Raw genomic sequence first — 144,179 nt, 5'->3', positions numbered from 1 at the left:
GTGTTACAGGGTTTTATTTAAGTTTTTGTTTTTAATCGTTTTGCTATCTTATACGTTGTAATAATTTGTTTAATTTTTAATGTTGTTTTGTTTTGATGTAATTCGTATATATTAGTTTATTATGTTCGTTATATTTTTTAACGTTTGGACTTTTCAATTGAGATACGTATGTTTTTTAGATTTTAACGAACGAACATAAACGAACACGAACATGTTGATTTTTAAACAAACAAATATGAACACAAATATTTGTTTTATAAAGGGGGGGGGGGTGATGTGGTGACGATGGTGGTTGATTCATGAGAGGGGATATTAACGAAGTTAGCCGGTTTTGGAGAGGATAGATCGACGCAGAGAAAATGTTAAAGAGAGAAATTAAATTAGGGTTTAATGATGAAATGGTTTCACGAATAAATGAGATGTTATAACCCGTTTAAGGGCTATCCGGGTTTGGTGATACCCATGACCCTTGAAAATGATTGTTTGTTGATTAAGGATTATTTCACAAGTAAATGAGATGTTGGTTTAAGGCGCTATCCAGGTTTGGTGAAACACATGACCGACAAAAACTATTGGTGAGACACGGACTCATTTAAGGATTAGCCTGGTTTGGTGATACCTATATCCGCGAATTCGAGTAAAATGCATAAGAAGTCTCAAATCACAAATCAAATAATCTAGTGGCTTGAGAGGGTGTGAGAAGCAAACAGAGAGTGACACGCAAGATTTTTTGATAGACATTTATACCGATGGATTGATGTAATTTCGAAACCTAATTATATATTAAGTGGGTTAACCTAATTTTTTGATAGACAACTCAATTTTATATCTTTTTTAAAATTCTCTAGTATAAGTAATATTTTTTTTATTTATAAGATGTATATAACTATATAAAAATGTAAGCCAGTTGTGAATATAAGAGATCATAGTTTGTTGAATTTTATTTAGTAGCTCGATGAATTTTGGTTTGAAGTTTAAGAAATATTCTATAAAAATCATAAATCTTGATTTTCCGAAACAACTATGGTTAATTATGAAATGTTCAAACTGTAAAATTTTGATGCATGTTCAAATGGGTTAACCATAAAATTTTGGTGCATATGGATGCGTATTCAAATGTCTAAACAACCATATGATTTTTTCATAGGCTTAGAAGAATAGTTCTAGCCGAGAGTCTGATGCCTCCAGAACCATGGTTCTTTACAATAAAAATAATCAAACAAATAATAATAGTAATAGTAATAATCTGCCCGGCCGATACAAGATCTTGTTTGATATGAGCCTAGCACAATTTAGCCCACATTAACCTCCATTGCAGCCCATGAGAATGCTATTGTAAATTGAGACAAAGTCCAATAACTTTGATCACTCCATGACTTCATTAAGCCCTACCTAGAGGTGCAGACACAAACCGGTTACTAACCGGTCTAATCTTAACCAGTTGCTAACTGATCCTAACCTCGGTTTATATTATTGATTTATAAACCGGTTAACCGATTTTTTAATTATTATTTTATTAAAAATTGGGTCTTTTCCGGTTATTAACTGGTCAAAACTGTTTCTTAACCGGTCAAAACAGGTTACTAGCCGACTCGAAAAACTGGTCTAACCGGTTAATTCCCGAAAAAAAACCCGGTTAGCATATTAACCGGCTAATGATTAACCGGTTAACCGATTTGTGCCCCTTTAGCCCTCCATAGAAAACTTGTTTTCGATATATATAGATAGTTCAAATAAGAATTAGGAGTTTCATAGGAATGGTAAGAACCAATAAATTTTTGACATTTGGTATTACAAATTATGATGAAAGAAAAATTATAGGAAATTATGTCGGTTATGTTGATGAAAGATTAATTCTAAGAAACTATGTCGTTATTAGTATTTTAAATCCCAACCAATGATTAACATGATCCAATAGCTATGATTTATTCCTAGTCTTCCTAGAAAACTACTTATTTTTAGGATAAACGTCCTATATATATAGAGAGAGAGAGAGAGAAAATGGTTCAAATAAGAAGAAAGAGTTTCATAAGATTTTTGACGAGTGACATTACAACCTATGGTGAAAGAACACTTCTAAAAAACTATGTCGGTTTTTAGTAATTTTAAATATTAACCATTGATTAACATGATCCAATTGCTATGATGTATTCTTAGTCTTCATATGAAACTACTTCTTTTTAGTATAACCCTCCCATATATATATATATATATAGGGTAGAGATACTGTACACTAATGCCTTAACGTACGATAGGTACGCGAGACGCTTAAAGGCAAAAAATAAAGGCAAAAGTACCAAACGCTCAAAAAACGCTCAACCAAACCCTAAAACGCTTAGTCAAAAACCTAAAACGCTAAAAAACGGTTTTCGTGATAAAAGGTGAAAACTGATTGATTAACCATTTTAAAACTGTTTTTTTTTTCGGTGAACCAATGATTAATTGAATATGTGTTGACGATTCCGAGATGTTTGGATGTGATTTCATGGATCGACTTCGTGAAAAAATGGATTCGCGTACCTATTGTACGTTAAGGTATTATTGTATTAGATTTTTTCTATATCTAACTATCTATATAATTGTCTATCATAAAATCATAGGTGTCGCTCTTAGGTTGTTCCCCCCATTCTGTAGAGCCATCAGATTGCTTGATTTATAAATGGAGGTTTCTCATGCATTTGACCCGAATTTGTGGGTATGGGTCTCACCAAACTCGGATAGTCTTTAAATGGGTTATAACATTTCATTTAATTGAAAAACTATTTCATAAACAAACAATAATTTTCACGGGTCATGGGTCTCACCAAACCCGGATAACCCTTAAACGGATTATAACATCTCATTTATTTGTGAAATAACCCATTAATTATCAAAGAATAATTTTCACATGTTATGTGTCTTACCAAACTCTAATAGCCATCAAATGAATTATAAGATCTCATTTATTGATAAACACTTCCATTATCAAACCCTAATTTAATTTATTTGTTTTACATATTCTTTGTTACTGGTCTATCATCTCCATCGTCGGTTAATTTCTAATACTACCCACCATCGTCAGCTAAATCAACGGCTCTTTTTTCATTAGACAAATATTTGTGTTCATGTTTGTACATTTAAAAAAATCAAAATGCTCGTGTTCGTTTATGTTTGTTCGTTAATAAACTAAAAAACCTAAACATCTCAATTGATAAAACCCAAGCGTTAAAAAAATACAAGGAAAATACAATAACAAACTAATATATATGTATTAAATTAAAACAAAACTACGTTAAAAAATAAAATAATCATCATAAAATAACAAAACGATTAAAAACAATACTTTAAAAAAACTCCCGTAGCACGGGAGGATCAAACTAGTATATCTATATATATATTAAAAAAAATTATGATCACAATCAAAACCTTCATAATGATTTATGAAAATTACTTAAGAGTTATAATCAAATTCATGACATGGTTTAATGAGTCTAAACCAAAACAATTATCTGATTAGTAACAAAATTAATTTGTTAGCATTAGTCCCAAAGATTCAACGTACATATATCTACTAGATTCACCAAGTTTAGCAATATTCATTTTACATTTATTCATAATCATACAAGGTATTCTAGTACTCACGCACTTAATTAATGGTTGTTTCGGATGATCAAAAAATTTGATGAAAAACTTCTTCGTTTGAAACTAGTGAGTTACAGGCGGTCGACGTGGTGGTGAGCGTCGTGGCGGCAGCGAGCGTCGTGGTGGCGGCGGAGGTGAGCGTCGTGGCGGCGGGGGCGGTGAGCGTCGTGGCGGCGGGGGCGGTGAGCGTCGTGGCGGCGGGGCGGTGTGCGACGTGGCGGCGGTGGGCGTCGTGGGGGAGGCAGCGGTTGGCGTCGTGGGGGCGGCGGCAGTTGACGCCGCGGTGGAGTTGGCGGCGGTTGGCGTCGTGGCAGCTTGGGCGGTGAGCGATGTGGAGGGAGGGGCGGCGTGCGCCGTGGCGGCTTGGGTGGTGAACTATGTGGCGGCGGGGGAGGTGAGCGTCGTGGCGGTGGGGGTGGTGAGCGAGGCGGCGCAGGCGGTGAGCAGGCTGGTGGGCGAGGTGAGCGTGGAGGCAGTGGGGGTGGGGGCGGGGGCGGTGGTGGAAGAGATGAGCCAGGTGATGGTGGCGGAGGAGATGTGCTTGGTGGTTTTGATGGTGGAGGAGATGTAGCTGGTGGTTCTAGTGGTGGAGGAGATTTGCCCGGTGGTTTTGGCGCAGGTGCAGGTTCTGATGGTGGAGATGTGCCCGGTGGTGGTGACGGAGGAGATGAGACTGGTGGTGGTGAAGTCGATGGTGAAGGAGATGTGCTCGGTGGATCTGGTGGCGGAGACGCGCTTGGTGGTTCTGGTGCAGGTGTTGGTGGTGTTGGTTCTGGTTGCGGAGGAGATATATCTGGTGGTGTAGGTGCTGTTGGTGTTGGTTCTGGTTGCGGAGGAGATGGTGTAGGTGCGGGTGGTGTTGGTTCTGGTTGCGGAGGAGATGTATCTGGTGGTGAAGGTGCTGGTGGTGTTGGTTCTGGTTGCGGAGGAGTTGTACCCGGTGGTTCTGGTGCGGGTGTTGGTTCTGGTGTTGGTGGTGTTTGTTCTAGTGGTGTTGGTTCTGGTTGCGGAGGGGATGTACCTGGTGGTGGTTCTAGTGAAGGTGATGGTTCTAATGGCGGAGGAGATGTACCCGGTGGTTCTGGTGGAGGTGTTGGTTCTGTTTCTGGTGGCGCAGGAGATGTGCCTGGTGGTTCTGGGACAGGTGTTGGTTCTGGTACTGGTTCCAGTTCTGGCGGAGGAGATGTGCCCGGTGGTTCCAGTTGGACCCGCAAGACTCACCTCAAAGAGGGACGTCTGCGCAGTTGAACCCGCAAGACTCACCTTCAAGAGGGACGTCTGCGCAAAGGCTAAATTCGCAACTCACATTGAAGAGAGACGTCTGCGCAGAAACCAACTGGATCCGCAGGATCCACCATGCTCAGAGACGTGACGTCCTTACGCGCAGTACGCAAGCTGTTTCCGCAGGAAAAGCCTCCCAATGGTCGACGTACTCCGCCTGTTCCCGCAGCAACGGATACTAGCCATCAGGGAAGGCTACCCGCGCAGCAAGGCTACACGCACAAGGCACTTAACTCTTAAATAATTCAGTAATGTCACCTGAATAAGGAGTGAGCAAGCCGGGAACACTCCCGCACAAAGCCGGGAAAACTCCCGCCCAAATGAGCCAGTCCGTACGATACTGGAGGATCTTTTGTACTGTACCTGACGAGGTATGGACAAAAGATCTGACCAAGGATACGACAGCTCACTGACAACAGTATGACGAGCAGCACGCTCTTGTACTGTATGTCACTATTAGCCGCTGCCTACTCGCCAACCTGTCGGAGGACGTGCATAGCCTGCAGTTGGTGGAACAGGAATAGTACACAGCCGGCCTGGTCACTATCAGCCGCTGCCTACCCACCAACCACCAGCATGGCATGTGCGTAGCCCACAGTTGGCAGAACAGGAACACTATTCAGCCGGCTGTACCTGCTTGGAAACCTACCTTCGGCTATAAATACTCCAACACCTTGGAATGGTATCATCTTATCTCATATCTTATCTGGATATATTACCTGATATCTGCTCTAGTCATTCTCTTAATATACACTTATATTCAAGAGCAATCTAGTCTGATTCTCACGCCGGAGGGTGGTCACAAGGAGGCACCTCCCCCCCCCCCCTTCTCAGTGACGAGCTCACGGTGTCTGTTTTGCAGGTTATCAGAAGAACCATCTTCGCCGGATCTAACCCCTCGTGGGAAACATCTACTTAACCCCCAGATTATCCGTAATCTGCCCGGGGTCGATTAGTGTTTCTTCAAAGATGGTCATGATTTATATCAAGTAATTAAATATTTAACGTAAGTAAATAAGTAATATTAATCATGCTTTTATTTACATTAATCGTAAATTCGTAATACATCTTCTTTTTTTCTAATCTTATTGTTAGTTTAATTTCATCGTGTAGCTCGTTTTAACTATATGAGTAGATAAATTAAAAATAACGAAAAATGTCTCAGTAATAAAATGTCTTGTTCGTGCTAATGGTTGATATTATGAAAAAGGCAAATCCGATGCGGAAGTAGGTCGTTTTCAAGGTGGGAGATTTAGTTTGGATTCTGAACGTTATACGGAAGCCCAATTTGGTAAGTCAAGCGATGAGCCGATTGTTCTTTTCGTATTGTCTAGATGAATAATGATAACGCATACAAGGTGAATCTCTTACGTTTAATATTGCCGACAAGAGTGCTGTTGAACTAAATGGGGAAGCTTTCCTTATAGCCGTTGAGAACGTTGCCCGAGCATCAGGTATTCAGGTTTACATCGATTTGAATACTGAGGCGACTAACTCTAGATCTCGAGCCTGAGGGCGTCCTGGTGGAGTCGGGTTTAATTAAACCGGCGCTAATTTGGAGTAATAAGACAATATCTCTCCTATTCTAAAATTTACGTTGTTATCTTGGGTGGTTTTGAATTATTTATTTTTCCATTATGTTGGGATTTTTGGCTTTAGTACTAATTTTATTTTGATACAATGAATTGTTGAATTTTGGTTTGAAAATAAGTGTTGATATCTAACGGTAAAACTATGAAAAATTTTTAAAATCTTGATACTGCATAGAACCCAAATAATTAAGAAAATATATCTGTGAGGGATTTAGTTGTTAAACAATGCTTCAAATATATATCAAAATCTTGATATTTACGCTTTCAAATTATTAATTTGAGTGTTTTTACTTTAAAACATCGGTAACGATTCTGACATGTGTGTTACTTAAAAAGATTTGAATGATATTTAGTTATTGATGTTTTCAAATTGTTTTTCCATCAAATATGGATTAACACCTGTTCAAGCCTGTAACCCCCCAGCGGTGGTGTGACGACGATGTTAATAGTATTCGTTGTTCCAGTGCGTTTGTCATGGTGGTGGTGGTTGTGAATTTGGATATGTTAGGGGTAGGGTTAGAATTTTTGTTAGGAGTGTAAAACACAATGAAATGAAAGAAAATACTATCTTAAAACACGATGAAGAAAAACCATTATATATACTCCTAGCACTACATATTTTGTGTTGTAAGTTCCACACATATAATCTTAGTCATCTATTATAAAATCTAATAGTTATGATTACTTCTAAGCTTTTTCTACAAAAAAAAAAAATCATACTTTCTACTAATAATAATAATAATAATAATAATAATAATAATAATAAAAGCGACAGTCATATGCAAAGTGGATGGTATATAGACATCAGGTGTCTCATGATTTATTTTTCAAAATAGGGACGTAACTTGTATCCGCCTCTTCACCACATGAACAATTACAAACAAACGATACTTAACTCTATGTTTTTTAATTATGTGGGTCTATTATATTTGGGGTATTTAGTTTTGTTTATTTTTTTTAAAAATAAGGGTTTTTCAGCTACTTACGTGTAGTTAATAGAATAGGCTAACGCCCGTTCATTGCATGGAACAATGGTGTTATGTTTGTATAAATAGTTGAACTAAACTTGAAATTTCCTTAAGTTGTGGATAATTGTGTAAACAGTAAATCGCAGAGACCATTCATATAATTAGTTGAAGTAAAACAAAAAAAACAAAACAAAACAGATAGATATACGGCATAAAAATTGTATTCAAATCGTTCTTAAAGTTTCCGTCTATGACTTGTCGTTTTCTGTTAAATTTAAAACAATCGCTAAAAAGAATTACAGTATATTATATAAGACTTAAATATCCTAAAGTGTATGTTTCAATAATCACGGCGTTCTTGTCCGTGTCACACCAAGGGCTAGCAATCAATAATACGATGCAATATTACGTTGATTGTCTAATATTTATGAGTTTTCTAGAATTTATAGTTTTGAGTTCATTCTGTTTTTAAATGAAAAGCATAATTAATAGATAAGGACAATGCATGCATGGTTGGAAGATATATTTTCTTAACGACAATGAATAAATCCTGGCTCGGGTATAGGGCAATGTGGACGACCGGCTGGGCACTTAATTTTTGGGGCACAATTTATATCTTTATAATTTTATGAAAAAGAAATATGTATATTTAATGTTTTACTCTAATTATACAATAACCAGGTTGGTTTAGTGGTATTCTGGGTTATTGGTGGCAAATAAACAACCTCATATACGCCTGCAATCACAGACAACGATTAGTAATCTAAGACCATCATCTTCTATTTCAGAGAAAATATGTCGCCCGAAGGTCTAATGTGAAAAACGAAATTTGGATTTTTTTTTTCACTGGTCGCTCACACTTGACAAAATGGGTAACTTCCATATATCTAGAAAGAACAAGAACTATACAGCATAAGCATCAAAACATAACGTGAAAACGTTTAATTGGCTATAGGATTTCAAATTTATTAACGAGGAAACAAATTATATTATTAAAAACATATGCATGGAATCATAAGCGACTGATTACACATGCAACACTATTATACTTTTCGAAAACACTAAATATGTCAAGTACAGAGCGCTTTCCTTTTATTCATAATAATACTAATATAAGGCATTCTAGGTAAACATAATTAATTCATGTCTCGAATGATCAGGGGTGGGATCAAAGCTTTTTCGTTTCGAAACGTTCCCTAGTAAGTTGCAGGTGGACGCGGGGAGCGGGGAGGCGGTGGGAGGGTTGGTCGCGGGGGCGGTGAGCGGGGTGGTGGACGGGGCGGTGAGCGGGGTGGTGGACGGGGCGGTGAGCGGGGTGGTGGCGGAGGGGGCGAGCGAGGTGGTGGACGGGGAGGTGAGCGGGGTGGTGGACGGGGCGAGCGGGGTGTTCGAGGGGGAGTTGAGACAGGTGGTGGTGGACGGGGTGGTGAGACCCGTGGGGGAGTTGGCGGTCTCACTGGTGGTGGGGTCGGTGGGCGGGGTGTTGGAGTGGGAGGTGAAACAGGAGGAGGTGGGGGCGGCGAGCGGGGTGTTGGTGGGGGAGGTGAGACCGGTGGTGGTGGTGGTGGAAGGGGCGGTGAGACTGGTGGTGGAGGGGGTGGCGGTGGCGGTGAGACAGGTGGTGGTGGGGGCGGAGGGCGTGGTGTTGGTGGGGGAGGTGATATTGGTGGTGGTGGGGGCGGTGAGACTGGAGGTTGTGGAGGAGGGGAGACGGGTGGTGGTGGTGGGGGAGGTGATACTGGAGGTGGTGGAGGAGGGGAGACGGGTGGTTGTGGTGGGGGCGAGACTGGTGGTGGTGGAGGAGGGGAGACGGGTGGTGGAGGTGGCGGTGAGACTGGAGGTGGTAGAGGAGGGGAGACAGGTGGTGGAGGAGGCGGTGAGACAGGTGGTGGGCGTGGTGTTGGTGGGGGAGGGGAGACGGGTGGTGGAGGCGGCGGTGAGACAGGTGGTGGGGGAGGGGAGACGGGAGGTGGAGGCGGTTGTGAGACGGGTGGTGGAGGGGGCGGGGAGACCGGTGGTGGTGGGGGAGGGGAGACGGACGGTGGAGGTGGTGGTGAGACAGGTGGGGGCGGTGACACCGTAGGTGGTGGAGGAGGGGAGACGGGTGGTGGAGGTGGCGATGAGACAGGTGGTGGTGGGGGCGGAGGGCGTGGTGTTGGTGGGGGCGGTGAGACTGGAGGTGGTGGAGGAGGGGAGACGGGTGGTGGAGGTGGCGGTGAGACAGGTGGTGGTGGGGGCGGTGATACTGGAGGTGGTGGAGGAGGGGAGACGGGTGGTGGAGGTGGCGGTGAGACAGGTGTTGGTGGGGGCGGAGGGCGTGGTGTTGGTGGGGGAGGTGATACTGGTGGTGGTGGGGGCGGTGAGACAGGTGGTGGAGGTGGCGGTGAGACTGAAGGTGGTGGAGGAGGTGAGACGGGTGGTGGAGGTGGCGGAGGGCGTGGTGTTGGTGGGGGAGGTGATACAGGTGGTGGTGGGGGTGGTGAGACTGGAGGTGGAGGGGGTGAGACAGGTGGTGGTGGGGGCGGGGAGACGGGTGGTGGAGGTGGCGGTGAGACAGGTGGTGGTGGGGGCGGTGAGACTGGAGGTGGTGGAGGAGGGGAGACGGGTGGTGGAGGTGTTGGTGAGACAGGTGGTGGTGGGGGCGGTGGTGAGACAAGTGGTGGTGGGGGCGGAGGGCGTGGTGTGGGAGGGGGCGGTGAGACCGGTGGTGGAGGGGGTGAGACAGGTGGTGGTGGGGGCGGGGAGACGGGTGGTGGAGGTGGCGGTGAGACAGGTGGTGGTGGGGGCGGTGAGACTGGAGGTGGTGGAGGAGGGGAGACGGGTGGTGGAGGTGGCGGTGAGACAGGTGTTGGTGGGGGCGGAGGGCGTGGTGTTGGTGGGGGAGATGATACTGGTGGTGGTGGGGGCGGTGAGACAGGTGGTGGAGGTGGCGGTGAGAGAGGTGGTGGTGGGGGCGGTGAGACTGAAGGTGGTGGAGGAGGTGAGACGGGTGGTGGAGGTGGCGGAGGGCGTGGTGTTGGTGGGGGAGGTGATACTGGTGGTGGTGGGGGTGGTGAGACTGGAGGTGGAGGAGGAGGGGAGACGGGTGGTGGAGGTGGCGGTGAGACAGGTGGTGGTGGGGGCGGAGGGCGTGGTGTGGGTGGGGGCGGTGAGACCGGTGGTGGAGGGGGTGAGACAGGTGGTGGTGGGGGCGGGGAGACGGGTGGTGGAGGTGGCGGCGGGCGGGGTGTTGGTGGTGGAGGGGGCGAGACCGGTGGTTGAGGGGGTGGCGGTGAGACTGGTGGTGTTGATGGCGGAGGGCGTGGTGTTGGTGGGGGAGGTGAGACTGGTGGTGGAGGTGGCGGTGAGAGTGGGGGAGGTGGTGGCGGTGATAGTTGGGAACAACGATAAACGCATACGCATCTAATTTGGCCTTCACGCAAGAGACAAAGACCGTTGATCGCTTTTTGCCCTTGACAATTTTGGTTACACGTCCTTAGGTTGCATCTTCCCGTATACGTGTTGCTTACCCTCGTACATAGTAGACCGGCCTCTATTTCTGCAATCCAATTTAAACTAAACAAGTTAGTTTATTATACATATATTAAAAATCAAAAGTTACCACTCTTACAAAAATCACTATTCATCATTCTCTTCACTTTTATCATTCTTTTCACTTTTAGGAATGTTATATATACATAAAAAATGACATTTACTTTTCTTATTATAGTTAATTAATTTTATATATAAGAGTCGATCATATAAGCACCTGAGATAGTGAGAGAGAAAAGAAGCAGGAATATTGCAGCCCGAAGAAATGATGGTTTGGTCATTTTAACAAACAACTCGTGATGAGTTGTGTGATTGGAATGAAACTAGAAATCCGGGAAGTATTTATAGGACAAACTTCATTATTACACGAATTTAAAGCTTAGACAAATAATATATACCGAAGTCAACACGTGCATGTGGTTTTAATATTGATTTAAATAATTTTTTTATCATACGAAGATCATGTCTAAGCAAAATAAACAATCAGTGCATAAATAAACATAAAATAGTTATAAAAAACACAAAAATATAGGTAGTATGTATCAAGCTTTCACATTATCTTTTCTCTCACCGTCATTATAATTTTAACTAAATATCACATTTTTTAATTTAACTCTAAATTTTATTTAACCTACAATTGTTTTTTCATCTTACTTTTAGTCGGCAGGTTTCAAAAGTTTTGAAGTAAAACATGGTTTGGTTTGCGGTTTATACCAAAAACCAGCCGTATAAAAGGGGACCAAACCGTATGATTGATGGGTGTATATTGTGTTAGTTATCACTAATATTTATTTGTGTATTTAGATGTTGTTGATTTAAAACTGTTAAAAGTGGCTTAAAAGCTTAAGATCTTTTTCATTTGTTCAACTTTGCATACTTTTGTATACGTAACCTATCTACTTTACTAACTAGAGAAATTATAAGATTACTTTTTATATAAGCTGCTTATGTTTATTATCACTATATATATTATGTAATGATAAAACTTGTCATAAAGGCCCATTAATCCTAAACTGTAAAACTAGATCGTTAGTAACGGTTCGGTTTGGTTTAGTTTTAAATTTCAATGGTTCGTTTTGCTTTACAGTAATAAAAAACCTTTTACTATGGTGTGGTCTCCGTTTGACCTAAAAATCGAACCGTAAACACCTCTAATATCAAGTTCTCTATCTCTATTTTTATCTCATTCACAAACAATTATAATATTATTTTTCCCTCTTTCTTATACTTTCAAAAAATTTTAAAGGTGATGATTAGTACAACTCTATACTCAAAGTATTATTATTTAATAAACTCTAAATTATACATATTAAATGAAGACAAAACCTGATGTAGATGTAAAATATAGAAAATATTTATATTTTGGAGATAGAGATTAGTACAGAAAAACTAAACTGATGTGAATACTTTAATTTTAAAAAATGCAGGCATTTACAACTTTTAGCACACTTCTCCTTTTATCTTTGATTCATCCAGGAGTTACTAAGATGCATCAAGATTTAAAAAGAGATTACTGGTGGCCAGGCATGAAGAACGATGTAGTAGGTTATGTCAGTAAGTGCCTAACTTGCTTGCAAGTCAAGGCAGAGCACCAGAAACCTTATGGAAAGATGCAGCCTCTAGAGATACCATAATGGAAATGGGAACACATCACCATGGATTTCATAACTAAGCTACCCCGTACAGCTAAGCATCATGATACCATTTGGGTGATAATGGATCGTTTGACCAAAAGTGCTCACTTTCTGCCCATATGAGAGGCCATCTCGTCGGAAACGTTAGCAAATTTGTTCATAAAAGAGGTTGTGTCTAAGCATGGAGTACCATTATCGATCATGTCCGATAGAGATACTCGGTTTACTTCAAGATTTTGGAAGAAGTTCCATGAAGCTATGGGAACGAGATTGAACATCAGTACGGCGTATTATCCTCAAACCGATGGACAGTCTGAAAGGACGATCCAAACCCTTGAGGATATGCTACGTGCTTGCGTTCTAGATTTTGGAGGAAGCTGGGATGATCATCTGCATTTAGCAGAGTTCTCCTATAACAACAGCTACCATTCAAGTATTGTTATGCCACCGTTTGAGATGCTTTACGGTAGACGATGTAGAACCCCGGTATGTTGGGGAGATATTGGTCAGAAGGAGATGGGAAGTTTAGAAGTGGTTCAAGAAACATCTTCAAAGTTCGATCAGATTAAGGCAAGAATGAAAGCTGCTCAAGACAGACAAAAGTCTTATGCTGATAAGCGGCGACGACCGATTGAGTTTAACGTTGGTGACAATGTGATGCTTAAGGTCTCGCCTTGGAAAGGAATTATCCGTTTTAGAAAGAGGGGGAAGTTGAGTCCGAGGTACATTGGACCGTTTAAAATTATAGATCGTGTAGGTGAAGTAGCTTATAAGCTGGATTTGCCAGAAGAGTTAGAAGGAATTCATTCAACTTTCCATGTTTCTCATCTGAGAAAATGTCTAGCTGATGACACGTCTCACGTGCCATTAATGGACATTGAGGTTGATGAACAGTTGAATTACATCGAGCAACCGATTGAGATAGTTGACCGCAAGGAAAAACAACTCCGTCACAAGGTTATACCTTTAGTGAAAGTGATATGGAAGCATCGCAAGGGTTCGGATGCTACTTGGGAAGCTGAGGATGAGATGCGCAAGTTTTACCAGAATTTGTTTATGTAATATTTAGGTTTCGGGGACGAAACCTCTTTAAGGAGGGAAGACCTGTAACATCCTACTTTTGATTATAATAATAAAATAAATGTCGTTTATTTTATATCGTGTCGTTTATCGGTTTAGATAATAAACTGTACATGGTTGGGCTTGGGCTTTAGAAGATAGAATAAAAGATGGAATGGGCCTTAGGTCCATGGGCTTAAGGGAGTATAAATACCCCTTAAACCCTAATCCTTCCCATTTTATCCATCTCTACACCATAGCCTACACCTTGGAAAACACACACAAACACTATCGTTTAACCCGAACCAAGATCCGAAGGCGAAAACTCGAGCTTGTTGGTGCTAGATCGTTGTGAAGAACCAAAACAACATCAAAGACCAGCTCGTGTTCGTAGTTCACTCGTTTAAGGTACGTTTATAACTAGGAATAGTTCATTTAGGTCCGGATTCATTTAGATAATCACAAATCTGTTTTAGTGTGTTGAAAACGAATCTAACCAAACAAATATCACTGAAATTGGTTAGCATCTGATAGGTTAATTGTTAACCTAAGAACCCGTAACCTATTTGCCTAAATCGCACCCCTTAAACATTGATGTTTGGCCGATTCGATGGTTAGGGTTTGTTGGCGCTGGAATTCCGAGTTCATTGATACCCAAATCGGGATGTTTCGTTAAGATTTGAGGGTTTAATTGCAGATTTGGTTTAGGTTGACTGTGGGTGTTCTTGACGATTTTGACTTTGACCCCATGAGTCAAAGTCTGGATAAGATTGTGCAATTCGTGAAAATATGGTAGCGAATTGATTATCCCAGTTCGTTACGATCAGATAACGAATTAGTTCACGAATTCGCTATGACAAAACAACGAATCAGTTCACCCATTCGTTATACCTAAATAACGAACCAGACAGTGAACCAGATAACGAACCAGGTGATTCGTTACTCGCTAATTCGTTAAGAATAAGGTAACGAATCAGGGCTTGTTCAGATAACGAATTGGAGTGACGAATCAGATGTTAATCAGACGACGAATCAGTTAACGAACTAGATTGTGATGTAACGAATTGGCTAACGAATTAGGCTTAATTCGTTATGGCGAAGAGATAGCGAATTAAATAATAAATTAAAATCCTAATGGAAAATGTGTTAAGACAGTTAATGGAAATATAATTTTTCCAAGCTGACCTGGCAGCTCGACCCCAGCCAGGGGCTCTGCCCCTTGGACCCTGCTAGGGGCTGCCGCCCCTAAACCCCGCTGCCAGGGGCGCTGCCCCCGTACCCCCGTCCGTTGAGGGTTATAGTTAGACTAGAGACGCAATATGGGTAGTGATAGATAATTGATACGTGTAATTGTTATACAGTTAGTCGTGCACAGCTCAAGAAGGGGATTACCATAAACGGTGAACGTAACCGCATTCAGGTGAGTTTCTAGCCCCATTTCCTTGTTATGTTTTCGGGGCTGTGTGCATACTCAATGTGATAGTTAATGCACTTACCTTAAATGGTAAGTGTATGCCATGTATTATTATTATTATGTTATGTATGTATATCTTAAATGTAAATTGAAAGCTTGTCGGTACGTTAACGATCTTCGGATATTGCACGTGTTGACAAGGGAGGTATGTTTATGATAGATGAATGTGTATGATAGATATATGTACAACATATGAATACGTATGAATGATTAAAGAAAGTATGTATGTTATGGGCATGTACAGACAATATGTACGAAGATGAAGAAAGAGGGATCAGACCCTAATAATATCTGAGATAGAAAAGAAATGGATCAGACCCTAATAATATCTGAGATAGAGAAGTAAAAAGGGATCAGACCCTAATAATATATGAGATAGACAAGAAAGGGATCAGACCCTAATAATAACTAAGATAGACAAAGGGAAGAGGGATCAGACCTTAATAATATCTGAGATAGAAAAGGAAGGGATCGAACCCTAATATTATCCGAGATAGAAAAGGACAGTAATTTATATAGTATGAAAGTAATAAAATATGAACGTATGTAATGGAAGTAAATTAGTTTAGTGACGATTATGTGTCTTCGGATGCATAATCGAAGGTAAATGTATGTATGGTATAATGTGTGATTAACTAGAACTCACTCAGCGTAGCTGACTTTTAGTATGCACGCAGGTTAACAGATTGAGACAGCTGGTTTGAGATGGACACATGGCAGGTTTGAAGAGGCTGGCATCTGAAGATTTGTCGTGATGTTTTGATATTATCATTTATGTTATGTTTTAAAGACAAGTTAAGAATGTGTGTAATGAATGGATGAATATTATTATTATTCCGCGAAAGATTTAATTAACTCTGATATTTAGAACTGTGTTTATGAATAAATCCAACATCAAATGTAGGGCACCGGTAACGGGGCCTTACAGTACGTGATTAATAGGTTCAAACACCCGCTGCATCGCGCGGGCACCCGTCTAGTGTATATATATATATACTAGTTTTTATCCCCGTATTACGGGGATTGTTTTATATTTTTGTTTTAATTTTTATTTATTTTTTGACTTTATATTTTTTTATTGTATGAAAGTTAATAATATACTTATGGTTTGATAATAAACTGTTTCACAAATAAATGAGATGTTATAACCCGATTTAAAAGCTATATGGTTTTGATGAGACCCAAGACCCATTTATTTTTTTATTATAAAATTGTTTTTTTTAATTATAAATAATATTTATAAAAGTTAATAATATACTTATGGTTTGATGAGACCCACGACCCATTTATTTTTTTACTATAAAATTGGTTTTTTAATTTAAATAATATATATATATCTTTTTAAAATAAATAAGTTATTAATTTTTAGTATATCCTATTTTATAGGATTTTTACATCAATAATTTGGTTAGAATAATTTTTTATTTAATGAGATGTTATAACCCGTTTAAGGAATATCTGGGTTTGGTAATACCCACATCCATGAATTCGGGTCAAATGCATGAGAAGCCTCCATTTAAAAATCAAGCAAATATGGAGACTCCAAAAAAAGGGGGAGCGACCATATCGCGACACGTAGGATTTTTATGTTTTCGTTTATATATATTATAGATTAGGGGAGGGTTATAGTAAAAAGAAGTAGTTTCCTAGGAAGACTAGGAATAAGTCATAGTCATTGGATCATGTTAATCAATTGTTGAGATTTAAAATTACTAAAAACCAACATAGTTTCCTATAATTACTCTTTCACCACTATAACCGACATAGTTTCTTAGAATTCTTCTTTCACCATAGGTTGAAATGCCACTTGTCAAAAATCTATTTGTTCTTATCATTCTTACGAAACTATTTCTTTTTATTTGAACTCTTTTCTATAGGATCAGGATCATGAGAGAACTTTTTTAAAATTGAGAACTATGAGAACTATTTTGAACCACAAAAAACCCAAAAATAAAAAAAAATCACAAAATAAAAAAAAACACAAAAATGAAAAAAAGTAAAAAAGCCAAAATTCTTAATTTAACATCCCGGTTTCATAAAAAAAACTCGGTTTAGCCAAATTATATACACATATGTATAATATATACATAGAAAAGGGTTCAAATAAAAAGAAGTTGTTTCCTAGGAATGGTAAGAACCGATAGAATTTTGACATTTAACATTAAAACCTATGGTGAAAAAATAATTATAGGAAACTATGTCGGTTATAATGGTGAAAGAGTAATTATAGGAAACTATAACGTTTTTTGGTAATTTTAAATCTCAATCATTGATTGATATGATCCAATGGCTATGATTTATTCTTAGTCTTCCTAGGAAATTACTTATTTTTAAGATAACCCTCCCCTATATACATATATGTACATTTACATGATTTTTTACACACAAGTGTATAATTTAATATAAATGATAGTGTATATATATGTATATTACGTAACTAAAGATTAAATAAAATTACACATGTGTGTATAATACGACGTTTTTTTTATTTATTTTTTTAATGAAACCGGAATGAAATATAAGAATATTGGTTTTTTTACTTTTTAAAAATTTTTGTTATTTTTTGTTTTATGATTTTTTTTAAATATTTTTTAAAGGTGTTTTAGTGGTCCAAAATGGTTCTCAAAGTTCTCAATTTGCAAATGGTTCTCTTAGGATCCTTACCATATATATATATATATATATATATATATATATATATATATATATATATATATATATATATATAAAAGAGTTCAAATGAAAATAAATAGTTTCCTAAGAATGATAAGAACCAATAGATTTTTGACAAGTGGCATTACAACATATGGTGAAAGAACAATTCTAAGAAACTATGTCGGTTATAGTAGTGAAAGAGTAATTCTAGGAAACTATGACGGTTTTTGGTAATTTTAAATCTCAACCATTGATTGACATGATCCAATGGCTATGATTTATTCCTAGTCTTCCTAGGAAACTACTTCTTTTTAGTATAACCCTTTTCTATATATATATATATATATATATATATATATATAGAAAAGGGTTCAAATAAAAAGAAGTTGTTTCCTAGGAATGATAAGAACCAGTAGAGTTTTGACATTTGGCAGGCATTACAACATATGGTGAAAGAACAATTCTAAGAAACTATGTCGGTTATAGTAGTGAAAGAGTAATTCTAGGAAACTATGACGATTTTTGGTAATTTTAAATCTCAACCATTGATTGACATGATCCAATGGCTATGATTTATTCCTAGTCTTCCTAGGAAACTACTTCTTTTTAGTATAACCATTTTCTATATATATATATATATATATATAAAAGGGTTCAAATAAAAAGAAGTTGTTTCCTAGGAATGATAAGAACCAGTAGAGTTTTGACATTTGGCATTAAAACCTATGGTGAAAGAACATTTATAGGAAACTATGTCGGTTATAATGGTGAAAAGGTTATTGTAGGAAACTATGACAATTGTGGGTCGTTTTAAATCTCAACCATTAATTGATATGATCCAATGGCTAAAAATTATTCATATTCTTCTTAGAAAACTACTTGTTTTTAGGATAACCCTCCTCTCTCTCTCTCTCTCTCTATATATATATATATATATATATATATATATGGGAGTGTTATTCTAAAAATAAGTAGTTTTCCAAGAAGACTAAGAATATATCTTAGTCATTAGATCATGTTAATCAATGGCTAAGATTTAAAATTACCAAAACCACCATAGTTTCCTAGAATTACTCTTTCACCACTATAACCGACATAATTTCCTAAAATTGTTCTTTCACCAAAATTTGTAATGCCATATGTCAAAATATTGTTGCTTCCTACCATTATTAGGAAACTCCTTATTTTTATTAGAAACCCTTTTCTATATATATATATATATATATATATATATATATATATATATATATGTTGAGTATTAAACAATTCATGCAGAGATGTACAATTTTAGCACATACGATCTTAACTAATCGTTGCCATGCTCATTTGCATCGAAGCCAAAAAACATACATCGATCATATGACTTTAGTTGCAAGACACGGACAACTTCGCTACAAGTATTGGTAATTCCACACCACATCCCTTTAACGGGCAAGCTATTTAATATTCTCTCATCATCACTGTTGAGACATCATTTAAGAACTTTTAGATCGAAAAATAAACTTGACGTCCGAACTAAATGAAGGCTAGAACTTGAGATTGTTTGCTATGTACGAACCCGTCTTGCAAGGCCCCTAACAATATCTTGGGGTGTCATCTACGGCCAACCTATCCTTCCTGCTTACGATTATGAGAAATGCAAGCACTTACGAAGTCTTAATTAATTGTGATATGATTTCCTAAAGATATGTAGGAGTAGCCACATCATCCTATCTTATTTTTTTAGCAGTACTGGAGTAGCCATACCTGACACCTTAAGCACATGCTAAACATATCAGATCTTCAAAATTTTGATACATCATACTATCTTTTTTTTACCGACAAATCAATACACTTTTTACTCTACTTCTAAACTACACTCTTTTTTACGACCATACAACTTGAACCCTCACCCTCGTAAAGACAAAGTCTTGTTTCACTTCTTGGTTCCGATTTGCCGAAGACCCTTAGTATAGAAATTTACACTATCTATCATTGAAAATAAATTACATTAAAATTTAGTTTGTAAAGATATACGTACATGTGCAGTAAAAACATCTAATACTATTGAATTATAAAGTTGACTTTTAAATTTTGAAGTTATGAAAGTTGAATCATAACTTCAAGTTAATAAGCATATAATGAAATACTATGCGTCTTTAAGGAAATAAAGCTCTACAAAGTAAGTAATTAATGTTTACAGCAAGGCCGTAGGGCTGTAAACGAACCAAACGAACACAAAAAATGCCTTATTCATGTTCATTTGTTAACGAAATAATGTGTTAACGAATGGTTCACGAACACTTACCGAACGAGATTTTATATTTGTGTTCGTTCATTAAGGAAATGAATGTGTTCACGAACACAAATAAAATCGGCAAAGCCTAGAGATTGAGACCGATGTATTCATCAATGTGTACAATGAAAGCCTGTAAATTAACTTTAAACGAACACTAACACTTAATCGAACAAATATTTATGTTCATGTTCGTTTACTTAAAAAATAAACATTTGTGTTCATTTATATTCATTTGTTTAAAATTTAAACGAACATAACTAAACAAAGATAAACAAACATAAATGAACATATATACACACATGTAAATGAACACAAACAAATATAAACGTACATAAATGAAAACACTTACAAGAACACAAATTAACAAATATTGTTGGTACATGTGTGTCAGTAGTTCATAGTCTAGCATTTGTAATCGAGTCTGTAATGCAATTATGTTTTGATTATGTTTATTTTTGTAACACGCGAAGTTGTCAACAAGTTCGCTCTGGCGAACTTGTTGAATCAGCGAAGTTATTGACAACTTCGCCTATGGCGAAGTTGTCGTGTTTATATACTGTTTCAGCCGAAACAGTTAGGGTTAGTCGTTTAGGGTTTTCGTTTCAGTTGTTCAGTGAACGTGTTACGTGTCATTATCTGTAATAGTGACCTCGGGTCACGTGTTTGTTATCAATATAACGTGTTTGGTTTATTGCTTGTGTGTTCGATCTCTACATACTCTACACTCGTATCTACCTACGCAGGGATTCCGCACCTGCGTTGTTAGCGACATCCCGTGTACGATCCGTTCAGGAGCCTACAATTGGTATCAGAGCCATCGGCTCGATTGTGAGGTTCGGGATTTCACGCGGGTGTAGAAAACGTCTCGTTTGACCTATTCGCGGGACGTGTTTTTGTTGGGATTGTGTTTTGCTCGTGCTTGACAGTCATTTTCATGCCATTGCATTGATCGGAAACTGCTGGATTGACGAAATCAGATCTGAACAGTTTCCTTGTTCATCGGGCGAAGTTACCGTTCTTCGGGCGAAGTTACCATTCTTCAGGCGAAGTTGTCGTCACTGGAATTAGGGTTTCGGCGAAGATATAAGGATTAGCGAAGTTAACCACAACTTCGCTTACCTCATAAGTTCGCCTTAGCGAAGTTATCCGCAACTTCGCTTTCCACCCAAGTTCGCTTACCTCCTAAGTTCGCTCATTCTAAGCGAAGTTATTTTTAACTTCGCCAAGTCAAGCGAATTTAAGACCCAGCGAAGTTCTCTTTTCAGCGAAGTTAACTTTCAAGCGAAGTTAACTTTCAAGCGAAGTTATTCTTAACTTCGCCTACTGAGCTGTTTTAATATTTTTTTTTTATTCTCAGGTTTTTCAGGTTTTCGCAAGGATGTCGTCAATTAACATCTCCGATTTGGTCAAGATGGAAGTAGAAGCGGGGTCAGCCACTAAGGCCCCGAGGTTGATGAAAGGAACTGACTTCGTGGCATGGAAGGACAGATTCATCCAATACATTAAATACCAGGATGCCAAAATGTGGGTGTGCATCCAGGATGGATATATCCCTCCAACTATGCAATACGAAGGCCGTGACGTGGTTAAGAAGTACAGCAAAATGGAGGACGAAGAAAAGAAAATGTATGAGGCTGAGAGCAAGGCCCATGTAGCTATAACAATGGCACTTCCTCAAGAGGTTCTCCACACTTTCAGAAAGTACACTTCTGCGAGAGAGCTTTGGGATGCTCTTGAAAATAGATTCGAGGGGAATGTGGGTATCCGTGCATCAAAGATCAAACTCTTAAAGACCCAGTTCTCCGTCTTCAAATTTTTGAAGAACGAATCACTGGATGATATTATCACCAGATACTATCATCTAATGACAGAGCTTAGCAATTATTCGATTGCCTATCGAGAAGAAGAGATTGTTGAAAAGCTTCTCGATGCTCTCCCACCGAAGTGGGAAATGTACACCGTTCTTATGAGGGAAGACAGAGACTTTCCAAATTATGATCTGGAAGCAGTAAACAAGCTCAGAACTTATGAGCTTAATATGGTTCGAAAAGAAACACCAACAGATCAGATACAAGACCCTGGTATGTATGGTGCAAAGGTTAACTCAGGCTCAAGTTCGAGGCCTGAATCTGCTGCTTTTTACTCGAAAGGGGAGTCAGGTCCTGACTCTTCTCATGAAGGAAACGTTTCTGTGAACATGAACGGTGATGTCTGTTTCGTTGCTGGAGGATCAAGTACTTCAAAGCCTCAAGCATTCTCAAGTGGTTTTTCTGCAAATGCCTCAAGCAATAATTATTCCAAGATGCCTATGAGTGTAAAATCTGCTGAAGAGCAGTTTGCAGTCTATGCATCATTTATTGCTTCCTACGAAAACTACATCCAGGGGAAGATTGTGGACCCTGCTGTACTGGATGAGGACTACGACCAGATCGATGCTGATGATCTGGAGAAGATGGATTTGCAATGGCAAATGGCTATGATTGTGAGGCGTGTAAAACGGTTTATGAACAAAACTGGGAGAAAGTTTGTTGGTGGTAGGCCCGGGTTCGACAAATCCAAGGTAAGGTGCTATAATTGTCAACAGTACGGGCACTTTGCCAAGGAATGCAGAAATGAGAGGGTTGAACGAGGACAAGGTCGGCCTACACAACACTCTGGAGTTAACAGAGAGATTAACGCCATGTTGACCAGAGAAGCAGGTGAGTACAACTGGAACCTGCATTCAAGTGGTTCTGGTGATTAAGCGAACATGGCTGAGTCTGAAGTTGAAGAATGTGAGAAGATTGATGGAAATGAGAAAGCTAATGAAGAAGAAACCGCTTTCATGGCAGATGACAAGGATAATCGCTCCGAGGTAAGTACTAAGAATATTTGTACTAGTTGTGAGAATTTGTCTGAGCAACTCACTACGATAATTGATCAGTACGTCCGTTTAGATGCTGATTTTAAAACTATTAAAGAAGATCACCATTTTACGAAAGCAAGAGAAACAAGTTATAAAACTAAAATAAAAGCATGTGAAAAAGACATTCAAAGCTTAAAAACTAAACTTGCTGAGAAAATTGAAATAATTGATCTTAGTTATGAAGTTTTAGAAGAAAAAACTAAAGTGATTGCTGATCGGGATAAACAGATTGCTGACCACCAGGTGAAGGCGGTGGAACTGAACCGCAAACTTGAGCAGTTCAGGAATTCCTCGGCCATCCTTGATCACCTCGTGAGTGATCAAGGTACCTCTGCAAAGAGGGGAGGAATCGGTTATCACGAAGTTCCACCACCCTTTAACCACAACTATACTTATAATCCGAGTGTTCAGAAATCTGTTGATTTCGAGGTTACTCAGACAACTCCCATCAAGGTTACAAATATAGAACCAAGTGTTAGCTGTGGCGAATCGAGTTCGCCTGTTTCTAGTGTGAATATTTCTGTTTCGAGTCCAGTCTCATCGGATTCGGATAAGTTGTCCGAATCTGGTCAGACAAAAGAGAAGGTAGGGTTACCCACCGATGGAGATAAAAATAAAACTTCTAAAAAGAGTTCTCCACTCAATCCGTACGTCCCACCTTATGTGAGACGAACGGCTGGTAACGCTGCCTCTACATCCAAACCAACATTTGACAAGAAAATGGAGAGTCGATGTTGCTTTAGATGTAACAAGTTAGGACATCTAGTTGCAGATTGCCCTTTGAAGCCGAGATTCAGAGGTGTGAAGCCAAATAAAACTGAGTATAAGCGTCATTTTGCTACTGCTAAAAATGAAAACTTTACAAAATGCCAAAATGTAACGAATTCAAGTTTCCATAAAAACAAACCTCAGTTTTACAACCAAACCAAAAGATATAACACTGTAAATTCACAAAGGTTTGGGAGGCTTTACCCTCAATCTGCAAGGAGATTTTCTAACAGGACTTACAGAAATTATCCTGATGCTAACTTGAGAAAGCCAGGGTACGGGACGTATCGATCCAAGACCAATTGGTCTTGGGTCCCAAGATTCTAACTCTTTGTTTTATTGTGCAGGAACAGTTGAACAGGGCTGCCAACAATCTCTGGATTGTAGATAGCGGCTGTTCCCGGCACATGACGGGCAACAAACACTTGTTGCAAGATTTAAAACCTGTTCAGGGAGCAAGAGTTAGTTTTGCTGGTGAGAGCGGTGGTAGGATTACTGGTAGAGGAACAGTGTCGAATGGGAGAATGACACTTGAGAATGTAAATTTTGTGGAGGAATTAAAGCACAATCTGCTGAGTGTGTCGCAGATTTGTGATAAAGATTACACTGTCCATTTCACGAAGAATGAAGCGATCGTATTGAAGCCTGGTTTTCAGATACCAGACGAATGGATAGTTATGAAAGCTCCACGTGAAATGAATACATATGTGATGGACATGAGGTCTACTGAAATGGCCACCGGAGAATCTTGTTTAATGACAAAAGCAAGCGAATCAGAATCAGAATTGTGGCACAGGAGAATGGGACATATTCATCTTCGGAAGATGAACTTCATTGTCAAGAATGGGCTTGTGATGGGCGTTCCCTTAAAAAGTTTTAACTTTGAAGACAAATGTATAGCATGCAAGAAGGGAAAGCAACACAAGAAATCCCATCTCACCAAGAAGATTAATTCTATTGCCGGTACTCTAGAACTACTTCATATGGATCTCTTCGGTCCAGTGAATGTAAAAAGTCTAGGTGGTACTTCTTACTGCTTGGTGATAACTGATGACTACTCGCGATACTCGTGGGTATATTTTCTGAAAACAAAAGACGAGACAACTCAGATGGTGAAGAATCTAATTACAAAAGTTGAGAACGTCATGAGTAAATCAGTTAAATACATCAGAAGCGACAATGGGACAGAGTTCAAGAACTTTGAAATGGAAATCTTCTGTCTTCAGAAGGGAATTGAACATCAATACAGCGCTCCGTATACTCCACAACAGAATGGAGTGGCTGAAAGGAAGAACCGAACGTTAATTGAAGGAGCCAGAACTATGCTGGCAGACTCGAAGCTTCCTGTGATGTTCTGGGCTGAAGCAGTTGCTACAGCCTGCTATGTTCTGAATAGGGTGTTAACCGTTAAGAGACTTGGAAAAACTTGTTACGAGCTTATGCACGGAAGGAAGCCCAACTTGTGCGGTCTTGAACCATTTGGGTCTCCTTGTTCGATTTTGAAGACTAATTCGAAATTTGGTGAAGTAGCCGATGAAGGAATCCTAGTCGGTTATGTTGTTGGGACTCCCAATAGACGGGTCTTCAATACGTCGACTTGCAAGGTGGAGGTGGTTTGTAACACCGACATTACTAGTTACCAACCGCCAAAACCAAGCAATGGACCTGCTGAGCTTTTCGACTATGTTAAACTTTTTAAGTCGTTTAACGTACCTGATTTGGAAATTTCTGAAGAAGACGAAAGAGCTGTGACGAAGATGATACTTGATGAGGAAGAGAATCTATTGCAACATCAGATGGTTGAGAAATCTCAACCTTCCACATCAAACCCTATTGATACCCCTGCGGCCTCAACTGAAGATGAGTTTATCAATCCTTTTCACTCTCAGCCAGAAACAACCATAGATGAGATCTCTTCAAATTTGGAAGATAATTTGCATGTTGGTGCTGTTCCGACCACGAGAATTCACAAAGATCACCCATTGGAGAATATTATAGGTGATGTGTCCTCCGGTGTACAAACCAGAAGTAGCTTGAATGAGCACACCTGTGTTTATACAAGCATAAAAGAAACGGGTATAATGAATGAATGTTTGTACTCCTGCTTTATAAGCCAAATTGAACCAAAGAATTATCAAATGGCTTTAAAGGACAGCTCGTGGGTCGAAGCCATGCAAGAAGAGTTGGCTCAGTTCGAGAAAATGGAAGTTTGGACTTTGGTTGAAAAACCAAGGAATGTGCATGCTATAGGCACGAAATGGGTGTTCAAGTGTAAGAGAGATGATAAGGGAATTATCGTAAGAAATAAGGCTAGGCTGGTTGTTAAAGGTTTTAATCAGCAAGAGGGTATTGATTACAATGAGGTGTTCGCTCCTGTTGCCCGGTTAGAAGCGATTCGATTGTTTTTGGCGTTTGCTGCATTTAAAAAGATGAAGGTATTTCAGTTGGATGTGAAGAGCGCGTTTCTAAACGGGAAAGTTGATGAGGTTGTGTATGTTGAGCAACCTCCGGGTTTTCCTGACCCAGACTTTCCTGATCACGTATACAGGTTGAGCAAGGCGTTGTATGGGCTACATCAGGCACCTCGTGCCTGGTATTCAACGTTATCAGACTACTTGCTGGAAAATGGTTTTGAAAGGGGATTAATCGACAGTACGTTGTTTGTGAAGAGAGAAGGATGTGACTTCCTGCTGGTTCAAGTCTACGTGGATGATATCATTTTTGCTGCATCAAGAGTATCCATGTGTCAGGATTTTGAGGCTGTCATGAAGAAACGATTCGAGATGAGTGCTATGGGTGAACTAACTTTCTTTCTAGGATTGCAGGTTGATCAGAAGAAGGACGGGATGTTCATTCATCAAACGAAGTACGTTCATGATGTGCTGAAAAGATTCAAGATGGAGGACAGTTCTCCATATGATACTCCAATCTGCGTCAATCACAAATTGGGTGCTGAAACAGATGGTGACGCAGATGTGGACCCAACTCTGTATCGGGCGATAATAGGTTCTTTAATGTATTTAACTGCTTCTAGGCCTGATATAATGTTTGCTGTTTGTCTTTGTGCTCGTTTTCAGGCAAACCCAAAGGAATCTCACATGAAAGGTGTGAAGAGGATTTTGCGGTATCTCAGAGGCAAGCCGAAACTAGGGTTGTGGTACCCGAAGGGAGGAGACGTTGAACTGGTGGCATATACAGATTCTGATTATGGAGGATGCAATCAGAGTCGGAAGTCAACCACAGGAGACTGTCAGTTTCTTGGAGGAAGATTAGTTTCCTGGCAGTGCAAGAAACAGACATCAGTTGCAATTTCAACATGCGAAGCTGAATACATGGCAGCATCCAACTGCTGCTCTCAGGTTTTGTGGATTCAGCAACAATTGCGCGACTATGGTCTGAATTTCTTACTCACTCCTATTTTAATTGATAACACTGCCGCCATCTCAGTAATTAACAATCCCGTGAAGCACAGTAAAACTAAGCATATTGACATTCGTCATCATTTCATACGGGATTGTGCTGAGAAGAAACTGATCAAGATAGAAAAAGTTGATACACTTGAAAGTTTTGCTGACTTGTTTACAAAAGCGTTTGATAAATCCATATTTCAAAACCTAATTGAGCTGAACGGGATGATCAATCCCGAGTAACCATGTCTTTGTGTGTATTAAAAAAAAAAAAAAAAAATTGTGTCATTATTGCTTAAAATTAGTCGGTTACCTCAGTTTGACGGACATATCCACGGATATGTTTTGGTCCTCGTTTCTACTTAGAAAATGAGGGTCGCCATTAACCGGAAGACTGAAAGTGACCGGGGCAGTTATGACGTGTGTTCTTTCAGTTGCTGAAAATTAGTCGGTCATTCTTAGTAAGAAGGACACAAACCTGTATGTGGTCGGTCCAGTTGATCCATTGGATCTTCCGGATTGCCGTTTACCTGACGACTTTGACGTGATCGGGGCGATTGAAATCAAAATTTTAGAGGGAAATGAAATTACTTTTCAAGTCTAATACTTCGTAAGAAGTTCTTTGCTGTGTTTAACAGAAAATTGATCCAACCTTGGAAAATGATATATATACTGATTGTGTGTGCTTAACTAGTGAAGTTATTAGGCTTAAAAGGCTTTAGAACAGTCATTGTATGTCATGGTAATTTTTATGGTGCGTAAAAGTGTATGTGATACTAACTTAAACTACTCGAATTTACGTGGAAACTCCTTAAGAGTTTTGTATGTCTTCATACATATCTTTTCGAAGGATAGGCAGAAAAGCAACTACCCAGTTATACACGAGCCCGTGAGTGTTCTGATTCCCGTGAAGAAAGCATTTCAAGACACTGCAGTGATCCAGATTCGGGACTTGCAGTGGTTTAGTACTCCGAAGTCAATAAGAATGTTTGGTTAAAAAAAAAAAAAAAATTATTATTATACATGTATATTTTTTTTTAGTACTTATGAGAAATAGTAACAATCAAGACTTCTCAATTCTGGAGTAAGAAGAGAACGGGAAGCAGACAACGAGTATATACAAGTTAATCAGACACTATGGGTCGAAGTCAATTCGGGGTGACTTGGGTATAGCCAAATACGCTTTGAGAATAGATAGAAGACATCATTATCTCTGAGTTGTTGCCCACTTAAAATTTTGAGCTTAACTGAACCTTAATCCGTATCACAGAAACGATGAAAACCATTTAAGTTATTTACATGCTTACAACCTGTTTCTCTATGTCATAATACAGCTAAACACGGATCCAAGTGACAGTCACGCAGTTAGTATGATTCCTGTTCGGATCTTTTCTAAAAACGTAGTGGTCCCTGACTAGACTGAAATTTGATCCCTTATTTCGTTAAATTTTTATAAGTTTTTCTATTTTTGTAGTTGTGTTATTGTAAAACTGGTTACTTGGACATGATCATTTTTGTTTAACCCTTTTTGGAAGCTTCTAATGTTAAGTGCAGGATTCTTCAAACTTAAAGGGTTGATTTTGAAAATTACGGGCGAAGTTGTTGAATTCGGCGAAGTTGTTCTTAACTTCGCCTAGGCGAAGTTAAGAACAACTTCGCCGAATTCAACAACTTCGCCCGTAATTTTCAAAATCAACCCTTTAAGTTAGCGTAACTTCGCCTGAACAGACTCTGCCCTATATAAGGATTTTCTTTCTGGAACAGTACCATTTATTTCAAAACTCCGGCGAACATAAAATCATAAACCTTATTATCCGGCGATCTTGTTTACCTTCCGTTTTCGATCTTTGATTTCAGTTTCTAGTGTTCATTGACGGTATGTGTTGTCAATATCATTCCCAAACTTACTCGTTCGTTATAGTTTAACCCGGTTCGAGACCTCGGGTCGTCGAACCTTCAAAACCTAGTTTTTCAACCGTGTATTACGTGTTCATGGACGACCTTTACGTCTCAAAATCATTAATCTATGCTGTTCTCCACTCCTAAATCGTCAAATCGTTACGAAAACATCGGACCTAAACCGATTGAATCTGAACAGTCGCCGTTTCAGATTCAGGCGAGGCGAAGTTATGGTTAAGGCGAAGTTATCCGCAACTTCGCCTGAAGCTTAATTTCGCCTGTGGCGAAGTTATCCGTAACTTCGCCTTGAACTCAAGTTCGCCTAAGGCGATGTTGTGATAAGGCGAAGTTATCATCAACTTCGCCTATACCAATTTACTTAACAGTTTTTAGACGAACTTACAGATAAAGCGAAGTTGTTCCCAACTTCGCCTCACCTTTAAGTTCGCCTGTACAGGTTTATTCACAACTTCGCACGTGGTACAAAGCGAACTTGTGAGTTGCTTAACTGTTCTCTAACTTGTTTTGTTTTGTGCAGATATGGCCGCTGTTGGAGGTGCTGGTGGTGATGACGGTGATGATCAACGACAATTCTTTCCGGCCCATAACCCGTACATCATTTTAGATCCAGACGTAAGAGGCGTAGAAGACTACAGGGAGATAATCACATTTCTCCAGCGATCAAGAGTCTTTCATGCGATCACAAATACACTGCCCATTTCCCTGCCTAACATTGAAGACTTTTGGCAGACAGTGTACTATGATTGCAGGCCTGAGCCTCCGGTGATGCGAGCAACCGTAAATGGTCATAACATACAGTTTTCCTCGGAAGATATACGGTTGGCTCTGCAGTTCGGTGAAGAAACAAGAGATGACCCAACGGAGTTCGTAGCTCCTTTCCGTGATGGAGCTTATTTGAGGATGGGTTATTCGGGTCCGCTGGGGGACTCGCAGAGGAGGAAAGGGTTTTTGCTGGATCAATGGCGCTTCCTGATGCATGTATTGATTGTATGCATGTCCGGCAGGAAGGCAGGAACAGATGGGATGGGCGCGACGATGCAGTCAGCCATGATAGCGCTGACTTACAACCGCCGATATTCTTTTAGTCAGCTGATATTCTACGAGATCGATCGTCAGAGAAGGGCTGTGGCGCGCGAGCGATTCACTATGTATCCTCGTTTCTTACAGATGATTTTGAATCATGTCGCTCCGTCGCTACCGCAGAGACGCCCGATTAGATACGTCGAATGCGTGACGAAACGTATCTTTGCTCAGTGCCGCACTTCGAGCACTCGTAGCAAGCCTGAGCTGCGTCCCAGGCATACTCCATTATTCGGGTATCTCATCAATCCGGAGTATGTTCCTGCAGGAGGGGACGAGTTCAGAGACCCGCAACCACATCAGGCGGCAGCACCACATGCTGTATCAGCTGCGCCTGTTGTATCTACTGTTGCCTCTGCTGCTGTGCCAGCTGCGGTATCTCCTGCTGTGTCTACTGCTGAAGACGTTGATCTTGATGCTGCCTTTGGCTGACATGGTTTGTTTGATATGGATGTCTCGGGTCCTCAGTTTATGGATGTTACTAGAGCAGTTACTTCGGTAGCTGACTCCGATCTAGACGAAACGTTTGCTGAAGCGAGACGACTTATGGTGTCTCGGGAAAGAACTACGGGAAAGAGGCCGAGAACTGTAGACGAGGATGAGGACGAAGTTGATGAAGAGGAGGCAGTGCAGATTGTGCTCAGACGTTCACGAAGAGAACGGACAGGTATGGGTTCCGGAGCTGGAGAATCTTCAAGGCTGGTACGTTTTGCTCCACCTGCCTTGTCTGGTATGTCTCTTATTCCTTCCACAGCACAGGTTACTGCTGTCGAGACGTCGGCCCCAGCAATTGTGTCTCTACCACCCCAACCGTTTAATCCACCGGTGGTAGTTGCACGATTTGTTGAGTCGACCATCACTACTACTGCAGGGTTACCAAGTGTACCACCTGCGGTCACTTCTGCTGCTGATGTCCCGCCAACTCCAACGCCTACTTCAGATTCCGAGAGGATTACATCACTAGAGTGGATTGTTGCTGATCAGACAAAGACCATTCAAAGCCTAGTGGAATCCAATCGACTACAAGCAGCCCTCCTGGTAGAACACGGAAAAGTAATAGATGCCTTCAAGGCATTCTTGGCATCTCAGGGGGAGAAGACTTGTAGGGGTGATGAGTTGAGGACGAAACGAAGAGAAGATCATGACGATGATCCCAATGCACCGGAAGGTGCAGGTGGTGAGCTGCCAAGAACCTCTCAGGCTCTTGGGGCTTCCACAGCTGAGGGGGAGTCTACAAATGCAGCTGGTGACGACGTGGTAGCGGTTGATGATGATGCTGATGTTGAAGATGTTATCGACGCATTGAAAGAGTTGGATGAGGAGGATGATGAGTTTATGATTGAAGATGATGTGCTGCCAGTTGATGAGATCGAGAGGATTGGAGAGCAGATTACGGTTGAAAACGTGTTAGAGGAAGGGGAGATTGTTGATGACTCCGTGGAACACGAGATTCCGGAGGTTGAGAGACCAGAGTTGGGTGATGAGAACGCGGAGGAAGATGCTGAGTGGGAGGAACAACCGAAATGGAAGGAGGGTTGTGCCCACTGGTTCGTAAAGACGAAGAAGCCGGCGGTCCCTAAGATGTTCAGAAAAAGTTACAATATTAAGGGATACGCGGAAGCCAAGAAAGGTATTATCTGCTGGTTATACGACGAGCAGCTGCGGCTCTTCGTGATCAAGAGATACGATGGCATTCAGTACTTCCAGAGAAAGTTGAGATCTCTAAACACACTGCCAGAATGTGAAGTAAAAGATTTAGCCAGATTGGGATTGATAAACAGAAGTGAAGACAATATGGCTAGAATCATTGCGAAGATCGTGTGGAAAGAGTGCGTTAAAGAGAAAAAGTTTGAGCTACTGAAACCACAAAAAGGGAAACTTGTCGAAGACAAGGATAGAGGTCTGAGAGTTGATGGAAAATCTTGGATGGTCATGAAATACAAACCGATCCGGTGCCTTAAAGAAGTACCGATGAAGTTCATGCCCAAGGACGTGCTCAAAGATCTAAAATGGTGGTACGTGGATTGTGAGACAGCTGAGGCGGTAATGGAAGATGAGGATGAACAAGAAGTACTTCGGGTTTACGACCCGATGCATCTTGTTAATCTATCGCAGGCTGATCTGAAAGTACTCAACGAGAAGAAGATCTTCTACATTCCTGCTTGGAAGGATCAAGCTAGGAAATATCAACGGGTGGTGTCGGTATGTGTTAGAGAAAGGGCGCATGCGTAGAGATGCAAGATTACAAGACTCAAGATTTGAAGATCAAGATATGAAGCTACTGCCAAGGGGGAGTCTGTTGGTACATGTGTGTCAGTAGTTCATAGTCTAGCATTTGTAATCGAGTCTGTAATGCAATTATGTTTTGATTATGTTTATTTTTGTAACACGCGAAGTTGTCAACAAGTTCGCTCTGGCGAACTTGTTGAATCAGCGAAGTTATTGACAACTTCGCCTATGGCGAAGTTGTCGTGTTTATATACTGTTTCAGCCGAAACAGTTAGGGTTAGTCGTTTAGGGTTTTCGTTTCAGTTGTTCAGTGAACGTGTTACGTGTCATTATCTGTAATAGTGACCTCGGGTCACGTGTTTGTTATCAATATAACGTGTTTGGTTTATTGCTTGTGTGTTCGATCTCTACATACTCTACACTCGTATCTACCTACGCAGGGATTCCGCACCTGCGTTGTTAGCGACATCCCGTGTACGATCCGTTCAGGAGCCTACAAATATAAAATTTTTAAGTAGATGACTCGTCCAAATAATATTTAATTATTTTCTATTAATACATAAACGAACATAAATAAACACACATAAACGAACATAAGCGAACGTTGGCGAACATAAATGAATGAACGGAACATGTGTTCATATTCATTCGTTTAACTAAACGAACACAAATTTTTTGTTCATGCTCATTCATTTATTAAATAAATGAACTTTCCGTTGAACGGCTCATGAATAATTTACTGAACGTTTGATTCGTTTACATGTGTAAGGGTGTTAGTGTAATAGTGTTTTTGTTGTTGGTTTGTTTTGTTTTTCCATGTTTTGATTTGTACTCCTTGGAGTTCTTGCTTGTTGCGTCTGTCATTTTTCTCGTTTTTATATATTGGCATTTCGAGTAAAAAAAAGTAATGTTTGTTGGAGACATCAAACTAGCCTTTATTAAGGAAAAAAAATTATGATATTGTTTTTATTTATGTTAGTTGACTAGTTGTGCATTTCTGGTGTCTTCCTAAATTCCTACTCGTTTTCTTTTTACTCTTTTGAACGGCAATCTACTTTATTTACACCGACAATAAACTTCCTTGTCCAGATTTATACGGTATTGTTTTCAGCTATAATAATAATAATAATAATAATAATTACCTTGTTAAAAGAAATAAATAGGTACAATAAAAGTATGCACTGCAATTTAATTATAAAGTTGACTTTTTTAAAGTTATGAAAGATGAATTATGAATTTTAGTTAGTTAAAAATGAAAGTGACAAGTTGTTTGGTATGTACGAATAAAGGGCTAAATAGACTATTATGATTTATGAGGAAATGTAAATAAAGAAAGTCTGGTTGTTTAAAAGATTAGAATCATCTTTACATCATGTTTTTTTTTTTCAATTATATTCTCTCTTTCATCCTACGTCACCTCTACCACCACCCTCCCACCCACCAACTGCCCGACAACCAACCCCCCCCCCCCCCCCCCCCGGCATCTACACAACCTCCGCCTACGGGACTATCATCACTCACTACTACTTTTATTTTATTTCTTTGTCTTTTCATGTCTACCAACCAACACAAATTAATATTTTATTTCTTTTATATATTGTAATCAAACATAAGAATGAAATAAAAATGATTTATTTTATTCTCTTGTCTATTCCATTAACTCATCCATTTCATTCTTTCATTTCTTATAATATCTTACTCCAAACATACCATAGAAGTAATGTTATGACTTTTGAAGACAAGAAACTAGCTTTCAGTAACATCTAAGTTTTTTTTCCTAGTATTATTTTTGTTTCTATCAACAGTATTTTAGTCGTTATAGTTGGTTTTGTGAAGCTATTTTCTTTGTAGTTTTAATTGTGAAGAACCATTTTGGTAAATGAATAAGTTGTAATTGTTCAATGAAATAATTGGATATTTAAAAAGATTAATCTGGTGCTTGGACAACGAGTTTAGATCGTCTACCTACATAGAGTGCATTGACGGCATGTAATATAATCGTTCGCTCAATTATATGTGCCTTTTTGTGGGATCATAATGAATCGGTGGAACATATATTTGCATCGTGTGGACTTGCCCAAGAGGTATAGCGGGCTATCTCCTTTTGGTGCGGGGTCCCAAAGATATATGATTTCCAAGTCCTGGACCTCCTCAAGGTATATAGGTTATCTTTTTTATCGAAGAAGAAGCCTAAAATTTTTTATGCTATAATGTTGATCTCGATGTGGAGGTTATGGAAGGCCCGAAATAAGGTGGTCCATGACCGGTCGGTTATTCGGTAGGCTAATCTGGTAGAGGAGATCAAGGTGATGAGCTTTCTTTGGATACATGTATAAACTAAATTTTGTAACATGGAAGGATTGGGGAACTTTTAGTTATCAAACGGGTTAATGTAATTGGAAAGGGAGACAATCTTGTCTCTTAGAACATTCACATTGGAACCTCAACCTTTATGGGTCTTTAACAAAAAAATGTTTTAATAAGGAAATAGAGGGGCTTTAACATGGTAAGAGAGCTTTTATAAGAAAGAGAAAAAGATAATAATTTGTGAGTAAGATAGATATAGAGATAGAGAGTTCAATATAGAAGATTTTTAAATAATAAACAAAATTTAAAGAAAATTATAATTTTTAGTTAAATTATAGAGATAGAGGGAGGATCTCCAATACAAACACTCTTAGTTTTAAGTATCTTTAAGACATTCTTGTTTTTCAACATCTAAAGTTAATAAGAAAATAATTATCAAAACTAGTTAAACAAGAAAATAATTAATCCAAATAAATAATTAACAAGATAACCTAGTAACATAATAAACCCTATTCTTCTAAAAAAAATAAAATATTGAATATCACATGTCACCGTCACATGAAGTTTTAAGATAATTTTCCCGCTCTAGTCTATTCGTGAATTGATATATTGCTTAAAAAATATAATAATAATAATAATAATAATAACAAAACCTAATTTGTCCATCTATTACTAAACCCAAGCCCAAGTATGTCAATCTTTCTCTCCATCACTTTATGCAATCCAAACTCTAACACGGCTCGATCGTCTATGAATGGCCGTTCTCCTAACCATTAATTTGCTTTTGATCTTCAAAGTTATTGTTCTCAAATTCTTGTGTTCATCGATTTCATGCCGATTTAATGGTTTCATATGAATTTATGTGTAGGTGTGTAATGTCTCGGCTCATTCGGCGTGCTTATGCTACTAACAAGGTATTTTACTTATATTCTTGTATTTTGATTTTGTGGTTCTTTTATAAATTTCATTATTCTTGAGTGCCATTGATGTTCATATGTTAGTAATTGGGTGGTGTTTATTAAACCATGTATCGAATTTACAATAGTTGTTCGTACTGGTTAATATATTCGTATTGTATCGAATTTACAATATTTAAACCCTTTATCTTCAAATGTTTAGGTATAATAGTTTTTGTTTGCAAATAATATATAGAAGCTGCAGGTTAGGTGTTTGATTTTTGTACTATAGAATAGCATTATGTTAGAATTGTGTCCTGATTATGGATTAGTATTTTGATTATACATAATTCACGTAATTAATGGTGTATATATGTTTGAAGAAGCAAATAGATTGTAGATGGAACAGATTGCATAGTAGAAAGATGATAGGAAATTCTAAAGTTGATGATTTAGTATTAAAACTTTAATATTTCTATATTATATAGAACTAGAAGAGGTGGTGTTTACTATTTTTCTTTCTTTAATCGGTTAAAACATTACATATATATATATATATATATATATATATATATATATATATTTATTTATTTTGTGGTCGGTGTTGGTATAGGGTGTTGTCAACTTCTCTCTGATACGTGGGCTTTCAAGGTGAAGCTTCTCTCTGATACTTGGGCTTTCAAGGTGAATCATTGAAGAAGAAAAATGCATATGTTTAAATGACTTTATGATATGATTTTATAGGTAGCATAAGGGTGCATATTAGAAGCTTTTGTAAGATGGCATTCACCGCTTGATTGGACATGAACATTTATTGACCGGATAGATAGGAGTGTGGAACGGGTATCTGCCCAAACTGGTTAGAACCAGAACCATTTAGATGAATTTTCAAACTCTGTAGTGGACCATCCATATTTAATTTTTAAGAAAATATTGCTAATTCGTTGATGTCACAATTTTAGGTCATTTTAGCGAGAACTATGGTAAACTGCAAAACCAATGCATGCTATTAGACAAGGATTCTTAGTGGATTGGAGAATATTTCACCGGATGTAGGATAACAATTTACTTCAAAACATTTTTTGAAATGAAATATATATGTTTGATGTTTATGTTTTTATCAATGTATATAATTTGGATATTGAAGAGGTAGGTCCCAGCAGAGCCCAGTTGGACCCGCAAGACTCACCTTGAACAGGGACGTCTGCGCAATGACCAACTGCTCCAGCAGGACACCATGCTCAAAGAACCTTACGCGCAGTACGCCAGCTGTACCCGCAGGGAAAGCCTCCCAATGGTGAAGTACCCCGCCTGTTCCCGCAGCTGCGGATACAAGCCATCAGGGAAGGGACCTCCCCCAGAGTACACACCTCTACACGCAGAGGACAAGAGAGAACAATGTCCGGATCGCCCGGCAGAACAAGAAGAGGAGGCTAGGTATCTGGCAGTCAAGGGTAAACTTTGACACCTCATCCAGCTCTCGCCCTCTTGTTGGCGGAAGAAATCACACACACCCTTCAAGCCAAAAGCACCGGTGGACGCCACTCACCAAAAGCGTCACGGAGATATTTGCCACTGAAAAGCTACCGTGGCCAAAAGCTCCAGTGATCCGGCACCGACCTAATGCGGATCAGAGCAAATCCTGTGACTTCCACGGGACAAAAGCTCATGGTACGGAAGAGTGTACATCCCTGAAAGATATTGTTGAAGCATTCGTCAAGGATGGAAGATTGGCACACCTGGTGGAATCAATCAAGAAGGGAGGACGGAACGACAACCGGTACCGGGGCAACGGACGAAAGCCCGTTGACATCAGCATCAACATGGTTCATGGCAACATTAGAGGAAGAAAAAGGCGAACGCCAGAACCATGCGCGTGGAAGGAAGCTGAGGTGCGCTTCCCGCGAGTGCCAGGAGGACCCAGCAAAGAAGGCCCTATCGTCATAAAAAGCCAGCTGGGGCACTACATCACTTCTCGCACTCTTGCTGACAACGGCGCCTCGTCAACGGTGATGTACAGGCAGTTCTTCGACAAGCTAGATGACGAAGACAAGGAGCGCCTGGAAACGATCTGCGCCTCGATGGAAGGGTTTGATGGCAGCACAAGCACCTCCCTGGGTATCCTATCTTTCCCCGTCACTCTTACAGATGGAAAACACTCCCGCACAGAAGATGTGGACTTTGTCGTAATGAGGAAGCCACACCACACGTACGACATTCTCTTCGGGAGAGACGGGATGGCAAGATTCAACGCTGTGGTATCCTCAGTCCACGGCATGATGGGATGGCCAACAGCTGAGGGTGTAGCGATGATCACCGGCATTCCCCAGGTATGCATCGCATCTGTCTCATCTAAACCTAAACCAAAGATGGCTAAACCAACCATCACCGAACCAGAAAGATGGGCCTTCAATGGCAAGTACCCTGACCAGGCCGTAACCATTGGCCCAACAATTGTTGATCCCACACGAACCTTACTTAAGCGCTTATTACAAAGGAACGCCGACATCTTCGCGTGGACACCAGCTGACATGACTGGTGTACCCCGGAGTAAGGCAGAGCATAAGCTCAAATGCGATCCGGCTGTCACACCGATCGTACAAAAGCGCAGAGTAATGGGGCCAGAACAAACTAACGCGTGTAGAACCCAAGTCAAGGAACTTCTTGACGCAGGCATCTTACGCGTTAGTAGATATCAAACTTGGGTTGCAAATCCCGTTATGGTACCGAATGTAAGGCCCCGAACCCGGTAGCCCCACTTTAGCGTCGGATTTACTCATAAACACAGTTCTTCAAATCAGAGTTTATTAAAACTTTTCGCGGAATATAAAACATCAATCATTTGTTACAAAACATTAAATCTTTTCTTTGATACCATAACACAAAACTTTATATTTAAAACATCTTTACTTCTTTCTTCAGATGCCAGCCGTTCAATCCATGCCGTGTGTCATCCTCATGCTAACTCTATAATCAGCTCACCTGCGGGCATACTAAAAGTCAGCTACGCTGAGTGAGTTCTAGTTAATCATACAATATCATACAATACCTTCTTACATACATTCGTACTTAACCTCATAACTTTCTTTCATACACACATAAGTACTCATACCTTCATTCTTACTTACATACTTTCTTTCTTACTTACATACTTTCTTTCTTACTTACATACTTTCTTTACATTCATAATCATACGTTTTAAAGAGCCTTTCGCCCTATAACCTCACAGATATTATAAGGGTCTGGTCCCTAGTTTTCGAATATTAGAAGGGTTCGATTCCCTAACATCACAGATATTATAAGGGTCTGGTCCCTATCATCACAGATATTATAAGGGTCTGGTCCCTAACATCACAGATATTATAAGGGTCTGGTCCCTAACATCACAGATATTATAAGGGTCTGGTCCCTAACATCACAGATATTATAAGGGTCTGGTCCCTAACATCACAGATATTATAAGGGTCTGGTCCCTAACATCACAGATATTATAAGGGTCTGGTCCCTAACATCACAGATATTATAAGGGTCTGGTCCCTTGGTTTTCGAATATTAGTAGGGTTCGATTCCCTCTTCGTTATCATACAACCATACATCCTACCTCGAGTATTATTAGGGCTCGGTACCCTTTTCGTAACTATACAACCATACAACCGTCATTTCCTTCTTTTACTAACTTTATTACGTTCATACACATAAACATACATATCATACTTACCATATTTATAACGTTACAACCTGACAGTACGTACAATATCCGAAGATCGTTCACGTACCATCAAGCAATCATTCATACATATCACACATATCACATACCATTCGTGTACCTATACACACATACTTACATTATATCATAAGAACACTCTAGGCATTCTTTACCTCATCCATTAACAACCATACCCCTTGTCGTTACGTGCAATATCCGAAGATCGTTCACGCCCCGACAAGTATTCATTTGAATATTCATACATCTACGACATATAATATTCGTACCTTTATTTTTAACCTGACATTACGCGCAATATCCGAAGATCGTTCGCGTACCGACAAACAATCATTCATATCTATCACACATATCACATATGACATACACTTATCACTTAGGATAAATGTATTAACAACACATCGAGTATGCACACAGCCCCGAAAACATAACAAGGAATGGGGCTAGAAACTCACCTGAATAATGCTTCTTTTTCTGATAGCTGTAAATCCCTTCTTTAACTGAGCTCGGCTAACTGTACAAGTTACACGTATCAATACTCGCCTGACCTAATCTGGTGGCCTAGTATTAGCTTACTTTAACTTATCGCTTTATAATTTATTTTCTAATCAAACTTGGCTTTAGGCGAAGTTAACCCTTCGGGCGAACTTAGCTTCAGGCGAAGTTAAACCTTAGGCGAACTTGGCTTCAGGCGAAGTTAAACCTTAGGCGAACTTGGCTTCAGGCGAAGTTAAACCTTAGGCGAACTTGGCTTCAGGCGAAGTTATCCTTAGGCGAACTTGGCTTCAGGCGAAGTTATCCTTAGGCGAACTTGGCCGTAGGCGAAGTTATCCTTAGGCGAACTTGGCCGTAGGCGAAGTTACGCTTGAAGGCGAAGTTACGCTTGAAGGCGAAGTTCATCAAGCGAACTTAATCTTGCAGGCGAAGTTGTCGCGCTGCAGATCTGTTTGCCCATAACTCCTTCGTTTCTTAGCCAAATAACTCGATTTTGGTACCCACGGAATCGTATGATCGGCGCCTACAAACCCTAACCATCAAATCGGCCTAAAATCGACGTTTTAGGGGTCCGATTTGGGCAGTTTGGTTTCGGGTCCGGTTTAACCCATCCGATCCTAACCATTTTCAGTAATATTAGCTTTGTTGGATATGTTCTTACCTTACCAACGCAGATCTATCAACAAAACCTCGGGTCTCGGCTCCGAATCTTGATCGGTTAGGATGTGTGTGTTTTGAGGGTGTAAGGAGTGTGTGTTAGGGAGTTTGGTGAGAAATGAGATATTTTGGGATTTTGGGGGTATTTATATCCCCGAAATCCCATTCTCATTTAACCTATCTCAATTAACCCAAGTCCATAACCCACTTCCATTACCCGACACTAGCCCGACCCATACCAACTCCTATTCTTTTATTTATTTCCTGATAACCCGAGTAAACTTCCCATCTATTAATAAGTAATATAATTAATAAAATTTCGGGATGTTACAAGTCTTCCCTCCTTAAAGAGGTTTCGTCCCCGAAACCTAACTTATTCCCTATAAAAGGAAAACTTCTTATATTTACACGCTTTATCGAATCGCCTTCGCTTTCTGAGTTATCCTTCTTACTTCTGACTTTACAGTCATCGAATAGTGGTCATGCGTTTTAGCTATTTAAGGTAGCTTGTCCATGAGACCCTCGATGTACCACAACTCATCTCATACCTCCAAGGGCTTTGATTAGTACTTTTAACACTATTGTCTAAAACAACCTTTCATCACAACATAATAATCATTCATAACCAAACTCAATATATATATATTACACGTCACTGATAACCATAAGTTTTAAACCTTAACACACAACAAGTCCTTAAGCAAAAGCAACTTAATAACACCATTGCATAAGCAATTATTCCTTCATCAAGCGTCCCTCTCTGCAGTTTCCCCAAGTCTTCACCCTTTCGTACCTTCCGCCCCTGATTCCTTGCAATCCCTAGCCATGTGGTCAGCTTTTCCGCAATTGAAGCACTTTGGACGATCAGGGCATTCTCGAGAATAATGCCCACTCTTTCCACACCGATAGCACCTGTCTGTCCCAGTCTTACATTCTCCCTGGTGCACTCGCCCACATGTCTTACACGCATCCTTGTTCCCAACCTTGGCCTTCCTCTCATCAGTTGTTGTCACCATCTCGCCAGACCGCTTAGCAGAGGTAGCCCATTTCTTCTCATTCTTTTCTCCTTCATGTCCTTCCTTTGGCTTCTTGCAATCCCTTGCGAGGTGCCCACATCCTCCACAGTTGTGACACCTATGGTAATCATCACATTCCCCAGAGGAATGTCCTGCTCTTCCACACCTGTAGCAAACACCTAATCCCTTTCTGCACTCTCCGGGGTGTCTCTTCCCACATTTTTCACAAGCAGTGAGCCCCTCTTGCCTTGCCTTCTTTTTGCGTGGATCCACCTCATCGGCTTCCTCTGGTTCTGGAGTTGGGTTCCTTTTCTTCTTTTCTCCCACCGTTCTTGCTCCCCCACAATCCCTAGCTAAGTGACCCGACTTACCACACTTATAACATTTCTGGTTCTCGGTGCAATCACGAGTTATGTGTCCCTTCTTCCCACATCGGTAGCACTGATTTGGACCAGCCTTGCATTCTCCTAGGTGCATCTTCCCGCACACTTTGCATGTTTCCCTTCCCGCGACCTTTAGTATCTTCTTCCCCGCATACTCCACGACATCTACAGATCCTTTGGTTCCTTTCGCTCCTCCCTTATAATCATCACCCTTCTTTCCGTCTCCTCCTGCCTTCTCAGTGGCCCTTGCATGGTTTTCGGCAGACTTGTCAGTACGAAATTTCTTCTCTGCAGCAGCTACAGCGTAAGAAATGGCAAATTGAGTAACAGGATCCAGCTGATACCCTTCATTGCTGCTTGGTCCTTGCAAAGTTTCACTTTTATCCTTTTTCGTGGTAGTAACTGGTTCTTCAGAAGGTTCTCGGACAACGCGTATTCCAAGAGGACGTCCAGTGTGACCTCCCTTACCAACAAACCTTTTTGCTCCAGCCATTAGTATTCTAAGGGAAAACACAAACATCATCACTCAAGGAACTATCTAGTACAAGGATAGCAAGGCTAACAGGTAATAACAGTGGCCAGCTGTGACTAGCTGATCACATTGCTTTCCGTGTCCTATATACTTCCCTTTATGAGTCTATTTGTGCTGGTTCTACTTAAGCAGTTAGTCAAATCAAACAATCAATTATTCCTATCCCTATCGTTCACATATCCTTTCTTTCTCATTAACATATATCATTTAATCATACACTTTACCTTTACTGATCTTGCTTGAGCGACACATGGCATTCTTGAACTGGCATCTTCTTTCCTTTCTTACTTAAATCCCAATTTCTGTTCGAGTCTAAGCATGTAGGATGCTTAAATCTCTCGAACTTATGCTCTGATACCAACTTGTAAGGCCCCGAACCCGGTAGCCCCACTTTAGCGTCGGATTTACTCATAAACACAGTTCTTCAAATCAGAGTTTATTAAAACTTTTCGCGGAATATAAAACATCAATCATTTGTTACAAAACATTAAATCTTTTCTTTGATACCATAACACAAAACTTTATATTTAAAACATCTTTACTTCTTTCTTCAGATGCCAGCCGTTCAATCCATGCCGTGTGTCATCCTCATGCTAACTCTATAATCAGCTCACCTGCGGGCATACTAAAAGTCAGCTACGCTGAGTGAGTTCTAGTTAATCATACAATATCATACAATACCTTCTTACATACATTCGTACTTAACCTCATAACTTTCTTTCATACACACATAAGTACTCATACCTTCATTCTTACTTACATACTTTCTTTCTTACTTACATACTTTCTTTCTTACTTACATACTTTCTTTACATTCATAATCATACGTTTTAAAGAGCCTTTCGCCCTATAACCTCACAGATATTATAAGGGTCTGGTCCCTAGTTTTCGAATATTAGAAGGGTTCGATTCCCTAACATCACAGATATTATAAGGGTCTGGTCCCTATCATCACAGATATTATAAGGGTCTGGTCCCTAACATCACAGATATTATAAGGGTCTGGTCCCTAACATCACAGATATTATAAGGGTCTGGTCCCTAACATCACAGATATTATAAGGGTCTGGTCCCTAACATCACAGATATTATAAGGGTCTGGTCCCTAACATCACAGATATTATAAGGGTCTGGTCCCTAACATCACAGATATTATAAGGGTCTGGTCCCTAACATCACAGATATTATAAGGGTCTGGTCCCTTGGTTTTCGAATATTAGTAGGGTTCGATTCCCTCTTCGTTATCATACAACCATACATCCTACCTCGAGTATTATTAGGGCTCGGTACCCTTTTCGTAACTATACAACCATACAACCGTCATTTCCTTCTTTTACTAACTTTATTACGTTCATACACATAAACATACATATCATACTTACCATATTTATAACGTTACAACCTGACAGTACGTACAATATCCGAAGATCGTTCACGTACCATCAAGCAATCATTCATACATATCACACATATCACATACCATTCGTGTACCTATACACACATACTTACATTATATCATAAGAACACTCTAGGCATTCTTTACCTCATCCATTAACAACCATACCCCTTGTCGTTACGTGCAATATCCGAAGATCGTTCACGCCCCGACAAGTATTCATTTGAATATTCATACATCTACGACATATAATATTCGTACCTTTATTTTTAACCTGACATTACGCGCAATATCCGAAGATCGTTCGCGTACCGACAAACAATCATTCATATCTATCACACATATCACATATGACATACACTTATCACTTAGGATAAATGTATTAACAACACATCGAGTATGCACACAGCCCCGAAAACATAACAAGGAATGGGGCTAGAAACTCACCTGAATAATGCTTCTTTTTCTGATAGCTGTAAATCCCTTCTTTAACTGAGCTCGGCTAACTGTACAAGTTACACGTATCAATACTCGCCTGACCTAATCTGGTGGCCTAGTATTAGCTTACTTTAACTTATCGCTTTATAATTTATTTTCTAATCAAACTTGGCTTTAGGCGAAGTTAACCCTTCGGGCGAACTTAGCTTCAGGCGAAGTTAAACCTTAGGCGAACTTGGCTTCAGGCGAAGTTAAACCTTAGGCGAACTTGGCTTCAGGCGAAGTTAAACCTTAGGCGAACTTGGCTTCAGGCGAAGTTATCCTTAGGCGAACTTGGCTTCAGGCGAAGTTATCCTTAGGCGAACTTGGCCGTAGGCGAAGTTATCCTTAGGCGAACTTGGCCGTAGGCGAAGTTACGCTTGAAGGCGAAGTTACGCTTGAAGGCGAAGTTCATCAAGCGAACTTAATCTTGCAGGCGAAGTTGTCGCGCTGCAGATCTGTTTGCCCATAACTCCTTCGTTTCTTAGCCAAATAACTCGATTTTGGTACCCACGGAATCGTATGATCGGCGCCTACAAACCCTAACCATCAAATCGGCCTAAAATCGACGTTTTAGGGGTCCGATTTGGGCAGTTTGGTTTCGGGTCCGGTTTAACCCATCCGATCCTAACCATTTTCAGTAATATTAGCTTTGTTGGATATGTTCTTACCTTACCAACGCAGATCTATCAACAAAACCTCGGGTCTCGGCTCCGAATCTTGATCGGTTAGGATGTGTGTGTTTTGAGGGTGTAAGGAGTGTGTGTTAGGGAGTTTGGTGAGAAATGAGATATTTTGGGATTTTGGGGGTATTTATATCCCCGAAATCCCATTCTCATTTAACCTATCTCAATTAACCCAAGTCCATAACCCACTTCCATTACCCGACACTAGCCCGACCCATACCAACTCCTATTCTTTTATTTATTTCCTGATAACCCGAGTAAACTTCCCATCTATTAATAAGTAATATAATTAATAAAATTTCGGGATGTTACACCGAAGAATGACAAACAATGGCGCATGTGCATAGATTTCAAAGATTTGAACAAAGCATGCCCCAAAGATTGTTATCCGTTACCTGAAATTGATCTTAAGGTGGATTCGTTGGCACCATTCCGCCTTAAATGCTTCCTGGACGCGTATAAGGGGTACCATCAAATCCACATGGCCGTTGATGATCAGGACAAAACCGCTTTTCGGACGCCCGATGGCACATTTTGTTATCAAATGATGCCATTCGGACTTAAGAATGCCGGGTCCACATACCAACGCCTGATGGACAAAGAGTTCCATTCCCAAATAGGGAGGAACTTGGAAGTCTACATGGATGACTTGGTCATCAAAAGCCCTGACCCAGATGCGATGTTGAAAGACATCGAAGAAACTTTCAACACGCTCAGGAAGATAAACATGAAGCTCAACCCGAGCAAGTGTGCCTTTGGAATGGAAGAAGGGAAGTTCTTGGGGGTCATCGTCACTAAAGATGGCTTCAGAGCGAACCCTGAAAAGGTCGAAGCCATTATCAAAATGGAATCACCTACTACCATCAAACAGGCTCAGACACTGAATGGACGACTAGTGGCACTTAATCGCTTTTTGGCAAACCACGCGGATAAGTCGTTTCCCTTCGTGTCAACGTTGAGAAACTGTTTGAAGAAAACGCACTTCCGCTGGACACCAGAAGCGGAAGCAGCTTTTCAGGAGATTCGGTCACGATTGATCGAACTCCCAACACTCACAGCACCAGAGGCGGGAGAGGAGTTAATCCTATACCTTTCCGCAACTGATAGAGCAACCGGGGCAGTCCTGCTAGTAGAGCGAAAAGGCATCCAGATGCCAATCTATTATGTCAGCCGTATCCTAACAGACGTAGAAACCCGGTACTCTACCCTCGAAAAATTAGTCTTAGCACTTATACACGCTTCACGCAGGTTAAGACGATATTTCCAGGGTCACCCAATCACCATTCTCTCCAACTTCAAACTTGCAAACGTTCTAGGCAAACCCGAGTTATCGGGACGCCTAGCCAAATGGGCAATTGAGTTGGGAGAGTACGCGATAAAGTATAAGCCAAGACCAGCCATAAAAGGCCAGGTTCTGGCCGACTTTATTACAGAAGTGCCTGCATCACGGGAAAAAGAGTGCCAGGAAGAGGCTCAACCCTCTCCATCACAAGACATCAATGATGTCTGGCCACTCTACACTGACGGGGCAGCCAATAACGAGGGTTCAGGCGCAGGGCTAAAGCTAACCAACCCAGCGGGCCAAGAATACATTTAAGCTATTCGACTGGATTTTCCAAGTACGAATAACGAAGCCGAGTATGAGGCATTCCTGGCTGGGCTGAGAATTGCGCGTAAGATGGGAGTGAAAACTTGGAAGCCCACGTGGATTCCATGTTAGTAGCCAATCAAATCAACGGGACGTACACGGCCGTGAACGACACAATGGCCCTGTACCTCGCACAAGCAAAATCCCTTATGCGCGATTTCAATGACTGCAAAGTCATACACGTCAAGCGAAGTGAAAACAAATCTGCGGATGCGTTAAGCAAGCTTGCTTCATTAGCCTTTACCCACCTAGGAAAACCTACACGCAGGTCAGATGGTAAAGTTTAGCCATCCTACTACGTGCAAGTGACGGTCCTACCCGCACAATCACGGAAGAGGAAGCAAAACTTCACACCTATCTACCACGTTCAAAGGTTAACTTATTCTAAACACTTGGAAAATTGCTAATTTAAACTAAAGTATGTGTCATATAACGTTTATAAAGCAAGGAATCTAATGAAAGAAGCGGTCTTAGCCGCACAAAGATTTACATTTCATAAATATTCGTTACAAGAATGGCCGGGTAACTACCCGCCTACAAGAAAGTAAATCTATACAAACTAAATCTATCCTAGCAGCGGGAAGAGATCTTCAGGATCAGGCTTCAGGGCCACTTCCACTTGGACCAGCGCCGTCAGTAGAGCGTGGCTGTTCAAGGAAAGCCTTAAGGATAGCTAGCCCATCATCAGCAGCAGCAACTTCATTCACCTTCTCCACCACCGGATGCGGGAAGGCAGCATACTGATTCACTGCTTGGTCGTAAATAGCTTCAGTATCCACATTGTACAAAGGGAAGTTGGATGGCGGGACGCCTTTCTCAACGAACCCTAGACCAAGCAGGAAGCCGACCTTTTCCCCATCCTCGTGAGAAGCGTTGAGGGCTGCGCTCATAGCATCGTCGTAAGATGTCTCTGAGAAGACCCGATGCACAACCTACAAAGAAAAATACAAGTGTCAGAACCTTTTCTATTTATAAGGAAAAGCGTGAAGACATGAAGATAGACTTACCTGAGACAACGCTTCTCAAAGAAGCCATTCCTTGGCAACCAGAGCCTCTTGGAGGGCAGCTTGAGCTTCGTTACGGGCGCGTTCGGCTTCATTCTTGTTGAGGTTGGCAAGCAACACTTCTTTAGCCGTAGCCTCTTCGACGCCCTTTAGCTTACGCTCGGTATGGTCAAGCACCCCCCTCTGGTCCAAGATTTCTTGAAGCTTCTTAGCATCCTCCATCGCCAAGGCATCATGAGCCTGCTGGAGAGCCTCTAATTTGGCTTTAAGTTCTTCATTCTCCACGCGCAGAGGCTCAGCAACAGCTTCAGCCTTGGTGGCCCTCTCGGTTGCGTTCCTCGCAGTTTCCTTAGCCAGCCGAAGCTGTTCATTAACAGCTTGGGCAGCCTTGGAACTTCAACCTCAAGGGCCTTGAAGGCCTTCTCCTTTTCCGCAGCTATAGCGGAAAGCCTTTGGTTCTCCTCCCGGATGGCCCGCGCCTGAGCAACTTCTTTAAGGCGAGCTGCTTTTAACTTGTCGTTTTCACGACAAAGCAGCTCGACGCGCGGCTGCATCCGGGCCAGGAGAACCCGAAGCTCATTGGTTAGCCTACCCTCCTGGTAGCTAGCCATGGCTTCCCCCAACCCACCACTGGGAGCAGCGTGACGAGCCCATTCCACGCACTCCACAGGGGTGCGAATGGTTGTTCCTCGGCGAATGTTCCATCGTGGAACATACACTTCATTGGAATCCGACACTGCAAAAAACACAAAGCAGTTAGGAAAAGATGATAAAATATATATGCATAAAATGGGCCAGAAGAACCCTACGCACCTGTAGGGTCAATAACAGGCCGATAGCCGCCGAACCCATCACCTGAACCCAAAGGAAATCCATCCAAGAGGTCAGGCAGATGGGAAGGTAGCAAAGATTGGCGGGAAGCCCCATGCGTACCTGATGGACCGGCCGTCGTTGCCGATGGCGGGGGCATGGTTGCAGCCGCCGTGGTCGCCACCGAGGTCGCTGCCGCAGAATCCGCAGCAATAGTAACCGCCGGCTCTGTGAAAGATGCTGTAAAAATCGCACTCACAGCCGGCGGTGACGTCATCTCGGCTGGAACAGTCGGCTCAAAGGAGTGAGCAACTGATCCAGCGGAAGCAGGCGCAGGCGCCTGGGTCGACGCCTCAGGTAGACTGACCAAGCCTACCGTCATTGGCGGAGAGGTACTACTAGGCGCTTCACCCTGGAACGCGCCAACATCCACGCCTGCATAAAGAAGAAAAGTGTTAAAACAGATTAAGCTATGAAGATAAAAGCTAAAGGAAAGTTATACTTACGGGTTTTCTTGAGCCTAAAGGTACGGAGAGGCGGGGACGGGCCCGATGGAGCCGGCCTCTTTGCGCCGGTCACCGTCGTCTTCTTTGGCTCTCCGGAGGTGACAGTCGCAACCTCCGGAGCTGTGGTCTTACCACCACCGGGATTCCCCGCCACCTCTTCGCTCTCGGTCTCCGAATCAGACCGAGGCGCTGGATCGGCAGTGGAGGCCTTCTCCTTCCCCTTCCCGCCGGCAGCCTTCTTCTTCCGCACCAACGGAGGACCATCTGCGGATTCCTCATCAGAACATACGATTAGAGGAATTCCAGCAGAGGTTTCAGCATTGAGGGGTCGAGGGGCGAAGAGCGCCTTACCTGGCCGACGGGCGCTAAGGATCTCATGGCCTAGCGGATAGACCTCCACGAACCGATCCGCCGTTTGATCTAGGATGGGCAACTCGTTCTCATCTAGAGCGCGAGTACCCATCCGTGCGGGACCATCAGCCTCCCGCGGGTTCAGGAGCGACTGCAAGTCGTTCCCCTCTGAAATAAACAAGAAAAAGTTAGAAGAAATTCAAAATCAACAAAAGGGAAAAAGGCATACCGTAAGGAACAGAGTTCGAACCGTATTCGAGGACGATCGGAATCTTGCGCGCATCAGCCTCCTTCCACACCCGGCTCATCCCCAGCATCACCATCCCGGACTCCGCAAACCGGTAAACCGGAGAGTGGACCCGAGATATCTTCGCAAACCATTCCGCCTCCTGGTAGCTGGAGGCGTGAAGGCTGGGAAGTGCCTGCCCGTTCTTGAATTTCATGGCAATGGGGATGGCGCGGACGGATATGAAGAAAAACTCCCTCTTGAGCCTAAGTGTTTGAAACATTATACTGAAAGAAAGTGTAATAGAAATAAGAGAAATGCTCATTTACAACATTCATGTGTATATATATAATATATGTAATTTTAGTCGCAATAAGTATTTTTAAGATTCATGAATTATATCATTTACATTATTTCAATAAGTTGGTTGTAACCTTTCATTTCTCAGTATTTAATGCTTGTAACATGTAATTCCATTAATAAAAGGAGTGCAAGTGAAGTGTCAATTATTATTATTATTATTATTATTATTATCATTTGAACCTATATAATACATACGTTCTAAAACTAGTATAAAATATATTAACTGGCTTTTTAGTTTAATCTATATGTATCTGTCTACATATAATCTTCTATACTATATAAAAAATTAAGAACATTTTCAATCCCACCATTCTTTTTCTTCTCACTCTCTTATTAAAAAAACTTTTTTTACATATAATGATTTATGTTTAAAGAAAACGTTAATAAAACACATTTATTTAAAAGTATCTCTTATTTAAAAAATAGAAATCTAATTATGTAACTTTTGTTAGCCAACAAATTAATAAATGAAAGTAAAATTACACTAACTTATAATTAACTTGTTTGAGTTCCCCGTGTTACAGGGTTTTATTTAAGTTTTTGTTTTTAATCGTTTTGCTATCTTATACGTTGTAATAATTTGTTTAATTTTAATGTTGTTTTGTTTTGATGTAATTCGTATATATTAGTTTATTATGTTCGTTATATTTTTTAACATTTGGACTTTTCAATTGAGATACGTATGTTTTTTAGATTTTAACGAACGAACATAAACGAACACGAACATGTTGATTTTTAAACAAACAAATATGAACACAAATATTTGTTTTATAAAAGGGGGGGTGATGTGGTGACGATGGTGGTTGATTCATGAGAGGGGATATTAACGAAGTTAGCCGGTGATGGAGAGGATAGATCGATGCAGAGAAAATGTTAAAGAGAGAAATTAAATTAGGGTTTAATGATGAAATGGTTTCACGAATAAATGAGATGTTATAACCCGTTTAAGGGCTATCCGGGTTTGGTGATACCCATGACCCTTGAAAATGATTGTTTGTTGATTAAGGATTATTTCACAAGTAAATGAGATGTTGGTTTAAGGCGCTATCCAGGTTTGGTGAAACACATGACCGACAAAAACTATTGGTGAGACACGGACTCATTTTTATTTTATTTAAAATTGGGTCTTTTCCGGTTATTAACCGGTCAAAACTGTTTCTTAACCGGTCAAAACAGGTTACTAGCCGACTCGAAAAACTGGTCTAACCGGTTAATTCCCGAAAAAAAACCCGGTTAGCATATTAACCGGCTAATGATTAACCGGTTAACCGATTTGTGCCCCTTTAGCCCTCCATAGAAAACTTGTTTTCGATATATATAGATAGTTCAAATAAGAATTAGGAGTTTCATAGGAATGGTAAGAACCAATAAATTTTTGACATTTGGTATTACAAATTATGATGAAAGAAAAATTATAGGAAATTATGTCGGTTATGTTGATGAAAGATTAATTCTAAGAAACTATGTCGTTATTAGTATTTTAAATCCCAACCAATGATTAACATGATCCAATAGCTATGATTTATTCCTAGTCTTCCTAGAAAACTACTTATTTTTAGGATAAACGTCCTATATATATATATATAGAGAGAGAGAGAGAGAGAGAAAATGGTTCAAATAAGAAGAAAGAGTTTCATAAGATTTTTGACGAGTGACATTACAACCTATGGTGAAAGAACACTTCTAAAAAACTATGTCGGTTTTTAGTAATTTTAAATATTAACCATTGATTAACATGATCCAATTGCTATGATGTATTCTTAGTCTTCATATGAAACTAGTTCTTTTTAGTATAACCCTCCCATATATATATATATATATATATAGGGTAGAGATACTGTACACTAATGCCTTAACGTACGATAGGTACGCGAGACGCTTAAAGGCCAGATTCAAGCGCGGCTCGAATACATCCCCTAGGATGTTTCAGAAAGTTAGACCCGGCAGACCAAGCGCGGCTCGAAATTGTGAACGCACCAATCTGTGGTGTTTCAAATGAAATCATCCATCCCCTAGGCCAGATTCAGTTTGAACTAACTATGGGGGATGATGAGCACAAGCGAGCAGAAGTTGTCAACTTCTTGGTCTTGCCTACCACGTCATGCCACAATATGATCCTGGGCAGGGGAACGATTGCACAATTTAATGTTGTACCGTCGCCAGCGCACGGCGCATTGGGGTTCCCTACACCAACAGGTGTAACATTTGTTTACCGCGATCATTTGTGCGCAGTGACAAGTACGCCGCGGGAAGGGAGAATGAAACTTCAAATGGTGGACAATGCGCCAGAGAAGTGGATTTTAAACCCAAAATTCCCCGAGCAAACGGTCACAATTGGCGCTACCATTTCAGATGAAACGAGATTGAGAATGAAAAGGTTGCTCACAAAATACACGTCGGTCTTCGCGTGGCAACACTCCGATATGACGGGGGTCCCGCGAGACTTGGCGCAACATTCTCTTAACACGTTCAAGTCGGTGGAGCCAATTGCTCAGAAAAAGAGAATCATGGGGGATGAAAAGGCAAAGGCCATGAATGAGCAAGTTGAGGACCTGTTGCGCGCAAACATCATCCGCCCGATCCGATACCAGACGTGGGTAGCCAATCCTGTGATGGTAAAGAAAAGCAACGGGTCATGGAGGATGTGTATTGACTTCAAGGACCTCAACAAAGCATGTCCGAAAGACTGTTACCCCCTCCCAAACATCGACGCAAAGGTGGACTCCGTGGCGCCATTCAAGCTCAAATGTTTCCTGGATGCCTACAAAGGCTATCACCAGATTCAAATGGCACCACAGGACGAAGACAAGACTGCCTTCAGAACCGACAAGGGTGTTTTTTGTTACACAAAAATGCCCTTTGGTTTAAAGAATGCAGGCGCAACCTATCAGAGACTTATGGATTCAGTTTTCAGTGAACAGATCGGAAGAAATCTAGAAGTCTACGTTGATGATTTGGTGATCAAGAGCAGGGAGGAGAGACAAATGCTTAAAGACATCGAGGAAACTCTTCAGCGCCTAACGGAAGTTAACATGAAGCTCAACCCGAGCAAATGTACTTTCGGCGCCGAAGAGGGGAAATTTCTTGGTGTAATGGTCACTAAGGATGGTTTCAAGGTGAACCCTGAAAAGGTGGAAGCCATCCTTGAAATGCCTTCACCATCCACCATGAAAGAGGTTCAGAAGCTGAATGGTAGACTGGTGTCAATCAACAGGTTCCTAGCGAACCACGCCAGCAAATCTACTCCATTCGTTAACACTTTGAGAAACTGCTTGAAGAAGAGCCAATTCAAGTGGACGCCTGAGGCTGAGCAAGCTTTCACTGAGATAAAAGAATGTCTCATAAAGTTGCCCGCGCTCACAGCTCCACTTCCTGGCGAAACCCTTACATTGTACCTGTCAGCTGGAGACCGCGCGATCGGCGCAGTATTATTGGTGGATCGCAAGGGGATCCAAACGCCAATATACTATGTGAGTCGGGTGCTCACAGACCCTGAGACGCGCTATTCCATCATGGAAAAGTTAGTTTTGTCACTAACACACGCGTCGCGCAAGCTCCATAGATACTTCAATGGTCATCCTATTGAAGTTCTGACTGGTTACAACATCCAGCAAGTCTTGCGACGCCCCGCGCTCTCCGGAAGGCTGACAAAGTGGGCGCTGGAATTAGGTGAACACACGATCACCTATAAGCCTCGTCCAGCAATAAAGGGTCAAGTTTTAGCGGATTTCATCACAGAAATCCCAGATGGAAAGATTGAAGAAGCTCAGCGCGAGGTAGACCCTCCGCGAGCAAATGATGAAGAAGATGTTTGGAGGCTATTCACTGATGGAGCCTCCAATAACGAAGGGTCCGGCGCAGGCCTCAAACTGGTGGACCCTGATAATCATGAATATACTTATGCTATTAGGTTGGATTTCAAGAGTACCAACAATGAGGCTGAGTATGAAGCCCTGCTGGCTGGTCTGCGCATTGCGCGCAAGTTTGGAGTTAAAAGACTAGAGGCTCATGTTGATTCTTACTTGGTAGCAGCTCAGGTCAACGGCCTTTATGACGCCAAGGAGAACACAATGCCTCTATATCTAGAGCAGGCAAAAAAGCTCGTTGAGCAGTTTGACTTCTTCAGAATCATACACATCTCGCGCAGCGAAAATAAGTCTGCTGACGCGTTGAGTAAGATGGCTTCAACTAATTTTGATCACTTTGGCAAAGATGTCAGGGTGGAAGTGATGAGCAACCCGTCAGTGCAAACGCAATCTGTTCTTGTAATTCATACAACCCCTTCATCCTGGATAACTCCAATAATGGAATTCCTGAAGGAGGGGAAGTTACCGGACGATCGCGCACAGGCGAGAAAGATAAGACACAAGGCGCAGAATTATGAACTACTTGATGGTACAGTATATCGGCGCTCTTATCTTGGACCGCTCATGAAATGCCTGGATGCTGAAGAAGCAAGCTATGTGATTAGGGAGATTCATGAAGGAATCTGTGGAATACACGCTGGTCCGCGCATGGTGGTTGCCAAGGCAATGAGCTCAGGCTACTATTGGCCAGGCATGTACTTGGATGCGCTAAAAGAAATCCAAAAATGCAAGGCATGTCAGAGCTACGCGCCAAACACCATGCGTCCAAAGAACAACTTGATTCCAGTGACCTCCGCATGGCCTTTCCACAAATGGGCCATTGATATTGTGGGGCCCCTGCCGCAAGCGCAAGGGCGAGTGAAATTTTTGGTAGTGGCGATAGACTATTTCACAAAATGGGTTGAGGCCAAGCCACTAGCAAAAATCACAGCTGAGGCGATGAAGCAATTTATCTGGAGCCACATCATTTGCCGTTTTGGCCTTCCTATGGAAATTGTGAGCGACAATGGCAAACAATTCACTGACAGGAAGATATCCAGCTGGCTCAAAGAACTGCACATCAACCAAATCTTCACTTCGGTCTACCACCCTCAAGGGAATGGCCAAGTGGAGCGCGCGAATCAAAGTTTGTTAAATGGGCTGAAGAAAAGATTGGAGGGAGAATCTCATTCTTGGGTCGAAGAGTTACCTAATGTCCTGTGGGCGCACAGGACATTAAGCAAAACTAGCAATGGCGAATCCCCGTTCAGCCTAACCTATGGGACAGAGGCTATGATCCCAGCAGAAATTGGATGCCCATCCCATAGGGTACTCATGATCAGCAAGACTGATAACGAGCGCGAAAGAAGATTGGACCTCAACTTGCTTGAAGGGCGCAGAGAAGCGGCTATCATCAATGAAGCCAAATACAAGAAAAAGCTGGAAAAATATTATAATCAGCGCGTTAAAGAATGCCACTTCAAGAAAAATGATTTTGTCCTTCGAAACAATGAAGCTAGCCGCGCGATACCCCCAGGAAAAATGTCCCCCAATTGGGAGGGACCTTATCAAATTTCAGAAGATTTGGGGAAAGGCGCGTACACTTTAAAAGATTTGAATGGAAAAAATATACCGCGCGCGTGGAACGCGGCACAGCTTAGAAAATGCTTCATGTAAATGTTCAAATATGTAATCAAGGCTTTTAAGCCATCATGAATGATGATTCGCGCTATCTTTCAATATTTGTTCTATTACATTTGCATACATGTTTCACACTTCCTTTATTAATTTGGAGCAATATGACAATACTATATTGACTTCAAAGCAAAATAAAGCGAAGTAAAACATACATGCGCGAGCCTTAGCTCAAACGCGTTAACGAGTCTTAACTCTAAAACGCCTGGGCCTTAGCCCAAACTTACGAGCCTTAGCTCAAACACGTTAATGAGTCTTAACTCTAAAAACGTCAGGGCCTTAGCCCAAAACAAAGAGCCTTAGCTCAAAACACTCACAAACATCCATCTTACATCACGCGCAGCCTGATCATAAAAATCCTTAAACACAACTAAGGCAAAGTACATGCCAAATCATAGTTGTTAAGGTCTCAGGTCGAGGTCGCGCGCGGAATCATAGTGGATATCTGAGTAACACATGCTGACATGTAATGGCTAATACTCATACTTCCATGTAAAAACAGCGCGACTACGACGCGCGAAAAAGGAATTGTGAAAAGTTACCGCGTATGTCAGCATAAACAAGATACTGCGAAACCACTTACAAAATAAGACTATGGTTAAGTCAATAATTTCCTTACAACCTTGTTCTTATTTTAACGTGCAAGCATATCTTATATCTATACAAGCAAACATGAAGAGATGAATGGAAATGCGCAAGATGTGAAAAAGAGAACAAGTTTCATTCCATTGCATTGAAATTTACAAGTATGATGAGTTACAAATTACAAGTATAAAAAAAACAAAAATTATAAAATTTCATGAAGGGCTTCTCAAGTCTCCACGTCGACGTCAGCCACTTCATCACCCTCATCATTTCCCGCGGCATCTGGCACCGCCTGCTCCTCATCTCCGAACTGACCATAGTCAAGTTCTTCCTCCTCATTGGAGTCTTCTATCACGACGGTGTCAGGAGCAGATTTATTCGCAGCGCCAGAGCCGCTGGCAGGGGCAACATCCCCCGCGCCACCATCATCGCTACCAGCCCTCTCGCATTCATCGAGCAACTTCTTTAGTGTGCCGAGGTCGGGCTGGTCAGCAAGCGCAGCTATCTGCAAAATCAATAGAAAAGTATTGAGTACAAAACACTTGGAAAATTAATCAAGTAAAACTCATTAAGGTCAAGGTACCTGCATAAGGATGGGGATGGGAGTATTCATATACTTTTCCCCCACCGCGGCCATGTCCGCGCAGGCCGCGTCGCTCTTGTAAGGGTACTCGGATGGGTTCTTCTTCAGCATGCCATATTCATACCCATCCGTAAACCCTTCAGCTCGGCCCACCAAGCGCGCGGCGGCATTGCAGTCCATCACAAGGGCCTGAAACTCGGCGGAATATTTCATCGCCAAAGCGCAGCGAGTCATGCCCTGTGACACCAGCCATTGGCGATCCTGCGCAAGGCCAGCAACAGACGTCTCGAGGACAGGAACCTGGGAGTTTAATAACTCTACAGTTTCCTTAGTCTTTTTTAGCTCCTCCTTATCAGACGCTGCTGCCGCCAAGATTTTTTCTTTCTCCGCCTGCGCAGCACCAAGTGCTTCCTGGCTGGACGCCGCCGTCGCCAAGGCCTCATCTCTATCGGCCTGCGCGGCCGCCAACTCCCTCTTCAGGCGCGCAACCTCGCTCTCCAGTGATGATTTCTCAGTGATACTCTGGACGATAGCTTGGTCACGCGCCTCAGCCTGCTGTTCCAAGACACGCACTCTACGCGCGTACTTGGCAACTTCGGCCTCCGCCAACTGCTGCTTCTCCCGCGCAGCTTGGAGATCATGCCCGCGCTTAATATAGGCGGTGTTGGCACTTGCTCGGTTTTCGCTGAGCTCCGCCTGGAGTTTCTCAGCTCGTGCGCGAGCATCAGAAAGGTTCCAGGCGGCCACCTTAGCCTCTTGCTGGGCTGCCACAAGAGCATCGCGTACTTTAATATAATCGCGATAAAGCTCTTGGGAGGCAGCAAAGAAAGCTGACCCAGCGAAAATGTGATCGTTGAGCAAGTCAGCGCGGGTGCGCTCCTCCTGATACCTCCTTTCAGTAGGAGGCACGGCATGAGCCCAGAAGTCCTCGCATACGCCCATGGATTGGAAGGAACTGTCTTCATTAATATTCCATCTCGGGCGATAAACGTGGTCACCTTCCTACAAAACACAAGAAATGTTCTAAGTCATAAACATACTTATATGGAGGTACGCGCAGCGGAGCAACAAATTAAAACATACCTGCGGGGATGAAGCAGAAAAGTCAGCGCCAGCCCCACCAGAAGTATGCGCTACGAAGACTTGTGGCATCGCAGGGCTGGCGCGGTCTCCCAAGGAGTCCTCAGCTTGAGCCCCCTCATCCTCCTCATCTTCTTGAATAGGCCTCTTCTCCTGCGACCTGGGGGGCTCCAAACCAGCCTCGCGGAGAGGGCTGCGCGTAGGAGGAGGCGAGGGAGGTCTCGACGCCGCCAGTTCGGCGCGCAATACGGCTTCCTGCTCCTTTGTAACCCCAATAAGGGGAGAATCAGCACTAGCAGGAGCAGGACTAGAACCAGCGGCGTCGCCAACGGCGCCAGGAGTGTCACCAGCAACTTGTACGCCAGCTACAACTCCTATGAACAAATCAACAAGAAAAAATGGTTTATGACTGAATCCAAAAGAAAAATAAAGAAGACAAGTGTGCAAAACATACCTTGGCGCAATTCTGTTCGCGCGGCGAACATCGCCATAAAGTTCATTCTACCCTTTTCAGAGGGTAGAACAGGGGACTCCGAAGCAGTCCCCGGCGCAGCCTCAGCACCTTGTGGCGCCTGTGGCTGATCTGCTACCGTCGCCGGTTCTGCAAACATTCAAAGGAGCAAAGGTTTAATAACAATTCAGCCAGATGAAGATAAACAAAGTATACATGTTGCAGGCGCGGCACTGCTTCTCTCTTCAGCCGCGCGAACGGAGGAGGTGACGCCACCATACCTCAAGTGGACAGGAGGTCTGCCCACTCTCACAGGCAGGGAAGCTAAAGAAACCTTGGTGGTAAACACCTGGGTTTTCTTAGGTCCCTTCGTTTGAGCATGGGGATGAGCAACAGGGGTGTCATTTTTCTTCTGTTTTTTACTGGCCCCTGCGCCAGATTTCCCCTTAGCTTTGCGCTTTAGTAGGGGCGCCTCCTCTTCCTCCTCCTCCTCTTCCGCGAGCTCCAGCTCGTAGTTTTCAAGCGCATCTGCAAAAACAACCAACAGAACTGTTAATAAACTTGGGTATTCTAAAGGAATGAGCATAAGTGCGAAGGCTTACCAGGCGCGTCACTGTCAAAGTCAAATTCCAGATCCACTGGGATGAACATGTCATCGAAGCGATCTGGGAAACCAACTTCCCCAGCGCCAAGCGCGACGGAGCCACCCTCCACTTGTTCATCATAAGCGGCAAGGACATAATCCTTGGTGACTGCGCAAAAACAAGTCAAGTGATATCAGCAAAAGAATTATGTTCGCGCAGAAAAAATAAATAAAGCAATGAAATAAACTTACACAACCCGTCGACTTGGATAACGGGCTCAAGCGCGCTGTCGGCCCAAAGCTTACTCATGCCGACACCCACCAGCGCCTCCTCGCAAATTTTCTTCGCGGGGGATGGTTCGGCGGTCAGTTTCTTAACCCAGGCGCCAGTTGGGTTCTTGAGGACACCCTCATCCGCAGGCGCAGAAGAGATAGAGCGCATGGTCATACGGATGGGTATCACACCAGCCCTAATGTAAAAGAACCTCTCAGACCAGTCATGAAGGCTCTTGAATGAAACAGTGGAGCACTTCACCTTCTGACTGCGAGGAATGAAAGAGATCCAATTGTCCTGGATCTTGGGCTTGTAAAAATATTGAAAGCGCCGAGGAGTGGGTTCCTCGCGCTGGGATTTGCACATGAACTCAAAGTGAGTCACGCGCACGAGTCCAAACGGATGGACTTGGGATATATGAATCCCATAGAACTTCAGCAGTGCACCCACAAACCTTGTCATCGGGAGACGAAGGTTGCAGTGGGTGAAAAAGTGGCTATATAGGGATATATAGCCGGCAGGCGGGTCCGCCGCCGTTTGCCCGGACCTAGGCAACATGCAGCCAAACAGGGTGGGAAAGCCCTGAGAGGCGATGAGGTTGTCGAGATCGGCCTGCTTCAATTTGCAGAGGATTTCATTCCACCTTTTGGTGGCCTTGGTCCTCCCTACTTCCTCCGATGTGGTCTCAACAACCCTCTTCCCTTTCCCCTTTTGCTTCAATGTCGACATCACCACAGACTTCACACGGCGTCTTCGAGAGGCAACAGAGGTGATTGAGGGGCTAGACGAGTCTGAACTATCAGACATACAACTGCAGCAGCAGATAATCGAAAAATCGAAAAGATGAATACACTCAATTCAGAATATGAAAGGCAGAAACTCGAAAATTATCAACAATGAAGATGAAGATAAAAATTTCCTAAGGGCCTCCTTTTATAGGCCCAGGAGAGAGAAATGTGGCAGCTGATCGGATTTCACGCGCCCCCACTCGCGGGTGCAAGCCAACGAGGGCGCAACACGTGTCCCTAACACTGTTGAGGGGACATAAAAATGTAACCGACCTGCCACGGAACAGAGACGCGCCCCCACTCGCAGGTGCTAACCAATGCGAGCGCGACACGTGTTCAGGACAGCTGTGTGAGGTGACATGAAAGGCAACTGTTGAACTAGATGAATAATGATAACGCATACAAGGATTCTGAACGTTATACGGAAGCCCAATTTGGTAAGTCAAGCGATGAGCCGATTGTTCTTTTCGTATTGTCTAGATGAATAATGATAACGCATACAAGGTGAATCTCTTACGTTTAATATTGCCGACAAGAGTGCTGTTGAACTAAATGGGGAAGCTTTCCTTATAGCCGTTGAGAACGTTGCCCGAGCATCAGGTATTCAGGTTTACATCGATTTGAATACTGAGGCGACTAACTCTAGATCTCGAGCCTGAGGGCGTCCTGGTGGAGTCGGGTTTAATTAAACCGGCGCTAATTTGGAGTAATAAGACAATATCTCTCCTATTCTAAAATTTACGTTGTTATCTTGGGTGGTTTTGAATTATTTATTTTTCCATTATGTTGGGATTTTTGGCTTTAGTACTAATTTTATTTTGATACAATGAATTGTTGAATTTTGGTTTGAAAATAAGTGTTGATATCTAACGGTAAAACTATGAAAAATTTTTAAAATCTTGATACTGCATAGAACCCAAATAATTAAGAAAATATATCTGTGAGGGATTTAGTTGTTAAACAATGCTTCAAATATATATCAAAATCTTGATATTTACGCTTTCAAATTATTAATTTGAGTGTTTTTACTTTAAAACATCGGTAACGATTCTGACATGTGTGTTACTTAAAAAGATTTGAATGATATTTAGTTATTGATGTTTTCAAATTGTTTTTCCATCAAATATGGATTAACACCTGTTCAAGCCTGTAACCCCCCAGCGGTGGTGTGACGACGATGTTAATAGTATTCGTTGTTCCGGTGCGTTTGTCATGGTGGTGGTGGTTGTGAATTTGGATATGTTAGGGGTAGGGTTAGAATTTTTGTTAGGAGTGTAAAACACAATGAAATGAAAGAAAATACTATCTTAAAACACGATGAAGAAAAACCATTATATATACTCCTAGCACTACATATTTTGTGTTGTAAGTTCCACACATATAATCTTAGTCATCTATTATAAAATCTAATAGTTATGATTACTTCTAAGCTTTTTCTACAAAAAAAAAAAATCATACTTTCTACTTAATAATAATAATAATAATAATAATAATAATAATAATAAAAGCGACAGTCATATGCAAAGTGGATGGTATATAGACATCAGGTGTCTCATGATTTATTTTTCAAAATAGGGACGTAACTTGTATCCGCCTCTTCACCACATGAACAATTACAAACAAACGATACTTAACTCTATGTTTTTTAATTGTGTGGGTCTATTATATTTGGGGTATTTAGTTTTGTTTATTTTTTTTAAAAATAAGGGTTTTTCAGCTACTTACGTGTAGTTAATAGAATAGGCTAACGCCCGTTCATTGCATGGAACAATGGTGTTATGTTTGTATAAATAGTTGAACTAAACTTGAAATTTCCTTAAGTTGTGGATAATTGTGTAAACAGTAAATCGCAGAGACCATTCATATAATTAGTTGAAGTAAAACAAAAAAAACAAAACAAAACAAAACAGATTAGATATACGGCATAAAAATTGTATTCAAATCGTTCTTAAAGTTTCCGTCTATGACTTGTCGTTTTCTGTTAAATTTAAAACAATCGCTAAAAAGAATTACAGTATATTATATAAGACTTAAATATCCTAAAGTGTATGTTTCAATAATCACGGCGTTCTTGTCCGTGTCACACCAAGGGCTAGCAATCATTAATACGATGCAATATTACGTTGATTGTCTAATATTTATGAGTTTTCTAGAATTTATAGTTTTGAGTTCATTCTGTTTTTAAATGAAAAGCATAATTAATAGATAAGGACAATACATGCATGGTTGGAAGATATATTTTCTTAACGACAATGAATAAATCCTGGCTCGGGTATAGGGCAATGTGGACGACCGGCTGGGCACTTAATTTTTGGGGCACAATTTATATCTTTATAATTTTATGAAAAAGAAATATGTATATTTAATGTTTTACTCTAATTATACAATAACCAGGTTGGTTTAGTGGTATTCTGGGTTATTGGTGGCAAATAAACAACCTCATATACGCCTGCAATCACAGACAACGATTAGTAATCTAAGACCATCATCTTCTATTTCAGAGAAAATATGTCGCCCGAAGGTCTAATGTGAAAAACGAAATTTGGATTTTTTTTTTCACTGGTCGCTCACACTTGACAAAATGGGTAACTTCCATATATCTAGAAAGAACAAGAACTACACAGCATAAGCATCAAAACATAACGTGAAAACGTTTAATTGGCTATAGGATTTCAAATTTATTAACGAGGAAACAAATTATATTATTAAAAACATATGCATGGAATCATAAGCGACTGATTACACATGCAACACTATTATACTTTTCGAAAACACTAAATATGTCAAGTACAGAGCGCTTTCCTTTTATTCATAATAATACTAATATAAGGCATTCTAGGTAAACATAATTAATTCATGTCTCGAATGATCAGGGGTGGGATCAAAGCTTTTTCGTTTCGAAACGTTCCCTAGTAAGTTGCAGGTGGACGCGGGGAGCGGGGAGGCGGTGGGAGGGTTGGTCGCGGGGGCGGTGAGCGGGGTGGTGGACGGGGCGGTGAGCGGGGGTGGTGGCGGAGGGGGCGAGCGAGGTGGTGGACGGGGAGGTGAGCGGGGTGGTGGACGGGGCGAGCGGGGTGTTCGAGGGGGAGTTGAGACAGGTGGTGGTGGACGGGGTGGTGAGACCCGTGGGGGAGTTGGCGGTCTCACTGGTGGTGGGGGCGGTGGGCGGGGTGTTGGAGTGGGAGGTGAAACAGGAGGAGGTGGGGGCGGCGAGCGGGGTGTTGGTGGGGGAGGTGAGACCGGTGGTGGTGGTGGTGGAAGGGGCGGTGAGACTGGTGGTGGTGGGGGTGGCGGTGGCGGTGAGACAGGTGGTGGTGGGGGCGGAGGGCGTGGTGTTGGTGGGGGAGGTGATATTGGTGGTGGTGGGGGCGGTGAGACTGGAGGTTGTGGAGGAGGGGAGACGGGTGGTGGTGGTGGGGGAGGTGATACTGGAGGTGGTGGAGGAGGGGAGACGGGTGGTTGTGGTGGGGGCGAGACTGGTGGTGGTGGAGGATGGGAGACGGGTGGTGGAGGTGGCGGTGAGACTGGAGGTGGTAGAGGAGGGGAGACAGGTGGTGGAGGAGGCGGTGAGACAGGTGGTGGGCGTGGTGTTAGTGGGGGAGGGGAGATGGGTGGTGGAGGCGGCGGTGAGACAGGTGGTGGGGGAGGGGAGACGGGTGGTGGAGGCGGTTGTGAGACGGGTGGTGGAGGGGGCGGGGAGACCGGTGGTGGTGGGGGAGGGGAGACGGATGGTGGAGGTGGTGGTGAGACAGGTGGGGGCGGTGACACCATAGGTGGTGGAGGAGGGGAGACGGGTGGTGGAGGTGGCGATGAGATAGGTGGTGGTGGGGGCGGAGGGCGTGGTGTTGGTGGGGGCGGTGAGACTGGAGGTGGTGGAGGAGGGGAGACGGGTGATGGAGGTGGCGGTGAGACAGGTGGTGGTGGGGGCGGTGAGACTGGAGGTGGTGGAGGAGGGGAGACGGGTGGTGGAGGTGGCGGTGAGACAGGTGTTGGTGGGGGCGGAGGGCGTGGTGTTGGTGGGGGAGGTGATACTGGTGGTGGTGGGGGCGGTGAGACAGGTGGTGGAGGTGGCGGTGAGACAGGTGGTGGTGGGGGCGGTGAGACTGAAGGTGGTGGAGGAGGTGAGACGGGTGGTGGAGGTGGCGGAGGGCGTGGTGTTGGTGGGGGAGGTGATACTGGTGGTGGTGGGGGTGGTGAGACTGGAGGTGGAGGGGGTGAGACAGGTGGTGGTGGGGGCGGGGAGACGGGTGGTGGAGGTGGCGGTGAGACGGGTGGTGGTGGGGGCGGTGAGACGGGTGGTGGAGGTGGCGGTGAGACAGGTGGTGGTGGGGGCGGTGGTGAGACAAGTGGTGGTGGGGGCGGAGGGCGTGGTGTGGGTGGGGGCGGTGAGACCGGTGGTGGGGGCGGGGAGACGGGTGGTGGAGGTGGCGGCGGGCGGGGTGTTGGTGGTGGAGGGGGCGAGACCGGTGGTTGAGGGGGTGGCGGTGAGACTGGTGGTGGTGATGGCGGAGGGCGTGGTGTTGGTGGGGGAGGTGAGACTGGTGGTGGAGGTGGCGGTGAGAGTGGGGGAGGTGGTGGCGGTGATAGTTGGGAACAACGATAAACGCATACGCATCTAATTTGGCCTTCACGCAAGAGACAAAGACCGTTGATCGCTTTTTGCCCTTGACAATTTTGGTTACACGTCCTTAGGTTGCATCTTCCCGTATACGTGTTGCTTACCCTCGTACATAGTAGACCGGCCTCTATTTCTGCAATCCAATTTAAACTAAACAAGTTAGTTTATTATACATATATTAAAAATCAAAAGTTACCACTCTTACAAAAATCACTATTCATCATTCTCTTCACTTTTATCATTCTTTTCACTTTTAGGAATGTAATATATACATAAAAAATGACACTTACTTTTCTTATTATAGTTAATTAATTTTATATATAAGAGTCGATCATATAAGCACCTGAGATAGTGAGAGAGAAAAGAAGCAGGAATATTGCAGCCCGAAGAAATGATGGTTTGGTCATTTTAACAAACAACTCGTGATGAGTTGTGTGATTGGAATGAAACTAGAAATCCGGGAAGTATTTATAGGACAAACTTCATTATTACACGAATTTAAAGCTTAGACAAATAATATATACCGAAGTCAACACGTGCATGTGGTTTTAATATTGATTTAAATAATTTTTTTATCATACGAAGATCATGTCTAAGCAAAATAAACAATCAGTGCATAAATAAACATAAAATAGTTATAAAAAAACACAAAAATATAGGTAGTATGTATCAAGCTTTCACATTATCTTTTCTCTCACCGTCATTATAATTTTAACTAAATATCACATTTTTTAATTTAACTCTAAATTTTATTTAACCTACAATTGTTTTTTCATCTTACTTTTAGTCGGCAGGTTTCAAAAGTTTTGAAGTAAAACATGGTTTGGTTTGCGGTTTATACCAAAAACCAGCCGTATAAAAGGGGACCAAACCGTATGATTGATGGGTGTATATTGTGTTAGTTATCACTAATATTTATTTGTGTATTTAGATGTTGTTGATTTAAAACTGTTAAAAGTGGCTTAAAAGCTTAAGATCTTTTTCATTTGTTCAACTTTGCATACTTTTGTATACGTAACCTATCTACTTTACTAACTAGAGAAATTATAAGATTACTTTTTATATAAGCTGCTTATGTTTATTATCACTATATATATTATGTAATGATAAAACTTGTCATAAAGGCCCATTAATCCTAAACTGTAAAACTAGATCGTTAGTAACGGTTCGGTTTGGTTTAGTTTTAAATTTCAATGGTTCGTTTTGCTTTACAGTAATAAAAAACCTTTTACTATGGTGTGGTCTCCGTTTGACCTAAAAATCGAACCGTAAACACCTCTAATATCAAGTTCTCTATCTCTATTTTTATCTCATTCACAAACAATTATAATATTATTTTTCCCTCTTTCTTATACTTTCAAAAAATTTTAAAGGTGATGATTAGTACAACTCTATACTCAAAGTATTATTATTTAATAAACTCTAAATTATACATATTAAATGAAGACAAAACCTGATGTAGATGTAAAATATAGAAAATATTTATATTTTGGAGATAGAGATTAGTACAGAAAAACTAAACTGATGTGAATACTTTAATTTTAAAAAATGCAGGCATTTACAACTTTTAGCACACTTCTCCTTTTATCTTTGATTCATCCAGGAGTTACTAAGATGCATCAAGATTTAAAAAGAGATTACTGGTGGCCAGGCATGAAGAACGATGTAGTAGGTTATGTCAGTAAGTGCCTAACTTGCTTGCAAGTCAAGGCAGAGCACCAGAAACCTTATGGAAAGATGCAGCCTCTAGAGATACCATAATGGAAATGGGAACACATCACCATGGATTTCATAACTAAGCTACCCCGTACAGCTAAGCACCATGATACCATTTGGGTGATAATGGATCGTTTGACCAAAAGTGCTCACTTTCTGCCCATATGAGAGGCCATCTCGTCGGAAACGTTAGCAAATTTGTTCATAAAAGAGGTTGTGTCTAAGCATGGAGTACCATTATCGATCATGTCCGATAGAGATACTCGGTTTACTTCAAGATTTTGGAAGAAGTTCCATGAAGCTATGGGAACGAGATTGAACATCAGTACGGCGTATTATCCTCAAACCGATGGACAGTCTGAAAGGACGATCCAAACCCTTGAGGATATGCTACGTGCTTGCGTTCTAGATTTTGGAGGAAGCTGGGATGATCATCTGCATTTAGCAGAGTTCTCCTATAACAACAGCTACCATTCAAGTATTGTTATGCCACCGTTTGAGATGCTTTACGGTAGACGATGTAGAACCCCGGTATGTTGGGGAGATATTGGTCAGAAGGAGATGGGAAGTTTAGAAGTGGTTCAAGAAACATCTTCAAAGTTCGATCAGATTAAGGCAAGAATGAAAGCTGCTCAAGACAGACAAAAGTCTTATGCTGATAAGCGGCGACGACCGATTGAGTTTAACGTTGGTGACAATGTGATGCTTAAGGTCTCGCCTTGGAAAGGAATTATCCGTTTTAGAAAGAGGGGGAAGTTGAGTCCGAGGTACATTGGACCGTTTAAAATTATAGATCGTGTAGGTGAAGTAGCTTATAAGCTGGATTTGCCAGAAGAGTTAGAAGGAATTCATTCAACTTTCCATGTTTCTCATCTGAGAAAATGTCTAGCTGATGACACGTCTCACGTGCCATTAATGGACATTGAGGTTGATGAACAGTTGAATTACATCGAGCAACCGATTGAGATAGTTGACCGCAAGGAAAAACAACTCCGTCACAAGGTTTTACCTTTAGTGAAAGTGATATGGAAGCATCGCAAGGGTTCGGATGCTACTTGGGAAGCTGAGGATGAGATGCGCAAGTTTTACCAGAATTTGTTTATGTAATATTTAGGTTTCGGGGACGAAACCTCTTTAAGGAGGGAAGACCTGTAACATCCTACTTTTGATTATAATAATAAAATAAATGTCGTTTATTTTATATCGTGTCGTTTATCGGTTTAGATAATAAACTGTACATGGTTGGGCTTGGGCTTTAGAAGATAGAATAAAAGATGGAATGGGCCTTAGGTCCATGGGCTTAAGGGAGTATAAATACCCCTTAAACCCTAATCCTTCCCATTTTATCCATCTCTACACCATAGCCTACACCTTGGAAAACACACACAAACACTATCGTTTAACCCGAACCAAGATCCGAAGGCGAAAACTCGAGCTTGTTGGTGCTAGATCGTTGTGAAGAACCAAAACAACATCAAAGACCAGCTCGTGTTCGTAGTTCACTCGTTTAAGGTACGTTTATAACTAGGAATAGTTCATTTAGGTCCGGATTCATTTAGATAATCACAAATCTGTTTTAGTGTGTTGAAAACGAATCTAACCAAACAAATATCACTGAAATTGGTTAGCATCTGATAGGTTAATTGTTAACCTAAGAACCCGTAACCTATTTGCCTAAATCGCACCCCTTAAACATTGATGTTTGGCCGATTCGATGGTTAGGGTTTGTTGGCGCTGGAATTCCGAGTTCATTGATACCCAAATCGGGATGTTTCGTTAAGATTTGAGGGTTTAATTGCAGATTTGGTTTAGGTTGACTGTGGGTGTTCTTGACGATTTTGACTTTGACCCCATGAGTCAAAGTCTGGATAAGATTGTGCAATTCGTGAAAATATGGTAGCGAATTGATTATCCCAGTTCGTTACGATCAGATAACGAATTAGTTCACGAATTCGCTATGACAAAACAACGAATCAGTTCACCCATTCGTTATACCTAAATAACGAACCAGACAGTGAACCAGATAACGAACCAGGTGATTCGTTACTCGCTAATTCGTTAAGAATAAGGTAACGAATCAGGGCTTGTTCAGATAACGAATTGAGTGACGAATCAGATGTTGATCAGACGACGAATCAGTTAACGAACTAGATTGTGATGTAACGAATTGGCTAACGAATTAGGCTTAATTCGTTATGGCGAAGAGATAGCGAATTAAATAATAAATTAAAATCCTAATGGAAAATGTGTTAAGACAGTTAATGGAAATATAATTTTTCCAAGCAGACCTGGCAGCTCGACCCCAGCCAGGGGCTCTGCCCCTTGGACCCTGCTAGGGGCTGCCGCCCCTAAACCCTGCTGCCAGGGGCGCTTCCCCGTACACCGTCCGTTGAGGGTTATAGTTAGACTAGAGACGCAATATAGGTAGTGATAGATAATTGATACGTGTAATTGTTATACAGTTAGTCGTGCACAGCTCAAGAAGGGATTACCATAAACGGTGAACGTAACCGCATTCAGGTGAGTTTCTAGCCCCATTTCCTTGTTATGTTTTCGGGGCTGTGTGCATATTCAATGTGATAGTTAATACACTTACCTTAAATGGTAAGTGTATGCCATGTATTATTATTATTATGTTATGTATGTATATCTTAAATGTAAATTGAAAGCTTGTCGGTACGTTAACGATCTTCGGATATTGCACGTGTTGACAAGGGAGGTATGTTTATGATAGATGAATGTGTATGATAGATATATGTACAACATATGAATGCGTATGAATGATTAAAGAAAGTATGTATGTTATGGGCATGTACAGACAATATGTACGAAGATGAAGAAAGAGGGATCAGACCCTAATAATATCTGAGATAGAAAAGAAATGGATCAGACCCTAATAATATCTGAGATAGAGAAGTTAAAAGGTTTCAGACCCTAATAATATATGAGATAGACAAGAAAGGGATCAGACCCTAATAATATCTAAGATAGACAAAGGGAAGAGGGATCAGACCTTAATAATATCTGAGATAGAAAAGGAAGGGATCGAACCCTAATATTATCCGAGATAGAAAAGGACAGTAATTTATATAGTATGAAAGTAATAAAATATGAACGTATGTAATGGAAGTAAATTAGTTTAGTGACGATTATGTGTCTTCGGATGCATAATCGAAGGTAAATGTATGTATGGTATAATGTGTGATTAACTAGAACTCACTCAGCGTAGCTGACTTTTAGTATGCACGCAGGTTAACAGATTGAGACAGCTGGTTTGAGATGGACACATGGCAGGTTTGAAGAGGCTGGCATCTGAAGATTTGTCGTGATGTTTTGATATTATCATTTATGTTATGTTTTAAAGACAAGTTAAGAATGTGTGTAATGAATGGATGAATATTATTATTATTCCGCGAAAGATTTAATTAACTCTGATATTTAGAACTGTGTTTATGAATAAATCCAACATCAAATGTAGGGCACCGGTAACGGGGCCTTACAGTACGTGATTAATAGGTTCAAACACCCGCTGCATCGCGCGGGCACCCGTCTAGTGTATATATATATACTAGTTTTTATCCCCGTATTACGGGGATTGTTTTATATTTTTGTTTTAATTTTTATTTATTTTTTGACTTTATATTTTTTTATTGTATGAAAATTAATAATATACTTATGGTTTGATGATAAATTGTTTCACAAATAAATGAGATGTTATAACCCGATTTAAAAGCTATATGGTTTTGATGAGACCCAAGACCCATTTATTTTTTTATTATAAAATTGTTTTTTTTAATTATAAATAATATTTATAAAAGTTAATAATATACTTATGGTTTGATGAGACCCACGACCCATTTATTTTTTTACTATAAAATTGGTTTTTTAATTTAATTAATATATATATATATATCTTTTTAAAATAAATAAGTTATTAATTTTTAGTATATCCTATTTTATAGGATTTTTACATCAATAATTTGGTTAGAATAATTTTTTATTTAATGAGATGTTATAACCCGTTTAAGGAATATCTGGGTTTGGTAAGACCCATATCCATGAATTCGGGTCAAATGCATGAGAAGCCTCCATTTAAAAATCAAGCAAATATGGAGACTCCAAAAAAAGTGGGAGCGACCATATCGCGACACGTAGGATTTTTATGTTTTCGTTTATATATATTATAGATTAGGGGAGGGTTATAGTAAAAAGAAGTAGTTTCCTAGGAAGACTAGGAATAAGTCATAGTCATTGGATCATGTTAATCAATTGTTGAGATTTAAAATTACTAAAAACCAACATAGTTTCCTATAATTACTCTTTCACCACTATAACCGACATAGTTTCTTAGAATTCTTCTTTCACCATAGGTTGAAATGCCACTTGTCAAAAATCTATTTGTTCTTATCATTCTTACGAAACTATTTCTTTTTATTTGAACTCTTTTCTATAGGATCAGGATCATGAGAGAACTTTTTTAAAATTGAGAACTATGAGAACTATTTTGAACCACAAAAAACCCAAAAATAAAAAAAAATCACAAAATAAAAAAAAACACAAAAATGAAAAAAAGTAAAAAAGCCAAAATTCTTAATTTAACATCCCGGTTTCATAAAAAAAACTCGGTTTAGCCAAATTATATACACATATGTATAATATATACATAGAAAAGGGTTCAAATAAAAAGAAGTTGTTTCCTAGGAATGGTAAGAACCAATAGAATTTTGACATTTAACATTAAAACCTATGGTGAAAAAATAATTATAGGAAACTATGTCGGTTATAATGGTGAAAGAGTAATTATAGGAAACTATAACGTTTTTTGGTAATTTTAAATCTCAACCATTGATTGATATGATCCAATGGCTATGATTTATTCTTAGTCTTCCTAGGAAATTACTTATTTTTAAGATAACCCTCCCCTATATACATATATGTACATTTACATGATTTTTTTACACACAAGTGTATAATTTAATATAAATGATAGTGTATATATATGTATATTACGTAACTAAAGATTAAATAAAATTATACATGTGTGTATAATACGACGTTTTTTTTTATTTATTTTTTTAATGAAACCGGAATGAAATATAAGAATATTGGTTTTTTTACTTTTTAAAAATTTTTGTTATTTTTTGTTTTATGATTTTTTTTAAATATTTTTTAAAGGTGTTTTAGTGGTCCAAAATGGTTCTCAAAGTTCTCAATTTGCAAAGGGTTCTCTTAGGATCCTTACCATATATATATATATATATATATATATAAAAGAGTTCAAATGAAAATAAATAGTTTCCTAAGAATGATAAGAACCAATAGATTTTTGACAAGTGGCATTACAACATATGGTGAAAGAACAATTCTAAGAAACTATGTCGGTTATAGTAGTGAAAGAGTAATTCTAGGAAACTATGACGGTTTTTGGTAATTTTAAATCTCAACCATTGATTGACATGATCCAATGACTATGATTTATTCCTAGTCTTCCTAGGAAACTACTTCTTTTTAGTATAACCCTTTTCTATATATATATATATATATATAGAAAAGGGTTCAAATAAAAAGAAGTTGTTTCCTAGGAATGATAAGAACCAGTAGAGTTTTGACATTTGGCAGGCATTACAACATATGGTGAAAGAACAATTCTAAGAAACTATGTCGGTTATAGTAGTGAAAGAGTAATTCTAGGAAACTATGACGGTTTTTGGTAATTTTAAATCTCAACCATTGATTGACATGATCCAATGGCTATGATTTATTCCTAGTCTTCCTAGGAAACTACTTCTTTTTAGTATAACCATTTTCTATATATATATATATATATATATATATATATATATATAAGGGTTCAAATAAAATGAAGTTGTTTCCTATGAATGATAAGAACCAGTAGAGTTTTGACATTTGGCATTAAAACCTATGGTGAAAGAACATTTATAGGAAACTATGTCGGTTATAATGGTGAAAAGGTTATTGTAGGAAACTATGACAATTGTGGGTCGTTTTAAATCTCAACCATTAATTGATATGATTCAATGGCTAAAAATTATTCATATTCTTCTTAGAAAACTACTTGTTTTTAGGATAACCCTCCTCTCTCTCTCTCTCTCTCTCTCTATATATATATATATATATGGGAGTGTTATTCTAAAAATAAGTAGTTTTCCAAGAAGACTAAGAATATATCTTAGTCGTTAGATCATGTTAATCAATGGCTAAGATTTAAAATTACCAAAACCACCATAGTTTCCTAGAATTACTCTTTCACCACTATAACCGACATAATTTCCTAAAATTGTTCTTTCACCAAAATTTGTAATGCCATATGTCAAAATATTGTTGCTTCCTACCATTATTAGGAAACTCCTTATTTTTATTAGAAACCCTTTTCTATATATATATATATATATATATGTTGAGTATTAAACAATTCATGCAGAGATGTACAATTTTAGCACATACGATCTTAACTAATCGTTGCCATGCTCATTTGCATCGAAGCCAAAAAACATACATCGATCATATGACTTTAGTTGCAAGACACGGACAACTTCGCTACAAGTATTGGTAATTCCACACCACATCCCTTTAACGGGCAAGCTATTTAATATTCTCTCATCATCACTGTTGAGACATCATTTAAGAACTTTTAGATCGAAAAATAAACTTGACGTCCGAACTAAATGAAGGCTAGAACTTGAGATTGTTTGCTACGTACGAACCCGTCTTGCAAGGCCCCTAACAATATCTTGGGGTGTCATCTACGGCCAACCTATCCTTCCTGCTTACGATTATGAGAAATGCAAGCACTTACGAAGTCTTAATTAATTGTGATATGATTTCCTAAAGATATGTATGAGTAGCCACATCATCCTATCTTATTTTTTTAGCAGTACTGGAGTAGCCATACCTGACACCTTAAGCACATGCTAAACATATCAGATCTTCAAAATTTTGATACATCATACTCTTTTTTTTACCGACAAATCAATACACTTTTTACTCTACTTCTAAACTACACTCTTTTTTACGACCATACAACTTGAACCCTCACCCTCGTAAAGACAAAGTCTTGTTTCACTTCTTGGTTCCGATTTGCCGAAGACCCTTAGTATAGAAATTTACACTATCATTGAAAATAAATTACATTAAAATTTAGTTTGTAAAGATATACGTACATGTGCAGTAAAAACATCTAATACTATTGAATTATAAAGTTGACTTTTAAATTTTGAAGTTATGAAAGTTGAATCATAACTTCAAGTTAATAAGCATATAATGAAATACTATGCGTCTTTAAGGAAATAAAGCTCTACAAAGTAAGTAATTAATGTTTACAGCAAGGCCGTAGGGCTGTAAACGAACCAAACGAACACAAAAAATGCCTTATTCATGTTCATTTGTTAACGAAATAATGTGTTAACGAATGGTTCACGAACACTTACCGAACGAGATTTTATATTTGTGTTCGTTCATTAAGGAAATGAATGTGTTCACGAACACAAATAAAATCGGCAAAGCCTAGAGATTGAGACCGATGTATTCATCAATGTGTACAATGAAAGCCTGTAAATTAACTTTAAACGAACACGAACACTTAATCGAACAAATATTTATGTTCATGTTCGTTTACTTAAAAAATAAACATTTGTGTTCATTTATATTCATTTGTTTAAAATTTAAACGAACATAACTAAACAAAGATAAACAAACATAAATGAACATATATACACACATGTAAATGAACACAAACAAATATAAACGTACATAAATGAAAACACTTACAAGAACACAAATTAACAAATATAAAATTTTTAAGTAGATGACTCGTCCAAATAATATTTAATTATTTTCTATTAATACATAAACGAACATAAATAAACACACATAAACGAACATAAGCGAACGTTGGCGAACATAAATGAATGAACGGAACATGTGTTCATATTCATTCGTTTAACTAAACGAACACAAATTTTTTGTTCATGCTCATTCATTTATTAAATAAATGAACTTTCCGTTGAACGGCTTATGAATAATTTACTGAACGTTTGATTCGTTTACATGTGTAAGGGTGTTAGTGTAATAGTGTTTTTGTGGTTGGTTTGTTTTGTTTTTCCATGTTTTGATTTGTACTCCTTGGAGTTCTTGCTTGTTGCGTCTGTCATTTTTCTCGTTTTTATATATTGGCATTTCGAGTAAAAAAAAGTAATGTTTGTTGGAGACATCAAACTAGCCTTTATTAAGGAAAAAAAATTATGATATTGTTTTTATTTATGTTAGTTGACTAGTTGTGCATTTCTGGTGTCTTCCTAAATTCCTACTCGTTTTCTTTTTACTCTTTTGAACGGCAATCTACTTTATTTACACCGACAATAAACTTCCTTGTCCAGATTTATACGGTATTGTTTTCAGCTATAATAATAATAATAATAATAATTACCTTGTTAAAAGAAATAAATAGGTACAATAAAAGTATGCACTGCAATTTAATTATAAAGTTGACTTTTTTAAAGTTATGAAAGATGAATTATGAATTTTAGTTAGTTAAAAATGAAAGTGACAAGTTGTTTGGTATGTACGAATAAAGGGCTAAATAGACTATTATGATTTATGAGGAAATGTAAATAAAGAAAGTCTGGTTGTTTAAAAGATTAGAATCATCTTTACATCATGTTTTTTTTTTCAATTATATTCTCTCTTTCATCCTACGTCACCTCTACCACCACCCTCCCACCCACCAACTGCCTGACAACCAACCTCCTCCCCCCCGGCATCTACACAACCTCCGCCTACGGGACTATCATCACTCACTACTACTTTTATTTTATTTCTTTGTCTTTTCATGTCTACCAACCAACACAAATTAATATTTTATTTCTTTTATATATTGTAATCAAACATAAGAATGAAATAAAAATGATTTATTTTATTCTTTTGTCTATTCCATTAACTCATCCATTTCATTCTTTCATTTCTTATAATATCTTACTCCAAACATACCATAGAAGTAATGTTATGACTTTTGAAGACAAGAAACTAGCTTTCAGTAACATCTAAGTTTTTTTTCCTAGTATTATTTTTGTTTCTATCAACAGTATTTTAGTCGTTATAGTTGGTTTTGTGAAGCTATTTTCTTTGTAGTTTTAATTGTGAAGAACCATTTTGGTAAATGAATAAGTTGTAATTGTTCAATGAAATAATTGGATATTTAAAAAGATTAATCTGGTGCTTGGACAACGAGTTTAGATCGTCTACCTACATAGAGTGCATTGACGGCATGTAATATAATCGTTCCCTCAATTATATGTGCCTTTTTGTGGGATCATAATGAATCGGTGGAACATATATTTGCATCGTGTGGACTTGCCCAAGAGGTATAGCGGGCTATCTCCTTTTGGTGCGGGGTCCCAACGATATATGATTTCCAAGTCCTGGACCTCCTCAAGGTATATAGGTTATCTTTTTTATCGAAGAAGAAGCCTAAAATTTTTTATGCTATAATGTTGATCTCGATGTGGAGGTTATGGAAGGCCCGAAATAAGGTGGTCCATGACCGGTCGGTTATTCGGTAGGCTAATCTGGTAGAGGAGATCAAGGTGATGAGCTTTCTTTGGATACATGTATAAACTAAATTTTGTAACATGGAAGGATTGGGGAACTTTTAGTTATCAAACGGGTTAATGTAATTGGAAAGGGAGACAATCTTGTCTCTTAGAACATTCACATTGGAACCTCAACCTTTATGGGTCTTTAACAAAAAAATGTTTTAATAAGGAAATAGAGGGGCTTTAACATGGTAAGAGAGCTTTTATAAGAAAGAGAAAAAGATAATAATTTGTGAGTAAGATAGATATAGAGATAGAGAGTTCAATATAGAAGATTTTTAAATAATAAACAAAATTTAAAGAAAATTATAATTTTTAGTTAAATTATAGAGATAGAGGGAGGATCTCCAATACAAACACTCTTAGTTTTAAGTATCTTTAAGACATTCTTGTTTTTCAACATCTAAAGTTAATAAGAAAATAATTATCAAAACTAGTTAAACAAGAAAATAATTAATCCAAATAAATAATTAACAAGATAACCTAGTAACATAATAAACCCTATTCTTCTAAAAAAAATAAAATATTGAATATCACATGTCACCGTCACATGAAGTTTTAAGATAATTTTCCCGCTCTAGTCTATTCGTGAATTGATATATTGCTTAAAAAATATAATAATAATAATAATAATAATAAAACCTAATTTGTCCATCTATTACTAAACCCAAGCCCAAGTATGTCAATCTTTCTCTCCATCACTTTATGCAATCCAAACCCTAACACGGCTCGATCGTCTATGAATGGCCGTTCTCCTAACCATTAATTTGCTTTTGATCTTCAAGGTTATTGTTCTCAAATTCTTGTGTTCATCGATTTCATACCGATTTAATGGTTTCATATGAATTTATGTGTAGGTGTGTAATGTCTCGGCTCATTCGGCGTGCTTATGCTACTAACAAGGTATTTTACTTATATTCTTGTATTTTGATTTTGTGGTTCTTTTATAAATTTCATTATTCTTGAGTGCCATTGATGTTCATATGTTAGTAATTGGGTGGTGTTTATTAAACCATGTATCGAATTTACAATAGTTGTTCGTACTGGTTAATATATTCGTATTGTATCGAATTTACAATATTTAAACCCTTTATCTTCAAATGTTTAGGTATAATAGTTTTTGTTTGCAAATAATATATAGAAGCTGCAGGTTAGGTGTTTGATTTTTGTACTATAGAATAGCATTATGTTAGAATTGTGTCCTGATTATGGATTAGTATTTTGATTATACATAATTCACGTAATTAATGGTGTATATATGTTTGAAGAAGCAAATAGATTGTAGATGGAACAGATTGCATAGTAGAAAGATGATAGGAAATTCTAAAGTTGATGATTTAGTATTAAAACTTTAATATTTCTATATTATATAGAACTAGAAGAGGTGGTGTTTTATATTGTTCTTTCTTTAATCGGTTAAAACATTACATATTGATATATATATATATATATATATATATATATATATATATTTATTTATTTATTTATTTATTTTGTGGTCGGTGTTGGTATAGGGTGTTGTCAACTTCTCTCTGATACGTGGGCTTTCAAGGTGAAGCTTCTCTCTGATACTTGGGCTTTCAAGGTGAATCATTGAAGAAGAAAAATGCATATGTTTAAATGACTTTATGATATGATTTTATAGGTAGCATAAGGGTGCATATTAGAAGCTTTTGTAAGATGGCATTCACCGCTTGATTGGACATGAACATTTATTGACCGGATAGATAGGAGTGTGGAACGGGTATCTGCCCAAACTGGTTAGAACCAGAACCATTTAGATGAATTTTCAAACTCTGTAGTGGACCATCCATATTTAATTTTTAAGAAAATATTGCTAATTCGTTGATGTCACAATTTTAGGTCATTTTAGCGAGAACTATGGTAAACTGCAAAACCAATGCATGCTATTAGACAAGGATTCTTAGTGGATTGGAGAATATTTCACCGGATGTAGGATAACAATTTACTTCAAAACATTTTTTGAAATGAAATATATATGTTTGATGTTTATGTTTTTATCAATGTATATAATTTGGATATTGAAGAGGTAGGTCCCAGCAGAGCCCAGTTGGACCCGCAAGACTCACCTTGAACAGGGACGTCTGCGCAATGACCAACTGCTCCAGCAGGACACCATGCTCAAAGAACCTTACGCGCAGTACGCCAGCTGTACCCGCAGGGAAAGCCTCCCAATGGTGAAGTACCCCGCCTGTTCCCGCAGCTGCGGATACAAGCCATCAGGGAAGGGACCTCCCCCAGAGTACACACCTCTACACGCAGAGGACAAGAGAGAACAATGTCCGGATCGCCCGGCAGAACAAGAAGAGGAGGCTAGGTATCTGGCAGTCAAGGGTAAACTTTGACACCTCATCCAGCTCTCGCCCTCTTGTTGGCGGAAGAAATCACACACACCCTTCAAGCCAAAAGCACCGGTGGACGCCACTCACCAAAAGCGTCACGGAGATATTTGCCACTGAAAAGCTACCGTGGCCAAAAGCTCCAGTGATCCGGCACCGACCTAATGCGGATCAGAGCAAATCCTGTGATTTCCACGGGACAAAAGGTCATGGTACGGAAGAGTGTACATCCCTGAAAGATATTGTTGAAGCATTCGTCAAGGATGGAAGATTGGCACACCTGGTGGCATCAATCAAGAAGGGAGGACGGAACGACAACCGGTACCGGGGCAACGGACGAAAGCCCGTTGACATCAGCATCAACATGGTTCATGGCAACATTAGAGGAAGAAAAAGGCGAACGCCAGAACCATGCGCGTGGAAGGAAGCTGAGGTGCGCTTCCCGCGAGTGCCAGGAGGACCCAGCAAAGAAGGCCCTATCGTCATAAAAAGCCAGCTGGGGCACTACATCACTTCTCGCACTCTTGCTGACAACGGCGCCTCGTCAACGGTGATGTACAGGCAGTTCTTCGACAAGCTAGATGACGAAGACAAGGAGCGCCTGGAAACGATCTGCGCCTCGATGGAAGGGTTTGATGGCAGCACAAGCACCTCCCTGGGTATCCTATCTTTCCCCGTCACTCTTACAGATGGAAAACACTCCCGCACAGAAGATGTGGACTTTGTCGTAATGAGGAAGCCACACCACACGTACGACATTCTCTTCGGGAGAGACGGGATGGCAAGATTCAACGCTGTGGTATCCTCAGTCCACGGCATGATGGGATGGCCAACAGCTGAGGGTGTAGCGATGATCACCGGTATTCCCCAGGTATGCATCGCATCTGTCTCATCTAAACCCAAACCAAAGATGGCTAAACCAACCATCACCGAACCAGAAAGATGGGCCTTCAATGGCAAGTACCCTGACCAGGCCGTAACCATTGGCCCAACAATTGTTGATCCCACACGCACCTTACTTAAGCGCTTATTACAAAGGAACGCCGACATCTTCGCGTGGACACCAGCTGACATGACTGGTGTACCCCGGAGTAAGGCAGAGCATAAGCTCAAATGCGATCCGGCTGTCACACCGATCGTACAAAAGCGCAGAGTAATGGGGCCAGAACAAACTAACGCGTGTAGAACCCAAGTCAAGGAACTTCTTGACGCAGGCATCTTACGCGTTAGTAGATATCAAACTTGGGTGGCAAATCCCGTTATGGTACCGAAGAATGACAAACAATGGCGCATGTGCATAGATTTCAAAGATTTGAACAAAGCATGCCCCAAAGATTGTTATCCGTTACCTGAAATTGATCTTAAGGTGGATTCGTTGGCACCATTCCGCCTTAAATGCTTCCTGGAAGCGTATAAGGGGTACCATCAAATCCACATGGCCGTTGATGATCAGGACAAAACCGCTTTTCGGACGCCCGATGGCACATTTTGTTATCAAATGATGCCATTCGGACTTAAGAATGCCGGGTCCACATACCAACGCCTGATGGACAAAGAGTTCCATTCCCAAATAGGGAGGAACTTGGAAGTCTACATGGATGACTTGGTCATCAAAAGCCCTGACCCAGATGCGATGTTGAAAGACATCGAAGAAACTTTCAACACGCTCAGGAAGATAAACATGAAGCTCAACCCGAGCAAGTGTGCCTTTGGAATGGAAGAAGGGAAGTTCTTGGGGGTCATCGTCACTAAAGATGGCTTCAGAGCGAACCCTGAAAAGGTCGAAGCCATTATCAAAATGGAATCACCTACTACCATCAAACAGGCTCAGACACTGAATGGACGACTAGTGGCACTTAATCGCTTTTTGGCAAACCACGCGGATAAGTCGTTTCCCTTCGTGTCAACGTTGAGAAACTTTTGAAGAAAACGCACTTCCGCTGGACACCAGAAGCGGAAGCAGCTTTTCAGGAGATTCGGTCACGATTGATCGAACTCCCAACACTCACAGCACCAGAGGCGGGAGAGGAGTTAATCCTATACCTTTCCGCAACTGATAGAGCAACCGGGGCAGTCCTGCTAGTAGAGCGAAAAGGCATCCAGATGCCAATCTATTATGTCAGCCGTATCCTAACAGACGTAGAAACCCGGTACTCTACCCTCGAAAAATTAGTCTTAGCACTTATACACGCTTCACGCAGGTTAAGACGATATTTCCAGGGTCACCCAATCACCATTCTCTCCAACTTCAAACTTGCAAACGTTCTAGGCAAACCCGAGTTATCGGGACGCCTAGCCAAATGGGCAATTGAGTTGGGAGAGTACGCGATAAAGTATAAGCCAAGACCAGCCATAAAAGGCCAGGTTCTGGCCGACTTTATTACAGAAGTGCCTGCATCACGGGAAAAAGAGTGCCAGGAAGAGGCTCAACCCTCTCCAGCACAAGACATCAATGATGTCTGGCGACTCTACACTGACGGGGCAGCCAATAACGAGGGTTCAGGCGCAGGGCTAAAGCTAACCAACCCAGCGGGCCAAGAATACACTTACGCTATTCGACTGGATTTTCCAAGTACGAATAACGAAGCCGAGTATGAGGCATTCCTGGCTGGCCTGAGAATTGCGCGTAAGATGGGAGTGAAAAACTTGGAAGCCCACGTGGATTCCATGTTAGTAGCCAATCAAATCAACGGGACGTACACGGCCGTGAACGACACAATGGCCCTGTACCTCGCACAAGCAAAATCCCTTATGCGCGATTTCAATGACTGCAAAGTCATACACGTCAAGCGAAGTGAAAACAAATCTGCGGATGCGTTAAGCAAACTTGCTTCATTAGCCTTTACCCACCTAGGAAAGGATATCCGCATTGAACTCCTCGAGACACCTTCGGTCCCGCACAAGGAAATTTGTGTCATCCAAACCGGCACGGAAACGTGGATGACACCAATAATAAAATACCTTGCGACAGGTACACTACCGGAGTCCAAAACACAGGCAAGAAAACTACGCTGTAAAGCACTGAATTATCAACTCATCGATGACATCCTTTACAGACGTAACTTTCTTGGCCCACTCTTAAGATGCGTGGACAACCAAGATGCTGACTACCTCCTAAGGGAAGTACACGAAGGTATCTGTGGAGTACACGCAGGTCCCCGCGCTGTTGTTGCCAAGCTAAACAACGCGGGATACTTTTGGCCGGGGATGCATACGGATGCGCTGGCATACATCAGAAAATGCAGGTCTTGCCAGCTTTACGCACCCAACACGCACCGCCCGAAGAATGAACTTGTTCCAGTCACTTCTTCATGGCCATTTCAGAAGTGGGCCATCGATGTGACAGGCCCATTTCCTACAGCAGCAGGAAATGTTCAGTTCCTAGTGGTAGCCATCGACTACTTCACCAAGTGGATAGAAGCAAAACCTTTAGCCCAAACAACCGCGAAACATATCAAAAAATTTATTTGGGAATTTATTATTTGTCGTTTTGGACTTCCACAGAATTTGGTGAGCGATAACGGCACCAACTTTGCTGACAAGAAGCTACAACAGTGGCTGAAAGAACTTCAAATCACCCACACCTTTACCTCAGTGGCACACCCGCAAGGTAATGGTGAGGTGGAAAGAGCAAACAAGAGCATCGTCGAAGGCATCAAGAAAAGACTCTTGGAACACAGATCCGGCTGGGTGGACGAGCTTCCGCACGTCCTTTGGGCAAACAGAACGCTGAAGAAGGCCAGTACGGGAGAAACCCCGTTCAGCCTCACTTATGGCACTGAAGCCATGGTCCCGGTCGAAGTTGGTTTACCCTCACCAAGGGTCTTGATTCAGCCAGAAGACAATGATGCGGAAAGACGGTTGGACCTTATGCTAACCGAGGAACGCAGAGACTTAGCCGCAGTGCGTGAAGAGAACTACAAGCGACAAATGCAAAAGTACTACAACACGCGGGTAAAACTCTGCAACTTCAATATAGGAGACTACATACTGCGTAACAACGAGGCTTCGAACCAAGAACGCCCAGGAAAGCTGGCCCCGGTCTGGGAAGGGCCATACATTATCAAAGAAGTCCTGGGAAAGGGCGCATACCGGCTCGAAAGGCTCGATGGCACTCCCATCCCAAGAACGTGGAATGGAGCTCAATTACGCAAATGTTATATGTAGATCAATTCCAAAACTTGTAAAGAAAAGGCCTAGAGCCACTTCTAATGGAAATGATTCTCCTTTCATAATGTGATAACTTTACCTTTATACTTATGAACTTCCCACACTGGTGCCGGTATTCACCGCATAAATGGGGAAGAAGTAAGTCGTTACGTGTGGAAGGCGGCAAAACCCGCATAAACACAACGATAAAAATGAGGAAAACCTACACGCAGGTCAGATATGGGTAAAGTTTAGCCATCCTACTAAGTGCAAGTGACGGTCCTACCCGCACAATCACGAAAGAGGAAGCAAAACTTCACACCTATTATCTACCACGTTCAAAGGTTAACTTATCCTCAAAGATGAGGAAAACCTACACGCAGGTCAGATATGGGTAAAGTTTAGCCATCCTACTAAGTGCAAGTGACGGTCCTACCCGCACAATCACGAAAGATGAAGCAAAACTTCACACCTATTATCTACCACGTTCAAAGGTTAACTTATCCTCAAAGATGAGGAAAACCTACACGCAGGTCAGATGGTAAAGTTTAGCCATCCTACTACGTGCAAGTGACGGTCCTACCCGCACAATCACGGAAGAGGAAGCAAAACTTCACACCTATCTACCACGTTCAAAGGTTAACTTATTCTAAACACTTGGAAAATTGCTAATTTAAACTAAAGTATGTGTCATATAACGTTTATAAAGCAAGGAATCCAATGAAAGAAGCGGTCTTAGCCGCACAAAGATTTACATTTCATAAATATTCGTTACAAGAATGGCCGGGTAACTACCCGCCTACAAGAAAGTAAATCTATACAAACTAAATCTATCCTAGCAGCGGGAAGAGATCTTCAGGATCAGGCTTCAGGGCCACTTCCACTTGGACCAGCGCCGTCAGTAGAGCGTGGCTGTTCAAGGAAAGCCTTAAGGATAGCTAGCCCATCATCAGCAGCAGCAACTTCATTCACCTTCTCCACCACCGGATGCGGGAAGGCAGCATACTGATTCACTGCTTGGTCGTAAATAGCTTCAGTATCCACATTGTACAAAGGGAAGTTGGATGGCGGGACGCCTTTCTCAACGAACCCTAGACCAAGCAAAAAGCCGACCTTTTCCCCATCCTCGTGAGAAGCGTTGAGGGCTGCGCTCATAGCATCGTCGTAAGATGTCTCTGAGAAGACCCGATGCACAACCTACAAAGAAAAATACAAGTGTCAGAACCTTTTCTATTTATAAGGAAAAGCGTGAAGACATGAAGATAGACTTACCTGAGACAACGCTTCTCGAAGAAGCCATTCCTTGGCAACCAGAGCCTCTTGGAGGGCAGCTTGAGCTTCGTTACGGGCGCGTTCGGCTTCATTCTTGTTGAGGTTGGCAAGCAACACTTCTTTAGCCGCAGCCTCTTCGACGCCCTTTAGCTTACGCTCGGTATGGTCAAGCACCCCCCTCTGGTCCAAGATTTCTTGAAGCTTCTTAGCATCCTCCATCGCCAAGGCATCATGAGCCTGCTGGAGAGCCTCTAATTTGGCTTTAAGTTCTTCATTCTCCACACGCAGAGGCTCAGCAACAGCTTCAGCCTTGGTGGCCCTCTCGGTTGCGTTCCTCGCAGTTTCCTTAGCCAGCCGAAGCTGTTCATTAACAGCTTGGGCAGCCTTGGAACGGGCCTCGAGTCGTGCCTGAACTTCAACCTCAAGGGCCTTGAAGGCCTTCTCCTTTTCCGCAGCTATAGCGGAAAGCCTTTGGTTCTCCTCCCGGATGGCCCGCGCCTGAGCAACTTCTTTAAGGCGAGCTGCTTTTAACTTGTCGTTTTCACGACAAAGCAGCTCGACGCGCGGCTGCATCCGGGCCAGGAGAACCCGAAGCTCATTGGTTAGCCTACCCTCCTGGTAGCTAGCCATGGCTTCCCCCAACGCACCACTGGGAGCAGCGTGACGAGCCCATTCCACGCACTCCACAGGGGTGCGAAGGGTTGTTCCTCGGCGAATGTTCCATCGTGGAACATACACTTCATTGGAATCCGACACTGCAAAAAACACAAAGCAGTTAGGAAAAGATGATAAAATATATATGCATAAAATGGGCCAGAAGAACCCTACGCACCTGTAGGGTCAATAACAGGCCGATAGCCGCCGAACCCATCACCTGAACCCAAAGGAAATCCATCCAAGAGGTCAGGCAGATGGGAAGGTAGCAAAGATTGGCGGGAAGCCCCATGCGTACCTGATGGACCGGCCGTCGTTGCCGATGGCGGGGGCATGGTTGCAGCCGCCGTGGTCGCCACCGAGGTCGCTGCCGCAGAATCCGCAGCAATAGTAACCGCCGGCTCTGTGAAGGATGCTGTAAAAATCGCACTCACAGCCGGCGGTGACGTCATCTCGGCTGGAACAGTCGGCTCAAAGGAGTGAGCAACTGATCCAGCGGAAGCAGGCGCAGGCGCCTGGGTCGACGCCTCAGGTAGACTGATCAAGCCTACCGTCATTGGCGGAGAGGTACTACTAGGCGCTTCACCCTGGAACGCGCCAACATCCACGCCTGCATAAAGAAGAAAAGTGTTAAAACAGATTAAGCTATGAAGATAAAAGCTAAAGGAAAGTTATACTTACGGGTTTTCTTGAGCCTAAAGGTACGGAGAGGCGGGGACGGGCCCGATGGAGCCGGCCTCTTTGCGCCGGTCACCGTCGTCTTCTTTGGCTCTCCGGAGGTGACAGTCGCAACCTCCGGAGCTGTGGTCTTACCACCACCGGGATTCCCCGCCACCTCTTCGCTCTCGGTCTCCGAATCAGACCGAGGCGCTGGATCGGCAGTGGAGGCCTTCTCCTTCCCCTTCCCGCCGGCAGCCTTCTTCTTCCGCACCAACGGAGGACCATCTGCGGATTCCTCATCAGAACATACGATTAGAGGAATTCCAGCAGAGGTTTCAGCATTGAGGGGTCGATGGGCGAAGAGCGCCTTACCTGGCCGACGGGCGCTAAGGATCTCATGGCCTAGCGGATAGACCTCCACGAACCGATCCGCCGTTTGATCTAGGATGGGCAACTCGTTCTCATCTAGAGCGCGAGTACCCATCCGTGCGGGACCATCAGCCTCCCGCGGGTTCAGGAGCGACTACAAGTCGTTCCCCTCTGAAATAAACAAGAAAAGTTAGAAGAAATTCAAAATCAACAAAAGGGAAAAAGGCATACCGTAAGGAACAGAGTTCGAACCGTATTCGAGGACGATCGGAATCTTGCGCGCATCAGCCTCCTTCCACACCCGGCTCATCCCCAGCATCACCATCCCGGACTCCGCAAACCGGTAAACCGGAGAGTGGACCCGAGATATCTTCGCAAACCATTCCGCCTCCTGGTAGCTGGAGGCGTGAAGGCTGGGAAGTGCCTGCCCGTTCTTGAATTTCATGGCAATGGGGATGGCGCGGGCGGATATGAAGAAAAACTCCCTCTTCCACGCGCGAAGACTGCGCTCGGTCGCACAGATCTTTAAACCCTTAATCCGGGTTGTCAACGTGTACCACCCCTGGATGCACCTCCAAGTGTAGAAGGTCATCAAGCGGTCAACATAGGGCTCAACGCCCAGTATCCGGCACACCCACTCAAAATGGCGAATCTTGGCGATCGCCATGGGGTGCAACTCGGTCAAATGAACACCATGCCTCTCAAGGACACGGTAAACAAACTTTGTCAATGGGAACCTAAGATTCCCATAGACAAAGAATGCTGCATAAACCCCGATCTTGCCTCGGGGGGCATCGTACACGGTCTGATGGGGTTCAGGAAACTCAGGCTCGAGACTCGAGCATGAACTTCCTGACAACATACCGGTACAGATCGCCAGCCAGAGCACACTGGCACTCGCCAGCAGTACTCCTGTCGTCAGCTGTAGAATCGATATCACGAGACATCTTGTAAAAGAAGAACGATTTCGGGAGAATGCTTGCCTGAAAAGGATAAGTATTCGCCGGAAATCGCAAAGAAGATGAAGAAAAGAGTGAAAGTGTGGATTACAAATAACCCTCTCCCCCTTTATATACTAATCGCAATTAATGCGATGAAATTAATGCGGAAGAGAGAGAAAACGAAGGTGCAATGAAACCACGACACGTGGCAAAAAGCAAGCTGGCAACAGCTGTTGACAGGACGCATACCATTAATTTCGCGGCCACGCGCCCGAAAAATCGCGCCCACGCGCCTGAAAAAGCGTCTGGAATGACCATGTACTGTCACGTCACCATAACTTCCTGCACGTCCTGACACAGTCAGAAGAAACCGTCGCACGACGTTTCAGATGTTTGGACTGTTCCTATCTTTCCACCAACTCTTCGAATTTCAAAATTCAAAATTCAAAAAGATTCAAGTGAGCGGGAAAATACCCCTTACCTTGGCAACCAAGTAACCGTCAGACGGATGCGGGTACAGTGTTAAGGCAAAACCCTTCACATACCTAGCACCCGCAGGGAATTGAAGCCAAGAATAACTTGGCAACCAAGTAACCGTTAGACGGATGCGGGTACAGTGTCAAGGCAAAACCCTTCACATACCGAGCACCCACAGGGAATTGAAGCCAAGAATACCTTGGAAGTAAAGTAACCGTAAGACGAGTGCGGGTACAGTGTCAAGGCAAAACCCTTCACGTACTTAGCACTCTGTAGGGAATTCAAACCAAGAAGGATCTTCTGGGCCATGCTTGCGGAAACGTGAATAACATTCCCGCACGACGAGAACGGCGAGAACTATATTGTTTGAAACTCCAAGATGGAATTGGTGGTTTCAGCATAAATGATCACTATGTCGAAAACCACCAAAACCCCATGGAGAATCCACACAATTGGGACTCAACGCTCCTGACGCGCGAGGAGGTTACAAACCTACCCGCTTCACACCCAAAGATCAAGCAGAAAAGTCGGGAATTTCTGCATGACATCAGGAAAACCGCGGGATGAATCACCACGGAAAACCGAAAAACTATACCCTTTTCAAAACCCCTTGCTAAGTCCAAAAGTTCACCTCACTTTATTAAACATTCATTAGAAGAACATTGGACTGGGGGGACTTGAAGAGGTAGGTCCCAGCAGAGCCCAGTTGGACCCGCAAGACTCACCTTGAACAGAGACGTCTGCGCAATGACCAACTGCTCCAGCAGGACACCATGCTCAAAGAACCTTACGCGCAGTACGCCAGCTGTACCCGCAGGGAAAGCCTCCCAATGGTGAAGTACCCCGCCTGTTCCCGCAGCTGCGGATACAAGCCATCAGGGAAGGCTACCCGCACTAACAGCAAGGCTACACGCACAAGGCATTCGTTACTTCAGTAGTCACATGAAGGAATGAGCAAGGCGGGAACACTCCCGCCTAAATGAGCCAGTCCGTATGCTTCTGGAAGGTCTTTCGTACTATACCTACTAAGGTATGGGCGGAACAGACAGTTTGACCAGAGCAGCCCATGAACTAATCACAGGGTGACAGCTCACCGACAACAATACGAGGAGGAGCACCCTCTAGTACTGTTTCACTATTAGCCGCTGCCTACTCACCAACCCTTACGATGGGACGTGCGCAGCCTACAGTTGGTGGAACAGTGCGTAGCCGGCAGTAAAAGGAACAGTATACAGCCGACCTTATTACTGTTGGCCGTAACCTATCCACCAACCAGCATGGCCTGTGCGTACGTCCACTGTTGGTAGAACAGGAATACTATTCAGCCGGCTGTACCTGCTTGGAAACCTACCTTCGGCTATAAATACTCTAACATCTTGGAATGGTAAGGACATCATCTGATATCTCAATCTTATCTAGCAATCTCTTAATATACACTTATATTCAGAGCAATCTAGTCTGATTCTCACGCCGGAGGGTGGTCACAAGGAGGAAACCCCCCCTTCTCAGTGACGAGCTTACGGTGTCTGTTTTGCAGGTCCCCTGAAGAACAACCTTCTCTGCTAGACCTCATTCTCGTGGGAAACATTACTTAACCCCCAGATTATCTATAATCTGCCCGTGGGTTCACTTAGTGTTTCTTCAGATATATTTAGTGATTTGACAACAATATTAAGGCGACCCAAGATCTCATCCAAACTGATAAGTTGTGTTAATCGGGAGTTTAGGTAACAAATCATTCTTTTTATTCATTTATTGAATTGACTTTAAATACTATTTGTTCATGACATTTCTTAAACAGCTTTCGTGGGACTTGTGTTTGGTTAGAGTAAAATAAGTTTGATGTTCAATAAGTGTTTGAAACATTATACTGAAAGAAAGTGTAATAGAAATAAGAGAAATGCTCATTTACAACATTCATGTGTATATATATAATATATGTAATTTTAGTCGCAATAAGTATTTTTAAGATTCATGAATTATATCGTTTACATTATTTCAATAAGTTGGTTGTAACCTTTCATTTCTCAGTATTTAATGCTTGTAACATGTAATTCCATTAATAAAAGGACTGCAAGTGAAGTGTCAATTATTATTATTATTATTATTATTATTATTATTATTATCATTTGAACCTATATAATACATACGTTCTAAAACTAGTATAAAATATATTAACTGGCTTTTTAGTTTAATCTATATATATCTGTCTACATATAATCTTCTATACTATATAAAAAATTAAGAACATTTTCAATCCCACCATTCTTTTTCTTCTCACTCTCTTATTAAAAAAACTTTTTTTACATATAATGATTTATGTTTAAAGAAAACGTTAATAAAACACATTTATTTAAAAGTATCTCTTATTTAAAAAATAGAAATCTAATTATGTAACTTTTGTTAGCCAACAAATTAATAAATGAAAGTAAAATTACACTAACTTATAATTAACTTGTTTGAGTTCCCCGTGTTACAGGGTTTTATTTAAGTTTTTGTTTTTAATCGTTTTGCTATCTTATACGTTGTAATAATTTGTTTAATTTTAATGTTGTTTTGTTTTGATGTAATTCGTATATATTAGTTTATTATGTTCGTTATATTTTTTAACGTTTGGACTTTTCAATTGAGATACGTATGTTTTTTAGATTTTAACGAACGAACATAAACGAACACGAACATGTTGATTTTTAAACAAACAAATATGAACACAAATATTTGTTTTATAAAAGGGGGGGGGGGTGATGTGGTGACGATGGTGGTTGATTCATGAGAGGGGATATTAACGAAGTTAGCCGGTGATGGAGAGGATAGATCGACGCAGAGAAAATGTTAAAGAGAGAAATTAAATTAGGGTTTAATGATGAAATGGTTTCACGAATAAATGAGATGTTATAACCCGTTTAAGGGCTATCCGGGTTTGGTGATACCCATGACCCTTGAAAATGATTGTTTGTTGATTAAGGATTATTTCACAAGTAAATGAGATGTTGGTTTAAGGCGCTATCCAGGTTTGGTGAAACACATGACCGACAAAAACTATTGGTGAGACACGGACTCATTTTTATTTTATTAAAAATTGGGTCTTTTCCGGTTATTAACCGGTCAAAACTGTTTCTTAACCGGTCAAAACAGGTTACTAGCCGACTCGAAAAACTGGTCTAACCGGTTAATTCCCGAAAAAAAACCCGGTTAGCATATTAACCGGCTAATGATTAACCGGTTAACCGATTTGTGCCCCTTTAGCCCTCCATAGAAAACTTGTTTTCGATATATATAGATAGTTCAAATAAGAATTAGGAGTTTCATAGGAATGGTAAGAACCAATAAATTTTTGACATTTGGTATTACAAATTATGATGAAAGAAAAATTATAGGAAATTATGTCGGTTATGTTGATGAAAGATTAATTCTAAGAAACTATGTCGTTATTAGTATTTTAAATCCCAACCAATGATTAACATGATCCAATAGCTATGATTTATTCCTAGTCTTCCTAGAAAACTACTTATTTTTAGGATAAACGTCCTATATATATATATATATAGAGAGAGAGAGAGAGAAAATGGTTCAAATAAGAAGAAAGAGTTTCATAAGATTTTTGACGAGTGACATTACAACCTATGGTGAAAGAACACTTCTAAAAAACTATGTCGGTTTTTAGTAATTTTAAATATTAACCATTGATTAACATGATCCAATTGCTATGATGTATTCTTAGTCTTCATATGAAACTAGTTCTTTTTAGTATAACCCTCCCATATATATATATATATATATATATATATAGGGTAGAGATACTGTACACTAATGCCTTAACGTACGATAGGTACGCGAGACGCTTAAAGGCAAAAAATAAAGGCAAAAGTACCAAACGCTCAAAAAACGCTCAACCAAACCCTAAAACGCTTAGTCAAAAACCTAAAACGCTAAAAAACGGTTTTCGTGATAAAAGGTGAAAACTGATCGATTAACCATTTTAAAACTGTTTTTTTTTCGGTGAACCAATGATTAATTGAATATGTATTGACGATTCCGAGATATTTGGATGTGATTTCATGGATCGACTTCATGAAAAAATGGATTCGCGTACCTATTGTACGTTAAGGTATTATTGTATTAGATTTTTTCTATATCTAACTATCTATATAATTGTCTATCATAAAATCATAGGTGTCGCTCTTAGGTTGTTCCCCCCATTCTGTAGAGCCATCAGATTGCTTGATTTATAAATGGAGGTTTCTCATGCATTTGACCCGAATTTGTGGGTATGGGTCTCACCAAACTCGGATAGTCTTTAAATGGGTTATAACATTTCATTTAATTGAAAAACTATTTCATAAACAAACAATAATTTTCACGGGTCATGGGTCTCACCAAACCCGGATAACCCTTAAACGGATTATAACATCTCATTTATTTGTGAAATAACCCATTAATTATCAAAGAATAATTTTCACATGTTATGTGTCTTACCAAACTCTAATAGCCATCAAATGAATTATAAGATCTCATTTATTGATAAACACTTCCATTATCAAACCCTAATTTAATTTATTTGTTTTACATGTTCTTTGTTACTGGTCTATCATCTCCATCGTCGGTTAATTTCTAATACTACCCACCATCGTCAGCTAAATCAACGGCTCTTTTTTCATTAGACAAATATTTGTGTTCATGTTTGTACATTTAAAAAAATCAAAATGCTCGTGTTCGTTTATGTTTGTTCGTTAATAAACTAAAAAACCTAAACATCTCAATTGATAAAACCCAAGCGTTAAAAAAATACAAGGAAAATACAATAACAAACTAATATATATGTATTAAATTAAAACAAAACTACGTTAAAAAATAAAATAATCATCATAAAATAACAAAACGATTAAAAACAATACTTTAAAAAAACTCCCGTAGCACGGGAGGATCAAACTAGTATATCTCTATATATATTAAAAAAAATTATGATCACAATCAAAACCTTCATAATGATTTATGAAAATTACTTAAGAGTTATAATCAAATTCATGACATGGTTTAATGAGTCTAAACCAAAACAATTATCTGATTAGTAACAAAATTAATTTGTTAGCATTAGTCCCAAAGATTCAACGTACATATATCTACTAGATTCACCAAGTTTAGCAATATTCATTTTACATTTATTCATAATCATACAAGGTATTCTAGTACTCACGCACTTAATTAATGGTTGTTTCGGATGATCAAAAAATTTGATGAAAAACTTCTTCGTTTGAAACTAGTGAGTTACAGGCGGTCGACGTGGTGGTGAGCGTCGTGGCGGCAGCGAGCGTCGTGGTGGCGGCGGAGGTGAGCGTCGTGGCGGCGGGGGCGGTGAGCGTCGTGGCGGCGGGGGTGGTGTGCATTGTGGCGGCGGGGCGGTGTGCGACGTGGCGGCGGTGGGCGTCGTGGGGGAGGCAGCGGTTGGCGTCGTGGGGGCGGCGGCAGTTGACGCCGCGGTGGAGTTGGCGGCGGTTGGCGTCGTGGCAGCTTGGGCGGTGAGCGATGTGGAGGGAGGGGCGGCGTGCGCCGTGGCGGCTTGGGTGGTGAACAATGTGGCGGCGGGGGAGGTGAGCGTCGTGGCGGTGGGGGTGGTGAGCGAGGCGGCGCAGGCGGTGAGCAGGCTGGTGGGCGAGGTGAGCGTGGAGGTAGTGGGGGTGGGGGCGGGGGCGGTGGTGGAAGAGATGAGCCAGGTGATGGTGGCGGAGGAGATGTGCTTGGTGGTTTTGATGGTGGAGGAGATGTAGCTGGTGGTTCTAGTGGTGGAGGAGATTTGCCCGGTGGTTTTGGCGCAGGTGTAGGTTCTGATGGTGGAGATGTGCCCGGTGGTGGTGACGGAGGAGATGAGACTGGTGGTGGTGAAGTCGATGGTGAAGGAGATGTGCTCGGTGGATCTGGTGGCGGAGACGCGCTTGGTGGTTCTGGTGCAGGTGTTGGTGGTGTTGGTTCTGGTTGCGGAGGAGATATATCTGGTGGTGTAGGTGCTGGTGGTGTTGGTTCTGGTTGCGGAGGAGATGGTGTAGGTGCGGGTGGTGTTGGTTCTCGTTGCGGAGGAGATGTATCTGGTGGTGAAGGTGCTGGTGGTGTTGGTTCTGGTTGCGGAGGAGTTGTACCCGGTGGTTCTGGTGCGGGTGTTGGTTCTGGTGTTGGTGGTATTTGTTCTGGTGGTGTTGGTTCTGGTTGCGGAGGGGATGTACCTGGTGGTGGTTCTAGTGAAGGTGATGGTTCTAATGGCGGAGGAGATGTACCCGGTGGTTCTGGTGGAGGTGTTGGTTCTGTTTCTGGTGGCGCAGGAGATGTGCCTGGTGGTTCTGGGACAGGTGTTGGTTCTGGTACTGGTTCCAGTTCTGGCGGAGGAGATGTGCCCGGTGGTTCCAGTTGGACCCGCAAGACTCACCTCAAAGAGGGACGTCTGCGCAGTTGAACCCGCAAGACTCACCTTCAAGAGGGACGTCTGCGCAAAGGCTAAATTCGCAACTCACATTGAAGAGAGACGTCTGCGCAGAAACCAACTAGATCCGCAGGATCCACCATGCTCAGAGACGTGACGTCCTTACGCGCAGTACGCAAGCTGTTCCCGCAGGAAAAGCCTCCCAATGGTCGACGTACTCCGCCTGTTCCCGCAGCAACGGATACTAGCCATCAGGGAAGGCTACCCGCGCAGCAAGGCTACACGCACAAGGCACTTAACTCTTAAATAATTCAGTAATGTCACCTGAAGAAGGAGTGAGCAAGCCGGGAACACTCCCGCACAAAGCCGGGAAAACTCCCGCCCAAATGAGCCAGTCCGTACGATACTGGAGGATCTTTTGTACTGTACCTGACGAGGTATGGACAAAAGATCTGACCAAGGATACGACAGCTCACTGACAACAGTATGACGAGCAGCACGCTCTTGTACTGTATGTCACTATTAGCCGCTGCCTACTCACCAACCTGTCGGAGGACGTGCATAGCCTGCAGTTGGTGGAACAGGAATAGTACACAGCCGGCCTGGTCACTATCAGCCGCTGCCTACCCACCAACCACCAGCATGGCATGTGCGTAGCCCACAGTTGGCAGAACAGGAACACTATTCAGCCGGCTGTACCTGCTTGGAAACCTACATTCGGCTATAAATACTCCAACACCTTGGAATGGTATCATCTTATCTCATATCTTATCTGGATATATTACCTGATATCTGCTCTAGTCATTCTCTTAATATACACTTATATTCAAGAGCAATCTAGTCTGATTCTCACGCCGGAGGGTGGTCACAAGGAGGCACCTCCCCCCCCCCCCCTTCTCAGTGACGAGCTCACGGTGTCTGTTTTGCAGGTTATCAGAAGAACCATCTTCGCCGGATCTAACCCCTCGTGGGAAACATCTACTTAACCCCCAGATTATCCGTAATCTGCCCGGGGTCGATTAGTGTTTCTTCAAAGATGGTCATGATTTATATCAAGTAATTAAATATTTAACGTAAGTAAATAAGTAATATTAATCATGCTTTTATTTACATTAATCGTAAATTCGTAATACATCTTCTTTTTTTCTAATCTTATTGTTAGTTTAATTTCATCGTGTAGCTCGTTTTAACTATATGAGTAGATAAATTAAAAATAACGAAAAATGTCTCAGTAATAAAATGTCTTGTTCGTGCTAATGGTTGATATTATGAAAAAGGCAAATCCGATGCGGAAGTATTCAAGGTGGGAGATTTAGTTTGGATTCTGAACGTTATACGGAAGCCCAATTTGGTAAGTCAAGCGATGAGCCGATTGTTCTTTTCGTATTGTCTAGATGAATAATGATAACGCATACAAGGTGAATCTCTTACGTTTAATATTGCCGACAAGAGTGCTGTTGAACTAAATGGGGAAGCTTTCCTTATAGCCGTTGAGAACGTTGCCCGAGCATCAGGTATTCAGGTTTACATCGATTTGAATACTGAGGCGACTAACTCTAGATCTCGAGCCTGAGGGCGTCCTGGTGGAGTCGGGTTTAATTAAACCGGCGCTAATTTGGAGTAATAAGACAATATCTCTCCTATTCTAAAATTTACGTTGTTATCTTGGGTGGTTTTGAATTATTTATTTTTCCATTATGTTGGGATTTTTGGCTTTAGTACTAATTTTATTTTGATACAATGAATTGTTGAATTTTGGTTTGAAAATAAGTGTTGATATCTAACGGTAAAACTATGAAAAAATTTTAAAATCTTGATACTGCATAGAACCCAAATAATTAAGAAAATATATCTGTGAGGGATTTAGTTGTTAAACAATGCTTCAAATATATATCAAAATCTTGATATTTACGCTTTCAAATTATTAATTTGAGTGTTTTTACTTTAAAACATCGGTAACGATTCTGACATGTGTGTTACTTAAAAAGATTTGAATGATATTTAGTTATTGATGTTTTCAAATTGTTTTTCCATCAAATATGGATTAACACCTGTTCAAGCCTGTAACCCCCCAGCGGTGGTGTGACGACGATGTTAATAATATTCGTTGTTCCGGTGCGTTTGTCATGGTGGTGGTGGTTGTGAATTTGGATATGTTAGGGGTAGGGTTAGAATTTTTGTTAGGAGTGTAAAACACAATGAAATGAAAGAAAATACTATCTTAAAACACGATGAAGAAAAACCATTATATATACTCCTAGCACTACATATTTTGTGTTGCAAGTTCCACACATATAATCTTAGTCATCTATTATAAAATCTAATAGTTATGATTACTTCTAAGCTTTTTCTACAAAAAAAAAATCATACTTTCTACTTAATAATAATAATAATAATAATAATAATAATAATAATAATAAAAGCGACAGTCATATGCAAAGTGGATGGTATATAGACATCAGGTGTCTCATGATTTATTTTTCAAAATAGGGACGTAACTTGTATCCGCCTCTTCACCACATGAACAATTACAAACAAACGATACTTAACTCTATGTTTTTTAATTGTGTGGGTCTATTATATTTGGGGTATTTAGTTTTGTTTATTTTTTTTAAAAATAAGGGTTTTTCAGCTACTTACGTGTAGTTAATAGAATAGGCTAACGCCCGTTCATTGCATGGAACAATGGTGTTATGTTTGTATAAATAGTTGAACTAAACTTGAAATTTCCTTAAGTTGTGGATAATTGTGTAAACAGTAAATCGCAGAGACCATTCATATAATTAGTTGAAGTAAAACAAAAAAAACAAAACAAAACAAAACAGATTAGATATACGGCATAAAAATTGTATTCAAATCGTTCTTAAAGTTTCCGTCTATGACTTGTCGTTTTCTGTTAAATTTAAAACAATCGCTAAAAAGAATTACAGTATATTATATAAGACTTAAATATCCTAAAGTGTATGTTTCAATAATCACGGCGTTCTTGTCCGTGTCACACCAAGGGCTAGCAATCATTAATACGATGCAATATTACGTTGATTGTCTAATATTTATGAGTTTTCTAGAATTTATAGTTTTGAGTTCATTCTGTTTTTAAATGAAAAGCATAATTAATAGATAAGGACAATGCATGCATGGTTGGAAGATATATTTTCTTAACGACAATGAATAAATCCTGGCTCGGGTATAGGGCAATGTGGACGACCGGCTGGGCTCTTAATTTTTGGGGCACAATTTATATCTTTATAATTTTATGAAAAAGAAATATGTATATTTAATGTTTTACTCTAATTATACAATAACCAGGTTGGTTTAGTGGTATTCTGGGTTATTGGTGGCAAATAAACAACCTCATATACGCCTGCAATCACAGACAACGATTAGTAATCTAAGACCATCATCTTCTATTTCAGAGAAAATATGTCGCCCGAAGGTCTAATGTGAAAAACGAAATTTGGATTTTTTTTTCACTGGTCGCTCACACTTGACAAAATGGGTAACTTCCATATATCTAGAAAGAACAAGAACTACACAGCATAAGCATCAAAACATAACGTGAAAACGTTTAATTGGCTATAGGATTTCAAATTTATTAACGAGGAAACAAATTATATTATTAAAAACATATGCATGGAATCATAAGCGACTGATTACACATGCAACACTATTATACTTTTCGAAAACACTAAATATGTCAAGTACAGAGCGCTTTCCTTTTATTCATAATAATACTAATATAAGGCATTCTAGGTAAACATAATTAATTCATGTCTCGAATGATCAGGGGTGGGATCAAAGCTTTTTCGTTTCGAAACGTTCCCTAGTAAGTTGCAGGTGGACGCGGGGAGCGGGGAGGCGGTGGGAGGGTTGGTCGCGGGGGCGGTGAGCGGGGTGGTGGACGGGGCGGTGAGCGGGGTGGTGGCGGAGGGGGCGAGCGAGGTGGTGGACGGGGAGGTGAGCGGGGTGGTGGACGGGGCGAGCGGGGTGTTCGAGGGGGAGTTGAGACAGGTGGTGGTGGACGGGGTGGTGAGACCCGTGGGGGAGTTGGCGGTCTCACTGGTGGTGGGGGCGGTGGGCGGGGTGTTGGAGTGGGAGGTGAAACAGGAGGAGGTGGGGGCGGCGAGCGGGGTGTTGGTGGGGGAGGTGAGACCGGTGGTGGTGGTGGTGGAAGGGGCGGTGAGATTGGTGGTGGAGGGGGTGGCGGTGGCGGTGAGACAGGTGGGGTTGGGGGCGGAGGGCGTGGTGTTGGTGGGGGAGGTGATATTGGTGGTGGTGGGGGCGGTGAGACTGGAGGTTGTGGAGGAGGGGAGACGGGTGGTGGTGGTGGGGGAGGTGATACTGGAGGTGGTGGAGGAGGGGAGACGGGTGGTTGTGGTGGGGGCGAGACTGGTGGTGGTGGAGGAGGGGAGACGGGTGGTGGAGGTGGCGGTGAGACTGGAGGTGGTAGAGGAGGGGAGACAGGTGGTGGAGGAGGCGGTGAGACAGGTGGTGGGCGTGGTGTTGGTGGGGGAGGGGAGACGGGTGGTGGAGGCGGCGGTGAGACAGGTGGTGGGGGAGGGGAGACGGGTGGTGGAGGCGGTTGTGAGACGGGTGGTGGAGGGGGCGGGGAGACCGGTGGTGGTGGGGGAGGGGAGACGGATGGTGGAGGTGGTGGTGAGACAGGTGGGGGCGGTGACACCGTAGGTGGTGGAGGAGGGGAGACGGGTGGTGGAGGTGGCGATGAGACAGGTGGTGGTGGGGGCGGAGGGCGTGGTGTTGGTGGGGGCGGTGAGACTGGAGGTGTTGGAGGAGGGGAGACGGGTGGTGGAGGTGGCGGTGAGACAGGTGGTGGTGGGGGCGGTGAGACTGGAGGTGGTGGAGGAGGGGAGACGGGTGGTGGAGGTGGCGGTGAGACAGGTGTTGGTGGGGGCGGAGGGCGTGGTGTCGGTGGGGGAGGTGATACTGCTGGTGGTGGGGGCGGTGAGACAGGTGGTGGATGGTGGCGGTGAGACAGGTGGTGGTGGGGGCGGTGAGACTGAAGGTGGTGGAGGAGGTGAGACGGGTGGTGGAGGTGGCGGAGGGCGTGGTGTTGGTGGGGGAGGTGATACTGGTGGTGGTGGGGGTGGTGAGACTGGAGGTGGAGGGGGTGAGACAGGTGGTGGTGGGGGCGGGGAGACGGGTGGTGGAGGTGGCGGTGAGACGGGTGGTGGTGGGGGCGGTGAGACAGGAGGTGGTGGTGGAGGAGGGGAGACGGGTGGTGGAGGTGGCGGTGAGACAGGTGGTGGTGGGGGCGGTGGTGAGACAAGTGGTGGTGGGGGCGGAGGGCGTGGTGTGGGTGGGGGCGGGGAGACCGGTGGTGGGGGCGGGGAGACGGGTGGTGGAGGTGGCGGCGGGCGGGGTGTTGGTGGTGGAGGGGGCGAGACCGGTGGTTGAGGGGGGTGGCGGTGAGACTGGTGGTGGTGATGGCGGAGGGCGTGGTGTTGGTGGGGGAGGTGAGACTGGTGGTGGAGGTGGCGGTGAGAGTGGGGGAGGTGGTGGCGGTGATAGTTGGGAACAACGATAAACGCATACGCATCTAATTTGGCCTTCACGCAAGAGACAAAGACCGTTGATCGCTTTTTGCCCTTGACAATTTTGGTTACACGTCCTTAGGTTGCATCTTCCCGTATACGTGTTGCTTACCCTCGTACATAGTAGACCGGCCTCTATTTCTGCAATCCAATTTAAACTAAACAAGTTAGTTTATTATACATATATTAAAAATCAAAAGTTACCACTCTTACAAAAATCACTATTCATCATTCTCTTCACTTTTATCATTCTTTTCACTTTTAGGAATGTAATATATACATAAAAAATGACACTTTTCTTATTATAGTTAATTAATTTTATATATAAGAGTCGATCATATAAGCACCTGAGATAGTGAGAGAGAAAAGAAGCAGGAATATTGCAGCCCGAAGAAATGATGGTTTGGTCATTTTAACAAACAACTCGTGATGAGTTGTGTGATTGGAATGAAACTAGAAATCCGGGAAGTATTTATAGGACAAACTTCATTATTACACGAATTTAAAGCTTAGACAAATAATATATACCGAAGTCAACACGTGCATGTGGTTTTAATATTGATTTAAATAATTTTTTTATCATACGAAGATCATGTCTAAGCAAAATAAACAATCAGTGCATAAATAAACATAAAATAGTTATAAAAAAACACAAAAATATAGGTAGTATGTATCAAGCTTTCACATTATCTTTTCTCTCACCGTCATTATAATTTTAACTAAATATCACATTTTTTAATTTAACTCTAAATTTTATTTAACCTACAATTGTTTTTTCATCTTACTTTTAGTCGGCAGGTTTCAAAAGTTTTGAAGTAAAACATGGTTTGGTTTGCGGTTTATACCAAAAACCAGCCGTATAAAAGGGGACCAAACCGTATGATTGATGGGTGTATATTGTGTTAGTTATCACTAATATTTATTTGTGTATTTAGATGTTGTTGATTTAAAACTGTTAAAAGTGGCTTAAAAGCTTAAGATCTTTTTCATTTGTTCAACTTTGCATACTTTTGTATACGTAACCTATCTACTTTACTAACTAGAGAAATTATAAGATTACTTTTTATATAAGCTGCTTATGTTTATTATCACTATATATATTATGTAATGATAAAACTTGTCATAAAGGCCCATTAATCCTAAACTGTAAAACTAGATCGTTAGTAACGGTTCGGTTTGGTTTAGTTTTAAATTTCAATGGTTCGTTTTGCTTTACAGTAATAAAAAACCTTTTACTATGGTGTGGTCTCCGTTTGACCTAAAAATCGAACCGTAAACACCTCTAATATCAAGTTCTCTATCTCTATTTTTATCTCATTCACAAACAATTATAATATTATTTTTCCCTCTTTCTTATACTTTCAAAAAATTTTAAAGGTGATGATTAGTACAACTCTATACTCAAAGTATTATTATTTAATAAACTCTAAATTATACATATTAAATGAAGACAAAACCTGATGTAGATGTAAAATATAGAAAATATTTATATTTTGGAGATAGAGATTAGTACAGAAAAACTAAACTGATGTGAATACTTTAATTTTAAAAAATGCAGGCATTTACAACTTTTAGCACACTTCTTCTTTTATCTTTGATTCATCCAGGAGTTACTAAGATGCATCAAGATTTAAAAAGAGATTACTGGTGGCCCGGCATGAAGAACGATGTAGTAGATTATGTCAGTAAGTGCCTAACTTGCTTGCAAGTCAAGGCAGAGCACCAGAAACCTTATGGAAAGATGCAGCCTCTAGAGATACCATAATGGAAATGGGAACACATCACCATGGATTTCATAACTAAGCTACCCCGTACAGCTAAGCATCATGATACCATTTGGGTGATAATGGATCGTTTGACCAAAAGTGCTCACTTTCTGCCCATATGAGAGGCCATCTCGTCGGAAACGTTAGCAAATTTGTTCATAAAAGAGGTTGTGTCTAAGCATGGAGTACCATTATCGATCATGTCCGATAGAGATACTCGGTTTACTTCAAGATTTTGGAAGAAGTTCCATGAAGCTATGGGAACGAGATTGAACATCAGTACGGCGTATTATCCTCAAACCGATGGACAGTCTGAAAGGACGATCCAAACCCTTGAGGATATGCTACGTGCTTGCGTTCTAGATTTTGGAGGAAGCTGGGATGATCATCTGCATTTAGCAGAGTTCTCCTATAACAACAGCTACCATTCAAGTATTGTTATGCCACCGTTTGAGATGCTTTACGGTAGACGATGTAGAACCCCGGTATGTTGGGGAGATATTGGTCAGAAGGAGATGGGAAGTTTAGAAGTGGTTCAAGAAACATCTTCAAAGTTCGATCAGATTAAGGCAAGAATGAAAGCTGCTCAAGACAGACAAAAGTCTTATGCTGATAAGCGGCGACGACCGATTGAGTTTAACGTTGGTGACAATGTGATGCTTAAGGTCTCGCCTTGGAAAGGAATTATCCGTTTTAGAAAGAGGGGGAAGTTGAGTCCGAGGTACATTGGACCGTTTAAAATTATAGATCGTGTAGGTGAAGTAGCTTATAAGCTGGATTTGCCAGAAGAGTTAGAAGGAATTCATTCAACTTTCCATGTTTCTCATCTGAGAAAATGTCTAGCTGATGACACGTCTCACGTGCCATTAATGGACATTGAGGTTGATGAACAGTTGAATTACATCGAGCAACCGATTGAGATAGTTGACCGCAAGGAAAAACAACTCCGTCGCAAGGTTATACCTTTAGTGAAAGTGATATGGAAGCATCGCAAGGGTTCGGATGCTACTTGGGAAGCTGAGGATGAGATGCGCAAGTTTTACCAGAATTTGTTTATGTAATATTTAGGTTTCGGGGACGAAACCTCTTTAAGGAGGGAAGACCTGTAACATCCTACTTTTGATTATAATAATAAAATAAATGTCGTTTATTTTATATCGTGTCGTTTATCGGTTTAGATAATAAACTGTACATGGTTGGGCTTGGGCTTTAGAAGATAAAATAAAAGATGGAATGGGCCTTAGGTCCATGGGCTTAAGGGAGTATAAATACCCATTAAACCCTAATCCTTCCCATTTTATCCATCTCTACACCATAGCCTACACCTTGGAAAACACACACAAACACTATCGTTTAACCCGAACCAAGATCCGAAGGCGAAAACTCGAGCTTGTTGGTGCTAGATCGTTGTGAAGAACCAAAACAACATCAAAGACCAGCTCGTGTTCGTAGTTCACTCGTTTAAGGTACGTTTATAACTAGGAATAGTTCATTTAGGTCCGGATTCATTTAGATAATCACAAATCTGTTTTAGTGTGTTGAAAACGAATCTAACCAAACAAATATCACTGAAATTGGTTAGCATCTGATAGGTTAATTGTTAACCTAAGAACCCGTAACCTATTTGCCTAAATCGCACCCCTTAAACATTGATGTTTGGCCGATTCGATGGTTAGGGTTTGTTGGCGCTGGAATTCCGAGTTCATTGATACCCAAATCGGGATGTTTTGTTAAGATTTGAGGGTTTAATTGCAGATTTGGTTTAGGTTGACTGTGGGTGTTCTTGACGATTTTGACTTTGACCCCATGAGTCAAAGTCTGGATAAGATTGTGCAATTCGTGAAAATATGGTAGCGAATTGATTATCCCAGTTCGTTACGATCAGATAACGAATTAGTTCACGAATTCGCTATGACAAAACAACGAATCAGTTCACCCGTTCGTTATACCTAAATAACGAACCAGACAGTGAACCAGATAACGAACCAGGTGATTCGTTACTCGCTAATTAGTTAAGAATAAGGTAACGAATCAGGACTTGTTCAGATAACGAATTGGAGTGACGAATCAGATGTTGATCAGACGACGAATCAGTTAACGAACTAGATTGTGATGTAACGAATTGGCTAACGAATTAGGCTTAATTCGTTATGGCAAAGAGATAGCGAATTAAATAATAAATTAAAATCCTAATGGAAAATGTGTTAAGACAGTTAATGGAAATATAATTTTTCCAAGCTGACCTGGCAGCTCGACCCCAGCCAGGGGCTCTGCCCCTTGGACCCTGCTAGGGGCTGCCGCCCCTAAACCCCGCTGCCAGGGGCGCTGCCCCCGTACCCCCGTCCGTTGAGGGTTATAGTTAGACTAGAGACGCAATATGGGTAGTGATAGATAATTGATACGTGTAATTGTTATACAGTTAGTCGTGCACAGCTCAAGAAGGGATTACCATAAACGGTGAACGTAACCGCATTCAGGTGAGTTTCTAGCCCCATTTCCTTGTTATGTTTTCGGGGCTGTTTACATACTCAATGTGATAGTTAATACACTTACCTTAAATGGTAAGTGTATGCCATGTATTATTATTATTATGTTATGTATGTATATCTTAAATGTAAATTGAAAGCTTGTCGGTACGTTAACGATCTTCGGATATTGCACGTGTTGACAAGGGAGGTATGTTTATGATAGATGAATGTGTATGATAGATATATGTACAACATATGAATACGTATGAATGATTAAAGAAAGTATGTATGTTATGGGCATGTACAGACAATATGTACGAAGATGAAGAAAGAGGGATCAGACCCTAATAATATCTGAGATAGAAAAGAAATGAATCAGACCCTAATAATATCTGAGATAGAGAAGTTAAAAGGGATCAGACCCTAATAATATATGAGATAGACAAGAAATGGATCAGACCCAAATAATATCTAAGATAGACAAAGGGAAGAGGGATCAGACCTTAATAATATCTGAGATAGAAAAGGAAGGGATCGAACCCTAATATTATCCGAGATAGAAAAGGACAGTAATTTATATAGTATGAAAGTAATAAAATATGAACGTATGTAATGGAAGTAAATTAGTTTAGTGACGATTATGTGTCTTCGGATGCATAATCGAAGGTAAATGTATGTATGGTATAATGTGTGATTAACTAGAACTCACTCAGCGTAGCTGACTTTTAGTATGCACGCAGGTTAACAGATTGAGACAGCTGGTTTGAGATGGACACATGGCAGGTTTGAAGAGGCTGGCATCTGAAGATTTGTCGTGATGTTTTGATATTATCATTTATGTTATGTTTTAAAGACAAGTTAAGAATGTGTGTAATGAATGGATGAATATTATTATTATTCCGCGAAAGATTTAATTAACTCTGATATTTAGAACTGTGTTTATGAATAAATCCAACATCAAATGTAGGGCACCGGTAACGGGGCCTTACAGTACGTGATTAATAGGTTCAAACACCCGCTGCATCGCGCGGGCACCCGTCTAGTGTATATATATATATAAACTAGTTTTTATCCCCGTATTACGGGGATTGTTTTATATTTTTGTTTTAATTTTTATTTATTTTTTGACTTTATATTTTTTTATTGTATGAAAGTTAATAATATACTTATGGTTTGATGATAAATTGTTTCACAAATAAATGAGATGTTATAACCCGATTTAAAAGCTATATGGTTTTGATGAGACCCAAGACCCATTTATTTTTTTATTATAAAATTGTTTTTTTTAATTATAAATAATATTTATAAAAGTTAATAATATACTTATGGTTTGATGAGACCCACGACCCATTTATTTTTTTACTATAAAATTGGTTTTTTAATTTAAATAATATATATATATCTTTTTAAAATAAATAAGTTATTAATTTTTAGTATATCCTATTTTATAGGATTTTTACATCAATAATTTGGTTAGAATAATTTTTTATTTAATGAGATGTTATAACCCGTTTAAGGAATATCTGGGTTTGGTAAGACCCACATCCATGAATTCGGGTCAAATGCATGAGAAGCCTCCATTTAAAAATCAAGCAAATATGGAGACTCCAAAAAAAGGGGGAGCGACCATATCGCGACACGTAAGATTTTTATGTTTTCGTTTATATATATTATAGATTAGGGGAGGGTTATAGTAAAAAGAAGTAGTTTCCTAGGAAGACTAGGAATAAGTCATAGTCATTGGATCATGTTAATCAATTGTTGAGATTTAAAATTACTAAAAACCAACATAGTTTCCTATAATTACTCTTTCACCACTATAACCGACATAGTTTCTTAGAATTCTTCTTTCACCATAGGTTGAAATGCCACTTGTCAAAAATCTATTTGTTCTTATCATTCTTACGAAACTATTTCTTTTTATTTGAACTCTTTTCTATAGGATCAGGATAATGAGAGAACTTTTTTAAAATTGAGAACTATGAGAACTATTTTGAACCACAAAAAACCCAAAAATAAAAGAAAATCACAAAATAAAAAAAAACACAAAAATGAAAAAAAGTAAAAAAGCCAAAATTCTTAATTTAACATCCCGGTTTCATAAAAAAAACTCGGTTTAGCCAAATTATATACACATATGTATAATATATACATAGAAAAGGGTTCAAATAAAAAGAAGTTGTTTCCTAGGAATGGTAAGAACCAATAGAATTTTGACATTTAACATTAAAACCTATGGTGAAAAAATAATTATAGGAAACTATGTCGGTTATAATGGTGAAAGAGTAATTATAGGAAACTATAACGTTTTTTGGTAATTTTAAATCTCAACCATTGATTGATATGATCCAATGGCTATGATTTATTCTTAGTCTTCCTAGGAAATTACTTATTTTTAAGATAACCCTCCCCTATATACATATATGTACATTTACATGATTTTTTTACACACAAGTGTATAATTTAATATAAATGATAGTGTATATATATGTATATTACGTAACTAAAGATTAAATAAAATTATACATGTGTGTATAATATGACGTTTTTTTTTATTTATTTTTTTAATGAAACCGGAATGAAATATAAGAATATTGGTTTTTTTACTTTTTAAAAATTTTTGTTATTTTTTGTTTTATGATTTTTTTTAAATATTTTTTAAAGGTGTTTTAGTGGTCCAAAATGGTTCTCAAAGTTCTCAATTTGCAAAGGGTTCTCTTAGGATCCTTACCATATATATATATATATATATATATATATATATATATATATAAAAGAGTTCAAATGAAAATAAATAGTTTCCTAAGAATGATAAGAACCAATAGATTTTTGACAAGTGGCATTACAACATATGGTGAAAGAACAATTCTAAGAAACTATGTCGGTTATAGTAGTGAAAGAGTAATTCTAGGAAACTATGACGGTTTTTGGTAATTTTAAATCTCAACCATTGATTGACATGATCCAATGGCTATGATTTATTCCTAGTCTTCCTAGGAAACTACTTCTTTTTAGTATAACCCTTCTATATATATATATATATATATATATATATATATATATATATAGAAAAGGGTTCAAATAAAAAGAAGTTGTTTCCTAGGAATGATAAGAACCAGTAGAGTTTTGACATTTGGCAGGCATTACAACATATGGTGAAAGAACAATTCTAAGAAACTATGTCGGTTATAGTAGTGAAAGAGTAATTCTAGGAAACTATGACGGTTTTTGGTAATTTTAAATCTCAACCATTGATTGACATGATCCAATGGCTATGATTTATTCCTAGTCTTCCTAGGAAACTACTTCTTTTTAGTATAACCATTTTCTATATATATATATATATATATATATATAAGGGTTCAAATAAAAAGAAGTTGTTTCCTAGGAATGATAAGAACCAGTAGAGTTTTGACATTTGGCATTAAAACCTATGGTGAAAGAACATTTATAGGAAACTATGTCGGTTATAATGGTGAAAAGGTTATTGTAGGAAACTATGACAATTGTGGGTCGTTTTAAATCTCAACCATTAATTGATATGATCCAATGGCTAAAAATTATTCATATTCTTCTTAGAAAACTACTTGTTTTTAGGATAACCCTCCTCTCTCTCTCTCTCTCTCTCTCTATATATATATATATATGGGAGTGTTATTCTAAAAATAAGTAGTTTTCCAAGAAGACTAAGAATATATCTTAGTCATTAGATCATGTTAATCAATGGCTAAGATTTAAAATTACCAAAACCACCATAGTTTCCTAGAATTACTCTTTCACCACTATAACCGACATAATTTCCTAAAATTGTTCTTTCACCAAAATTTGTAATGCCATATGTCAAAATATTGTTGCTTCCTACCATTATTAGGAAACTCCTTATTTTTATTAGAAACCCTTTTCTATATATATATATATATATGTTGAGTATTAAACAATTCATGGAGAGATGTACAATTTTAGCACATACGATCTTAACTAATCGTTGCCATGCTCATTTGCATCGAAGCCAAAAAACATACATCGATCATATGACTTTAGTTGCAAGACACGGACAACTTCGCTACAAGTATTGGTAATTCCACACCACATCCCTTTAACGGGCAAGCTATTTAATATTCTCTCATCATCACTGTTGAGACATCATTTAAGAACTTTTAGATCGAAAAATAAACTTGACGTCCGAACTAAATGAAGGCTAGAACTTGAGATTGTTTGCTACGTACGAACCCGTCTTGCAAGGCCCCTAACAATATCTTGGGGTGTCATCTACGGCCAACCTATCCTTCCTGCTTACGATTATGAGAAATGCAAGCACTTACGAAGTCTTAATTAATTGTGATATGATTTCCTAAAGATATGTATGAGTAGCCACATCATCCTATCTTATTTTTTTAGCAGTACTGGAGTAGCCATACCTGACACCTTAAGCACATGCTAAACATATCAGATCTTCAAAATTTTGATACATCATACTATCTTTTTTTTACCGACAAATCAATACACTTTTTACTCTACTTCTAAACTACACTCTTTTTTACGACCATACAACTTGAACCCTCACCCTCGTAAAGACAAAGTCTTGTTTCACTTCTTGGTTCCGATTTGCCGAAGACCCTTAGTATAGAAATTTACACTATCTATCATTGAAAATAAATTACATTAAAATTTAGTTTGTAAAGATATACGTACATGTGCAGTAAAAACATCTAATACTATTGAATTATAAAGTTGACTTTTAAATTTTGAAGTTATGAAAGTTGAATCATAACTTCAAGTTAATAAGCATATAATGAAATACTATGCGTCTTTAAGGAAATAAAGCTCTACAAAGTAAGTAATTAATGTTTACAGCAAGGCCGTAGGGCCGTAAACGAACCAAACGAACACAAAAAATGCCTTATTCATGTTCATTTGTTAACGAAATAATGTGTTAACGAATGGTTCACGAACACTTACCGAACGAGATTTTATATTTGTGTTCGTTCATTAAGGAAATGAATGTGTTCACGAACACAAATAAAATCGGCAAAGCCTAGAGATTGAGACCGATGTATTCATCAATGTGTACAATGAAAGCCTGTAAATTAACTTTAAACGAACACGAACACTTAATCGAACAAATATTTATGTTCATGTTCGTTTACTTAAAAAATAAACATTTGTGTTCATTTATATTCATTTGTTTAAAATTTAAACGAACATAACTAAACAAAGATAAACAAACATAAATGAACATATATACACACATGTAAATGAACACAAACAAATATAAACGTACATAAATGAAAACACTTACAAGAACACAAATTAACAAATATAAAATTTTTAAGTAGATGACTCGTCCAAATAATATTTAATTATTTTCTATTAATACATAAACGAACATAAATAAACACACATAAACGAACATAAGCGAACGTTGGCGAACATAAATGAATGAACGGAACATGTGTTCATATTCATTCGTTTAACTAAACGAACACAAATTTTTTGTTCATGCTCATTCATTTATTAAATAAATGAACTTTCCGTTGAACGGCTCATGAATAATTTACTGAACGTTTGATTCGTTTACATGTGTAAGGGTGTTAGTGTAATAGTGTTTTTGTTGTTGGTTTGTTTTGTTTTTCCATGTTTTGATTTGTACTCCTTGGAGTTCTTGCTTGTTGCGTCTGTCATTTTTCTCGTTTTTATATATTGGCATTTCGAGTAAAAAAAAGTAATGTTTGTTGGAGACATCAAACTAGCCTTTATTAAGGAAAAAAAATTATGATATTGTTTTTATTTATGTTAGTTGACTAGTTGTGCATTTCTGGTGTCTTCCTAAATTCCTACTCGTTTTCTTTTTACTCTTTTGAACGGCAATCTACTTTATTTACACCGACAATAAACTTCCTTGTCCAGATTTATACGGTATTGTTTTCAGCTATAATAATAATAATAATAATAATAATAATAATAATAATAATTACCTTGTTAAAAGAAATAAATAGGTACAATAAAAGTATGCACTGCAATTTAATTATAAAGTTGACTTTTTTAAAGTTATGAAAGATGAATTATGAATTTTAGTTAGTTAAAAATGAAAGTGACAAGTTGTTTGGTATGTACGAATAAAGGGCTAAATAGACTATTATGATTTATGAGGAAATGTAAATAAAGAAAGTCTGGTTGTTTAAAAGATTAGAATCATCTTTACATCATGTTTTTTTTTCAATTATATTCTCTCTTTCATTCTACGTCACCTCTACCACCACCCTCCCACCCACCAACTGCCCGACAACCAACCCCCCCCCCCCCGGCATCTACACAACCTCCGCCTACGGGACTATCATCACTCACTACTACTTTTATTTTATTTCTTTGTCTTTTCATGTCTACCAACCAACACAAATTAATATTTTATTTCTTTTATATATTGTAATCAAACATAAGAATGAAATAAAAATGATTTATTTTTTTCTCTTGTCTATTCCATTAACTCATCCATTTCATTCTTTCATTTCTTATAATATCTTACTCCAAACATACCATAGAAGTAATGTTATGACTTTTGAAGACAAGAAACTAGCTTTCAGTAACATCTAAGTTTTTTTTCCTAGTATTATTTTTGTTTCTATCAACAGTATTTTAGTCGTTATAGTTGGTTTTGTGAAGCTATTTTCTTTGTAGTTTTAATTGTGAAGAACCATTTTGGTAAATGAATAAGTTGTAATTGTTCAATGAAATAATTGGATATTTAAAAAGATTAATCTGGTGCTTGGACAACGAGTTTAGATCGTCTACCTACATAGAGTGCATTGACGGCATGTAATATAATCGTTCCCTCAATTATATGTGCCTTTTTGTGGGATCATAATGAATCGGTGGAACATATATTTGCATCGTGTGGACTTGCCCAAGAGGTATAGCGGGCTATCTCCTTTTGGTGCGGGGTCCCAACGATATATGATTTCCAAGTCCTGGACCTCCTCAAGGTATATAGGTTATCTTTTTTATCGAAGAAGAAGCCTAAAATTTTTTATGCTATAATGTTGATCTCGATGTGGAGGTTATGGAAGGCCCGAAATAAGGTGGTCCATGACCGGTCGGTTATTCGGTAGGCTAATCTGGTAGAGGAGATCAAGGTGATGAGCTTTCTTTGGATACATGTATAAACTAAATTTTGTAACATGGAAGGATTGGGGAACTTTTAGTTATCAAACGGGTTAATGTAATTGGAAAGGGAGACAATCTTGTCTCTTAGAACATTCACATTGGAACCTCAACCTTTATGGGTCTTTAACAAAAAAATGTTTTAATAAGGAAATAGAGGGGCTTTAACATGGTAAGAGAGCTTTTATAAGAAAGAGAAAAAGATAATAATTTGTGAGTAAGATAGATATAGAGATAGAGAGTTCAATATAGAAGATTTTTAAATAATAAACAAAATTTAAAGAAAATTATAATTTTTAGTTAAATTATAGAGATAGAGGGAGGATCTCCAATACAAACACTCTTAGTTTTAAGTATCTTTAAGACATTCTTGTTTTTCAACATCTAAAGTTAATAAGAAAATAATTATCAAAACTAGTTAAACAAGAAAATAATTAATCCAAATAAATAATTAACAAGATAACCTAGTAACATAATAAACCCTATTCTTCTAAAAAAAATAAAATATTGAATATCACATGTCACCGTCACATGAAGTTTTAAGATAATTTTCCCGCTCTAGTCTATTCGTGAATTGATATATTGCTAATAATAATAATAATAATAATAATAATAATAAAACCTAATTTGTCCATCTATTACTAAACCCAAGCCCAAGTATGTCAATCTTTCTCTCCATCACTTTATGCAATCCAAACCCTAACACGGCTCGATCGTCTATGAATGGCCGTTCTCCTAACCATTAATTTGCTTTTGATCTTCAAGGTTATTGTTCTCAAATTCTTGTGTTCATCGATTTCATGCCGATTTAATGGTTTCATATGAATTTATGTGTAGGTGTGTAATGTCTCGGCTCATTCGGCGTGCTTATGCTACTAACAAGGTATTTTACTTATATTCTTGTATTTTGATTTTGTGGTTCTTTTATAAATTTCATTATTCTTGAGTGCCATTGATGTTCATATGTTAGTAATTGGGTGGTGTTTATTAAACCATGTATCGAATTTACAATAGTTGTTCGTACTGGTTAATATATTCGTATTGTATCGAATTTACAATATTTAAACCCTTTATCTTCAAATGTTTAGGTATAATAGTTTTTGTTTGCAAATAATATATAGAAGCTGCAGGTTAGGTGTTTGATTTTTGTACTATAGAATAGCATTATGTTAGAATTGTGTCCTGATTATGGATTAGTATTTTGATTATACATAATTCACGTAATTAATGGTGTATATATGTTTGAAGAAGCAAATAGATTGTAGATGGAACAGATTGCATAGTAGAAAGATGATAGGAAATTCTAAAGTTGATGATTTAGTATTAAAACTTTAATATTTCTATATTATATAGAACTAGAAGAGGTGGTGTTTACTATTGTTCTTTCTTTAATCGGTTAAAACATTACATATTGATATATATATATATATATATATATATATATATATATATATATATATATATATATATTTATTTATTTATTTTGTGGTCGGTGTTGGTATAGGGTGTTGTCAACTTCTCTCTGATACGTGGGCTTTCAAGGTGAAGCTTCTCTCTGATACGTGGGCTTTCAAGGTGAATCATTGAAGAAGAAAAATGCATATGTTTAAATGACTTTATGATATGATTTTATAGGTAGCATAAGGGTGCATATTAGAAGCTTTTGTAAGATGGCATTCACCGCTTGATTGGACATGAACATTTATTGACCGGATAGATAGGAGTGTGGAACGGGTATCTGCCCAAACTGGTTAGAACCAGAACCGTTTAGATGAATTTTCAAACTCTGTAGTGGACCATCCGTATTTAATTTTTAAGAAAATATTGCTAATTCGTTGATGTCACAATTTTAGGTCATTTTAGCGAGAACTATGGTAAACTGCAAAACCAATGCATGCTATTAGACAAGGATTCCTAGTGGATTGGAGAATATTTCACCGGATGTAGGCTAACAATTTACTTCAAAACATTTTTTGAAATGAAATATATATGTTTGATGTTTATGTTTTTATCAATGTATATAATTTGGATATTGAAGAGGTGGGTCCCAGCAGAGCCCAGTTGGACTCGCAAGACTCACCTTGAACAGGGACGTCTGCGCAATGACCAACTGCTCCAGCAGGACACCATGCTCAAAGAACCTTACGCGCAGTACGCCAGCTGCACCCGCAGGGAAAGCCTCCCAATGGTGAAGTACCCCGCCTGTTCCCGCAGCTGCGGATACAAGTCATCAGGGAAGGGACCTCCCCCAGAGTACACACCTCTACACGCAGAGGACAAGAGAGAACAATGTCCGGATCGCCCGGCATAACAAGAAGAGGAGGCTAGGTATCTGGCAGTCAAGGGTAAATTTTGACACCTCATCCAGCTCTCGCCCTCTTGTTGGCGGAAGAAATCACACACACCCTTCAAGCCAAAAGCACCGGTGGACGCCACTCACCAAAAGCGTCACGGAGATATTTGCCACTGAAAAGCTACCGTGGCCAAAAGCTCCAGTGATCCGGCACCGACCTAATGCGGATCAGAGCAAATCCTGTGACTTCCACGGGACAAAAGGTCATGGTACGGAAGAGTGTACATCCCTGAAAGATATTGTTGAAGCATTCGTCAAGGATGGAAGATTGGCACACCTGGTGGCATCAATCAAGAAGGGAGGACGGAACGACAACCGGTACCGGGGCAACGGACGAAAGCCCGTTGACATCAGCATCAACATGGTTCATGGCAACATTAGAGGAAGAAAAAGGCGAACGCCAGAACCATGCGCGTGGAAGGAAGCTGAGGTGCGCTTCCCGCGAGTGCCAGGAGGACCCAGCAAAGAAGGCCCTATCGTCATAAAAACCCAGCCGGGGCACTACATCACTTCTCGCACTCTTGCTGACAACGACGCCTCGTCAACGGTGATGTACAGGCAGTTCTTCGACAAGCTAGATGACGAAGACAAGGAGCGCCTGGAAACGATCTGCGCCTCGATGGAAGGGTTTGATGGCAGCAAAAGCACCTCCCTGGGTATCCTATCTTTCCCCGTCACTCTTACAGATGGAAAACACTCCCGCACAGAAGATGTGGACTTTGTCGTAATGAGGAAGCCACACCACACGTACGACATTCTCTTCAGGAGAGACGGGATGGCAAGATTCAACGCTGTGGTATCCTCAGTCCACGGCATGATGGGATGGCCAACAGCTGAGGGTGTAGCGATGATCACCGGCATTCCCCAGGTATGCATCGCATCTGTCTCATCTAAACCCAAACCAAAGATGGCTAAACCAACCATCACCGAACCAGAAAGATGGGCCTTCAATGGCAAGTACCCTGACCAGGCCGTAACCATTGGCCCAACAATTGTTGATCCCACACGCACCTTACTTAAGCGCTTATTACAAAGGAACGCCGACATCTTCGCGTGGACACCAGCTGACATGACTGGTGTACCCCGGAGTAAGGCAGAGCATAAGCTCAAATGCGATCCGGCTGTCACACCGATCGTACAAAAGCGCAGAGTAATGGGGCCAGAACAAACTAACGCGTGTAGAACCCAAGTCAAGGAACTTCTTGACGCAGGCATCTTACGCGTTAGTAGATATCAAACTTGGGTGGCAAATCCCGTTATGGTACCGAAGAATGACAAACAATGGCGCATGTGCATAGATTTCAAAGATTTGAACAAAGCATGCCCCAAAGATTGTTATCCGTTACCTGAAATTGATCTTAAGGTGGATTCGTTGGCACCATTCCGCCTTAAATGCTTCCTGGACGCGTATAAGGGGTACCATCAAATCCACATGGCCGTTGATGATCAGGACAAAACCGCTTTTCGGACGCCCGATGGCACATTTTGTTATCAAATGATGCCATTCGGACTTAAGAATGCCGGGTCCACATACCAACGCCTGATGGACAAAGAGTTCCATTCCCAAATAGGGAGGAACTTGGAAGTCTACATGGATGACTTGGTCATCAAAAGCCCTGACCCAGAAGCGATGTTGAAAGACATCGAAGAAACTTTCAACACGCTCAGGAAGATAAACATGAAGCTCAACCCGAGCAAGTGTGCCTTTGGAATGGAAGAAGGGAAGTTCTTGGGGGTCATCGTCACTAAAGATGGCTTCAGAGCGAACCCTGAAAAGGTCGAAGCCATTATCAAAATGGAATCACCTACTACCATCAAACAGGCTCAGACACTGAATGGACGACTAGTGGCACTTAATCGCTTTTTGGCAAACCACGCGGATAAGTCGTTTCCCTTCGTGTCAACGTTGAGAAACTGTTTGAAGAAAACGCACTTCCGCTGGACACCAGAAGCGGAAGCAGCTTTTCAGGAGATTCGTTCACGATTGATCGAACTCCCAACACTCACAGCACCAGAGGCGGGAGAGGAGTTAATCCTATACCTTTCCGCAACTGATAGAGCAACCGGGGCAGTCCTGCTAGTAGAGCGAAAAGGCATCCAGATGCCAATCTATTATGTCAGCCGTATCCTAACAGACGTAGAAACCCGGTACTCTACCCTCGAAAAATTAGTCTTAGCACTTATACACGCTTCACGCAGGTTAAGACGATATTTCCAGGGTCACCCAATCACCATTCTCTCCAACTTCAAACTTGCAAACGTTCTAGGCAAACCCGAGTTATCGGGACGCCTAGCCAAATGGGCAATTGAGTTGGGAGAGTACGCGATAAAGTATAAGCCAAGACCAGCCATAAAAGGCCAGGTTCTGGCCGACTTTATTACAGAAGTGCCTGCATCACGGGAAAAAGAGTGCCAGGAAGAGGCTCAACCCTCTCCAGCACAAGACATCAATGATGTCTGGCGACTCTACACTGACGGGGCAGCCAATAACGAGGGTTCAGGCGCAGGGCTAAAGCTAACCAACCCAGCGGGCCAAGAATACACTTACGCTATTCGACTGGATTTTCCAAGTACGAATAACGAAGCCGAGTATGAGGCATTCCTGGCTGGGCTGAGAATTGCGCGTAAGATGGGAGTGAAAAACTTGGAAGCCCACGTGGATTCCATGTTAGTAGCCAATCAAATCAACGGGACGTACACGGCCGTGAACGACACAATGGCCCTGTACCTCGCACAAGCAAAATCCCTTATGCGCGATTTCAATGACTGCAAAGTCATACACGTCAAGCGAAGTGAAAACAAATCTGCGGATGCGTTAAGCAAGCTTGCTTCATTAGCCTTTACCCACCTAGGAAAGGATATCCGCATTGAACTCCTCGAGACACCTTCGGTCCCGCACAAGGAAATTTGTGTCATCCAAACCGGCACGGAAACGTGGATGACACCAATAATAAAATACCTTGCGACAGGTACACTACCGGAGTCCAAAACACAGGCAAGAAAACTACGCTGTAAAGCACTGAATTATCAACTCATCGATGACATCCTTTACAGACGTAACTTTCTTGGCCCACTCTTAAGATGCGTGGACAACCAAGATGCTGACTACCTCCTAAGGGAAGTACACGAAGGTATCTGTGGAGTACACGCAGGTCCCCGCGCTGTTGTTGCCAAGCTAAACAACGCGGGATACTTTTGGCCGGGGATGCATACGGATGCGCTGGCATACATCAGAAAATGCAGGTCTTGCCAGCTTTACGCACCCAACACGCACCGCCCGAAGAATGAACTTGTTCCAGTCACTTCTTCATGGCCATTTCAGAAGTGGGCCATCGATGTGACAGGCCCATTTCCTACAGCAGCAGGAAATGTTCAGTTCCTAGTGGTAGCCATCGACTACTTCACCAAGTGGATAGAAGCAAAACCTTTAGCCCAAACAACCGCGAAACATATCAAAAAATTTATTTGGGAATTTATTATTTGTCGTTTTGGACTTCCACAGAATTTGGTGAGCGATAACGGCACCAACTTTGCTGACAAGAAGCTACAACAGTGGCTGAAAGAACTTCAAATCACCCACACCTTTACCTCAGTGGCACACCCGCAAGGTAATGGTGAGGTGGAAAGAGCAAACAAGAGCATCGTCGAAGGCATCAAGAAAAGACTCTTGGAACACAGATCCGGCTGGGTGGACGAGCTTCCGCACGTCCTTTGGGCAAACAGAACGCTGAAGAAGGCCAGTACGGGAGAAACCCCGTTCAGCCTCACTTATGGCACTGAAGCCATGGTCCCGGTCGAAGTTGGTTTACCCTCACCAAGGGTCTTGATTCAGCCAGAAGACAATGATGCGGAAAGACGGTTGGACCTTATGCTAACCGAGGAACGCAGAGACTTAGCCGCAGTGCGTGAAGAGAACTACAAGCGACAAATGCAAAAGTACTACAACACGCGGGTAAAACTCTGCAACTTCAATATAGGAGACTACATACTGCGTAACAACGAGGCTTCGAACCAAGAACGCCCAGGAAAGCTGGCCCCGGTCTGGGAAGGGCCATACATTATCAAAGAAGTCCTGGGAAAGGGCGCATACCGGCTCGAAAGGCTCGATGGCACTCCCATCCCAAGAACGTGGAATGGAGCTCAATTACGCAAATGTTATATGTAGATCAATTCCAAAACTTGTAAAGAAAAGGCCTAGAGCCACTTCTAATGGAAATGATTCTCCTTTCATAATGTGATAACTTTACCTTTATACTTATGAACTTCCCACACTGGTGCCGGTATTCACCGCATAAATGGGGAAGAAGTAAGTCGTTACGTGTGGAAGGCGGCAAAACCCGCATAAACACAACGATAAAAATGAGGAAAACCTAGACGCAGGTCAGATATGGGTAAAGTTTAGCCATCCTACTAAGTGCAAGTGACGGTCCTACCCGCACAATCACGAAAGAGGAAGCAAAACTTCACACCTATTATCTACCACGTTCAAAGGTTAACTTATCCTCAAAGATGAGGAAAACCTACACGCAGGTCAGATATGGGTAAAGTTTAGCCATCCTACTAAGTGCAAGTGACGGTCCTACCCGCACAATCACGAAAGATGAAGCAAAACTTCACACCTATTATCTACCACGTTCAAAGGTTAACTTATCCTCAAAGATGAGGAAAACCTACACGCAGGTCAGATGGTAAAGTTTAGCCATCCTACTACGTGCAAGTGACGGTCCTACCCGCACAATCACGGAAGAGGAAGCAAAACTTCACACCTATCTACCACGTTCAAAGGTTAACTTATTCTAAACACTTGGAAAATTGCTAATTTAAACTAAAGTATGTGTCATATAACGTTTATAAAGCAAGGAATCCAATGAAAGAAGCGGTCTTAGCCGCACAAAGATTTACATTTCATAAATATTCGTTACAAGAATGGCCGGGTAACTACCCGCCTACAAGAAAGTAAATCTATACAAACTAAATCTATCCTAGCAGCGGGAAGAGATCTTCAGGATCAGGCTTCAGGGCCACTTCCACTTGGACCAGCGCCGTCAGTAGAGCGTGGCTGTTCAAGGAAAGCCTTAAGGATAGCTAGCCCATCATCAGCAGCAGCAACTTCATTCACCTTCTCCACCACCGGATGCGGGAAGGCAGCATACTGATTCACTGCTTGGTCGTAAATAGCTTCAGTATCCACATTGTACAAAGGGAAGTTGGATGGCGGGACGCCTTTCTCAACGAACCCTAGACCAAGCAAAAAGCCGACCTTTTCCCCATCCTCGTGAGAAGCGTTGAGGGCTGCGCTCATAGCATCGTCGTAAGATGTCTCTGAGAAGACCCGATGCACAACCTACAAAGAAAAATACAAGTGTCAGAACATTTTCTATTTATAAGGAAAAGCGTGAAGACATGAAGATAGACTTACCTGAGACAACGCTTCTCGAAGAAGCCATTCCTTGGCAACCAGAGCCTCTTGGAGGGCAGCTTGAGCTTCGTTACGGGCGCGTTCGGCTTCATTCTTGTTGAGGTTGGCAAGCAACACTTCTTTAGCCGCAGCCTCTTCGACGCCCTTTAGCTTACGCTCGGTATGGTCAAGCACCCCCCTCTGGTCCAAGATTTCTTGAAGCTTCTTAGCATCCTCCATCGCCAAGGCATCATGAGCCTGCTGGAGAGCCTCTAATTTGGCTTTAAGTTCTTCATTCTCCACACGCAGAGGCTCAGCAACAGCTTCAGCCTTGGTGGCCCTCTCGGTTGCGTTCCTCGCAGTTTCCTTAGCCAGCCGAAGCTGTTCATTAACAGCTTGGGCAGCCTTGGAACGGGCCTCGAGTCGTGCCTGAACTTCAACCTCAAGGGCCTTGAAGGCCTTCTCCTTTTCCGCAGCTATAGCGGAAAGCCTTTGGTTCTCCTCCCGGATGGCCCGCGCCTGAGCAACTTCTTTAAGGCGAGCTGCTTTTAACTTGTCGTTTTCACGACAAAGCAGCTCGACGCGCGGCTGCATCCGGGCCAGGAGAACCCGAAGCTCATTGGTTAGCCTACCCTCCTGGTAGCTAGCCATGGCTTCCCCCAACGCACCACTGGGAGCAGCGTGACGAGCCCATTCCACGCACTCCACAGGGGTGCGAAGGGTTGTTCCTCGGCGAATGTTCCATCGTGGAACATACACTTCATTGGAATCCGACACTGCAAAAAACACAAAGCAGTTAGGAAAAGATGATAAAATATATATGCATAAAATGGGCCAGAAGAACCCTACGCACCTGTAGGGTCAATAACAGGCCGATAGCCGCCGAACCCATCACCTGAACCCAAAGGAAATCCATCCAAGAGGTCAGGCAGATGGGAAGGTAGCAAAGATTGGCGGGAAGCCCCATGCGTACCTGATGGACCGGCCGTCGTTGCCGATGGCGGGGGCATGGTTGCAGCCGCCGTGGTCGCCACCGAGGTCGCTGCCGCAGAATCCGCAGCAATAGTAACCGCCGGCTCTGTGAAGGATGCTGTAAAAATCGCACTCACAGCCGGCGGTGACGTCATCTCGGCTGGAACAGTCGGCTCAAAGGAGTGAGCAACTGATCCAGCGGAAGCAGGCGCAGGCGCCTGGGTCGACGCCTCAGGTAGACTGACCAAGCCTACCGTCATTGGCGGAGAGGTACTACTAGGCGCTTCACCCTGGAACGCGCCAACATCCACGCCTGCATAAAGAAGAAAAGTGTTAAAACAGATTAAGCTATGAAGATAAAAGCTAAAGGAAAGTTGTACTTACGGGTTTTCTTGAGCCTAAAGGTACGGAGAGGCGGGGACGGGCCCGATGGAGCCGGCCTCTTTGCGCCGGTCACCGTCGTCTTCTTTGGCTCTCCGGAGGTGACAGTCGCAACCTCCGGAGCTGTGGTCTTACCACCACCGGGATTCCCCGCCACCTCTTCGCTCTCGGTCTCCGAATCAGACCGAGGCGCTGGATCGGCAGCGGAGGCCTTCTCCTTCCCCTTCCCGCCGGCAGCCTTCTTCTTCCGCACCAACGGAGGACCATCTGCGGATTCCTCATCAGAACATACGATTAGAGGAATTCCAGCAGAGGTTTCAGCATTGAGGGGTCGAGGGGCGAAGAGCGCCTTACCTGGCCGACGGGCGCTAAGGATCTCATGGCCTAGCGGATAGACCTCCACGAACCGATCCGCCGTTTGATCTAGGATGGGCAACTCGTTCTCATCTAGAGCGCGAGTACCCATCCGTGCGGGACCATCAGCCTCCCGCGGGTTCAGGAGCGACTACAAGTCGTTCCCCTCTGAAATAAACAAGAAAAAGTTAGAAGAAATTCAAAATCAACAAAAGGGAAAAAGGCATACCGTAAGGAACAGAGTTCGAACCGTATTCGAGGACGATCGGAATCTTGCGCGCATCAGCCTCCTTCCACACCCGGCTCATCCCCAGCATCACCATCCCGGACTCCGCAAACCGGTAAACCGGAGAGTGGACCCGAGATATCTTCGCAAACCATTCCGCCTCCTGGTAGCTGGAGGCGTGAAGGCTGGGAAGTGCCTGCCCGTTCTTGAATTTCATGGCAATGGGGATGGCGCGGGCGGATATGAAGAAAAACTCCCTCTTCCACGCGCGAAGACTGCGCTCGGTCGCACAGATCTTTAAACCCTTAATCCGGGTTGTCAACGTGTACCACCCCTGGATGCACCTCCAAGTGTAGAAGGTCATCAAGCGGTCAACATAGGGCTCAACGCCCAGTATCCGGCACACCCACTCAAAATGGCGAATCTTGGCGATCGCCATGGGGTGCAACTCGGTCAAATGAACACCATGCCTCTCAAGGACACGGTAAACAAACTTTGTCAATGGGAACCTAAGATTCCCATAGACAAAGAATGCTGCATAAACCCCGATCTTGCCTCGGGGGGCATCGTACACGGTCTGATGGGGTTCAGGAAACTCAGGCTCGAGACTCGAGCATGAACTTCCTGACAACATACCGGTACAGATCGCCAGCCAGAGCACACTGGCACTCGCCAGCAGTACTCCTGTCGTCAGTGTAACACCCCGACCAAAGGCGGATTATACATCGGGGCGCCACATATTGTTTCATTACTCGTGACACTATTGGGTGTCAATATTTAATAAATACATTCATTCGCGCACGCGCAAAGTAGACACAAGATAACATAAAGCAACATAATTCAATATATTATAAGGCAAAATATTCGAACAACCATAACTTGTCATGATACATTTTAATCTAGGTCCAAAAGTAAAAACGTCCTACGTGTCCACAAGCTCCAAATGTAGCTACAGCAAACCTGAACATGTGTTAAAATAAAACGTCAAACACTTGCGTGTTGGTGAGAAATCAAGTTTAATACAATACATAGATAACAATAAATCTGCGCGCAACATGTGTATGTCTGGTTTTCAACAAGTGTGTAATCTGATCGGGACCAACTCTAAGATTCATAAGACTGCCAGTGCTCACAATTGAGCTCACAAACAAGACAAACTGTGTATGTGCAAACAAAAGAGAAAATCATAAACGATAGTTCTCCCATGTTCATCTAATGGTACCATGAGAACTGCGGAGTAGACCGACAAGACGGTTAATGATCCACACATACAAATAAACAGCCAAGTCTACGTCCTCAACACATGGGATACTGCGCGACTAAAGTTCATAAACAGTTTAAGACTCTAAGTTTGTATGAACACATGAACATCCCAAAACATTAAAAGCAAAAAGGGATTAGGTACGAGATTACTCACTTGATAAACGATGCGGTGCAAGATAAAGCAAGAACCAACTTTAAACAAGCACAAGTTAACCTATAAATAAGATTATTGTTTTAATGAATTGATTTAAGTCTTGATTATAAGTTAGCATAATTAATAAGTAAATTATTATGTATAATATATATATATTACCGGAAAAGCAGGGTAGAACAGGGAGGAAGACGGAGGCAGAGAGGAAGACGGCAGAGAGAGCAAGGGGCAAGAGAACAGGAGAGATTAAGTGTTTTGTGTGTGTAGTGTTATGAAAATATTATTATTATTTATAGGAAAACCCTAGGAGACATAATCCCTAGAAAAGGGGAAAGGATCTTTAACAGGATCAAGCAAAAGATATCAAAAAGCATAAGAAAACAAAAGCAAAAGATATGGAAAGATATGGCAGCTGCAGGGGGCAAGATAAAGCTGACAGGGAACAGTAAAAAAAGGCATGGGCGGTTCAGATAAAGGTACTGGTCAAGCATGGCAAAAGCAGATCTCAAAAGATAATGTCAGTCACTTTTTCTGTCAACCAATGGGGTTGGTGCGCATGCTGCGCCAAAAGTGGCTTTTCAGACATAAAGCAGATTAGGTCAACAGCTCAAAAGATAAGACATCACAAAGGCAAACGGCTGGGTTAAACAGAAGAAAAACTCAAAGGGTTTAGCGCGAGAAAGCTCGAGCGCGAAGGCAGACAGAGAAGGTCAAGAGAGCGCGAGCGCGAAGGCAGACAGAACCAACCTTAACGCGCCGCGGAAAGAACTACATTTCTAAGCGCGCCGCGGGAAGAATCACATTTCTTAGCGCGCCGCGGGGGGAACTAAAATTCCTAGCGCGCCGCGGGAAGAACTATAATTCTTCGCGCGTCGAGGGATGAACTACGATTCTTAGCGCGCTGCGAGAAGAACTACAATCCTTAGCGCGTCGCGGGAAGAACTACCGTTCTTAGCGCGCTGCGAGAAGAATTACAATTCTTAGCGCGCTGCGAGAAGAGTTCGTCTCGCGTATCGCTGGAACAGATGGTCTTCACGCAGGCTTCCTTGAAAGGAGTCTGGCGCGTGGAGCTGCGCAGACAACCTTAGGCGGGAAGGAACAAAGGACAAGCAAAGAGTTAGAAGAAAAAGAGGGAAACAAGGCGTAAGGGCGGGACGGCGACAAGAGGGAAAAGAAGGCGGAAAGAGAGAAGAATAGGGACGGGACGGCGGAAAGAAAGAGAGAGAAAGGCGGGAAGGAAATATATTATTATTATTAAAAGTAAAATATAAGTATAAAAAAATGTTAAATCATAAAAGAAAGAGATCGGATAAGGGAAACGGGTACCTGGGTTGGGTCGGATCGGGCAGATGTCACAGTCTCCCCTACTTTAAGAAATTTCGTCCCGAAATTTATCTCGAAGTAGGTTGCGCAGAGAACAGGTGCGGGTACTTGATCTTCATTTGATCTTCCCTTTCCCATGTAAACTCGGCTCCGCGCTTGGACTCCCAGCGAATTTTAACAATAGGGATACGACTGCGCTTGGTTTGCTTTACCTCGCGATCCATAATCTCAACAGGCTTCTCAACGAAATGCATAGTTTCATCAACTTGAACTTCATCAAGTGGAATGTGAAGGTTCTCGTCAGCTAAACACTTCTTGAGATTAGATACATGGAACGTTGGATGCACATTACTGAGCGCGGGCGGCAGGTCAAGTCTGTAGGCAACTTTTCCTACTCGCGCGAGAATCTTAAATGGTCCAACATATCGAGGAGCAAGCTTACCTTTCTTCCCAAAGCGGACAACACCTTTCCAAGGCGACACTTTGAGGAGAACAAGATCACCAACTTGAAATTCGAGAGGCTTTCGTCTGCGATCTGCGTAACTCTTCTGTCGGCTTCTGGCAGTCAGCAGATGATCACGGATCTTGGCGATTTTATCGGTTGTCTCTTGAACAAGTTCGGGTCCTGTGATTTGAGCTTCACCCACTTCGCTCCAACAAATCGGGGAGCGGCATTTACGACCGTAAAGTGCTTCAAATGGGGCCATACCGATACTGGAATGATAGCTGTTATTATAAGAGAACTCGATCAAAGGCAGGTGCGAATCCCAATTACCTCCAAAATCAAGAACACAAGATCGGAGCATATCCTCAAGAGTTTGAATAGTTCGCTCAGACTGACCGTCAGTCTGAGGATGATATGCCGTACTCATGTCCAAGCGAGTTCCTAGCGCAGATTGGAGAGATTTCCAAAAGCGAGATATAAAACGGCCATCGCGATCGGATATGATGCTCAAAGGAGTACCATGGCGGCAGACAATTTCCTTGACATAAAGCTGCGCGAGTTGCTCAACACGGTAGTTTTCACGAATGGGCAGAAAGTGAGCAGACTTAGTCAAACGATCCACTATTACCCAAATGCTATCATGTTTGCTTGTTGTCAAAGGTAACTTGGTAATAAAGTCCATCGCTATACTTTCCCATTTCCACGTAGGAATTTCTGGTTGTTCGAGCAAACCAGATGGGCGTTGGTGTTCAGCTTTTACCTTAGAACAAGTCAGGCATCTAGCTACGAACACAGCAATATCCTTCTTCATACCGGGCCACCAATAAGTAATGCGCAAATCTCTGTACATCTTATCAGCGCCAGGATGAATAGAATATCGAGATTTGTGCGCTTCACTCAGGATATCAGCGCGAAGATTCTCATCAAAGGGAATCCAGATGCGATTAAGATAACAAAGAATTTCACTCAGATTGGGCACAAAATGCGCTTCCGCGCCACACGCTAACTCGGCGCGAAGGTTACCGTTACTGATGGATGCGCGCTGCGCGTCATGAATACGCGATTCAAGGTTGCTTTGGATCGGCGCGAAGTGAAGCTGCGTGCGCGGCAAGATACAGTTAAGCTGGCAGGGTTTTCGGCTGAGCGCATCGGCTACCACATTAGCCTTACCAGGATGATACCGGATCTCACAATCGTAATCGCTGATGAGTTCGTTCCATCGGCGTTGCCTCATGTTAAGTTACTTCTGATCAAAGATATGCTGAAGGCTTTTATGGTCAGTGTAAAGGATACACTTAGTACCATAAAGGTAGTGTCTCCAGATCTTCAAGGCAAATACAACTGCACCAAGTTCGAGGTCGTGAGTTGTATAATTCTTTTCATGAACCTTAAGTTGCCTTGATGCGTAAGCGATAACCTTGCCTCGTTGCATAAGAACACAACCGATACCTTGGTTGGAGGCATCGCAGTACACGACAAAATCATCATTACCCTCAGGTAGCGCAAGAACAGGAGCTTCACACAACAATCGCTTGAGCGATAGAAAGGCTTCTTCTTGCTTCGAGCCCCAAATATACGGTTTACCTTTGTGCGTTAGAGCTGTTAAAGGCAAAGCGATCTTCGAGAAGTTCGAAATGAAACGCCGGTAATAACCAGCTAAGCCCAGAAAGGAACGGATCTCAGAAGGAGTGGTCGGCGTAATCCAGTTCTTGATTGCCTCAATTTTGGATGGGTCGACATGGATACCCATCTTGTTGACAACATGGCCAAGAAACTGTACTTCATCAGACCAGAATTCACACTTGGAAAGCTTAGCATAGAGCTGCTCGGTTCGAAGCTTTTGCAATACCAATCGGAGATGTTGCTCATGCTCGGCCTTGGTCTTAGAATACACCAGAACATCATCGATAAACACAATCACGAATTTATCCAAGAAAGGCCTACACACCCGATTCATTAGATCCATGAAAACGGCGGGTGCGTTGGTTAAACCGAAGGACATGACCAAGAATTCAAAATGGCCATAACGAGTTCGAAAAGCAGTCTTCGGAACATCTTCATCGCGGATGCGCAACTGGTGATAGCCAGAGCGGAGATCAATCTTGGAGAAACAAGAGGCACCTTGGAGTTGATCAAAGAGGTCGTCAATACGCGGTAAGGGATACCGGTTTTTAATGGTGAGTTTGTTCAACTCGCGGTAATCAATACACATGCGAAACGAACCATCTTTCTTTTTAACGAACAACACCGGAGCACCCCAGGGCGAAGAGCTAGGGCGAATGAATCCTTTAGCAGTCAACTCTTGAAGTTGGCTTGCCAATTCTTGCATCTCAGCGGGCGCAAGACGGTAAGGAGATTTAGCTACGGGGGAAGCACCAGGGACAAGATCAATACGGAACTCGACTTCACGAGCGGGAGGGATACCAGGAAGATCATCAGGAAAAACTTCAGGGAAATCACGCACAACAGGGATATCGCGAAGCTTCTTTTCTTCAGCAGGTTTAACCACATGGGCTAAGAATGCAATACACCTTTTCCGCATGAGCCTACGGGCTTCGGCGCAAGACATAAGTTTAAGACCGCGGGAGGGTTTTTCGCCGTAGATATGAAGATCACCATTTTCTCGAGGTATACGAATCATCTTCTTGGCGCAAATAACTTCGGCGCGATTCTTCGAAAGCCAGTCCATACCAATGATAACATCAAAGCTTCCAAGAGGCATGGGGATGAGGTCGATCAGAAAATCGTTTTCGTTAAGGTTAAGCGTGCAATCTTTAATCACAGAGTTAATTAAAACAGTTTCACCGTTAGCCAATTCAACTGAAAAATCTTCTTTTAAGTTATCGCGCGGTCGCGCAAGCTTCTGTTCGAGGGCGCGAGAGATAAAACTTCGATCGGCGCCAGTATCAAAAAGTATAGAAGCATAAAATCCGTTAAGTAAAAATGTACCATTAACTACGTCATTATTCGCTTGCGCTTGGTGCGCGGTTATGTTAAAAGCTCGTCCACGCGTCGCCTGGTTCGAAATCTGGTTCACCGGATTCGCTTGCGTAATCTGAACTTGTAGCCTCGGGCATGCGTTCCGGAAATGACTGGGATCACCGCAGTTGAAGCACGATCTGGGTCGTGGGTTTTGGTAGGTTGGTTGTGGGTTCTGCGGGTAGACTGGTGGTGTTGGCGCAATTGGATTGGCGAGAAGGACTCTACAGTTTTCTGCAAGGTGACCAGCGCGGCCACATCGGGTACAAAGTCGACATGGGACTTGAGGTGGGTGGTGGAGTCTACAGGTTGGGCAAAAGGGGTGGTTTCCTGTGTAAGGTTTCTTAGGTGGCGGGGCAGGGAGTGCTGAATTGGTCAAGGCATAGTTGTGGACTATAGGGGGAGTTGGGTAGGCTGACAGAGGGTTAGGCGCATAAACTGGAGGTTGGTATGCGGGTTGCTGGACTATGGGTGGGCTGGTAAGCGCGTAAGCTTGTCTGCGCCTACGTTTCTGGTTATGGTTTGAGGGTTCTGGTTTGGTTTCTGCGGGTTCATGGACAGTTTTGGTGGGTTTGGTCTTCTCAGATCCCCGCAGGAACAGGGTTCCTGCTCTGACATGGTTGTCGCTGAGCACAGCGGCCAATTCAATAGCGTCAGAGAGGGTAACTGGGTTTCTGGCCCATACAGAATCTTGAATTTCCATGGGGAGACCCCCAAGGAATTTCTCTATGGCTCGGCGGGAAGGGGTAACAAGGTGAGGGACAAGCAGGCTTAGTTCATGGAAGCGCGTCGCGTACTCGCGCGCTTCACCGCTGTATTGCTTCAAGTTCCAGAATTCTTCCTCCAGGCGCTTAACTTCGTTGGGAGGGCAGAATTCTCGCGTCAGAATTTCCTAGAATTCCTCCCATGTCATGCTAGAAGCAGCTTCTGCGCCACGCGCATGAGCTACTCCATTCCACCATGTAAGCGCTCTAGATTCCAGGACACTGGAAGCATACAGGGTTCGTCTGTCTGAGGGGCATTGGGTGTGGAGGAAAGTGTTTTCTATTTTCTCAAGCCACTGGAGCATCACGGTGGCTCCTTCAAGACCTGTGAACTTTGGAGGGTTACCCGCGTTAAAGGACTTAATGTTGTAACCAGAGGTGTTGGTATTGTTTTGGCTCAAAGCTTGGGCTATTGCGGCGGCCATTTCCTGGGAACGTTGCTGTCTACGCATGCGCGAGGCTTCTCTTCTCTGAAATCGGCGAGATAGCGGAGGCATTCTATAAAAATTTTAATTTTAGTTAATATCTTGGTTTTAGCACAAAGTATAACCTCGAAAAGCTTGGTTTCGCGGAGTCAGTTACTGTCAAAAGTTAAAGTAAAATAAATGACCCAAAATGCAGACTTAATAAAGGTAACAAATTCGAATCAAGAATCGACAATTCATGTATCACCATGACTTTCCGAATTCCCAATTTAAAATATACGGGCAAACGAGTATTGGAGATTGACGATTCATGTATCACCATGACTTTTCAATCTTCAATATAAAATATACAAGAAAATGAGTATTGGAAGTTGACAATTCATGTATCACCATGACTTTTCAAGTCTCCAACCTCAGAACATAATCGTAAATGGAAATTGAAAATCAACTATTCATGTATCACCATGACTTTTCGGATTTTCAAATCCAACAAACGAATATGTAAGTAAAATCAATAAAAATCGAAATTCAACAAAAATCGAAATATCGCGGAATAAAACATAAAATCATACACTGCGCAAGCGCGAGCATATTCATAAATAACGAGTAATTAACAATAAGCGTGCAAACATGAGATTTCTCTCATGCGCGAGAAGGGACTCTTAGGTATTCTAGGCCGTTACGTCTAACCACCTATCCTAAAGTCAACGAGCTCTGATACCAATCTGTAACACCCCGACCAAAGGCGGATTATACATCGGGGCGCCACATATTGTTTCATTACTCGTGACACTATTGGGTGTCAATATTTAATAAATACATTCATTCGCGCACGCGCAAAGTAGACACAAGATAACATAAAGCAACATAATTCAATATATTATAAGGCAAAATATTCGAACAACCATAACTTGTCATGATACATTTTAATCTAGGTCCAAAAGTAAAAACGTCCTACGTGTCCACAAGCTCCAAATGTAGCTACAGCAAACCTGAACATGTGTTAAAATAAAACGTCAAACACTTGCGTGTTTGTGAGAAATCAAGTTTAATACAATACATAGATAACAATAAATCTGCGCGCAACATGTGTATGTCTGGTTTTCAACAAGGGTGTAATCTGATCGGGACCAACTCTAAGATTCATAAGACTGCCAGTGCTCACAATTGAGCTCACAAACAAGACAAACTGTGTATGTGCAAACAAAAGAGAAAATCATAAACGATAGTTCTCCCGTGTTCATCTAATGGTACCATGAGAACTGCGGAATAGACCGACAAGACGGTTAATGATCCACACATACAAATAAACAGCCAAGTCTACGTCCTTAACACATGGGATACTGCGCGACTAAAGTTCATAAACAGTTTAAGACTCTAAGTTTGTATGAACACATGAACATCCCAAAACATTAAAAGCAAAAAGGGATTAGGTACGAGATTACTCACTTGATAAACGATGCGGTGCAAGATAAAGCAAGAACCAACTTTAAACAAGCACAAGTTAACCTATAAATAAGATTATTGTTTTAATGAATTGATTTAAGTCTTGATTATAAGTTAGCATAATTAATAAGTAAATTATTATGTATAATATATATATATTACCGGAAAAGCAGGGCAGAACAGGGAGGAAGACGGAGGCAGAGAGGAAGACGGCAGAGAGAGCAAGGGGCAAGAGAACAGGAGAGATTAAGTGTTTTGTGTGTGTAGTGTTATGAAAATATTATTATTATTTATAGGAAAACCCTAGGAGACATAATCCCTAGAAAAGGGGAAAGGATCTTTAACAGGATCAAGCAAAAGATATCAAAAAGCATAAGAAAACAAAAGCAAAAGATATGGAAAGATATGGCAGCTGCAGGGGGCAAGATAAAGCTGACAGGGAACAGTAAAAAAAGGCATGGGCGGTTCAGATAAAGGTACTGGTCAAGCATGGCAAAAGCAGATCTCAAAAGATAATGTCAGTCACTTTTTCTGTCAACCAATGGGGTTGGTGCGCATGCTGCGCCAAAAGTGGCTTTTCAGACATAAAGCAGATTAGGTCAACAGCTCAAAAGATAAGACATCACAAAGGCAAACGGCTGGGTTAAACAGAAGAAAAACTCAAAGGGTTTAGCGCGAGAAAGCTCGAGCGCGAAGGCAGACAGAGAAGGTCAAGAGAGCGCGAGCGCGAAGGCAGACAGAACCAACCTTAACGCGCCGCGGAAAGAACTACATTTCTAAGCGCGCCGCGGGAAGAATCACATTTCTTAGCGCGCCGCGGGGGGAACTAAAATTCCTAGCGCGCCGCGGGAAGAACTATAATTCTTCGCGCGTCGAGGGATGAACTACGATTCTTAGCGCGCTGCGAGAAGAACTACAATCCTTAGCGCGTCGCGGGAAGAACTACCGTTCTTAGCGCGCTGCGAGAAGAATTACAATTCTTAGCGCGCTGCGAGAAGAGTTCGTCTCGCGTATCGCTGGAACAGATGGTCTTCACGCAGGCTTCCTTGAAAGGAGTCTGGCGCGTGGAGCTGCGCAGACAACCTTAGGCGGGAAGGAACAAAGGACAAGCAAAGAGTTAGAAGAAAAAGAGGGAAACAAGGCGTAAGGGCGGGACGGCGACAAGAGGGAAAAGAAGGCGGAAAGAGAGAAGAATAGGGACGGGACGGCGGAAAGAAAGAGAGAGAAATGCGGGAAGGAAATATATTATTATTATTAAAAGTAAAATATAAGTATAAATAAATATTAAATCATAAAAGAAAGAGATCGGATAAGGGAAACGGGTACCTGGGTTGGGTCGGATCGGGCAGATGTCACAGTCAGCTGTAGAATCGATATCACGAGACATCTTGTAAAAGAAGAACGATTTCGGGAGAATGCTTGCCTGAAAAGGATAAGTATTCGCCGGAAATCGCAAAGAAGATGAAGAAAAGAGTGAAAGTGTGGATTACAAATAACCCTCTCCCCCTTTATATACTAATCGCAATTAATGCGATGAAATTAATGCGGAAGAGAGAGAAAACGAAGGTGCAATGAAACCACGACACGTGGCAAAAAGCAAGCTGGCAACAGCTGTTGACAGGACGCATACCATTAATTTCGCGGCCACGCGCCCGAAAAATCGCGCCCACGCGCCTGAAAAAGCGTCTGGAATGACCATGTACTGTCACGTCACCATAACTTTCTGCACGTCCTGACACAGTCAGAAGAAACCGTCGCACGACGTTTCAGATGTTTGGACTGTTCCTATCTTTCCACCAACTCTTCGAATTTCAAAATTCAAAATTCAAAAAGATTCAAGTGAGCGGGAAAATACCCCTTACCTTGGCAACCAAGTAACCGTCAGACGGATGCGGGTACAGTGTTAAGGCAAAACCCTTCACATACCTAGCACCCGCAGGGAATTGAAGCCAAGAACAACTTGGCAACCAAGTAACCGTCAGACGGATGCGGGTACAGTGTCAAGGCAAAACCCTTCACATACCGAGCACCCGCAGGGAATTGAAGCCAAGAATACCTTGGAAGTAAAGTAACCGTAAGACGAGTGCGGGTACAGTGTCAAGGCAAAACCCTTCACGTACTTAGCACTCTGTAGGGAATTCAAACCAAGAAGGATCTTCTGGGCCATGCTTGCGGAAACGTGAATAACATTCCCGCACGACGGGAACGTCGAGAACTATATTGTTTGAAACTCCAAGATGGAATTGGTGGTTTCAGCATAAATGATCACTATGTCGAAAACCACCAAAACCCCATGGAGAATCCACACAATTGGGACTCAACGCTCCTGACGCGCGAGGAGGTTACAAACCTACCCGCTTCACACCCAAAGATCAAGCAGAAAAGTCGGGAATTTCTGCGTGACATTAGGAAAACCGCGGGATGAATCACCACGGAAAACCGAAAAACTATACCCTTTTCAAAACCCATTGCTAAGTCCAAAAGTTCACCTCACTTTATTAAACATTCATGAGAAGAACATTGGACTGGGGGGACTTGAAGAGGTAGGTCCCAGCAGAGCCCAGTTGGACCCGCAAGACTCACCTTGAACAGGGACGTCTGCGCAATGACCAACTGCTCCAGCAGGACACCATGCTCAAAGAACCTTACGCGCAGTACGCCAGCTGTACCCGCAGGGAAAGCCTCCCAATGGTGAAGTACCCCGCCTGTTCCCGCAGCTGCGGATACAAGCCATCAGGGAAGGCTACCCGCACTAACAGCAAGGCTACACGCACAAGGCATTCGTTACTTCAGTAGTCACATGAAGGAATGAGCAAGGCGGGAACACTCCCGCCTAAATGAGCCAGTCCGTATGCTTCTGGAAGGTCTTTCGTACTATACCTACTAAGGTATCGGCGGAACAGACAGTTTGACCAGAGCAGCCCATGAACTAATCACAGGGTGATAGCTCACCGACAACAATACGAGGAGGAGCACCCTCTAGTACTGTTTCACTATTAGCCGCTGCCTACTCACCAACCCTTACGATGGGACGTGCGCAGCCTACAGTTGGTGGAACAGTGCGTAGCCGGCAGTAAAAGGAACAGTATACAGCCGACCTTATTACTGTTGGCCGTAACCTATCCACCAACCAGCATGGCCTGTGCGTACGTCCACTGTTGGTAGAACAGGAATACTATTCAGCCGGCTGTACCTGCTTGGAAACCTACCTTCGGCTATAAATACTCCAACATCTTGGAATGGTAAGGACATCATCTGATATCTCAATCTTATCTAGCAATCTCTTAATATACACTTATATTCAGAGCAATCTAGTCTGATTCTCACGCCGGAAGGTGGTCACAAGGAGGAAACCCCCCCTTCTCAGTGACGAGCTTACGGTGTCTGTTTTGCAGGTCCCCTGAAGAACAACCTTCTCTGCTAGACCTCATTCTCGTGGGAAACATTACTTAACCCCCAGATTATCTATAATCTGCCCGTGGGTTCACTTAGTGTTTCTTCAGATATATTTAGTGATTTGACAACAATATTAAGGCGACCCAAGATCTCATCCAAACTGATAAGTTGTGTTAATCGGGAGTTTAGGTAACAAATCATTCTTTTTATTCATTTATTGAATTGACTTTAAATACTATTTGTTCATGACATTTCTTAAACAGCTTTCGTGGGACTTGTGTTTGGTTAGAGTAAAATAAGTTTGATGTTCAATAAGTGTTTGAAACATTATACTGAAAGAAAGTGTAATAGAAATAAGAGAAATGCTCATTTACAACATTCATGTGTATATATATAATATATGTAATTTTAGTCGCAATAAGTATTTTTAAGATTCATGAATTATATCGTTTACATTATTTCAATAAGTTGGTTGTAACCTTTCATTTCTCAGTATTTAATGCTTGTAACATGTAATTCCATTAATAAAAGGAGTGCAAGTGAAGTGTCAATTATTATTATTATTATTATTATTATTATTATTATCATTTGAACCTAAATAATACATACGTTCTAAAACTAGTATAAAATATATTAACTGGCTTTTTAGTTTAATCTATATATATCTGTCTACATATAATCTTCTATACTATATAAAAAATTAAGAACATTTTCAATCCCACCATTCTTTTTCTTCTCACTCTCTTATTAAAAAAACTTTTTTTACATATAATGATTTATGTTTAAAGAAAACGTTAATAAAACACATTTATTTAAAAGTATCTCTTATTTAAAAAATAGAAATCTAATTATGTAACTTTTGTTAGCCAACAAATTAATAAATAAAAGTAAAATTACACTAACTTATAATTAACTTGTTTGAGTTCCCCGTGTTACAGGGTTTTATTTAAGTTTTTGTTTTTAATCGTTTTGCTATCTTATACGTTGTAATAATTTGTTTAATTTTAATGTTGTTTTGTTTTGATGTAATTCGTATATATTAGTTTATTATGTTCGTTATATTTTTTAACGTTTGGACTTTTCAATTGAGATACGTATGTTTTTTAGATTTTAACGAACGAACATAAACGAACACGAACATGTTGATTTTTAAACAAACAAATATGAACACAAATATTTGTTTTATAAAAGGGGGGGGGGTGATGTGGTGACGATGGTGGTTGATTCATGAGAGGGGATATTAACGAAGTTAGCCGGTGATGGAGAGGATAGATCGACGCAGAGAAAATGTTAAAGAGAGAAATTAAATTAGGGTTTAATGATGAAATGGTTTCACGAATAAATGAGATGTTATAACCCGTTTAAGGGCTATCCGGGTTTGGTGATACCCATGACCCTTGAAAATGATTGTTTGTTGATTAAGGATTATTTCACAAGTAAATGAGATGTTGGTTTAAGGCGCTATCCAGGTTTGGTGAAACACATGACCGACAAAAACTATTGGTGAGACACGGACTCATTTTTATTTTATTAAAAATTGGGTCTTTTCCGGTTATTAACCGGTCAAAACTGTTTCTTAACCGGTCAAAACAGGTTACTAGCCGACTCGAAAAACTGGTCTAACCGGTTAATTCCCGAAAAAAAACCCGGTTAGCATATTAACCGGCTAATGATTAACCGGTTAACCGATTTGTGCCCCTTTAGCCCTCCATAGAAAACTTGTTTTCGATATATATAGATAGTTCAAATAAGAATTAGGAGTTTCATAGGAATGGTAAGAACCAATAAATTTTTGACATTTGGTATTACAAATTATGATGAAAGAAAAATTATAGGAAATTATGTCGGTTATGTTGATGAAAGATTAATTCTAAGAAACTATGTCGTTATTAGTATTTTAAATCCCAACCAATGATTAACATGATCCAATAGCTATGATTTATTCCTAGTCTTCCTAGAAAACTACTTATTTTTAGGATAAACGTCCTATATATATATATATATAGAGAGAGAGAGAGAGAGAGAAAATGGTTCAAATAAGAAGAAAGAGTTTCATAAGATTTTTGACGAGTGACATTACAACCTATGGTGAAAGAACACTTCTAAAAAACTATGTCGGTTTTTAGTAATTTTAAATATTAACCATTGATAAACATGATCCAATTGCTATGATGTATTCTTAGTCTTCATATGAAACTACTTCTTTTTAGTATAACCCTCCCATATATATATATATATATATAGGGTAGAGATACTGTACACTAATGCCTTAACGTACGATAGGTACGCGAGACGCTTAAAGGCAAAAAATAAAGGCAAAAGTACCAAACGCTCAAAAAACGCTCAACCAAACCCTAAAACGCTTAGTCAAAAACCTAAAACGCTAAAAAACGGTTTTCGTGATAAAAGGTGAAAACTGATCGATTAACCATTTTAAAACTGTTTTTTTTTCGGTGAACCAATGATTAATTGAATATGTATTGACGATTCCGAGATGTTTGGATGTGATTTCATGGATCGACTTCGTGAAAAAATGGATTCGCGTACCTATTGTACGTTAAGGTATTATTGTATTAGATTTTTTCTATATCTAACCATCTATATAATTGTCTATCATAAAATCATATGTGTCGCTCTTAGGTTGTTCCCCCCATTCTGTAGAGCCATCAGATTGCTTGATTTATAAATTGAGGTTTCTCATGCATTTGACCCGAATTTGTGGGTATGGGTCTCACCAAACTCGGATAGTCTTTAAATGGGTTATAACATTTCATTTAATTGAAAAACTATTTCATAAACAAACAATAATTTTCACGGGTCATGGGTCTCACCAAACCCGGATAACCCTTAAACGGATTATAACATCTCATTTATTTGTGAAATAACCCATTAATTATCAAAGAATAATTTTCACATGTTATGTGTCTTACCAAACTCTAATAGCCATCAAGTGAATTATAAGATCTTATTTATTGATAAACACTTCCATTATCAAACCCTAATTTAATTTATTTGTTTTACATGTTCTTTGTTACTGGTCTATCATCTCCATCGTCGGTTAATTTCTAATACTACCCACCATCGTCAGCTAAATCAACGGCTCTTTTTTCATTAGACAAATATTTGTGTTCATGTTTGTACATTTAAAAAAATCAAAATGCTCGTGTTCGTTTATGTTTGTTCGTTAATAAACTAAAAAACCTAAACATCTCAATTGATAAAACCCAAGCGTTAAAAAAATACAAGGAAAATACAATAACAAACTAATATATATATATTAAATTAAAACAAAACTACGTTAAAAAATAAAATAATCATCATAAAATAACAAAACGATTAAAAACAATACTTTAAAAAAACTCCCGTAGCACGGGAGGATCAAACTAGTATATCTATATATATATTAAAAAAAATTATGATCACAATCAAAACCTTCATAATGATTTATGAAAATTACTTAAGAGTTATAATCAAATTCATGACATGGTTTAATGAGTCTAAACCAAAACAATTATCTGATTAGTAACAAAATTAATTTGTTAGCATTAGTCCCAAAGATTCAACGTACATATATCTACTAGATTCACCAAGTTTAGCAATATTCATTTTACATTTATTCATAATCATACAAGGTATTCTAGTACTCACGCACTTAATTAATGGTTGTTTCGGATGATCAAAAAATTTGATGAAAAACTTCTTCGTTTGAAACTAGTGAGTTACAGGCGGTCGACGTGGTGGTGAGCGTCGTGGCGGCAGCGAGCGTCGTGGTGGCGGCGGAGGTGAGCGTCGTGGCGGCGGGGGCGGTGAGCGTCGTGGCGGCGGGGGCGGTGTGCGTCGTGGCGGCGGGGGCGGTGTGCGACGTGGCGGCGGTGGGCGTCGTGGGGGAGGCAGCGGTTGGCGTCGTGGGGACGGCGGCAGTTGACGCCGCGGTGGAGTTGGCGGCGGTTGGCGTCGTGGCAGCTTGGGCGGTGAGCGATGTGGAGGGAGGGGCGGCGTGCGCCGTGGCGGCTTGGGTGGTGAACTATGTGGCGGCGGGGGAGGTGAGCGTCGTGGCGGTGGGGGTGGTGAGCGAGGCGGCGCAGGCGGTGAGCAGGCTGGTGGGCGAGGTGAGCGTGGAGGCAGTGGGGGTGGGGGCGGGGGCGGTGGTGGAAGAGATGAGCCAGGTGATGGTGGCGGAGGAGATGTGCTTGGTGGTTTTGATGGTGGAGGAGATGTTGCTGGTGGTTCTAGTGGTGGAGGAGATTTGCCCGGTGGTTTTGGCGCAGGTGCAGGTTCTGATGGTGGAGATGTGCCCGGTGGTGGTGACGGAGGAGATGAGACTGGTGGTGGTGAAGTCGATGGTGAAGGAGATGTGCTCGGTGGATCTGGTGGCGGAGACGCGCTTGGTGGTTCTAGTGCAGGTGTTGGTGGTGTTGGTTCTGGTTGCGGAGGAGATATATCTGGTGGTGTAGGTGCTGGTGGTGTTGGTTCTGGTTGCGGAGGAGATGGTGTAGGTGCGGGTGGTGTTGGTTCTCGTTGCGGAGGAGATGTATCTGGTGGTGAAGGTGCTGGTGGTGTTGGTTCTGGTTGCGGAGGAGTTGTACCCGGTGGTTCTGGTGCGGGTGTTGGTTCTGGTGTTGGTGGTGTTTGTTCTGGTGGTGTTGGTTCTGGTTGCGGAGGGGATGTACCTGGTGGTGGTTCTAGTGAAGGTGATGGTTCTAATGGCGGAGGAGATGTACCCGGTGGTTCTGGTGGAGGTGTTGGTTCTGTTTCTGGTGGCGCAGGAGATGTGCCTGGTGGTTCTGGGACAGGTTTTGGTTCTGGTACTGGTTCCAGTTCTGGCGGAGGAGATGTGCCCGGTGGTTCCAGTTGGACCCGCAAGACTCATCTCAAAGAGGGACGTCTGCGCAGTTGAACCCGCAAGACTCACCTTCAAGAGGGACGTCTGCGCAAAGGCTAAATTCGCAACTCACATTGAAGAGAGACGTCTGCGCAGAAACCAACTGGATCCGCAGGATCCACCATGCTCAGAGACGTGACGTCCTTACGCGCAGTACGCAAGCTGTTCCCGCAGGAAAAGCCTCCCAATGGTCGACGTACTCCGCCTGTTCCCGCAGCAACGGATACTAGCCATCAGGGAAGGCTACCCGCGCAGCAAGGCTACACGCACAAGGCACTTAACTCTTAAATAATTCAGTAATGTCACCTGAAGAAGGAGTGAGCAAGCCGGGAACACTCCCGCACAAAGCCGGGAAAACTCCCGCCCAAATGAGCCAGTCCGTACGATACTGGAGGATCTTTTGTACTGTACCTGACGAGGTATGGACAAAAGATCTGACCAAGGATACGACAGCTCACTGACAACAGTATGACGAGCAGCACGCTCTTGTACTGTATGTCACTATTAGCCGCTGCCTACTCACCAACCTGTCGGAGGACGTGCATAGCCTGCAGTTTGTGGAACAGGAATAGTACACAGCCGGCCTGGTCACTATCAGCCGCTGCCTACCCACCAACCACCAGCATGGCATGTGCGTAGCCCACAGTTGGCAGAACAGGAACACTATTCAGCCGGCTGTACCTGCTTGGAAACCTACCTTCGGCTATAAATACTCCAACACCTTGGAATGGTATCATCTTATCTCATATCTTATCTGGATATATTACCTGATATCTGCTCTAGTCATTCTCTTAATATACACTTATATTCAAGAGCAATCTAGTCTGATTCTCACGCCGGAGGGTGGTCACAAGGAGGCACCTCCCCCCCCACTTCTCAGTGACGAGCTCACGGTGTCTGTTTTGCAGGTTATCAGAAGAACCATCTTCGCCGGATCTAACCCCTCGTGGGAAACATCTACTTAACCCCCAGATTATCCGTAATCTGCCCGGGGTCGATTAGTGTTTCTTCAAAGATGGTCATGATTTATATCAAGTAATTAAATATTTAACGTAAGTAAATAAGTAATATTAATCATGCTTTTATTTACATTAATCGTAAATTCGTAATACATCTTCTTTTTTTCTAATCTTATTGTTAGTTTAATTTCATCGTGTAGCTCGTTTTAACTATATGAGTAGATAAATTAAAAATAACGAAAAATGTCTCAGTAATAAAATGTCTTGTTCGTGCTAATGGTTGATATTATGAAAAAGGCAAATCCGATGCGGAAGTATTCAAGGTGGGAGATTTAGTTTGGATTCTGAACGTTATACGGAAGCCCAATTTGGTAAGTCAAGCGATGAGCCGATTGTTCTTTTCGTATTGTCTAGATGAATAATGATAACGCATACAAGGTGAATCTCTTACGTTTAATATTGCCGACAAGAGTGCTGTTGAACTAAATGGGGAAGCTTTCCTTATAGCCGTTGAGAACGTTGCCCGAGCATCAGGTATTCAGGTTTACATCGATTTGAATACTTAGGCGACTAACTCTAGATCTCGAGCCTGAGGGCGTCCTGGTGGAGTCGGGTTTAATTAAACCGGCGCTAATTTGGAGTAATAAGACAATATCTCTCCTATTCTAAAATTTACGTTGTTATCTTGGGTGGTTTTGAATTATTTATTTTTCCATTATGTTGGGATTTTTGGCTTTAGTACTAATTTTATTTTGATACAATGAATTGTTGAATTTTGGTTTGAAAATAAGTGTTGATATCTAACGGTAAAACTATGAAAAAATTTTAAAATCTTGATACTGCATAGAACCCAAATAATTAAGAAAATATATCTGTGAGGGATTTAGTTGTTAAACAATGCTTCAAATATATATCAAAATCTTGATATTTACGCTTTCAAATTATTAATTTGAGTGTTTTTACTTTAAAACATCGGTAACGATTCTGACATGTGTGTTACTTAAAAAGATTTGAATGATATTTAGTTATTGATGTTTTCAAATTGTTTTTCCATCAAATATGGATTAACACCTGTTCAAGCCTGTAACCCCCCAGCGGTGGTGTGACGACGATGTTAATAGTATTCGTTGTTCCGGTGCGTTTATCATGGTGGTGGTGGTTGTGAATTTGGATATGTTAGGGGTAGGGTTAGAATTTTTGTTAGGAGTGTAAAACACAATGAAATGAAAGAAAATACTATCTTAAAACACGATGAAGAAAAACCATTATATATACTCCTAGCACTACATATTTTGTGTTGTAAGTTCCACACATATAATCTTAGTCATCTATTATAAAATCTAATAGTTATGATTACTTCTAAGCTTTTTCTACAAAAAAAAAATCATACTTTCTACTTAATAATAATAATAATAATAATAATAATAATAAAAGCGACAGTCATATGCAAAGTGGATGGTATATAGACATCAGGTGTCTCATGATTTATTTTTCAAAATAGGGACGTAACTTGTATCCGCCTCTTCACCACATGAACAATTACAAACAAACGATACTTAACTCTATGTTTTTTAATTGTGTGGGTCTATTATATTTGGGGTATTTAGTTTTGTTTATTTTTTTTAAAAATAAGGGTTTTTCAGCTACTTACGTGTAGTTAATAGAATAGGCTAACGCCCGTTCATTGCATGGAACAATGGTGTTATGTTTGTATAAATAGTTGAACTAAACTTGAAATTTCCTTAAGTTGTGGATAATTGTGTAAACAGTAAATCGCAGAGACCATTCATATAATTAGTTGAAGTAAAACAAAAAAAAACAAAACAAAACAAAACAGATTAGATATACGGCATAAAAATTGTATTCAAATCGTTCTTAAAGTTTCCGTCTATGACTTGTCGTCTGTTAAATTTAAAAATCGCTAAAAAGAATTACAGTATATTATATAAGACTTAAATATCCTAAAGTGTATGTTTCAATAATCACGGCGTTCTTGTCCGTGTCACACCAAGGGCTAGCAATCATTAATACGATGCAATATTACGTTGATTGTCTAATATTTATGAGTTTTCTAGAATTTATAGTTTTGAGTTCATTCTGTTTTTAAATGAAAAGCATAATTAATAGATAAGGACAATGCATGCATGGTTGGAAGATATATTTTCTTAACGACAATGAATAAATCCTGGCTCGGGTATAGGGCAATGTGGACGACCGGCTGGGCACTTAATTTTTGGGGCATAATTTATATCTTTATAATTTTATGAAAAAGAAATATGTATATTTAATGTTTTACTCTAATTATACAATAACCAGGTTGGTTTAGTGGTATTCTGGGTTATTGGTGGCAAATAAACAACCTCATATACGCCTGCAATCACAGACAACGATTAGTAATCTAAGACCATCATCTTCTATTTCAGAGAAAATATGTCGCCCAAAGGTCTAATGTGAAAAACGAAATTTGGATTTTTTTTTTCACTGGTCGCTCACACTTGACAAAATGGGTAACTTCCATATATCTAGAAAGAACAAGAACTACACAGCATAAGCATCAAAACATAACGTGAAAACGTTTAATTGGCTATAGGATTTCAAATTTATTAACGAGGAAACAAATTATATTATTAAAAACATATGCATGGAATCATAAGCGACTGATTACACATGCAACACTATTATACTTTTCGAAAACACTAAATATGTCAAGTACAGAGCGCTTTCCTTTTATTCATAATAATACTAATATAAGGCATTCTAGGTAAACATAATTGATTCATGTCTCGAATGATCAGGGGTGGGATCAAAGCTTTTTCGTTTCGAAACGTTCCCTAGTAAGTTGCAGGTGGACGCGGGGAGCGGGGAGGCGGTGGGAGGGTTGGTCGCGGGGGCGGTGAGCGGGGTGGTGGACGGGGCGGTGAGCGGGGTGGTGGCGGAGGGGGCGAGCGAGGTGGTGGACGGGGAGGTGAGCGGGGTGGTGGACGGGGCGAGCGGGGTGTTCGAGGGGGAGTTGAGACAGGTGGTGGTGGACGGGGTGGTGAGACCCGTGGGGGAGTTGGCGGTCTCACTGGTGGTGGGGGCGGTGGGCGGGGTGTTGGAGTGGGAGGTGAAACAGGAGGAGGTGGGGGCGGCGAGCGGGGTGTTGGTGGGGGAGGTGAGACCGGTGGTGGTGGTGGTGGTGGTGGAAGGGGCGGTGAGACTGGTGGTGGAGGGGGTGGCGGTGGCGGTGAGACAGGTGGTGGTGGGGGCGGAGGGCGTGGTGTTGGTGGGGGAGGTGATATTGGTGGTGGTGGGGGGCGGTGAGACTGGAGGTTGTGGAGGAGGGGAGACGGGTGGTGGTGGTGGGGGAGGTGATACTGGAGGTGGTGGAGGAGGGGAGACGGGGTGGTTGTGGTGGGGGCGAGACTGGTGGTGGTGGAGGAGGGGAGACGAGTGGTGGAGGTGGCGGTGAGACTGGAGGTGGTAGAGGAGGGGAGACAGGTGGTGGAGGAGGCGGTGAGACAGGTGGTGGGCGTGGTGTTGGTGGGGGAGGGGAGACGGGTGGTGGAGGCGGCGGTGAGACAGGTGGTGGGGGAGGGGAGACGGGTGGTGGAGGCGGTTGTGAGACGGGTGGTGGAGGGGGGCGGGGTGACCGGTGGTGGTGGGGGAGGGGAGACGGATGGTGGAGGTGGTGGTGAGACAGGTGGGGGCGGTGACACCGTAGGTGGTGGAGGAGGGGAGACGGGTGGTGGAGGTGGCGATGAGACAGGTGGTGGTGGGGGCGGAGGGCGTGGTGTTGGTGGGGGCGGTGAGACTGGAGGTGGTGGAGGAGGGGAGACGGGTGGTGGAGGTGGCGGTGAGACAGGTGGTGGTGGGGGCGGTGAGACTGGAGGTGGTGGAGGAGGGGAGACGGGTGGTGGAGGTGGCGGTGAGACAGGTGTTGGTGGGGGCGGAGGGCGTGGTGTTGGTGGGGGAGGTGATACTGGTGGTGGTGGGGGCGGTGAGACAGGTGGTGGAGGTGGCGGTGAGACTGAAGGTGGTGGAGGAGGTGAGACGGGTGGTGGAGGTGGCGGAGGGCGTGGTGTTGGTGGGGGAGGTGATACTGGTGGTGGTGGGGGTGGTGAGACTGGAGGTGGAGGGGGTGAGACAGGTGGTGGTGGGGGCGGGGAGACGGGTGGTGGAGGTGGCGGTGAGACGGGTGGTGGTGGGGGCGGTGAGACTGGAGGTGGTGGAGGAGGGGAGACGGGTGGTGGAGGTGGCGGTGAGACAGGTGGTGGTGGGGGCGGTGGTGAGACAAGTGGTGGTGGGGGCGGAGGGCGTGGTGTGGGTGGGGGCGGTGAGACCGGTGGTGGAGGGGGTGAGACAGGTGGTGATGGGGGCGTGGAGACGGGTGGTGGAGGTGGCGGCGGGCGGGGTGTTGGTGGTGGAGGGGGCGAGACCGGTGGTCGAGGGGGTGGCGGTGAGACTGGTGGTGGTGATGGCGGAGGGCGTGGTGTTGGTGGGGGAGGTGAGACTGGTGGTGGAGGTGGCGGTGAGAGTGGGGGAGGTGGTGGCGGTGATAGTTGGGAACAACGATAAACGCATACGCATCTAATTTGGCCTTCACGCAAGAGACAAAGACCGTTGATCGCTTTTTGCCCTTGACAATTTTGGTTACACGTCCTTAGGTTGCATCTTCCCGTATACGTGTTGCTTACCCTCGTACATAGTAGACCGGCCTCTATTTCTGCAATCCAATTTAAACTAAACAAGTTAGTTTATTATACATATATTAAAAATCAAAAGTTACCACTCTTACAAAAATCACTATTCATCATTCTCTTCACTTTTATCATTCTTTTCACTTTTAGGAATGTAATATATACATAAAAAATGACACTTACTTTTCTTATTATAGTTAATTAATTTTATGTATAAGAGTCGATCATATAAGCACCTGAGATAGTGAGAGAGAAAAGAAGCAGGAATATTGCAGCCCGAAGAAATGATGGTTTGGTCATTTTAACAAACAACTCGTGATGAGTTGTGTGATTGGAATGAAACTAGAAATCCGGGAAGTATTTATAGGACAAACTTCATTATTACACGAATTTAAAGCTTAGACAAATAATATATACCGAAGTCAACACGTGCATGTGGTTTTAATATTGATTTAAATAATTTTTTTATCATACGAAGATCATGTCTAAGCAAAATAAACAATCAGTGCATAAATAAACATAAAATAGTTATAAAAAACACAAAAATATAGGTAGTATGTATCAAGCTTTCACATTATCTTTTCTCTCACCGTCATTATAATTTTAACTAAATATCACATTTTTTAATTTAACTCTAAATTTTATTTAACCTACAATTGTTTTTTCATCTTACTTTTAGTCGGCAGGTTTCAAAAGTTTTGAAGTAAAACATGGTTTGGTTTGCGGTTTATACAAAAAACCAGCCGTATAAAAGGGGACCAAACCGTATGATTGATGGGTGTATATTGTGTTAGTTATCACTAATATTTATTTGTGTATTTAGATGTTGTTGATTTAAAACTGTTAAAAGTGGCTTAAAAGCTTAAGATCTTTTTCATTTGTTCAACTTTGCATACTTTTGTATACGTAACCTATATACTTTACTAACTAGAGAAATTATAAGATTACTTTTTATATAAGCTGCTTATGTTTATTATCACTATATATATTATGTAATGATAAAACTTGTCATAAAGGCCCATTAATCCTAAACTGTAAAACTAGATCGTTAGTAACGGTTCGGTTTGGTTTAGTTTTAAATTTCAATGGTTCGTTTTGCTTTACAGTAATAAAAAACCTTTTACTATGGTGTGGTCTCCGTTTGACCTAAAAATCGAACGTAAACACCTCTAATATCAAGTTCTCTATCTCTATTTTTATCTCATTCACAAACAATTATAATATTATTTTTCCCTCTTTCTTATACTTTCAAAAATTATAAAGGTGATGATTAGTACAACTCTATACTCAAAGTATTATTATTTAATAAACTCTAAATTATACATATTAAATGAAGACAAAACCTGATGTAGATGTAAAATATAGAAAATATTTATATTTTGGAGATAGAGATTAGTACAGAAAAACTAAACTGATATGAATACTTTAATTTAAAAAATGCAGGCATTTACAACTTTTAGCACACTTCTCCTTTTATCTTTGATTCATCCAGGAGTTACTAACATGCATCAAGATTTAAAAAGAGATTACTGGTGGCCAGGCATGAAGAACGATGTAGTAGATTATGTCAGTAAGTGCCTAACTTGCTTGCAAGTCAAGGCAGAGCACCAGAAACCTTATGGAAAGATGCAGCCTCTAGAGATACCATAATGGAAATGGGAACACATCACCATGGATTTCATAACTAAGCTACCCCGTACAGCTAAGCATCATGATACCATTTGGGTGATAATGGATCGTTTGACCAAAAGTGCTCACTTTCTGCCCATATGATAGGCCATCTCGTCGGAAACGTTAGCAAATTTGTTCATAAAAGAGGTTGTGTCTAAGCATGGAGTAC

At 41.3% G+C, this 144,179-nt stretch overlaps 2 protein-coding genes across 2 annotated transcripts in view; both read right to left on the bottom strand.

Annotated features, from left to right (window-relative positions):
* Positions 1-11,316, bottom strand: part of LOC143595143 (uncharacterized) — a 22,762-nt gene extending 11,446 nt beyond the window's left edge. Inside the window, exons 1-3 of the mRNA XM_077074253.1 lie at positions 11,211-11,316; positions 10,800-11,000; positions 10,380-10,673 (exon numbers count right to left, since the gene is read on the bottom strand). Coding sequence (XP_076930368.1) covers positions 10,380-10,673; positions 10,800-11,000; positions 11,211-11,274 — 559 coding nt within the window. The 5' untranslated portion in view covers positions 11,275-11,316. The remainder of the gene's footprint in view (positions 1-10,379; positions 10,674-10,799; positions 11,001-11,210) is intronic.
* An 86,626-nt stretch (positions 11,317-97,942) lies between these two features.
* On the bottom strand, positions 97,943-142,042 carry LOC143595141 (uncharacterized; the record flags this gene model as incomplete). Its single annotated transcript, XM_077074252.1, has 2 exons — positions 97,943-98,217; positions 141,616-142,042. Coding segments are annotated over 2 exons (702 nt in total), but the record flags the coding sequence as incomplete, so codon positions are not given.
* Between the last annotated feature and the right edge of the window lie 2,137 nt (positions 142,043-144,179).

This window comes from Bidens hawaiensis, unplaced genomic scaffold (assembly GCF_021521415.1).
Source record: "Bidens hawaiensis isolate Kalapana, Puna unplaced genomic scaffold, B.hawaiensis_p1.1 tig00044715_1, whole genome shotgun sequence".
NCBI classification, from domain to species: domain Eukaryota; kingdom Viridiplantae; phylum Streptophyta; class Magnoliopsida; order Asterales; family Asteraceae; genus Bidens; species Bidens hawaiensis.
The sequence above is the reverse complement of the archived record's forward strand: the minus strand, read 5'-3'. Positions and strand labels throughout refer to the sequence as shown.